At 44.6% G+C, this 144,179-nt stretch overlaps 1 long non-coding RNA gene across 1 annotated transcript; it reads left to right on the top strand.

Annotated features, from left to right (window-relative positions):
* Nucleotides 1-18,180: 18,180 nt before the first annotated feature.
* LOC137374819 (uncharacterized) lies at nucleotides 18,181-87,498 on the top strand. The gene is made up of 3 exons (XR_010975904.1): nucleotides 18,181-18,347; nucleotides 19,448-19,494; nucleotides 85,857-87,498. It is a non-coding gene; the product is annotated as an uncharacterized lncRNA (long non-coding RNA).
* The last annotated feature ends 56,681 nt before the right edge of the window (nucleotides 87,499-144,179 follow it).

Consider the following 144,179-nt stretch of genomic DNA (forward strand, 5'->3'; position numbering starts at 1 on the left):
TCTCGCTCCAGAGGGATACCTTTTAAGGTAGAAACTTGCCAGCTTGGGGTGTTGGTTAAGTGACTAAGAGCTCTCTCCCCTGGGGTGATTCATACAATGTTCCAGGATATGGGAACCATTGTTACATGATGGTGTCTGAATGTGGTCCATTCTGATGAATAGGTGTTGCTTCATACCTATTATTTTAGTCTTGGCTGTGGAGTCAGTCGGTCTCTGAAAAGTCTTTGTTTGCTCCATTCAGGAGTTGTTTTCATAGAATGAGCTGTTTCACATTTCAATGCTTTTCCCCAAAGCTAATTCAGATGTGGATAATGGTTTCATCCTCAACAGACGGATATGTTTATTGAGAGTACAGAAGGGTCACCTGACCTCTACTCCATTTTGTCTGTGGTATAAATGTGGCCATTTGTAGTTCAGTTCAATAATTGGCTTTTGTTTCATAATTCCTCCAGTTCATTTGATATTTCATTACTGTTCCCTTCATGAGCATGACAAAACACTTAGCAGGCCTGGCAGTTTCTGTGGAGAGAGAAACAGAGTTAACGTTTCAGGTTGATGACCTTTCAGCAGATTTAAGCTTTACCTAGACCATTTCAAAGTTACAGTGAAATATTAAATTAATACCAGCACAAATTCCATAAGTATGTCTGTATAACTCTGTGTTATTTATGGAAAAGGCAGCCAATATATTTTGAGACACTAACAACACTGTCAAGCCCCAATAGCAAGTAAAGACCATAAAGGAAAGAACCATCTGTTCCATCTACTTGTCATGTTCACAGAGTTGGCTAGTTTAATCACAGTGATATCATCTGTTATGGCCCTGGACTGACGGATGTGCTTCAGTCCCCACGATAGCTACAGGGCTTTTGTCCATGCTACGAATTATCTGCTGTCAAACAATACAAACATGAATCTTCAGATCGTCACGCTGTCTGAATCAGCAATAATTGACTGATTTGGACAGCAGTTTGTCACACTCTGCCTGCTGTATACCAATGCTGCAGAATGGATGATGCCAGTGGGAGGTTGTCCTCAAGTAAGCGTTTAATGGAACCTCATTGCACTGCTGCAAGACTTACTTTGGTCAGCTAGGTTTCTGGCACATGCAAAAACCCAGCAGTGCACTTAAAGTTTCCAATCAAACTACCAAGAAATTCACACAAATGAGAAAGACTACCTGATATATCTGTTCCCATAGAAAACCTCCCAATTTACCAGGGCAGGGAGTTTAGACACAGAATGACAGGAGTCAAGAGTTGGTGAACCCTCAGTGTCTGTCGAGATTATCCAGCTAAGACAATCATACAGGTTAAAGCATTAGTTTCCCAAGTTATCTGAAGCTGAGAGATCGCTGTTCTCCTTCAATTCTGATCTCTTGCGATATCCCCAGTTTTCATTGTCCCACCATTTGGCTGCCATGCGTTCAGCTGCCGTAAGCTCTGGAATTCCCTCCCTAAACCTCTCCATCTCGCTACCTCACTTTCCTCCTTTAAAGGACTCCTTAAAACCTAACTACAGGATTTTGTTTGATAACATACCTGTGCAGTGCTTTGTGGCATTTTACTATGTCAAAGGCACTATACAAATGCAATATGTTGTTGGTGAGTGGGCAGAAAAAACAGTTGTTGGTTAAAGGAGACCCCTTTGGGTCCATCAAAGAGGGAAACTGGCTGGTCAGTCATCAACATAGCTATGAGGAAAGAGCATGGGTGTGAGTCTAATCATATAGCTCTTTCAAAGAGCCGTAATGGGCATGATGGGCTGAATGGCCTCCTTTTATGCTATGTGATTAAATGAAGAACACCATGGAGTACTGCAGACTGAGTTAGCTCCGGTATCAGACTCTGACTCTGTCTCAAATGATCGAAATAGTTCCAATCTCCCATCATTATCATTAGAAGCATTTGAGCTTGAAGGAGACCTCACATAGACAACAACCACGATGTTTCAGGCACCAAAGTCTTATGCTGCACACCAGGGCCAGGATTTTCAGCTCTGATGAGGAAAGCATTGGAGATGGGGAGCATAAAATCTCATGGGGTAGCACTGGGACGGACCTCTGCTGTCATCACATCAGGTCCACATTTTACAGCACCAGACAACAAGTCAAGTGAGAATGAAGTGCGCTTTTTCAAAATCGACAATTGAGAGCTTGTTAAAATTGTTGAAGACACGATTGAACAGCATTTTATGTACCCATTCAAATTTTACAAGGAGTGCATGGCGGTCGTGGGGCATCAGAGCCCCAGTAGGTATTTAAGGGCAACAACTTGGCAGCAGCTGAAATTATTGCTGCATTTGGCATCTGTGGAGTCAGGGAGTTCACACTTCCATCGGGTCATCAAGCTCCTGGCACGAGGGTCAATTGAGAGGGGGCTGAGAGCGGAGTGGGTTGGGCAGTGCTGAGGATGCAACTGAAAGAGTGGCCCTTCAGGCTGACAGTACCCAGATGCCACAGGCATTATCCATTCAGGAGGTAGGGCCATAGAACCATAGAAAAATTAGGGAACAGAAGGAGGCCATTCAGCCCATCATGGTTGCGCTGGCTGAAAAAACTAGCCGCCCAATCTAATCCCACCTTCCAGCACCTGGTCCATAGTCTTTCAGGTTACAGCACTTCTGGTGCATGTCCTGGTACCTTTTAAAAGAATTGAAGGTGTCTGCCTCCACCACCAATCCTGGCAGTGAATTCCAGACACTCACCACCCTCTGAGTGAAAACATTTTTCCTCGTGTCCCCCTAATCCTTCGAACAATCACCTTAAATCTGTGCTCCCGGTAATTGACCTCTCCACTAGGGGAAACAGATCCTTCCTGTCTGCTCTATCTAGGCCCCTCATAATTTTGTACACCTCAATTAAGTCACCCCTCAGCCTCATCAGTTCTAAGGAAAACAATCCTAGCCGATCCAATCTTTCCTCATAGCTGCAACTTTCAAGCCCAGTGAGGAGGAGAACCTGAGAGGGAGAGAGATGTGGGCACACGGATCCAGTCAGCAGCAACCTCATGGCCACCTGCAGTGGCAACCTTGGGATGGGGAAGCCTAATGTATAATTCTATCATATCACGATCACTATTTCCCAAAAGGTTCCCTCACAGCAAGGTTGTTAATTAACCCTTTCTCATTGCATAAAACTAAATCTAAAATAGCCCGATACCAAGTTAATTCTTCAATGCACTACTGCAGAAACTCACCTCATACACACTCCAGAAATTCATCCTCCACAGCATTAGCACTGATTAGGTTTAGCCAGTCAATATGTAAATTGAAGTCGCCCATTGTTACTGTATTACCCATGTTACATGCACCTCTAATTTCCTGATTTATACCATGCCCAACATTACTACTACAGTTTGGCGGCCTATAAACAACTCCCAACAATGTTTGCTGCCCCTTTCCATTTCTTGGTTCTACCCAAAATGATTTGACATCTTGATTCTTCGATCTAAAATCCTCTCTCACTAATGTACTGACCACATCCCTTATTCACAGCGCTACCTCACCTCCTTTTCCTTTTTGCCTGTCCTTCCTAAATGACGAATATCCTTGAATATTCAGTTCTGTCTTGGTCACCCTGTAACTGCGTCTCTTTAATGGCAATTAAATCATAGCCATTTACCTCTATTTGTGCCTTCAAATCATCTACCTTGTTGCGAATGTTGTGTGCATGCAGATAGAGTACCCTTAACTTTGTCTTTTTAATATTATCCCACATTCTGATCCTATTTGATGCTTGCCTTCTCTTTGTCTGTCTTCTAATTTCGCTTACTACTCTTCTGTTACCAGTTTTGTTTCCCTCCAATTTTCCCTTTCTGCCACACACAGATTTTTAATTGCCTTATTGCTACCTTGCTCTCTTGTCTTCTCCTCTCTCTCTAAATTATCTCATCTTCCCTCACTTGATCCCTCAGACCCACTATTTAGTTTAAAGCCCTCTCTACCACCCTAGTTATACGACTCGCTAGAACACTGGTACCAGCACGGTTCAGGTGAAGACTATCCCAAAGGCACAGCTCCCACATTCCGCAGTACAGGTGCCCCATGAATCAAAACCCATTTCTCCCACACCAATATTTGAGCCACCGCATTTATCTCTCTTATCTTATTTACCCTACTCCAATTTGCTTGTGGCTCAGGTAATAATCCAGAGTGTGACTGCCTTCTGGAACAAAGTGTCCAGGTAACTTTCCCCCTCCCTGATGCATCCCATTGCAGTGTCTGTAGCTCAGATTCCAGCTCATTGACTCTGAGCCGAAGCTTCTAAAGCCGCAGACACTTACTGCAGACATGTTTGCCGTGATCACACTGGCATCCACCAGCTCCCACATACTGTAGCCGCAATACACCACCTGCCCTGCAATCTTTATAATATGTTAATTAATTTATAATTAATAAACCCCACTATTACTAAGCCCCACTATTAGTGAGCTTTACTGTTGCTGGTAAACCTTACTACAACTAATAAAACCTTATTAATAAATCACCTGAGTCTCAAAAGATTCTTATATTTATTATTCCAATTAATGTTCTATTAACCCGAATTAAAATTCCTTACATTAGATAAGAGAAAATGTTCACCAACTAATCACTTAGCTTCTTTGCTGGAACGGCACATGTCAATTCCGCTTTCCCCCTCTGCACCAAACTCCCACATGAACCAAATTCCCACCTTCACACTCTGACTATATCTCCCTCAGACGAAGTCTCCATTCCATGCGCCCCTCACTCCTTGTTCTTCTTGTATCCTTTTTTATTTTTCCCCTGAACTTTCTGTATTCTGCCTAGTTTCCTACTGTATTCTGTATATGATATTTGTCATAACCTGCTCTTTCTGTTTTATTTTAACCTCGATTTCCTTTGAAATCCAGGGAACTCCAGCTTTGGATGCCCCATCTTTTATCCTTAAGGGAATACGTTTGGTTTGTACCCAAAATATCTCTGCATTGAAGGCCCGCCATTGCTCATTTACTGCTTTCCTGGCCAATCTTTGTTTCCAGTCCACCTTTGTTTGATCCCTTCCCAAATCACTGAAATTGGCTCTCATTTAATTTGGTATTTTGACCTTTGATATTTCTTTGTTCCTTTTCACAACTTCATGGCATTATGATCACTACTGTCCTGATGCTCTCGCACTGCAACACACTCCACTTGCCCGCCTTCATTTTCATGAACTATATCCAGCACTGCTCCCTCCTTCATTTGGCTAGTAATGTAATGATTAAGGAAGTTCTCCTGTACACATCTGTTAATTGTGTGTCAATTATTTAATTATATGCAGGTGGAAGGTGTTAATTGGGGTCTTACTTGAGCACCTATAAGCAGACACTCGCTGGGACTGGGAGAGGGTTTTGAGTGAGGAGCTACATGCTTGTAGTCCTTTTACTATGCACAATAAATGTGAAAATGAATAAATATAGGCTCCAGCATTATCCTTCCATAACAAGCTTTCTGGAATTTAACATTCTTTACCCCCTTTCCCTTTACTCTATTCTATCCCAGTCTCTATTAGGTTAATTACTGTTCCCTACTATTACTGCTCTATTATTTTTACACTTCTCTGTAATTTTCATACAGATTTGCTCCTATATCTCCTTCGCAGTATCACATGATCTATAGTAAACACCCAACAATAGGACAATTCCTTTAATGTTTCTTAACTCAAACTAAATTGATTCAGTCTTTGAATCCTCTAGTAGATCATTGCTCTGTAAAACTGTAATACTATCCTTGATCAATACCATCATTTCCTCCTGCCCGCTGTGTCTTTTCCCTCCCTTACCCTCACAAATACAATATTTAGTTCCTGAGCCTGTCCATGTTTAAGCTGAGTTTCCATTATAGCCACTATATTATATAACCTTATGTGGAACGTAGCAAGACCTGGACAACATTCAGGTTTGGGCTGATAAGTGGCAAGTAACATTCATGACACGCAAGTGCCAGGCAATGACCATCTCCAACAAGGGAGAATCTAACAATATCCCCTTGACATTCAACAACATTACCATCGCTGAATCCCCCACCATCAACATCCTGGAGGTTATCATTGATCAGAAACTTAACTGGACCAGCTATATAAATAATGTGGCTACAGGAGCAGGTCAGGGTTTGGAATTCTGCAGCCAGTAACTCACCTCCTGACTCCCCAAAGCCACCATCTGCAATGTATAAGTATGGAATACTCTCTATTTTCCTGGATGAGTGCAGCTCCAACACCACTCAAGAAGCTCAATACCATCCAGGATAAAGCAGCCCGCTTGACTGGTACCCCACCCGCCACCTTAAACATTCACTGCCTCCACCACCAGGGCACAGTGGCACCAGTGCGTACCACCTACAAGATGCACCGCAGCAACTTGCAAAGACTCTTTCAACAGCACCTTCCAAATGTGTGACCTCTATCACCTAGAGAAACAAGGGCAGAAAACGCATGAAACCATCACCGCATGTAAAAGTTGACGGTGGCCAGAGGTCCAGGGTAATATCTTGGGGACACAGGTTCAAATCCCACCATGGCAGCTGGTGGAATTTAAATTCAATTAATTAATAATAATCTGGAATAGAAAGCTAGTCTCAGTAATGGCGCCATGAAACTATCATCGATTGTGGTAAAAACCCATCTGGTTCACTAATGCCCTTTAGGGAACGTAATCTGCTGTCCTTACCTGGTCTGGCCTCCATGTAATTCCAGACCCACAGCAATGTGGTTGACGTTTAACTGCCCTCTGAATTTGCCTAGTAATCCATTCAGTCATCAAGGGCAATTAGGGATGGACAACAGATGCTGGCCTTGCCAATGACGTCCAAATCCCAAGAAAGAATAAGGAAATTTCCCTTCCAAGCCACACACCATCCTGACTTAGAAACATATCACTGTTCCTTCACTATCGTTGAGTCAAAATCCTGGAACTCGCTCCCTAACAGCACTGTGGTTGTACCTACACCACATGGCCAGTGGTGGTTCATGAAGGCAGCTCACTACCCCCTTATCAAGGACAATTAGGGATGGATGATAAATGCTGACCTTGCCAGTGACGCCCGCATCCCATGAATGAATAAAATAAAAAAGAAACTTGCCCTGGAAGCTCGTCAAACTTTTTGTAAGATTCGTTATAACAAATAAACATTCCTTCACCATGCTCGTCGGCTTTCCTATTTTCCTTTTTTTCAATTCCTGCTCTTTCTACACTATTCTTTGTTCTGTTGCTGTTTGTCCCTCTTGGCTCTCTATACACCTGGTATATCCCCTCTGCTGCTATGTCCTGGTGCCCCAGCCCCCACCAAAATATTTGAAAGCCTCCCCCACAGCACTGGTTCATTTCCCTGGAAGGACGTTGGGCCTAACCTTTTTCAGGTGCAGAACCATCCGGCATGTGCAGGTGCCTGAACTGGGCTAGTATTGATGAATCTTCAACTATTTTCTCAGTAGTTTGAAGGTTGGCCCTCTGCATTGCCAAATTAATCATGATTTTTAACATCCCAACAACTCATTCGTTGTCATGAGTTGCATTCTATTTCTCTGACCCAGGATTAATTAATGCTGCAGGCAAACTCCAAGTGCTCAAGATAACTAACAATGTTGTGTGAAAATATTTGTCCTTACAAATTAGAAACTAAGATCCAATTATTGATTTGACAGGAGTGATTAGGAAGAGGGTCAGAATCTCACAAGCATAATGTTAATAGGTAGGATGGAAGGAAGTATTTGTAAACTCTTTCACTTCCTGCCACACTCAGCTTATCTTTACCCAAATTGTTACCCTACCCTGCTTTTCTCTTCAGATTTATAAATTTCCCCACCATTTCCCCACTCTTTTTAATTTAAAACCCTACCTACAGCCCTAATACTAACTGAATCCTGTAGCTCAGTTGGTAACACTCTTTCCTTCCGAGTCAAAACGTTATGGGTTTAAGTCCAACTCCAGAATCTGAGCACAAAAATCTAGGCTGACAGTTTACTGCAGTAGTGTATGAGTGCTGCATTGTTGGAGATGCTGTCTTTTGGATGAAATGTTAAACCAAAGCCCTGTCCACCCTTTTGGTGGACATAAAAAATCCTAGGGCAATATTTTGAAGAAGAGCAGCGGAGTTCTCCCTGGTGTCCTGGCCAATACTTATCGCTCAATCAACATTACTAAAACAAATTATTTGGTCATTATCACACTGCTGTTTGTGGGAACCTGCTGTGCGAAAATTGGTTTCCTACATTACAACAGTGACTACACTTCAAAAAAATATTTATTGCTTGTAAAGCACTTTGGCACATCAGGTGGTCGTGAAAGGTGCTATATAAATTCAAGTCTTTCTTTAAGATGTTTGTGCCAGATGTTTGTGATTCAACAGGTACTTTCCAGTGAATATCCAGTTACGTTTTTCTAAATTGAAAACCCAGATGACTGTCCAGGATCCATACTGCCGATCCTACCAAGGTGACAAAAGGTTGGAGAGAAGGTAAGGCTGGGCACACTGAAGAAGCTGGGAATCCCAGAGAGGAAAAGCAAGTTATTTGTCATTATCTATTATTTATCAAAATGTTACTATTCTGTAAACATTTCTTCTCTTAAAAGAATAAGGAAATGGCAGATACATTAAATAAATTCTTTGTACCTGTCTTCACATCGAAAATACAAAAAACATTCCCGAAATATTGAGGAACCAAGGTTCCAGTGAGAATGAGGAACTCAGACATTAGTATGAGTAAAGAAATATGACTGGTGAATGTAATGGGACTAAAAGTTGACAAATCCCCTGGACCTGATGGTCTACACTCTAGAGTTTTAAAAGAGGTGGCTACAAAGGTAATGGATACAATAGTTCTGATCTTCCAGATTTTGCAGGATTCTAGAATGGTCTCCATGGACTGGAAGGTAGCAAATGTAACCCTGCTCTTCAAGAAAGGAATGAAACAGAAAACAGGGAACTACAGGCCAGTTAGCTTGATATCAATGACTGTGAAAATGCTAGACATGGTAACAGGGCACTTGGCAAATCATAATATGACTGGACAGTCAAAATGGATTTGTGAAAGGCAACTCATGTTTGACAAATCTGTTAGAGTTTTTTTTGAGGTTGCAACTAGCAAGGTAGATAAGGGGGAAACAGTAGATGTAGTGCATTTGGATTTTCTAAAAGCATTTGATCAGGTGTCGCATGAGAGGTTATTACAAAAAGTTAGGACTCATGGGATTTGGGGTAATATGGATTGAGAATTGGTTAATAGACAAAAAACAGAGAGCATGAATAAACAGGATATAGACAGGTTAAGTTAATTGACAAGAATATGGCAGATGGAATATATTGTGGAGGAGTGTAAAGTTATCCACTTTGGTAGGTAAAATAGAAAAGCAGATTTTTTTTTTTAAATGGTGAGAGACTGGGGAATGTTGGTATTTAGAAGGACTTCTGTATCTATGTACATGAATCATTGACAGTTAATGTTCAGGTATAGCAAACAATTAGGAAAGCAAATGGCCTGTTAGCCTTTATTACAGAGGGATTGAAATATAAGAGTACAGGGGATAAAAATTCAATTAAGCTCGTTAGTGGGCACAGGGATCACAATACATGATAATACCACACCTGGTCAAGGTGATGCAGGCAGCATGTAAATTTTGTGCTGCCTGCTCATCTCAATGCTTGTGGTGTGCAGACCAGTGCAAAATGCATTGCTGACTGGCTACACGCTCAGCAGTTGCCTGTGTAGATAACATCAGTTGCAGTTTGCCTGTATTTCTTAAAAGTAGCCTGCACCTCTTAAAGTGGAGGCACATTCAGGCTGCAGCAGCTGGTGAAACTGTATCAAGAAATGTTTCAGAGAAGGAATAACAGTACCAATGGAGCAGAAAGCCAGAGAGAGGGATCCCAGATTCTCTGATGTGGTGCTAGAGGCCTTGGACCAGGAGATGGAACGGAGTTGAGAGGTCATATTTCCACACAGGGGGCACAGTGATCCTCCAGGCATAACCTGTGAAGGGAATGAGAGCAGGTAGCCATGGAGGTCAATTTGAGGAGTATGGCCCTGGGCACCTGGCTGCAGTGCTGCAAAACGCTCAATGATCTTACACGAGTGGTCAAGGTAAGTGAATACATCTTCAAATTCATCTTCTTTCCACTGCACCACCAACCTCACACATTGTTCAATGCACTACATCCCATCACTTATCCATCAACAATCAGGATTCTTTTTTTTTATTATTCTCTCATGGGATGTGGTCAATGCTGGCAAGCCCAGCATTTATTGCCCATCCCTAATTGCCCTTGAGAGGCATGCAGATGCTCCACCTCACCTTCACACACTTACCACTGCTGAAAGACTCATACACACACCTTGCAGCTTCCACATACTTCCAGTTATTCATCCATAAAAGGCACACACTCAAACACTTTGCAACACACTCACTGGCACTCCTCCCTCGCTCTTGCAGGACAAGGTCACACATAATAGGAGGGACCTGCAGAGAACTTGGCACAGGACGGACACACCCGTATCTTCTGGGATCACCAAAAGCATCCAGGACGATGGTATGTTCCTACCTAATGCACCTTCGCCATCTGGCATGAAGTGCAAACTGCAGATAGTGTGATCATGGACCTCTTGCTTTCCACCCCACCCACTCCTCAGTCTAACCCACCCCTTCTGTATTTATGCTTTCAGATACCCAGGACCTGCCACCTGGCCAGGCAGTGCAGCCTCACCATGAACAACGTGAGCAAAAGTAAACATCTGATGTGGAAGCACTGTCACTTGATCTGACACTCACAGCCACCAGCTCAGACACTGACACTGTGTGTACTTCAGAGGGTAGTATAAAGGTGGTATCCATACATGGTGAATCATCAGGCAAGGGTGGCCTGCAGCCAGGACAGGGGTGAAGGATAACATATGTGGCAGGTACTTTGGGGAGGGGGGGTGGGGGGTGGGTGGCAAGATCACATAAAATTTCTGCTGAAGAGGACTCAGGTAAGGGCTTTGATGGAGCGACGTCCAGGAGAACACTGATGAACATGCACACGGAGATCCTTGGTGCATTGCCAGGCCAGCCATGGAGCCTGCTGTCGTTGTCGAGAAACATTGAGGAATCTGACTCTAACTTGTCACAGGGCTTCGCACAGAGTTTGGAGCCCATCCTTTCCAGCGTGGAAGTGGTGGCCAACTCCATGAAAGCACATGCGGACCCAACAGTGATGTAGAATCTTTTGACCGATTTCTCAGCTTGCAGCACAAGTAGAATCCACCCAACATAGAGTGCTGTACCAAGGACATGAGATCCATGCTTGTTGCCATGTAGGCTCAGATTGCTGCCATTATGGCTGTAGATACCAGTGCTCAAAGGGGCATGCAGGCTCACACAGCAGGCCAACAATCTGTGCTCCATATGATTACTAGGATTGCTGAGGAACTGCCCTAAGTGAATGACAGTGGCTCCATGTTGCCAGAAGCTGATATCCTCTCCACCACTGCCACTCCGCCTGTGTTCCTGCAGTTGCCTCTCAGCCAGCCAGCAGACTGCTGCCACCCATGTCGAGGTGGTGAAGTCCGAATCCAGGCCTTCAAGGCCTAGAGCTGCTCAAGGTTGTCCTGCAAAGCCATCTGCAGTTTCGCCCACTGAAAGTCAGCAGTCTCCCACCAGCCATGCTGCAGCCACTTGGGTATCACTGTGTAGGAGCACTGGGACAGGTAAAGGCACATGTAAGACAAGCACTAAGGGAATGCACAAAGGGTGAATAGTCAGTTTTTATGTATTATTGAAAGTGTTGGATAAAGTCGTTATGGAATGGTTGTTTTGTGATGTGTTTTATTTCGGGATTTTGGCCAAACAGACGCTGTGATGGTCCGTAGCAGAGGGATGGAGAAGTGGGGAATTTTGGAACAGTGATGATATGGGGAGCCCGGGTCTAATTAACCACAGACAGACAGCCTGTCTGGAGTGAAGAGGTCCAGGGTGCCTCCTCCCTTTCTTTTCCTCCTTTTCAGGTCCTCGCGGAAGGCCTGGTGGCAAAGGCTGCATCCTTAGGAGAGCCAGATTGTGGAGGACACAGCAGAGCACCATGAATTTATAGACATTTTCTGGTGAGTATTGGAGGCCCCTACCCACCTCACCCACCCACCTCCCCCATTCCCCCGAGCGGCAGCAGAACAGCTGTTTTAGAACAGCAATGGATTACTCCACGACAATCCTGGTGACAGCATGGCTCTCACTGTACTTACACTGGTCCCTGTGGTCAGGTGGCAGAGGGAAGTCATGATCCAGCATAGCCCTTGTCACCAAGCAGCCAATATCTGGTTCGCCGTGTTGCCTCAGATATGGCAGGTACAGCTGACTGATGCAGAATGAAAGTGTCATGGCTGCTGCCAGAATAGCAGGCATTCACCAACATGATTCTCTGAGCATGGTCACACACCAACTGCATGTTCAGGGAGCAGCAGCCCTTGTATTTGTTCTACATCTCCCAATTAATATGTGGTGCCCACAGAAGCACGTGTTTGTGATTGATGACTCCCTGTACCATTGCTACCCTCTCCAGCACCTTCCTGAAAGGATCTACTTGCACTGAAATTGAGGACGACTGGCAGTACCACCCTCACCCTGCTCTACGGCTGCAGGTTCACGGAGGAGGTGGCACAGTTCAGTAATCCCCTGCTTGGTGGAGTGTAGCCACCACAGACACTACTCCTGGCTGAGGTGCAGGTAGGAGAAGTGCTCTCTGGGGACCTTAGGTGGGTACGGTCTCCTGCTAAGAGCCCTGCTCCTCCTCCTCCCTCTGCAAACAGTTTCCCCTCTCTGCTGCCCCTGCTCCATCTCCCTGGTGTGCTGCAGCCCAACAGGAGCTGCAACTATAGCCCCCATGAATGAGAGCGGGCTTTCTGCTGACAGAGCTTCAAAATCCTCTGAACTCCTTGGAAAGGTCTAGCACTACTCCATTTGACTCCAACAACTTCTCACAACTCCTCCAATAACACAGTACTTTCACTAACTCTGCAGCAACAAATGAAAATCAAAAGCACTTCACCTGAAAGTCCCATGCTGAGCACTTTAAATAGAATTAGTGGAGAGTCCCTCATGCAGCTGAAAGTATGTTGAGCGGAGAATGTTTAACACAGGGCATTAACAGGAACTGCAAGGTTCAAAATGGTCAGGTGCCAAATCAGTGGTTGACATGACACCACAATCTGTCCATTCTGCATGCATCCAGTGCATGCACGGCACACCCACGCCAATGCCCTTACAAGTGTTAATTGTATATTAGTTGTGTTTAATTTTTTGCAGGTGGTCGGCATTCATTAGGATTTCACTTGAGCACTGTAAACAGATACTTATTGAAGCTGTGGGGTTGAGTTAGGAGCTGCATGCTTGTAATGTTTCACTCTGTAAATAAATCTAAGACTGAGTAAAGATTGGCTGCAGCATCATTCTTCATAAACTGGCTTTCCAGAATAGAACAACAAACATTGTATGCTATGCAGGCCACATCAGAATGACCAGAGTGGTTTGGGTTCCATTTTCAGCTCTCCGGGGTTCAATATTGCCAACACTGCAATGTCGGATTTTGCATCCAAGAGGTCTTATAGCACTTATTTAGGGCCCCGGTGAAGCCACACCAGGAGGACTATGTGCAGTTTTACTCTCCTTACATAATGAAGACTATGCTTGGCCTAGAGAGAGTGCAACACAGGTTCACTTGGCTGATTCCTGGGATGAGAGGATTGTCTTATCAGGAGACATTGAGTACATTAGGCCTATATTTTCTGGAGTACAGAAGAATGAGAAGTGACTTCATTGAAACATGTAAAATTCTTAAGGGGCTTGACAGGGTAGATACTGGGAGGATGTTCCCCCCCAGCTGGGGAATCTGGAACATGGACTCACAGTCTGAGAATAAGGAGTTGACCATTTAGGACCGAGATGAGGAGAAATTTCTTCACCCTGAGGGTTGTGGATCTTTGGAATTCTCTACCCCAGGGGACAGTGGATGTTTAGTCATTGAGACAGAGATCGATAGATATTTAAATACAAAGCGAATCAAGGATATTGGGATAGGATGGGGAGGCAGAGTTTAGATAGAAGATTGGCCATGATCTTATTGACTTGTGTAGTCGGCTCTAAGGGCCAAATGATCTACCCCTACTCCTATTTTGTTATGTTCTTATGTCCATCCAATGTATAAATGTCAGGCATAGTGCCTATTCATTTGTTTAGTTCAGTCAAAGGTGGACTGAATTCATAAGGAGCTTCTTATAGATTTTTTGCAGAACCGTGCCTGCAGACATTGACCAGCTAGTGTTGAATAAATGATGAACTCTTTTAAACTGTCATCCCCTCATCTGTATTGTAAATCTCCAATTGTGCATATATCAATTTTCCTGTGTTTCTGCCTCTGAGAATCATTTTAATTGCAAATAAATCCGATCAATAATTTAGCCTGTACAATGTAATCCCGCATGGTCAACATTATCCACCTTCTGGATTGAACTGAGGGAGCGTATGAAGTTGCCAGCACTGAGGAAGCATGCTGCAAGGGTGACAGAGGGTCAGTGGTACTTGCTTCCGAGGGCTGAGTCAGAGAAAGGTCTTGGGAGAGTTGAGTTGTAAAGAACATGCCGGACTAGGAGAGAGCCCACCTGCCATTGACCTAATCCACCCTGATCCCCATCCCCACCCCAAGAAGGAGGAGCAGCTCAGAGGGAGGGAGGTCCAGGCACAAGAAGGGGCACATCAGGAATGCCAGGAGTAGCCTCTGAGTGGGCACCCTAGAGAAGACCACAGTGGGGCATGCCAGCAGCCTCGTATGCGAAGAAGGGCCTATGCTGAGGAGAGAGTCCACCATGCAGGGCTGAACTATCTCCAGATGTCTGAGTGGCAGTGTCATCACAGATTGAGGCTCTTCAGGAAGGTGGTCACTGATCTGTGCACCATGCTCCAGGAGGAGCTGAGACCTGCAGGAGATGGATGGACACCCAATGCCAGTGGCTTTGAAGATCAACTTGGCTTTCAAATGCTACGCCTCTTGATCTCGCCAGGGATCCACTGGGGACATGTGTGGGATATCACAGGCTGCAGCCCATTGGTGCATCAAGGAGGTGACCAACGCCCTTTACAAGAGGCTGGTAACCATATGTGCTACTGAACCAACATGACCAGTCAGGCAGAGAGATCCATTGGCTATGGGGCCGTTGCTGGATTCCCCCTGGTGCAAGGTGTCATCGACTGCATGCCTGTAGCCATCAAGACTCCCATGGGCTTGCCAATGGCCTTCATCAACAGAAAAGGTTTCCATTCCATCAATGTCCAACTAGGCTACGACTATTGAAAGCAGATCCTTCATGTGTGTGCACAGTTCCCGGGAAGCAGTCACGATGCCTACATACTTCAGCATTCCCAGGGGCAAGCGCTGTTCCGGACCCCATGCGCCTTCATGGATGGACTCTCAGCGGCAAGGTCTACCCATTGAAGAGATGGCTGCTCACGCCTGTGAGGAACTCACCCACTGCAGCAGAGCAGAGGTACAGTATCTGCTATGGGTCCACCTGAGCAACCATCCGGTGAAGCACTTCACTATGCCCCAGTGAGGGTCTTGCGTATAGCTGTGGTTTTCTGTGCTCTGCACAATATTGTGCTGCAGAGGGGGGAGGCCTTGAATATTCAGGACATCATCGATCACCACTCCTCATCCAATGAGGAGCATGTGGAGGAGGCTGCTGAGCAGGCAGCACAATATGAGGAACCTCTTAGACCAGAGGTAAGATATAAAAAGAAACACTCAAGGGAGCTCAGGACAATCTCAGACACACCCGTTTCTTGTGACCCTGATGCCCTTTCACAGTCAGTGCAATAAAGTCTAATTTTTATGCGGTCTTGCTATCGCCTCCTTGATCTCCATCGCCCAGCATCTGGGTACATAGCGCACACTGGCAAAGCTGAGGAGTTGACCAGACACGGCCTACTCCAACACTAGCAGACCACTGAAGAAGCAAGGCTGTAGATGAGACCTAACAATGCAGCCAGAATGGAGAGGATGACCAACAGCAGTGAGTCCAACATTTATTGAGTGGCACAACGTAATAAAGCCTTAACACATACAAAATCTAAATAACTGTTAACCCCAAGTGCAGCTAGGTTCTCTTCTTAACTCTCTTATGTGTGCTCCTACGTGGTGCTTTCCCTGTGCTTGCAGCTGATGTGGAGGTAGGCTCCTGATCCTGCTGCCCCATGACTTGGGATTGACCTTGGCAGCCGTCCTCTGTCTGCCTGAGGCCAGCAGGGCCCCGGCTTGCTGAGGTGCTCCTATGAGGTGCAGGACCCTCCTCTGTTGTCATGGCTACTGCAGGTGCTGAGTTCACTGGGTTAGGGACTGTGGAGCAGCTGTACACACTCGGAGAGCCCTGAGAGGAGATGCAGAAGCAGAAGGCAACCGATCCTCCTCCCTTGCAAGACACACTTGCACCTCCCTACTAACCTAAGAAGGACGAGGGTCTGGTGGAGACTCCAGGTGCCTTGACCCCCTCTCGCCTTGCTAATGCTGCATAAAGCTCATGGACAAGGCAATGGCATTCACGTCTGTGCACATCTCTGGCATTTTGCTGTACGTCCAGTAGTTGCCATTCTGCCAATGTCTCCAGAGGCACGTCATCAGCTTGGAGCTCAATATGGGCCTGGCTTCGCACAGTCCTCCGACTGCCAGTGGCTTCAGCTGTCACAGTCTCGGTCAGCTGCTCAGGAACGTCGGTGATGCGCTCATCAGTTTGTGACCCTGAATCTGTTCGCGAACGCATACCCGTCAATGTGAGACTGTCTGCGCTGGATAGGGTGTGGGTGAATGATGTGACACTGCACCCTGTGAGGCCCCCTGCTCCTCCTCAGAGGTGGTCGACTGGACCCCTGGTGTATTGAGCTATGTGTCCTTTGGGATGACCCTGACCTGCATGAGAGAACGCAAACATTGAATGGTTAAGGGCTTCCCATTTCCTCATCCCAGCTCTACCTGATGTAGAGCTCCATGTGTCCAGTAGTTGACACACGAGCTCTATGCCTCATGTGTGGGCCAGATACACCCTTGTGCCCCGACACTCGTTCACTCACTTTCCTATGATGACACTTTTATTTCGCCATCAGCAATCACATGACTACCCTGAGACCCAGCCAGTACCAAGGCCTCCTCCTCTGCCGGAGTCAGGATACGCAGGTCAGGAAGGCCTCCACTGGTCTTGGCCTTCTCTTTATTGGTGCGTGCCTGTTTCTCCTTCCCCACGAAGATTGGCACAACACCTGCACTGGTGACAGTATTTTGGTCCATGATGGGGACACACGAATGCCTCCTCCATACATCTGCTCTCGAGGGGCCTTGTGGGGGTCACCAATAATGGAAGGGCACCTCTGGCCGAGATGGACCATGCAGCTGACAGGAAATGCTGCTGCCTGGCTCTCTTGCCACCAACTGGGTGGTCACTCCCTTCCCACCAAATGCACCCTCTCATGTTGCCACCTGTAAGCACCAAAGAGGAAAGCAGTATGGAGAACTCACCTTAGCAGTGCGACAGAGGTCATTGATGTTTACGACACTGCACCCAGGTTCGGAGGTGGTCCCACGGCTGCTAACTTCCTCTGCAATCCCCGTCCAGACTTGCTTGATTAGGTGGGCCAATGTCTTCTTCTGGTCACTTGGGAAGAGGACCTCCTGCCTCGTCCTTGCAGACTGGAGGAGAACCCGCAGGGAGGCATCACTAAAATGTGGGGCTATCTGCAGTTTTCCTTCTGGCATGGTTGCAGTCGGTTGCTGATCAGCTTCTATGGGATTTTTGGCAGTGTAGGTCAGGCAAGATCTACAAGGGAGTAAGGATTATGGGGTGGCAGGCAGAAAATTGGAGTTAAGGCCAAAATCAGATCAGCCATGATCTTATTGAATGACGAAACAGACTCAAGGGGCGAATGGCCTACTTCTGCTCCTTTTTTATGATCTTATTACAAACAAGGCAGCAATGAATGTAGAGCTGGCAGCCCTTTAAATATGGCACTAGTACCTGCCATGGAGTCAGCTGACACTGTCATCGGCATCTCGTTTCCTGCCTCTGCTCTTTAATTGGCCGTCTGCCATGTGATCGCTGTCAACTGGCCACCCACTTCCGGTGTCGCTACCAGGATGTGCTGCTTCTGAACAAAACTCAGCCCAAAGAGAGATTCAGAGATAGAGAAAGATAGAGAGGGAGAGAAAGAAAGAGAGCGAGAGATACAGAGGAAGAAATAGAGGGAGAGAGAGAAAAAGAAAGTAAGAGAGAAAGAAAGAATGAAACAGACAGAGGAAGAAAGGGAGAGACAGAGAAACCAGAAGTGCTGTGGAAGAGTGACAAGGTAAATTTTGCAGAAATTTTTAAACAAGAATTACTATGGAAGTTTTAGCAGGTGTGACAGGCTAAAGGATAAATTCAGGGATCCTGCTGTCCCAGTGGAAAACCTACTGCAATGGCCACTGACAGAAGTTAGACTGCAGACTGCAGCAATGATTTTCCAACCTGCTGCATTCAGCACCGGGGTGATGGGATTGTGAATTTACCCTCTAGCCATGGAGCGGTTTTATTTGATATGTCAATCTCAAACATCTTTGATGATTTTGCTGTGGTTAAACAAAGAATGTTTGAGGCACCGTGTTTTATTGCATGACTTTATGATATTTACTGGTAATTTTAACTGACATTAATACTGCATCAGTTTATGATTCATTTTGTGACCAAGAAACCTGCACATTTTGTCTTTATACCACTCTTAAAATCATAGAATTTAACAGCACAGAAGGAGGCCATTTGACCCATTGGACCTGTGCTGACTCTTTGAAATGGCTACCAATTAGTCCCATCCCCCTACTCTTTCCTCATAGCCCCACAAATGTTTCCTGTTCAAGTATTTATCCAATTCCCTTTTGAAAGTTACTATTGAATTTGCTTCCACCACCCTTTCAGGCAGTGCATTCCAGATCACAGCTTGCTGTATAACAAAAATTTCCTCATCTACCCTCTGGTTCTTTTACCAATTATCGTAAATCTGTGTCCTTTAGTTACTGACCCATCTGTTAGTGGAAACAGTTTCTTCATATTTACTCAATCGAAAGAGCTCATAATTTTGAACAACTCTATTAAATCTTACCTTAGCCTTCTCTGCTCCATGGAGAACAGTCCCAGCTTCACTAGTTGACCTGCAGGTGATTTTACATAAATACCAGGAAGCATTTCACTGAAGGTGACCAGTCTATGGGTTAAAAAGTGATAGCTAGAATTTTAAACAGATCTCAATTTATCATGCCAAGTATCAATTTAGCAGATTGTGAAATGGAATTGCTGAATTAATTTACGTCCCCCACCCTCTCCATTTGACATTCAGGCCTTGTGCTGTGTGAAAAATAAGGCATTTCACAGAGTGATTCACACATGAAATGCTCTGCTTTGTTTTTCCCTCAGAGAAGATTGAGGGCACACTGGCTGATGTCATCCATTACAAGAGACAGGTAAGTGCAACCCAATCCAAACAGCATTCCACCTGGCTGGATATTCTCTTCCCTCATTCTGTGACTGCTTGACACCGCAGTTCATCAACCTTGGAGTGCCTCTGAGACACAATACGGCTCTTCTCTGCCAGAATTAATCCAATAACTTCAAAATCTGACTGCCTCCAAAAAATCCTGTTGGTTGGCACTTCTGATAACAAGGTTTCTTTATTCTTTGCTGTGTTTAATGCCTGAAGGTGAAATTTCTGCTCCATTAGGTTGTTCACGTGACGGGATTGGATGGTGCATTAGGGTTTCGTCACTGGTCTAAAGATAAGAATGGACACCGTGCCCGTTTTCTTGGTGTCTAAACCCCCAGTCTAGCAGGCATTCTTTATGTATCACAAGTGTTCCAAATGGCATATTGGTAAAGGCAGAAAAAGATTCATCCGGGGCCTGTGGCTGAAAGAGGCAACAGACCCATTGCATATGCAAACAGGAGACCAAATTTGCTTAAAGGGTTCGTTCAGTCTGCTACCAAATTGGAAAGTTTGTTCAAAAATATTGGCCTGAATATGGAGTGCTCCACTGTCCCTATTTGGTCTGCACTCGCCCCCGATCACCAGCTTCCCAATAGATTTGGCATGTCATCCAGCCCAGTCTCTCTGATTGGAAATCTGTAAATGAGAAGTTGAGTTAAAGAGTCACAACAAAGCTCACTGACAGGACAAATGGGTTCCCCACCAACTACTGGCCTCCCTGTTGCCTGAGGGTCTGTTAAGATAAAATTCTGCCCTTTGTCTCTGCACAGGGAGTGAGAAGCTGGCTGTTTGGGCACAAGCGCTAACACCTCCACACTTGGTTCATGATTCCTTTGAGGAACCCAGGCTATGTTGTGGAGCTCCAACTCAACCAAATCCATGAGTTAAGTTGAGCCCTCCTGGAGCAGACCACTGAAATCTTCAAACCATGCTTCCACTGCCTGGACAGGTCTGGTACCTTCACAATCCTGTATGACAGCAATTTACTGTGTTCATCATAACTTTGCTCTGAACAGGGACAACACATTGGAGGAGGACCTCCAGAAAAATGAAGGAAGGATTCTGATGGCATAGAGGATGGCGAGAAAGGGGCAAGGGTCTCTGAAGAGATATACAGCTGGACAATCCCTGCTCCTATCCTCTGGAATAATAGTCGCATTCAACACTCCTTCGATCCTCAAATCATCTGCATTTGCTCAAATCCCAAGATTGATATTCATGTCACTTCACATATCAGAATCAACAGAGACTGCAGCAACATCCTGCACATGAGGATTTAAAACAGCTTTGTGGTTTCACTGGTTTTCAGACAGATATCCACACTATCTCCCATGACAGTGTGAGCCCGAGTGCCTGTCTGAAGTGATCTCTTACCTACTTTAATGCTCCTATAAGCTGCTCCCCCACTGGTTGCAGAATGGGAGGTGGGAGGCAGCTGTGACCCACAGATGCCCGTGGCTGGATCATCTCGGAGCTCTAGGTCCCAGTTGCAAACTGCAACAGCTCAGTATTTGCCCGGGTAGGCTGGCCCTGCTGGCTTTCTTGCACCAGAGCAGGTATTGGTTTGGTAGTCACAGGGTACAGAAGTGTTGTCATCATCAGATGGTGCCATGTTCTGTTTGCATTGCCTGACTGCCCCTGCTCAGGCTGAGGCGCAGCTCTCCTACTGATCTACAGCAGAGTTCTAGATCACTGAAACTCAAACACTCTCCCAGTCTGTCCAGTGGAGCAGATGGTTGAGATTGAGCTTGCACAGTTCCAGTATGAACACCCTGAGAGATGCTAATGCTGGTCACAGACTCATGCGGGGGTTGAGTATGTCTGCAATATCCATCAAGGTGACCGCCTGTACATTGGTTGAGTATCAATGGCAGATATGAGGGTCAAAACACCAATCTGCACCTCTGTTGCCTTCAGCAGATCTGGGATTTGAGGTAGCCCTGCAGTGTGCTCTTTTCTTGGGCTTCCTTTCCACCTCCACTGGCTCCTGCTCACTTATACTCAGTGAATCCCCCGGGGGTTCCTCTCAAACTCACTATCTAAGTCACATATGCTTTTGCAATCCATACTGGTACTGACCAAGATAAGAGTAAGTGCTGAAGTGCTGGTCCATTTCCATAAGGGTTCAGGTCATCAGTCTGTCTGGCTTAGTGACCAAGTCTTCTGACCGTCCTTTAAAAATGAAGAGAGACAAGGACAACCCTTTGAGATCACTGCCTCCTCCAATTCTGTCCAGTTGCGTATCTCTGATTTTCATCACTCCACCATTGGTGGCCGTGCCTTCAGCTGTCTAGGCTCTAAACTCTGGAATTCCCTCTTCACATCTCTCTGCCTCTCCACTGTTCTCTCCTCCTCTAAGTCACTGCTTAAAACCTACCACTGTGACCAAGCTTTTGGTCACCAGTCCAAATGTATTTTATATGACACAGTGCCAGGTTTTGATCGATAACACTCCTGTAAAGCACGCTGGGACTTTTCACTATGTTAAAGACACTATATAAAGGCAAGTTGTTGTTGTTGTGAGCAAATGCAATACCAGGTTTCCATGCTCAGTGCGTGACAGAGTTAAGTAGAAAGAGAAGCAGGGAAGATACTGACAACACTAGCAGCCCAGGCCTCCAGTCTCACCATGTCTAATGCTGATGACTCTGTGTCATCCTATGACGTCAATGTCGGCCTCCTTCTTCCACTTCAGTATTTGGGGTGAAGTGAGACCTCTTCCTGGACTGGTCATCTGCATACTATTATGTGCAAATCTCTCCCTCACAAGAGCAAAAGTGGGTTAATCTGTTTCAGGGCTTCCAACATGTGTGAGGCAGCATACTCGAGGATGCATGACAACTGGAAGAAGCAGTATTAGGTGGAGGGAGATGTTGTTGTGAGCCCAGTAGCATCCTTTCAGAGTGTGAGTATAAGCAGATAGGAGGCATAATGAAGTGTTCTCTGTTGACTCTTAGAAGTAGTGAAAGGAAGGAATAATGGTGCTGAGGCAAAGGTAAGGTACTGCAAGGCAGTGCTGAAAGTATAAAGAGATAGGAAGGGGAGTCTTAGCTTGGCACTCTGGGAGATGATTAAATTTTATTTAGCATTGATGCAAGATCCTGGAGAGAATGCTGATGGCAGTAACATGTTGTGCCATCTCTCACCATGCCAGGTCACCAATTTGCCACAGTCTCTGCGAACCATCCACAGGGAAGTGGATCTCCTTCCTCTTGTGAAGTTATTCCACCAGTCTCTCTACAAGTGTATCGGACAACGTCAAGGCCTTGCTGGAACTGTTCCCATTGGCGGAAGGGTCGAGAACCAGAGGGCACCAATTTAAGGTGATTGGCAAAAGAACCAAAGGCGACATGAGGAAAAATGATTTCATGCAGCGTGTGGTTAGAATCTGGAATGCACAGACTGGGAGCAAGGTGGAGGCAGTGGAATGTGGCAGGTTGGATCCAGAATTGGCTCAGGGTCAGGACACAAAGAGTAGTAGTTAACGGATGTTGTTGTGAATGGAAAGCAGTTTCCAGTGGTGTTCCACAGGGCTCAGTGTTGGGTCCCTTGCTGTTTAATTTAGTTTAGAGATACAGCACTGGTATATATTAATGATTTGGACTTAAATATGGGAGGCATGATTGGGAAACTTACTGATGACACAAACATTGGCCATGAAGAGGATAGCTGTGGACTCCAGAAAGATATCAATGGTTTGGTTGAGTGGGCAGAAAAGTGGGAAATGGAATTCATTCCAGAGAAGTGTGAGGTAATGCATTTGGGGAGGGCAAATAAAGCGAGGGAATACACAATAAATCGGAGGATATTGAGAGGGGTAGAAGAAGTGAGAGACCTTGGAGTGCATGTCCACAGGTCTCTGAAGGTGGCAGGACTGGTGGATAGAGTGGTGAAGAAGGCATCTGGAATGCTTTCCTTTATTGGCCGAGATATAGAATACAAAAGCAGGGATGTAATGCTGGAACTGTGTAAAACACTGGTTAAGCCACAGCTGGAGTATTGTGTACAGTTCTGGTCACCACATTACAGGAAGGACATAATTGCTCTGGAGAGAATGTTGTCAGGACTCAAGTTGCAGCTATGAGGAAAGATTGGACAGGCTTGGGTTGTTTTCCTTAGAACAGAGGAGCCTGAGCGGTGACTTAATTGAGGTGTACAAAATTATGAGGGGCCTTGATAGAGTAGACAGGAAGGACCTGTTTCCCCTGGCGGGGAGGTCAATTACCAGGGAGCACAGACTTAATGTGATTGGTAGAAGGATTAGAGGGACATGAGGAAAACCTTTTTCACCCAGAGGGTGGTGGGTGTCTGGAATTCACTGCCAGGAATGGTGGTGGAGGCAGAAACCCTCTTTTAAACGGTACCTGGACATTCACTTGAAGTGCTGTAACCTGCAAGGCTCTGGACCAGGTGCTGAAAAGTGAGATTAGATTGGGCAGCTAGTGTTTTCAGCCGGCACAGACATGATGGGATGAATGGCCTCCTTCTGTGCTGTAATTTTTCTATGGTTCTATGGCTAGTTGCTCTTGCAGAGAGTCGTTATGGACACGACTGGCCAAATGGCCTCCTTCTGACCTGCAACCATTCTATGATTCTATGAAATCTTGCCCCAGTTTATCTTCCTGCAGCTCCATAGTGTTGCTTCCTGTCTTAAACACTTCCCCTTTAAGTGACTGCAGGCTTTTAAGAACCTAATTTCCCACCTCCTAATTGCCTATGAGTAGCACATTTCACACTAGCAGCTTGCCTCAATCATGAAAATAAGGGGTAATTCCAGGAACTATGACAGGTCTCCCACAAACCCTTCCACTCCCTCAGCCCATCTGTTCCCATTAGGAGAACGAGATCAACCCAATAATTTCTACCCTACTTATAAACTGCTAAACCTCAACTAGCTACCAGAAAAAAGTACAACATATTCCACAACTAACTCAAATAAGACAATCTCAAATTTCACACACTGAACAGCTTATGTGGTGCAGAGACAGTCTGCACTTCCCCAAGCTCTACCCATGGAACTCACTTGGACCTGCAGTTCTTATGAGCTAGTCACACCCTCACCTCTCCCCTGTTCAAGAGGAATTAATTTGCAATCATATAATGTTTTTCATGTCTACAGAACATGCCAGAGCATTTTTCAGGCAATAAATGAAAGTTACTGTGTTCAGATGCAGCCAAGGTGCGCACAGTTAGATCCCACAAACAGGAAATTAGATGAATGACTCTTTTTTAGCAGTGTCTCTTGAGGAATTAATATTGGACAAGACTCTGGGAAAACTCACCTGCTCTTCCAATAGTGCTAGGGATATTTTTCACTGACCTGAGCAGGCAGTGAAGGGTCTCAGTTTAACGTCTCATCTGAGGGACAGATTCTCCATCAATGCAGTCACAGTGGGGCTTGAAGGCACAACCTTCTGAATAGGAGGTGGAAGTACTACATGGGCCCACGTTAGGGCACCTCCCCGATGCCTTCCCGCCGTCGACCAATTTTAGCAGATGCGGGTGGTTGGACGGATTAGTGGCTGACAGATCGGCGGGTAGTTAAGGTCATTAAAAAGCCAATTGTGATATTTTCCTACATTTTTATGAGTTTACCAAAGGCACACAGGTTTCACGGAGGCTTAGAGTCTCATCTACTCAAATGAAGTGAGAGCTCAGTGGCAACTGAGTTGTGAAGGGAAATGGCTGCCATATTGTGCAGCTGCCTGCAGGCTGTGTGTTGAAGAAGTGACGCTATCACGTTTGGAGGCACTGCAGACAATAGGGCCAATGTTACTGCTACTGGCAAGGTGTTTTCCAGATCTGCAGCAGCCACTGGAGGCAGGGCAAGGTTCTTGAGAGACTCATCGCAGTGGATGCTTCATCTGGCTATGGGGTCAATACTTTCTGACTTTGACTCCTCCTACGAGGAGGAGAGTGGCACAGAGATGGGGATGCAGCCATTGGATATGGACAAGGAGGACATATGAGGGCAAGAGGGCAGCCTCATGTTCACAGAAGGTGCTAACCAGCTCAAAGGGTGTACCATCAAAGAGTCAGCTTCATTGAGATGTCCGAGCATAAATGTCTATGCAGATTGTGTCTCTCCAGAGAGGTGGTGGTGGACCTGTGCGGTACACTGGAGCAGGAGTTGATACCAATGGGAAGTGATGGACACCCAATGCTTGTTGCTTTAAAGGCGACACTGTCACTCAACATATTTGCCTGTGGTTCATTCCAGGGATTGTCTGGAGATCATGTAACATTTCTCAGTCAGTAGCCCATCGCTGCATAATGGAGGCCATGGAAGCCATGTAGAACCATAGAATCATCGAAAAATTACAGCACAGAAGGAGGCCATACCATTGGGCTGGCCAATATATCAAGTTCACAACTGACCAGGCCAGTCAGATCAAGAGGGCAGTCAGCTTCGGGGCCAGGCTGGATTTCCCCAAGTGCAGGGGGTCATTGATTGCACTCATGTGGTCATCAAGACTCTGTCAGAGCAGCCAGGTGCCTTTGTAAACAGGAAGAGGGTTCAACTCCCTCAATTATCAAGACATCTGCAACCACTGTAAGCGAATCATGCAGGCATGTGAGAGGTTTTCAGGAAGCTACCATGACATCAATAGACAATCCCAATTGACTCAATCCTTCAGGTCACCCCAACACCTTCGTGGCTGGAAGCTGAAGGACAAGGAGTATCCACTGAAGTCATGGCTTCTGACCCCTGTACGGAACCCAACACAGAGGACACATCCAACCACTGCCATATAACTATAAGGGCCACCATCGAGCAGGCCATTGGCCTTTTGAAGATGAGGTTTAGATGCCTCAGTAGATCTGGGGAGCCCTGCAATACTCACCCTCAAAGGTATTTCGCATCATTATTGTCTACTGTGCATTACACAACCTGATGCTCCAGAGGGACGTAGTGCCAGAGCCAGAGGAAGACACTGAGCAAGCCACATCCTCAGTAAACACGAGTCAATATGCATTGAATGTCAAAACCTTTAACTCTCAGTAAATATTAAAGGCTTCTGCAGTTGACAAGTTATTATGACCGAGTGAAACCCCAAATGCTAGTTCATGCATTTACGTGTTTGCTTACGGTAACATGTACGGGGTGCTTCCCCTGTGCCTGGAGTTGATGTGGAGGCAGGCTACTGCCTTTCTTGCTCCTCTGCATTAGGTGGTCCTGGCCTTCGTCCTCTGGGTGCCTGAACCTTATTGGAGTCCAGCACATTTGGGGTAACCTGTATCTGTGCAGGGAACACCTCTGTCATCAGACCGGCATTGATGTCGTCGTCAAAAGGGCCGAGGATCTACCTTTAACTATCAGAGCACCTTGAGAGGTGCCCCCATTTCCTTCGTCCTGCCCCTCCTCTGCCCGTTCAGGACACACATGCACCCCCGTGATTGTCTGGAGACTTCCACCTCCTGGCAACGGGAGATGTGTGGCTGACGCATCTTGACCACCCTTCGCTCCTTGGACTTCATGGACGAGGCCATGTTATGGAGGACTGTGCACACCCCCTACATCCACTCAGTGCAATGCTCCATGCATCTCTCCCTGAGGGTTGCCACTCTCTCAATGGAGGATGCCATGCCAGAGATATGGCACGCTCATGGCATGGAGGGACTCCTCCATCGTTTGCACATGGGACTGCACTGCCTCTGGAAACTCCGATAGATGTTCCCACATTTGATGCAGCTGCTGAGGCATCTGTTGCTTTGCTGATGACACCTCAGACTCACCATCTGCATGACGCTGAGTATTGTAGGGTCTCTCCTAACTCCTCCAAGGGGTAGTAGCCACAGCTGTCCCTACCTCCATTAGCTCCTCCCGTGCGTCAGTGCTATGCTCACCAGATTGTGCCACCAGTTCTGCACAGGCGACAAAGCCCACCAATGTGAGTGTATCTGCGTTGGTGGAGGGTGCACTGGAATAAGGTGACGCAGTATCTTGAGATGGCATTGCATCCTGTGAGCTTTGCAGTGTAGCAGGAGACCTGCTCAGTTCCACACAGCTGCTGTACCTGCTGCAGAGACATAATTTAAGTGAAAGAGCTGTTCTGTCAACCAAGTCCTGGTGCTTCCCCTTGATCAGGAACCTCCAGTGGTGTTAAAGGCCCATGCAGGTGCCACAGACAACATATGGTTAAGGAAATGAAGGTCACAACTATCACTTTATTTACTCTCCATAGCTTCCATACCTTGCCATCAATGTAAGAAATGGCTGTCTAATAATCTTATAAAATCTTAACAAATGTATTGAATATTATAGAAAAAGCTCTTTGTCTCCCTCTCTTACTAAGAACTCTATAGCAGCTTGCTAGGCTGACAGACACAGGACAGCATAAGCCTATTATCTCTGCCAAGGACATGATTCTAACACAGGCTCTGATACAAGACATTCCGAAGCCTGATGAGGTGGGATCTCATGACCCATATCTAAACCAACCGTCTCAATAAAGGTTAACAGGATGTAAGCCATGAGATGACTTCAAGGACTTTGGATGGAAATGGGAGCGATGGATCTACCTTGAATATCTGTCCCTTACTAAATGGACAATTGAATAACTGATTGGCATAAGACACCCACCAGCCCCCTAGCAATAAGATATATAGGCTCTCAGGAGGGAAAAGACACTTCAGATGGAAAACAGCTTCTCGAAGTGGATCTATGCTGGCTCCGGCCAAATATCCTGGTCAGCGCAAGAAGATTAAGAGCAGAAGAGACTGCCACCACCAGCTACAGAGATCAGCATCCCCCTGCTTCCCCCATCCACCCGTCCGTGACCCATCCTATCTATGTGGCCTCCACCTCTGGTTCATTGACGCTCCCTGGCATTCTGAGCGTACTTCTCTGCAAGCATACTCAGTGTCACTCCTGTCTCATGGCCCATCTGTACTGCTCATTATGAAGCGCTGTAAATTTTCAACACTGCGCTGCTGAGGTGGTACGGTGAGGCAGCAAGTCTACCATCTCAATGCAGCGTGCACCCATGACTGAGCATGGAGTTTGGGTGCGTCTGAACTGGGCACCTCAATGTGGACATTGGTGCCTGGTGTTGCCCCATGCATGGGTCTACCACCTGGCTTCACATTTCTGCTTGTGTCTGACTGCTGCACATGTGCCTTTAAAAATGGCAGCTGCGTGCGAGATGCCAGCACTAGGACCTGCCCACTACTGTTAATTGGCTGGTTGCCCCGACTGCAGGCCCTTTAATTGCCTGTTGCTGGTAAAGTCCCATGGAAAGTCCTACCGCCCACCCATGCATTTCGCCAACCCACATTTTTGCCCGATGTTGAGCCATCTGCCCAATTGGTAAAATTCCGGCCCGTGCAACAGCTTGGATTTCCGTGTCCACAATGGACAGAGACTAACCAGCAGGGGATGCAGTGTCTGGGAAGCTGTACGGTGCCAGTTTCTCTCCTTCCCGCAACATTCATTAAACACCAATGAGTGTTTAACCCAAAGCTTCATCTATCAACATGTCGAAAGTTAATTGACTGCTTCTACTGCTACACTCTCATTTACAATAAAGATTAATGTTCTCTCCTGCTTTGTACTTGATAAGAATCTCAGTTTACTTGCTTTAGATTGGGGCTATTACAGTTGTTTGCACTGATAGTATCTTCACATCACATTGTGGATAAATAGCTGGTAAAAACAAAAAAGAATTGGAAACAGCCAGCAATAATTGGTCACAGATATCAGTGATGGAGAATCCCCTAACCCAGCCTCTCAAATTAGCTGTTTTTTTAGCTGCACAGCAGTGGCAATCCCCAGCAGCAATCACACACATGGGGCTAGACTCCTGCTCCCTCCATATTTCATCACCACAAAATTCAGCCAAAGCAAATTCTTTACTCACCCTCTTCATTGTCACTCGGGTACTTGAGCTACTCATCTGTTCAGTAAAGGGTTCCATTGCTGAAATCTCTTGGGCAAACATTTTTCCGTTTGATTCTAAATAGATGATGCAATGAAGTAAATGATGTTGAATACATCACAATGAGCACCTAAATGACAAAAGGAAAATCAGAAATGAGAACAGTAAGTGCCGGAAATACTCAGCAGGTCTGGCAGCATCTGTGTAAAGAGAAACAGAGTTAACATTTCAGGTCTGTGAGCTTTAATCAGAACTGGCAAAGATTAGAAATGTAACAGTCTTTGAGCAAGTGAAGGTGGGGGGTGGGGGGAGTGCGAAGAAGAACAAGAGGGAAGATCTGTGATAGGATGGAGGGGGTAGAGATGAAATGACAGATGTCATGGAACAGAATGCAAATAGAGTGCTAAATAGGTGTAGCGGAAGACAAAGCAAAAGTCCAGAGAGAGTGCTAATGGCAAAATAATGAATGGCTCTTTACGAAAGCAAAAACATGAAAATAAGTTTAAGACTAGCATATGGTTAATAAATAAATACATACATATAAAAAATAAAATAAAAATAATAATTCAAAAAAATGAGGTTCATGGTCTGAAATTATTGAGCCCAGAAGGCCTAATCGGAAAATGAGGTGCAGTTCCTCCAGCTTGTGTTGATGTTCACTGGAACACCGTGGACAGGAATAAGGTGGAGAATTAAAATGGCAAGCAACTGGAAGCTCGGGATCATGCTTGCAGACTGAGCAGAGGTGTTCTGCAAAGTGGTCACCCAATCTGTGTTTGGTCTCCCCAATGTCAAGACAACCGCATTGTGAGTGGCGAATACAGTACTTTAAATTGAAAGAAGTACAAGTAAATCGCTGCTTCACTTGAAAGGAGTGTTTGGGGCCTTGGATGGTAAGGAGCGAGGATGTAAAAGGGGAGGTATAACACTTTCTGTGATTGCATGGGAAGGTGCCGTGGGAAAGGGAAGAGGTGTCGGGGATGATGGAGGAGTGGACCAGTGTGTTGCAGAAGGAATGATCCCTTCAGAATGCTGACAGGGTAGGGGAAGGGAAGATGTGTTTGGTGATGGCATCACGCTAGAGGTTGCAGAAATGGTGGAGGATGATACTTTGGATGTGGAGGCTGATGGGGTGGAAAGTGAGGACAAGGGGAACCCTGTCAAGGATCAGGGAGGGAGGGGAAAGCGTGAAGGTAGAGGGAAATGGGCTGGACATGGTTGAGGGTCCTGTCAACCACAGTGGGGGGGATTCCTTGGTTGAGGATAAAGGAAGACATATCAGAGGCACTGTTGGGGAAGGTTGCATCACCAGAGCAGGTGCGTCGGAGATGGAGAAACTGGTAGAATGGAATGGAAATGTTACAGGACGCAGGGTTTGAGGAAGTCTAGTCAAGGTAGCTATGAGAGTCGGTGGGCTTATAATAAATACTAGTGGACAGCCTATCCCCAGAGATGGAGATAGAGAAGTGGAGGAAGGGAAGGGAAGTGTCAGAGATGGACCATGTGAAGGTGAGAGAAGGGTGGAAGCAAAGTTGATGAAGTTTTCTAGTTTGGGGCGAGAGCAGGAAACGGCACCAATACAATCACCAATGTACCGGAAAAAGAGTTGGGGAACGGGGCCTGAGTAGGACTGGAACAAGGAATGTTTGACCTATCCCACAAAAAGACAGGCATGACTAGGACCCATGTGGGTACCCATAGCAACACTTTTTATTTGGAGGAAGGGCCACTGAGGATGCATAAGATAAAATCACATGTCGTGACAGCAAAATGGCAGAAATATTGACTAATTACCATGCTTTGGTATTTACCAGGGACCAGGGTGACCAACGTGGTGGGGATGACATTAGAAGAAGAGATCAAAGAAAAATCAAGACATTTAAAATAGAAAAGGGAAAGATAAATGATTTAAGTTTAGAAAGGATAAAACTCTGGTCCGGGTGGATTACATCCATGCATACTAAAAGCAGATAGGGAAGAGAAAATAGAGGCATTATTTATAATTAATTTATAAAAATTAATTGGAAAACAGTACACTGCCAGACTGAGGGACAACTAATGAAATTCCTATATTTAAAAAAGAGACAGAACAAGTCCAGGGAACTATCGACCAGCCAGCATAACGTCAGTGGTGGGAAAGATAATGGAATCCCTACTTACAGATGTCATAGAAAAAATCTCAAAATTGAAAATGCAATAAAAAGTAGTCAATCTTATTGAATTATTTGAAGAACAAAAAGGATGGACACGGGGAATGCAACAGATGCTGGTCAGAGCACGTGGAGTTAGTGGGAAATTAGCAGCATTGATAACACACTGGCTACAGAAAACAGAAAACAGCGAGTAGGGGTTGAAGATAATTACTCAGACTGGCGGAAGGAGGGAATGGGTAGTCCATGAGGATCAGTGCTGGCAGCACCGCTTTTCACTATTTACATGAATAATTTGGATCAAAAATTGAAAGTACAATTTCAGAATTTGCAAATGGCATTCAATTGGAGAGTATAGTTAATACTGAGGAAGACTGTGACACTATATAATGAGACAAACTTGCAGAATGGGTATGTAAGTGGCAAATGAACTTCAATATTGATAAGTGTTAGGTAGTGTATTTTGGTAGGTAAAATAAAGATGCCTCAAATATCTTGAAATGTAAATGTCTGAATAGAATAGAGGAGCAAAGGGATCTAGGGATACAGATATGCAAGTCATTAGTAATGACACAAATAGAGATGAATAGATTTGATCTAATAGCCATTACTGAGACTTGGTTGCAGGGTGACCGAGGTTGGGAACTAAATATTCCAGGGTACTTGACTTTTAGAAAAGATAGGCAAAATAGAAAAGGAGGTGGGTAGCCCTGACAATAAAAAATGAGATAAAGGCAGTAGAGAGAAAGGATCTTAGCCCAGAAAATCAGAATGTCGAATTAGTATGGGTGGAGTTGCAAAATATTCTTTTCTTTTGGGCCTCCTTATCTCGAGAGACAATGGATGCCCGCAAATAACAAAGGGGAAAAATCACTGGTGGAAGTATTTTATAGGCCCACGAACAATAATCATGGAGTTGGGCAGAGTATAGATCAGCAAATTAGAAGAGCATGTGGCAAGGGTAATTAAATATTTCAGTGGGACTTTAATCTTCATAAAGACTGGGCAAAGCAAATTAGAAAAAGTAGCTTAGAGGACGATGCATTCAAGACAGTTTACTGAAACCATATTTCAAGTAGGGAACAGGCTTTTTTAAATCTAGCATTGTGTAATGAGATAGAGTTAAATAGTAATTTTATAGGAAAGAATCCTCTGGGAAAGAGTAATTATAAGATGATAGTATCTCATTTTAACTTTCAGAGTGATGTGGTAAAGTCCAAAGCAAGGGACTTAAATTGAAACAAAGCCTATTTCAGAGGTATGAGGGCCAAGTCGGCTGTGGTAAATTAGGTAATTAGATTAACAGGTATAACTGTGGATAAGCAATAGCAAACATTTAAAGAAATAATTCATAATTCTCAATGAATATGCATGCCCTTAAGGAATAAAAATTCCAGAGGAAAAGTGGCACCGTTATGGCAACCTCAAAAAGTTAAGAATAGAATTAGATTAACAGAAGAAGGTTCCAATGTTCTCAAAACAGTATTAAACCTAAGGATTGGAAGGGTTTTAAAAATCAGCAAAGAATGATTAAAAATTTGATAAAGGGGATAGAATGAGAGTAAATGAGCAAGAAATATAAAAACCGATTGTAAGAGCTTTTACAAGTATGTAAAGAGAAAGGGCTTCGTAAAAGTAAATATGGGTCTCTTAGAGGCTGTAACAGGAGAAATATATTGTGAAATAAGGACTTTGAATAAATATTTTGTGTCTATCTTCACAAACACAAAGAACATATCAGAAATTTGGAAAATCACAATATAATTAGGGAGAGTCAACATGACAAATTTGTTAGAGTTTTTTTTTGAGATGTAACTAGCAGTATTTTTTTCTTTCTTTTTTTCTTTCTTTTGGGCCTTGAGGGTACTATATTAGCGTGGATTGAGGTTTGGTTAACAAACAAAAAATAGAGAGTAGAAATAGACGGGTCATTTTCAGGATGGCAGGCTGTAACTAGAGACGTGCCGCAAGGATCTGTGCTGGGGATCAGCTATTTATAATCTATAGCAATGACTTAGATGAGGGGACCAAGCATAAAGTATCCAAATTTGCTGACGATATAGAACTATTTGGGGAAGTAAATTGTGAAGAGGACGCATGGCGACAGCAAAGGGATATGGAAAGGTTAAATAATTTGGCAAGAAAGTCGCAGATGGAGTATAATGTGGGAAAGTGTGAAGTTTGGTAGGAAGAATGAAAAAGCAAAATATTTTTAAAAGGTAAGAGACTGGGAAATGTTGGATCTCAGAGGGATTTGGGTGCCCTTGTACATGAATCATGAAAAGTTAACATGCAGGTACAGCAGGCAAGAAGGTATGTTAGCCTTTATTGCAAAGGGGTTGGAGTAAGGAAGTCTTGCTGCAATTATAAATGACGTTGGTTGTGAATCATTTGAATTCTCCACCCCAGAGAGCTGCAGATGCTCAGTTGATGAGTATATTCAAGACTGAAATCAATAGATTTTTGGGCACTAAGGGAAACAAGGAATATGGTGATTGGGCGGGTAAGTCGAGTTGATGTAGGAATTCAGCCATGATCTTATTGAATGACAGAGCAGGCTTGAAGGGCCGAATGGCCTACACCTGCTCCTATTTCATATGTTCTAATTAAAAGTAGCAACATAGGTTAACAGGGTCATCAAAATGCAAACAAAACACGGGAGTTAATTTCCAGATGAATAGAATTAAAAGACAGGGAAGTTATGTTAAATTTGGAAAGAACCTTAGTTAGACCATGCTCTGTGTACCGTTTTGGTCTCCATATTACAAAAAGAATATACGAAAGAGGGGTTCAACATCATGAATGGCTTTAATAAATAGAAACTGCATCCAGTGGTAGAAGGGTCCGTAACCAGAGGACACAGATTTAAAGTAATCGTCATTAGAACCAGAGGTGACAGAGGACATTTTTTTATGTGTTGAGTTGTTGTGATTTGGAATGCAGTACCTGAAAGGATGGAAACAGTTTGAATGGTAACCTTCAAAAGGGAAATGGATAAATAGTTGAAGGTAAAAAAAACAGTTCTAAGGGGAAAGTGCAGCAGTTCAAGTAACTTTTGCGCCACACAAGTACCAGGCAATGACCATCTCCAACAAGAGAGAAACTAACCAGCTCCTCTTGACATTCAATAGCATTGTGATCACTGAATCCCCAACTATCAACATACTGGGGGTCACCATTGACCAGAAACTAAACTGGAGTAACCTATAAATACCATGGCTACAAGAGCAGGTCAGAGGCTAGGAATCCTGCGGCGAGTAACTCACCTCCTGACTCCCCAAAGCCTGTCCACCATCTACAAGGCACAAGTCAGGAGTGTGATGGAATGCTCTCCACTTGCCTGGATTGGTGCAGCTCCAACAACACTCAAGAAGCTCGACACCATCCAGGACAAAGCAGCCCGCTTGATTGGCACCCCATCCACATACATTCACTCCCTCCACCATCGACGCACAGTGGCAGCAGTGTGTACCATCTACAAGAAGCATTGCAGCAACACACCAATTCTCCTGAGATTGCACCTTCCAAACCTGCGACCTCTACCAACTAGAAGGACAAGGGCAGCAAATTCATGGGAACATCACCACCTGCAAGTTCCCCTCCAAGTCACACACCATCCTGACTTGGAACTATATCGCCGTTCCTTCACTGTCGCTGGGTCAAAATCCTGGAACTCCCTTCCTAACAGCACTGTGGGTGTATCTATCTCCCATGGACTGCAACGGTTCAAGAAGGCAGGAATAGTGCCGGAAGACTGGAGGATTGCAAATGTTGTCCCCTTGTTCAAGAAGGGGAGTAGAGACAGCCCTGGTAATTATAGACCTGTGAGACTTACTTCGGTTGTGGGTAAAATGTTGGAAAAGGTTATAAGAGACAGGATTTATAATCATCTTGAAAAGAATAAGTTCATTAGAGATAGTCAGCACGGTTTTGTGACGGGTAGGTCGTGCCTCACAAACCTTATTGAGTTTTTCGAGAAGGTGACCAAACAGGTGGATGAGGGTAAAGCAGTGGATGTGGTGTATATGGATTTCAGTAAGGCATTTGATAAGGTTCCCCACGGTAGGCTATTGCAGAAAATACGGAAGTATGGGGTTGAAGGTGATTTAGAGCTTTGGATCAGAAATTGGCTAGCTGAAAGAAGACAGAGGGTGGTGGTTGATGGCAAATGTTCATCCTGGAGTTTAGTTACTAGTGGTGTACCGCAAGGATCTGTTTTGGGGCCACTGCTGTTTGTCATTTTTATAAATGACCTGGAAGAGGGTGTAGAAGGGTGGGTTAGTAAATTTGCAGATGACACTAAGGTCGGTGGAGTTGTGGACAGTGCCGAAGGATGTTGTAGGGTACAGAGAGACATAGATAGGCTGCAGAGCTGGGCTGAGAGATGGCAAATGGAGTTTAATGCGGAAAAGTGTGAGGTGATTCACTTTGGAAGGAGTAACAGGAATGCAGAGTACTGGGCTAATGGGAAGATTCTTGGTAGTGTAGATGAACAGAGAGATCTTGGTGTCCAGGTGTATAAATCCCTGAAGGTTGCTAACCAGGTTAATAGGGCTGTTAAGAAGGCATATGGTGTGTTAGCTTTTATTAGTAGGGGGGTCGAGTTTCGGAGCCACGAGGTCATGCTGCAGCTGTACAAAACTCTGGTGAGACCGCACCTGGAGTATTGCGTGCAGTTCTGGTCACCGCATTATAGGAAGGATGTGGAAGCTATGGAAAGGGTGCAGAGGAGATTTACTAGGATGTTGCCTGGTATGGAGGGAAGGTCTTACGAGGAAAGGCTGAGGGACTTGAGGTTGTTTTCGTTGGAGAGAAGGAGGAGGAGAGGTGACTTAATAGAGACATATAAGATAATCAGAGGATTAGATAGGGTGGATAGTGAGCGTCTTTTTCCTCGGATGGTGATGGAAAACACGAGGGGACATAGCTTCAAGTTGAGGGGTGATAGATATAGGACAGATGTGAGAAGTAGTTTCTTTACTCAGAGAGTAGTAAGGGCGTGGAACGCCCTGCCTGCAGCAGTAGTAGATTCGCCAACCTTAAGGGCATTTAAGTGGACATTGGATAGACATATGGATGAAAATGGAATAGTGTAAGTCAGATGGTTTCACAGGTCGGCGCAACATCGAGGGCCGAAGGGCCTGTACTGCGCTGTAATGTTCTAATTCTAATTCTAATTCTAATTCTAAAGGCAGCTCACCACCACCTTCTCAAGGGCAATTAGGGATGGGCAATAAATGCTGGCCAGGCCAGCGACGCCCACATCCCAGGAATGAAGAAAAAAAATGTTCTATGGGGAATGTGCAGGAGCGTGGGATTGATTGTGTAGCTCTTTCAAAGAGGAAGATGGGCTGAATAGCCCCCTTCTGCGCTGTAACCTTCTTTGATACTATGATTTTATGAAGTTGCCCTGCCTCATTCAGGAGCTCAGATTGGGAATTTCTGTTCACATGCTCATTCATCATGGGAATGTCACCATCCTCCCCAGACCGTCGGCTCCACTTTCCATCAGTCTAATCGGTGCTGTCTTCTGCAAGGGTGCCTGCAGCTACTGTGCAGCAGAGAATTTGTGTAAGGTTGGACTTCCAGAATGTCAGGCTCCACACAAAAGATTGTCAGAAATAAATACACATGAGATTGGAGGTAATCTTGTGACTTGTGTTGGTAATTGGTTGGAAGGTAGGAGGCAGGGAGTAAGGATAAAGGGAATATATTCTGATTGGTGGGATGTGACAAGTGGTGTTCCCTCGGGATCTGTACTGGGGCCTCAGTTTCTCACCATATATATCACTGACTTGGAGGAAGGAATGAAGAGTTGTGTTTCCAGTTTGCAGATGATAATAAGTCAAGAGGCACAGTGTGTAGATAGGAACAGGAAGTTATAAAAGGACGTAGACAGAATATGTGAGTGGGCAAAAATGTGGCAGATGGACTTAAATGTGGGGAAGCATCAGATCATCCACACTGGATCCTGGAAATAAAATTGGAATATTTTATAAATGGTGAGAAACTAGCTGTGGAAGAGGCAAGGGATTTGGGTATCCATGCAGATAAATCACTAAAATCTGCTATACAGGTGCAAAAGCTTATCGGAAAACCTCATGGAATGTTGGTCTTTACCTCGAGGGGGGCCTCCCTGCTCACCTGAGGAGTCTGAGGTCCTGGTAATAGCTTCAGGCATCTCATCCCCCTCTCGCCTAGCCATTGCTCCACAGAGTTCATAGAGGTGCAATGGCATTCAGATCCGCGTACACCTCTGGCATTCACAAGGTGGTATGCTGGAAGTGGTTCTCCATGAGGGTTACCAATCTCTCCATGGAGGATGCCATGTGTGTACACACCAGAGACATGGCTACACTTATGACCTGGATGGACTCCTCCATCATCCACACATGAATGTGCATAGACTCTGGATGTCCCACTAGGTGTTCCCGTACCTCCCACTGAATCTGCCGTCCTGTTGATGAATCCAGAGGCATGTCATCAGCCTGAAGCTTAGCATCGCTGTGTCCTTCCACAGTCCTCTGAGTGTGAGCGACACAGCTGTCATGGCCTCCGTCAGCTGCTCAGGCATGTTTGTGCTGTGCTCACCAGATTGTGACCTTGTTACTAACCGCCTGTGACTACCCACCAAGGTGCGACTATCTGCGCTGGTGGAGTGTGAGGGGAATGATGTGACTGCACCATCTGAGGTCTCCTCCTCTTCCTCAGAGGTGGGGTGTTGTCTCTCAGGCTCAGTGTTTGGCTGCTCTTGTCTATAACCTGCAAGAGAGATCAAACTGATGAGAGGGTTGAAATCAAAACAGAAAGTGCTGGAAATACTCAGCAGGTCTGGCAGCATCTGTGGCGAGAGAAACAGAGTAACGTTTCAGGTTGATGACCTTTCATCAGAACTGGCAAAGGTTAGAAATGTAATAGATTTTGAGCAAGTGAAAGGGGGGATGGTGGGGGAAAGAATAGAGGGGAAGATCTGTGATAAGGTGGAGGACAAGAGAGATTAAATGACAAAAATGTCATGGAACAAAAGGCAAAGGGAGTGGTAATACTTGTTGTAAAAGACAAAGCATTAGTCCAGAGTGAGTGTTCACGGCAGAATCATGAGCAGCTCTGTCCGAAAGCAAAAACATGAAAAACAAGTTTAAGACAGACACGTGGTTCAAAAAAAAACAATCAAAAAAGGGGTCATGGCTGAACTTGTTGAACTCAGTGTTGAGTCCAGAAGGCTGTAAAGTGTCCAATCAGAAGATGAGGTGTTGTTCCTTGAGCTTGCGTAGATGCTCACTGGAACACTGCAGCGGCCCAAGACAGACATGTGGGCATGAGAGCAGGGGTATGAGTTGAAATGGCAAGCAACCAGAAGCTCGGGATCATGCTTGCAGACTGAGTGGAGGTGTTCCACAAAGCGATCGACCAATCTGTGCTTGGTCTCCCGAATGTAGAGGAGACGGCTTTGTGAGCAGTGAATAAAGTATACTAAATTGAAAGAAGTATAAGTAAATCGCTGCTTCACTTGCATGGAATGTTTGGGGCCTTGGATGGTGAGGAGAGAGGAGATAAAAGGGCAGGTATTACACCTCCTGCAATTGCATGGGAAGGGGACGAGGTGTCGGGGGTGATGGAAAAGTGGACCAGGGTGTCGCGGAGGGAACAATTCCTTCGTAATGCTGACAGGGGAGGGGAAGGGAAGATGTGTTTGGTGATGGAATCATGCTGGAAGTGGTGGAAATGGTGGATTATGAGCCTTTGGCTGTGGAGGCTGGTGGGGTGGAAAGTGAGGACAAGGGCAGTTCTGGGAGGGAGGCGAAGGGTGAGAAGTGCTCGAAATGGGTTGGTATGGTCAAGGGCCCTGTCAATCACATTTGAGGCATGGAAATCCTCGTTTGAGGAAAAGGAAGACATATCAGAAGTGCTGTTGTGGAAGGTTACATCATCAGAACAGATGCGTCGGAGAAACTGGGAGAATGGAATGGAGTCCTTACAGGAAGCAGAGTGTGAGGAAGTGTAGTCAAGATAGCTGTGGGAGTCAGTGGGCTTATAATAAATATTAGTAGACAGCCTATGCCCAGAAATAGAGACAGAGAAGTCGAGGAAGGGAAGGGATGTGTTGGAAATGGACCGTGTAAAGGTGAGAGAAGGGTGGAAATTGGAAGCAAAATTGATGACGTTTCCCAGTTCCAGGTGAGAGCAGGAAATGGCATTGATACAGTCATCAATGTACCAGAAAAATAGTTGGGGAAGGAGGCCTGAGTAGGACTGGAACAAGGAATGTTCGACATACCCCACAAAAAGACAAGCATAACTAGGAGCCATGTGGGTACCCATAGCAACAATTTTTATTTGGAAGAAGTGAGTGGAGTTGAAAGAGAAGTTTTCCAATGTAAGAACAAGGTGGTGGTGGATGGGAACTGATTGAGCCTCTGTGACTCCAGACCCACAGCAATGTGGTTGACTCTTGAAAATGCCCTCTGAAATGGCCCAGCAAGCCACTCAGTTCACAGGCAATTAGGCATGGGCAATAAATGCTGGCCGAGCCAGCGATGCCCAGATCCCACAAAATGAATTTTAAAAATGCAAAATCCAGTGCTATTATTCTACTTTCGCAAAAACTGAAAATGTAAATATGTGAGCTAATATATTAATGCTTCTGACATAAGCTCACAAACGCTGAACATATTTTTGTGGCATTGCTTTAATATTTTAACAGGGACATTAGCCCAATTATAATAAAAGGGTTAATGGCCCCATTAAAATAACACATAAAGTAATATCACATGAACATATGAATTAGGAAAAGGAGTAAGACACTCGGCCTTTCGAGCCTGCTCCGCCATTCATTAAGTTCATGGCTGGACTGATTATTCCACATTTCCACCTACCCCCGATAACCTTCCACCCCCTTGATAATCAAGAATCTATCTATCTATCTACTCAAAGACTCTGCTTCCACCGCCTTTTGAGGAAGAGAATTCCAAAGACTCAGGACCCTCTGAGAAAAAAAAAATTCCCCTCATCTCTGTCTTAAATGGGCGACCCCTTATTTTTAAATAGTGACCCCTAGTTCTAGATTGTCCCACAAAGGGAAACATCCTTTCCACATCCACCCTGTCAAGACTCCTCAGGATCTTATATGTTTCAATCAAGTCACCCCTTACTCTTCTAAATTCCAGCAGATACAAGCCTGGCCTGTCCAATCTTTCCTCGTAAGACAGCCCACCCATTCCAGGTATTAATCCAGTAAACATTCTTTCTACTGCCTCCAATGCATTTACATCCTTCCTTAAATAAGGAGACCAGTACTGGACGCAGTACTCCAGATGTGATCTCACCAATGCCCTGTATAGCTGAAGCATAACCTCCCTACTTTTGTATTCAATTCCCATCGCGATAAACAATAACATTCTATTAGCTTTATGAAGGGTAAATCATGTTTGACTAATTTGCTAGAGTTCTTCGAAGCTGTGACAAGTAAAGTGGATAATGGAGATCCTATGGATGTAGTATATCTGGACTTCCAGAAAGCATTTGATAAGGTGCAGCACAAAAGGTTAATACACAAGGTAAGATCACATGGGGTTAGGGGCAATTTATTAGCTTGGATGGAGGATTGGCTAACCAACAGAAAACAGAGCGTCAGGATAAATGGGTCTTTTTCTGGTTGGCAAGATGTAATTAGTGAGATGCCACAGGGTTCGGTCCTTGGGCCCCATCTATTTACAATCTATATCAATGACTTGGATACATGGATAGAAGGTACTATAACCAAATTTGCAGATGACACTAAAATAGGTGGGATAGTAAGTTGCAATAAAGAAATAAGAAATTTACAAATGGATATGGATAGGTTAGGTGAATGGGCCAAAATTTGGCAGATGGAGTTTAACATGGATAAGTGTGAGGTTATCCATTTTGATCGGAAGAATAGAAAGGTAAATTATTATCTAAATAGAGAGAAACTTCAGAATGCTTTGGTGCAGAGGGATCTGGGTGTCCTCGTGCATGAATCGCAGAAAGCTAGTATGCAGGTGCAGCAGGTAATAAGGAAGGCAAATGGAATTTTGGCATTTATTGCTAAAGGAATAGAATATAAAAGTAGGGAAGTGTTGCTGCAACTGTATAACGCATTAGTGAGACCGCACCTGGAGTATTGCTTACAGTTTTGGTCCTCTTACTTGAGGAGGGATGTGGTTGCATTGGAGGCAGTTCAGAGGAGGTTCACTAGATTGATTCCAGGGATGAGGGGTTAGTCTTATGAAGAGAGATTGAGCAGTTTAGGCCTTTACTCACTAGAGTTTAGAAGAATGAGAGGAGATCTAACTGAGGTATATAAGGTGATTAAGGGGAGGGACAAAATAGACATAGAGAGGATGTTTCCTCTTGTGGGGCAATCTAGAACGAGAGGTCATAGTTTTAGGATAAGGGGTAGCAGATTTAAAACAGAGATAAGGACAAATTACTTCTCTCAAAGGGTCATGAGTCTGTGGAATTCACTACCCCAGAGTGCGGTGGATGCCAGGACATTGAGTAAATTTAAGGAGGAGATTGACAGATTTTTAATTAGTAATGGGTTGAAGGGTTATGGAGAAGGGGCAGGAAAGTGGAGCTGAGGCTGAGATGAGATCTGCCATGATCGTATTGACTGGCAGAGCAGGCTCGAGGGGCTGAATTGCCTACTCCTACTCCTAGGTCTTATGTTCTTATGTTCTTTTGTTCTAACCTTTTCCGATTCATGCACGAGGACAACCATATCCCTCTGCCTCTCAGAGCTCTGCAATCTCTCACCATTCAGATAATATACTTTTTTATTCTTCCTGTCAAAGTGGACAATTTCCCACTTTCCCACATTATACTCCATTTGCCAGGTCTATGCCCACTCACTTAAGCTATCGGTATCCCTTTGTAGCCCGCTGATGTCCTCTTCACAAGTTACTTTCCTACCTATCTTTGTGTCATCAGCAAATTTAGCAAACATACCTTTAGTCCCTTCATCTAAGTCATTTATATAAATTGTAAAAAGTTGAGGTCCCAGCTCAGATCCCTATGGTACACCATGCGTTACATCTTGCCAACCAGAAAATGACCCATTTATGCCGACTCTCTGTTTCCTGTTAGCGAGCCTGTCTTCTATCCATGCTAATATGTTACCCCCTACACCATGAGCTTTAATTTCCTACAATAACCTTTGATGTGGCACCTTATCAAATGCCTTCTGGAAATCTAAGTACAATACATCCACCGGTTTCCCTTTATCCACAGCACATGTAACTCCCTCAAAGAACTCCAATAAATTGGTTAAACATGATTTCCCTTTCACAAAACCATATTGACTCTGCCTGATGACCTTGAATTTTTCCAAATACCTTGCTATTCTTCTTTGGCGTCCTTGTCTCAGGAGACAATGGGGAAGTGCCTGGAGGTGGTCAGTGGTTTGTGGAGCAGCGCCTGGAGTGGCTATAAAGGCCAATACTAGAATGACAGACTCTTCCACAGGTGCTGCAGAAAAAATTGGTTGTCGGGGCTGTTACACAGTTGGCTCTCCCCTTGCGCTTCTGTCTTTTTTCCTGCCAACTGCTAAGTCTCTTCGACTCGCCACATTTTAGCCACGCCTTTTTGGCTGCCCGCCATCTCTGGCGATCGCTGGCAACTGACTCCCACTACTTGTGATCATAGTCACAGGACTTCATGTTGCATTTGCAGACGTCTTTAAAGCGGAGACATGGACAGCCGGTGGGCCTGATACCAGTGGCGAGCTCGCTGTACAATGTGTCCTTGGGGATCCTGCCATCTTCCATGCGGCTCACATGGCCAAGGCATCTCAAGCGCCGCTGACTCAGTAGTGTATATAAGCTGGGGATGTTGGCCACCTCGAGGACTTCTGTGTTGGAGATGCGGTCCTGCCACCTGATGCCAAGGATTCTCCGGAGGCAGCGAAGATGGAATGAATTGAGACGTCGCTCTTGGCTGACATACGTTGTCCAGGCCTCGCTGCCGTAGAGCAAGGTACTGAGGACACAGGCTTGTTACACTCGAACTTTTGTGTTTCGTGTCAGTGCGCCATTTTCCCACACTCTCTTGGCCAGTCTGGACATAGCAGTGGAAGCCTTTCCCATGCGCTTGTTGATTTCTGCATCGAGAGACAAGTTACTGGTGATAGTTGAGCCTAGGTAGGTGAACTCTTGAACCACTTCCAGAGCGTGTTCGCTGATATTGATGGATGGAGCATTTCTGATGTCCTGCCCCATGATGTTCGTTTTCTTGAGGCTGATGGTGAGGCCAAATTCGTTGCAGGCAGCCGCAAACCTGTTGATGAGACTCTGCAGACACTCTTCAGTGTGAGATGTTAATGCAGCATTGTCAGCAAAGAGGAGTTCCCTGATGAGGACTTTCCGTACTTTTTGGTCTTCGCTCTTAGGCGGGCAAGATTGAACAACCTGCCCCCTGATCTTTGTGGAGGAAAATTCCTTCTTCTGAAGACTTGAACGCGTGTGAGAGCAGCAGGGAGAAGAAAATCCTAACCAGTGTAGGTGCGAGAACACAGTCCTGTTTCACGCCACTCAGGATAGGAAAAGGGTCTGATCAGGCGCCGCTATGCTGAATTTTGCCTTTCATATTGTCATGGAATGAGGTGATGATACTTAGTAGCTTTGGTGGACATCCGATCTTTTCTAGTAGTCTGAAGAGACCACGTCTGTTGACAAGGCTTTGGTGAGATCAATGAAAGCAACGTCGAGGGGCATCTCTTGTTCATGGCATTTCTCCTGTAGCTGATGGAGAACAGCATGTCAATGGTCGATCTCTCTGCTCGAAAGTCACACTGTGCCTCAGGGTAGACATGCTCGGCCAGCTTCTGGAGCCTGTTTAAAGCGACTCGAGCGAAGACTTTCCCCATTATGCTGAGCAGGGAGATTCCACGGTAGCTGTTGCGGTCACCGCGGTCACCTTTGTTTTTATAGGTTGTGATGAAATTGGCATCGCACATGTCCTGTGGTACTGCTCCCTCGTCCCAGCACAGGCAAAGCAGTTCATGTAGTGGAGAGTATAGCAGGCTTGGCACTCTTGATTATTTCAGGGGTAATGCCATCCTTCCCAGGGGCTTTCCCAGTGGCTAGAGAATCAATGGCATCACTGAGTTCCAATTTTGTTGGCTGTACGTCCAGCTCATCCATGACTGGCAGAGGCTGGGCTGCATTGAGGGCAGTCTCAGTGACAACATTCTCCCTGGAGTACAGTTAGTGCTCAACCCAGCGGTCCATTTGCTTGCATTGGTCAGTGATTGTGTCCCCTGATTTAGATTTGAGGGGGGTGATCTTCTTGATGGTTGGCCCAAAAGCTCTCGTAATGCCATCATACATTCCTCTGATGTTTCTGGTGTCTGAGGCCAGCTGAATATGACTGCATAGATGTTGCCAGTAGTCATTTGCGCAGCGCCTGGCTGTTCTTTGTGCAGCGCGTCTGGCTGTTTTAAGTGCTACGGATGTTAACTCGCTGGGGGCTTTTTTGTAGTTCAGCAGTGCAATGCGCTTAGCGGCTATGACAGGTTCCAGCTCTTCAAAATGAAATTGAAACCAGTCTACATTCCGCTTCACACATTTGCCATAAGTGGTCATAGCTGACTCATAGATGGCGTCTTTGATGTGGACCCACTTGGTCTCAGCATCCCCTGTGGGAGTGTTTTGCTATAACACTTGCTATAATGTCTTTAATAATAACTTCTAACATTTTCCCTAAGACTGATGTTAAGCTAGCTGGCCTGTAGTTTCCTGTTTTCTGTCTCCCTCCCTTTGTGAATAAAGGAGTTCTCTTCGTTATTTTCCAATCTAACGGAACCTTCCCCGAATCTAGGGAATTTTGGAAAATTAAAACTAACACATCAACTATTCTCACTCGCCACTTCTTTAATACCCTAGGATGAAGTCCGTCAGGACCCTGGGACTTGTCAGCCCACAGCTCCAACAATTTTTTCAGTACCATTTCCCTGCTAATTGTAATTTTCTTGAGTTCTGTCCTGGAGAGCAAGATACAGCTCTGAAACAGGCCCTTTGTCCCTCCAAGTCTGTGCCAACCAACAACCACCCATTTAGACTAATCCTACATTCCCTACCATATCCCCACCACCTACCTACACTAGGGGCAATTTATAATGGCCAATTTACCTATCAACCTGCAAGTCTTTGGCTGGGGGGGGGAAACTGGAGCACCCGGCGAAAACCCACACAGTCACAGGGCGAACTTGCAAACTCCACACAACCAGCACCCAGAACCAAACTCGGGTTGTTGGAGCTATGAGGTAGCGATGCTAATAACTGCACCACTGTGTCCGCCCTTCCATTTCCTGACTTGCAGCAAATACAGCTGTTACTTGTATCCTCAATGGTGAAGACCGATGCAAAATATCTGTTCAATTCATTTGCTATCTCCTTATTTTCCATTATTAATTCCCCAGACTCACTTTCTATAGGACCAATTCTGACTTTGTTAACTCTTTTCCTTTTTGAGTATCGATAGAAACTCTTACTATTTGTCTTTATATTTCTAGCTGTCTTTCTCTTGTTCTATAATTTTATCTTCCTTATCAATCTTTTAGTCATTCTTTGCTGTTTTTATATTCTGTCCAATCTTCTGACCTGCCTCCGATATTTGTGCAATTTGTTTATGTTTGATACTATCTTTCACTGTTTTAGTTAACCACGGATGGTGGGTCCCACCCTTTGATTTTTTCTTTCTCATTGAAATGTATCCATTCTGGGTATTCTAAAATATCCCCTTAAATGTCTGCCACTGCATATCTATTGACCTAGTCCTTAACACGATTTGCCAGTTCACTTTAGCTAGCTCTGCTTTCATGCCCTCATAATTGCCCTTATTTAAGTTTAAAATACTGGTCTTAGACCCACTCTTCTCTCCCTCAAACTGAATGTAAAATTCAACCATATTATGATCACTGCTACCTGGGGCGCCTTAACTATGAACTCATTAATTAATTCTATCTCGTTGCGCAATACCAGGTCTAGTATAGCCTGCTCTCTGGTTGGCTCCAGAATGTATTGTTCCAAGAAATTATCGTGAAAACATTCTATGTACTCCTCATCTAGGCTACCTCTGCCCATCTGATTTTTCCAGTCTATATGCAGGTTAAAATCCCCCATAATTATCGCTGTACCTTTCTGACAAGCTGCCATTATTTCTTCCTTTATACCCTGTCCTACAGTATGTTTAATGTTAGGTGGCCTGTACACCACTCCCACAAGTGACTTCTTATCACATGAACTTGACTGTTAATATCACATGCTGTAATTCCTAGAATCTGGTGTTCATCAGCCCAACATGTATTTAAAAAGGCTGCACAGGAAGCTGTGCTGTGTGTATCAGTTTGTGAGTGTGCCCACTAGCCTGGAAGGCCAGTCATATTTCTACTGTTACATTTACCTCCTCTCTCCTCACTATCTAAGGCCCCAAACATTCCTTTCAGGTGAAGCAGCGATTTACTTGTACTTCTTTCAATGTAGTATACTGTATTCGCTGCTCACAATGTGGTCTCCTCTATATTGGGGAGACCAAACGCAGACTGGCTAACCGCTTTGCTCAGTCTGCAAGCATGACCCCGAGCTTCCGGTTGCTGGCCATTTCCACACACCCCACTGCTCTCATGCTCACATCTCTGTCCTGGGATTGCTGCAGTGTTCCAGAGAACATCAACACAAGCTCGAGGAACAGCATCTCATTTACCGATTAGGCACGCTACAGCCTGCCGACTGAACATTGAGTTCAATAATTTCAGAGCATGACGGGCCCCCGCATTTTACTTTTATTTTTAGTTATTTTTTATGTTTATTTTATTTTAGTTTGTTCAGTTTGATTCTACTGTGTCTGCCCACTGTGATTTTTTTCATGTTTGTGCTTGTGGCTGTTCAGTTTTCAGTCCATTAACACCCTATCTGTACTAATGCTTTGTCTTTCAGCACACCGTTAACATATTGTTTGCCTTTGCTCCATGACCTTCTGGTCAGCTATTCTGTGACCTTGTCCTATCAACACCTCTTTTGTTATTGCTTGCCCCACCCCCGCTTTACTTGCTTAAAATCTTTTACATTTCTTATATCTGCCAGTTCTGAAGAAGGATCCCTGACCTGAAACGTTAGCTCTGCTTCTCTCTCCACAGATGCTGCCAGGCCTGCTGAGTATTTCCAGTGTTTCTTGTTTTTAGTTCAGATATCCAGCATCCGCTGTATTTTGCTTTTTTATTTCTACTGTCATTATCTATTCCAGAATGCACAAGTCTTGGCCTATTTCAAGCCCTGTTTATCCCTATAAACTGTTCCTTGGCTCATCAGTAGATGAGTTTCATTTACACAGATCCAGTTACTGAATAAGGAATCTGCTGTTGCAATTCAACTGCAAAATGAAATCCAATATCAAACTCACCAAATTGCTTCAGAATAAAGAGCTATCTGTTTATTTGAAGGGTGACCTAATAGAAGTCTTCAAAATTATGAAGGGTTTTGGTAGGGTATATGTACAGAAGGTATTTCCACTTGTGTCGGGGTGGGGTGTGGGGGAGAAAATTAGGGGTCTTAAATGCAAGATAGTCACAAATAAATCCAGTAAGGAATTCAGGAGAAACATTTTTACATAGAGTGTGGTGAAAATGTGGAGACCGCTACCACAAAGAGTGCTTGAGGTGAATAGCATATATGCATTTATGGAGAATTTAGATGAACACATGAGGGAGAAAAGAATGGAGGGATCTGCTGATAAGGTGAGATGAATGAGGGCAAGAGGAGGCTCGTGTGGAGCATTAACACTGGAACAGACTAGTTGGGCCGAATGGCCTGTTTGTGCATCCTACATTCTTTATAACTATGTGAAGTAATACGACATACAAAATTGATGGGCAAGAAAAGATCAGTTGTTCCATCAAGCTCTGTTATGTGGACAGGTTACATAAACTTGATTTGTGTTTCCTGATATTTAGAAGTGTACAAGGTGATTTAATCAAACTCTTTAAAATGATTTGGAAATTCAGCAGGGTAGATGGAGAGAAATGATTTCCTCTTGTGGGGGAATCAAGGGTAAGGGGGCACAATCGTAAAGTTAGAGCTGGACCATTCAAGAGTGAAATCAGGAAGCATCTTTTTAACATCAATGATAACAACTTGTATTTATATAGCACCTTTAACATAAAATGTCCCAAGGCGCTTCACAGGTGTATTATAAAGCACATTTTCACACAAAGGGTAGCAGAAATCTGAAACTCCCTCCCGAAAAGGCTATGGATGCTGGGACAATTGAAGCTTTTAAGACTGAGATTGACAGACTAATATTAGGTAAGGGTATCAAGGGATGTTGGCCAAAGGCTGGTAAATGGTGTTGAAGTACGAAGCAGCCTGGGTCTAATTGAATGGCGGAACAGACTGTTCTTCTTCTTATGGTCCCAATAGTCAGCTGTGGCCTGAAACCTGGCTGCACCTTCTTGTTGACATGCTGTAATGGTGACCCATGGAATGTAGCATTGTAGTGTTTTGAAATTGTGTTACATAGGAAGATAGGAACAGGAGTAGGCCATTCAGCCCCTCGAGCCTGTAATGACCGATGCGGGAGGAGTGCACTGTTTATTCTAGTTCCACTTCTCCATGGGTCACAACATATATTTAAATTTATTCCCACTTACCAATATAGTCAATCACAGACCCTATTTTTATCCCAGAATACACCAAGCAGCTTTCTTTAATAAGCAAAAAAATTATCAGTTTCTTATAAAAAAAAGTCTTAACTAGTAATGAAGTAAAGCATAAACACACAGACTGAAATATTAAAGTTCCCTTTTTACCTTAGCCCCTCACACTCACACAAACACATACACTGGTTAACCGAAAAACAGGGATTCTGTTACAAACAAAAAAAAAATTGGGTTGAATACTTGCTCATTCTTGAAGAAACAGCAGATGAGATGTTGTGTTCCAAAACTGGCATACAGTCTAGCCTCTGAGTGCACATAGATGGGTCGTTGGGATCTTTTAGAACAGTCCTTTTCAGGTGGCGTTGTGAATTAATTTAGTAGACTTTTCTCAGATAAGATGAGTTGACATAGTGGACTTCTCAGGGTCTTTTAGAGAGGTGCTGGAAAGCTGAGCTGGGTTGTGGTCTTCTCTCCTTCCTTGGGAATTCTCTTTTCTCCTTGGAAGTTCTCTCCTTTTTATACAGTTCAATCCCAACTCAAAACAATTCAAAAACAACCTTTTGACCTCCATCAATCTGGACCTGTCATTTCTTTACAGGCAACTTCTTCAAGTGTCCAAAGTTCTCTCTTGTTTATTGAACTGGAAAAGCTTGTTGTTGTTGTTGCTGCAAGTCCCGGAAAGGCTTGTTTTCCTCACAAGACCTCTTAGTTCCCCTTTAAAAAACATTTCCAGGGATTGTTTTTCAAATTCAAGTGGCCTTTACATGACACCCTTTGAAAACCTCAACATTTAACATTTCTTCAATCTTTCAAAAATGAATCCTCAAAAAACATATTTAACGAAACACAGAGGCACTTTTGTAACAATTGCAATTGCATTATGAATTCTGTACACTCGGGGCTGCAGTAGAACACACATGCTAGCAAAGGGAAAGTGAAAGTAAAAGAGAATAAAGAAGACACCATTATGTTCAACAGCTTGCTGCTTCTGTCTCAGTCTCTGTCTCACATATCTCATACCAAACCCGGTTAAACCTCACTCCAGTCCCGAGAACAACAAAGGACGGTACCGTGGAGTGCCACAGAGAATTACCTTTTCTAGAAGCATTTCATGGAGAACTAGCCTTCAGCAGCCATCAGACAGGGGTCAGTGTTGGGCTGTTCCCTCACTTGTCTGCAGAATCGGATCTACAGCTTGAGTTCCCTGTCCCTTCATTTCCTCCTGTCCCTTCAGTCTTGGAAAATGGAGCTAATACGTTGGCGTGACATATGAGGATTGCCAAAGGTTTTCAGAATTTTTGTTGCCCTTCTCTGAAACTTCCCTTTAATTGGTCAAATCCCTTTAAATTTAACTTGCATGCAATTTCCATCCCCCAGTTTGAGTCTGCACCTGGTGATGTGAATAATTATGCAAATAAGCTTACATCACTGAATTCCCTGTCATTTGTACTTGAGGGGGGAATTGCACCATGTCATAACCATTTAGATCTGACTTACACCAAGAGCCTAAAATCAACCCCATTGAGTGTTAAGCTAATTTTTCATTTACATTGACCTGGAAGTTCCTGGATTGTGTTTGTGCTGAAATATGCATCTGTTTCTGATCTTCCTGATGGGTACTTACACTCAGATCTCCTGAGGAGCTCATTTGCCTCCACTTGTAAAACCTGCATTAATCACATTCTAATTTCTGTACTCTAAATGGCTGGACAGAACATCAAATTAATGTTTGTTTCAGTCATGTCCAAATAAAGTTGATCAAAACTACACCCCTCCAGATAACAATGTTACGACCAGGTGAGAAAGGTGTCTAGGGTTCCCTCTCAGCCTTCCCCTGGTCTTACAGTAATAGGTTTTATTTTTAAATACACTGTTTTTAGCTCCCCCTTGGTGAATCCTTGCTCACCACTTTTCAATTATAAGGCAAAGAAACCAGCACAAACAGGTTTTCTAAGGTTTAAAGAGAAAAAGTTGAAATTTATTAAACTTGAACTTAAACTCTAATTCGGTTGACGTCTACAGATACACGAAACGCCCACGCTAGCATGCATACGCGATACACACATGCAAATAGCAACAGAAAAGAGCAAAAATAATAAAGTGGAAACGTCTGAGGCAATATCTGAAGAGTTTTTGTTACAGTTCTTCAGGCTCATTGTAGAGTCCTTGATTGTGGGTAGATCTTGCTTTTCGTTGGGGCCCAGTATTCTTCTTAAACCTTGTTCACTGTATTAGACTTTTCTCTCTTGGGGTTCATGTGTCTTCAGTGGATTCAGACGCTTGTGTGAAAGAGATGGGAGCAGACAGGAGCGATCTTCTCAGTCCAGAGGCAAACAGACACTCTGAGTTCAAACTCTCTGTGGCTAGTTCAAAAGACCCCCTGGAACAGCCAGTTAGTCATGTGACCAGCTGGTCTAATCAGTCCTGGATTGTATCACCTTAGCAGTCTCTTGAATGCTCCTCTTACACACAATACCTAGTGATCAAGGTCCATTGTGGGTTGAATGTGTCAGGGAATGGTCCTTTGTCCTTCCAAGCACTGTCTGTTAATTTGCAAATGTCTTTTCCAGCCAAGACTGATTTGTTTAATAAGTCCTTTCCTCACTCCTGCAACACTTTAAAATCAATGTTCATGACAAATTTAATGTGCCTCATTCTCGGCAGGTGGGGGCCTAGCATGACAACACGTTCATGTCATTGTGTATTTATTTTAATAATCCTGTTTACTAATAAATACAATGTTTTTCTTCACTATGTGAGTTCTTGATGAGTCCAATTAATTCAGGAACACAATTCTGAATTTATTGAAAACCATGTTTGAATCATAGCAAAAGCCGGATCATGTGGTTTCATAAAACTACATTTATAATTGCTGAATTGGAACAATATTTATCAAAAGAAAGATGTGCATTTATACCGTGCCTTTTATGGCCTCAAGATGTTCCAATTAAATACTTTTTGAAGTATAGTCTGTTTCGTAATGTAATGGATGCACAATTTACACACAGCAAGCTCCTACAAATATCAATGTGATCATGAGCAGATAATCTGCTTTAGTGATGTTAATTGTATGATTAATATTGGGAAGGACACCAGGGAGAACTCCCCTGCCCTTCTTCAACATGGGATCTTATACATCCGACTAAGAAGGAGATAGGGCCTCTGTTTAATGTCTCATCCAAAACAAAATCACACCTCTCACAATGCAGCACTCCACTGGAATATTAGCTTAGAATTTGGGTTCTAGAGTGGGACTTGAGCTTATAAACTTCTAATTCAGAGGTAAGAGGGTTACCAACTGAGCCACAGCTGACATCCAAGCTAGCGTTGATATATATGTGCAAAATCTCTCTTATCCAATACATCAGCCTTTATTTCAATGGATCACATAATGATGAGGAAGCAAGCGATTCGCAGGACTCTCGCAGTGGTGTGTTGGTTTTCACAAAACCGTGATAATAGAATGAAATTTGTTAACCATGTTTCTTTAAAAATGTCCTGCACTAATTCAGTTCTACAGGGATACAGTGGACCATGCAATTTGTGTGTTCAGGTTGAATGTTCATTTAAATGAATTAATGGTCCACTGGAAAGAAGCTTGAAAAAAGTGTTTGTATCTCTAAGGTAAACAGTGCTATTTCTATTTAACAGTCAAAAGTATTGATATAGGGAGAAGTGAAAATGTTGTTTTTGAACAAGGAATTGCCAATAATAAAAATCTCATTTTTGAAATGAATTTCTGAAAATGATTGAGTTAGTTCTCCAGTTATACCAAAATCAGTCTGACTTCTGTCCTGCTGCTCCTGAATGTTTGTGGTAAATCTAACCCAAAGCATTACTGGTGTGAATGTAGGAAATGTCTTTTGCATGGGTCAGAGTGAAATTAATGAACAGCAGAGGGTTTCAGCGGGTGTATTCCGAAGCAGCAGGAATGATTAAGCAAATTGGTGTGCAACAATGCGTTGGCGTACAATTGGTGTAAGTTAGCGGTGTGCACATTTCCTCAGAAAAACACATCACAACTCTGCTCTTACTCCAAAAAGTTCCAGTTAATGGGAGACTACAAAGTGCTCAGTCATAGCTCAGTAATAGCACCCATGCCACTAAGTTAGAAGACAGTAGGTTCAAATCCTACTCTAGAGACTTGAGTGCAAGATCTATGACTCCCCAGTGCAGTACTGAGGGAGTGCTGCACTGTCAGAAGTGCCATTTTTCAGATCAGATATTAAACTAAGGGCTCTGTCTGCCTTCTCAGGCGGATGGCAGTATTTTAAGATGAGCAGGGTATTATCCCATGTCCTGGTCAATATTAATCCCTCAACCAACATTATGAGAGAAAGATTATCAGATCATTATCACACTACTGTTTGTGGGACCTTGATGGTGTGCACATTGCATTTCATACTTCAAAAATATTTCATTGGTTGTGAAGTCCTGAGGATGTGGACGGTGCTATATAAACACAAATTCTGCCTTTCTAAAGCTGATGTTTGAGTAACTTTATTAAATGTAATACTATATTAACTTTAGCAGCCAAGCATGCAAGTAAGAACAAACAAACCTGTGCAGACAGAACAACACAACTGAGACTCCAGACTGGATGTTCACCAACCAGCTCAGACCTGAGGGAGAGATGGAAGGGAGCTGGAAACAGGTGAAAATCAGACAGGGCGGCACAGTGGCGCAGTGGTTAGCACCGCAGCCTCACAGCTCCAGAGACCCGGGTTCAATTCTGGGTACTGCCTGTGTGGAGTTTGCAAGTTCTCCCTGTGTCTGCGTGGGTTTCCTCCGGGTGCTCCGGTTTCCTCCCACAAGCCAAAGACTTGCAGGTTGATAGGTAAATTGGCCATTAGCAATTGCCCCTAGTATAGGTAGGTGGTAGGGAAATATAGGGACAGGGTGGGGATGTGGTAGGAATATGGAATTAGTGTAGGATTAGTATAAATGGGTGGTTGATGGTCGGCACAGACTCGGTCGGCCGAAGGGCCTGTTTCAGTGCTGTATCTCTAAACTAAAAACTAAACTAAAACTGACTCATGCCCAAATCTGCATCTGTATCTGGGGTATAACAGAGGTGCAAAATTGGCCCCACTAACCCCTGCAGGAAAGTGCACCTGAATGCCCAGTGAAGGTAGCACTGGACTCTGCTGTAATGCTGCTACAGTTAACAGTTGGTGAACTTGCCAGCTGCTAAAGTACCAGTGGAAGGTTAACATATTTTCATAACTAGATCAGCATTTCCTTGCATCACACAATAGCAGTGAAGAGTTTGAACAAAGAAAAGCAGTGATGATCTGAATGACTTTTAGCTGATTTTACTGCGATTGTTATACATGGAAAGATTCAATGACCGATCCTTGGAGAAATGGCAGCTGTATCGATGACCCTGCAAAAGGATCCAAGGCAACTGAATAAATTGCCCTAATCAAGCTCCAATTTATTGTGAATTACAAGATACTTTGCAGGGAATAGATAAGAGGCTCACTATGTCTATACAGACATTACAGACATCCACCAGATGAACTGGACTATATACTGGTTGCCTAATGAACAGATTTCACCGAGCTATGAATTAATCATGTAATTAGCATATTGTGCAGTGACAGCCCTTCTTCAAACCTCCAAACGCTTCTTCTGATTTGCATATGGTGCAGCACCCACCTCCCTATCAACTTTAACATTCGCTGTTAATTAGAATACACAAAATGACTCTTAATGAGCAAGTAAGGTGTCGTCTACATCTGATTGTTCCTATTAAGCAGATGCAGTAAAATACATTGGAACAGGTATTGACACCTGGGCTAATGAGCTTTTAGAATTATATCACCACTGACAGATTGCTCATTACAAAGCACCACAACTAACATTTAGACACGGTCTATAAAGATAAGCTGCTGAAGCATAAATTCCAGAAATACACATTATAGGTCCATAAAATGTAAACACAACAAGTACTTGCATTACTCTGTACCTTAGTTTATAAAGCAATATAGCACAACTGTAGGCAATGGTACTAGCTGTGGCTCAGTTGATGACACTTTTGCCTCCATTTCAGAAAATTGTGCGTTCAAGTCCTATTCCAGAGACTTGAGCAGAGAAGTCAAAGCTGATACTACAGTGCAATTCTGACATTCTGAACAGATGTTAAGCTAAGAGCTGTCTGTCCTCTCAGGTGGATGTAAAAAGTTCCCAGTGTGCTATTTTAAAGAAAAACAGGGTGTTCTCCCCACGGTCCTGGCTCATATTTATCACTCAATCAACATCACTAAAACAGATTATCTGGTCATTACCACATGGTTGTTTGTGGGATCTTGCTGTGTGCAAATTGGCTGCCATGTTTCCCAACAGTGACTACACTTCAAAAGCCCTCTTATTGGCTGTAAAACGTTTTGGGATGACCTGTGGTCATGAAAGCTGCTATAGGAATGCAGGTCTTTCTTTTTAAAAGAAAAACTAAACAAGGCTAACTATTAAATAGTGGGATGATTGGAGTTGAGGAGATTACTGAGTTGTTAGAGGAGATTACTGAAGATGTGAGACTGGTTGTCCTAGTCAATATTTATCCCTCATCAACATCACTAAATATGATGATCTGGTCATTATTACATTGCTGATTGTGGGAGCTTTCTCTGTGCAAATTGGCTGTCGTGTTTCCTACATTACAACAGTTACTACACTGCAAAGGTGCTTAACTTAGCCATGAAATGTTTTGAGATGTCCTGAGATCATGAAGGGTGCTATAGAAATATAAGTCATTCTTTCTTTTGCATCAAAGCTTGAATTGGAGAATGGACACCTCAAAGCAGGCTTTGTTTTCTAGCCTTCAATAGAATAAAAATTCCCAACTTTTCTCCTTTTCCACTTCTTTCAAGTGCCAAATGATTCTTACAGGAGACCCTGTTGATCGAGAGATTGTTTTCTAAAACATCAATGAATCATAGTCGATCAATAGATTGCTGTGAGGTCAAGGTTCACTGTTTTCGCCTAGTATTAAAGGGACAGTAATGGCCTCAAAGTGGGATTGGTCACCTTTCCACCCCATTAACATTGACAACATGGTCGGCGCCATCTTGAAAAGAGCTGAGTGCTGGGTGTCCAAAGTATCCACCTATTTCAGGCCCGCTTAATATTGAAACTGGTTCCCTTCAAGCAAATAGCACCCCAATTGTCATTTAAGGTCAGAATTGTATAGTGCCCACCCAATCAGTTCCATGGGCAATGGAAAAGAACAGGCCCCCGAAATTGTTGAATTATGTTTGTGGGCCTCGGAAGAGCAGGAGTGGGGCCAACAAAAATAATCAGGGCTGCTGCGTTCGGAATCCCCATGCTCCGTGACCCCAATCGCAACTTCCAACATTACAACAACTACACTTAAAAAAACAGTGCCTCATTGGTTGTGATGAACTTCAGGATGCCCTGGGGTTGTGAAGGCTGCTGTATAAATAAAATGGGGGGGGTGGGCAGATCAATTAAATAGCCCTTGAAAATGAGCACGGCGATCACAATACACAATTGTGTAAAGGCAGCATGACATCTTCGCGCTGTCTGTTCATTAACATGACTTTGGTGTGCAGACCCCACTAATGACACTGTTGATTGGTTGCACAAATCAACTGGGGGCTCAAAATCAATACTGTTGGCACTCTTTAAAGCTAGCCTACACTGCTTAAAGCTTCCCTGCACTTCTTAAAGGGAGGTTGGAGTAGGTGCTGGGAGTCCTGTGGGAGCTGAATCCGACCTGGAAAAGAGAGAAGATTAGATGAACATGGGAAAGAGCGTGCACCCAGCTTCTGTGGAGGTCAGTGCCAAAAGTCAAGCCCCGACAACCTGGAAGCAGTGTCGCAAGAGGTTCAATGACCTCACACGAGCGGTCAAAGCCAGCGAATGCATCTTCAAATGCCAAATCCTACCAACTGCACCACTAGCCTCACACACTGCTCAATTCACCAAAAGAAAGAAAAGAAAGACCTAACCCATATTGTTCACCTAGCAAATATCTCTATCAATCAGAACCTATACCTAACATTTATAAGCTTTACTTCACCCCCACACACTTAGCATTGTTGAAACAACAATAAAACTTGCATTTATCATTTATATAGCACCTTTAATGTAGCAAAACATTCAAGGTGCTTAACAAGAGCCATGTCAATAAAAAACATTTTTGATACCGAAGTATAGGAGATATTAGGACAGATGACCAAAAGCTTGATCAAGGAGTCAGATCTTAAGGAACATCATAAAGGAGTAGGGAGAAGTAGTGTGGCAGAGAGGTTTAGGGAGGGAATTCCAGAACTGGGTTCCAGACATCTGAAAGCATGGCCTCCAATGGTGGACCAATTAAAAGCAGGAATGCATAAGATGTTGCAAGCCTCATACCCACATCTCGCAGCTTGCATATGCTACCAGCTATTCCACCACAACAGTCGTATCGCGCAAAAATATTGCTTGACACTCACTGGCACACTCCTCTCTCTTGTACGAAACAATAGGGTACAGCTGGAGGCAGCAGGAACTAACCAAAGTGGGAGAGGCACAATAGCATGCTCTAACCTCCATGGAGGTGACAGTGCTGGCCATTATCTGAAGGGCCATTGCTGAGGGCATAGCCAACAGCGGGGCTGAATCCATTGAAAATATCAGTATCCTCATACTTAATCTTTTTTCTCACATCAACACCCCCCTCATCCCATAATCACTTCTGATTTACAAGCTACAGATGGTGTAAGCATGCACCTCTTACACCCTTCACCTCACCAGAACATTACCCTTGTCCATTTTTCCTTTCAGATGCCCAAGAGGTCCAACCTAGCCAGGCAGTGGAGGACTGTCAAGAAGACAGTGATGATGAAGACACACTGTCACTTGATTTTACACTTGCAGCCATCAGCTTACACTGAGATGAGACACCGGGAATGAGTGTCCTGCAGCCAGGGGCAAGGATAGTGCAGGTGCCAGCTTGCTGCAAGGGAAGGTCACATATGGGTTCTGCTGCAGAGGACTTTGATGGGATAGGTTACAGAGGAAGGTTGATGGGTGTGCAAAACAAAATGTCTTTTGCATTGGGAAGCTTGCAGTGAGCCTGTTGTCACTGTCAAGGAGCATGGAGGAGTCCAGCACTACCTTGGCACAGGACTTTGCACAGAGCTTGATGTCATCCTTTGCTGCATGTAGGTGGTGTCCAATTCCATGAGCACACTTGTGGACATAACTTTGGCACAGCGTTTGCTGGCCAATATTGCAGCTTCCATTGTAGCACAAGCAACAGCAACCCAATGTCATGCAAGGTCATATAATAAAAAAACAGAACCTCAAATGTAATAATCTCTGGGTTATTATTTGAGCCACATGCAAATTGGTGTAAGGTAAATGAGATTAGACAGCTAAATGCATGGCTCAAAGATTGTTGTGGGGGAAATGGGTTTTGCTTCATTGGGCATTGGCACCAGTACTAGGGAAGGTGGGAGCTGTACCATTTGGACGGTCTGCACCTGAACCATGTTGGGACCAGTGTTTTGACGAGTCTTATAACTAGGACAGTAGAGAGGGTTTTAAACTGTATAGTGGGGGCGAGGGATCAAGTGATGAAAGAGGTGATAATTTAAAGAGAGAGGAGAAGGCAAGAGAGCAAGATAGCAATAAGGATAATGATAATCAGAACGCGAGAGGAAGGGACAGTGCGTACAAACTGAAGAGTGAGCCAGCAGATAGGACTGTGAACTAACAGAGTAGGGGGAGGGTACGGGAGAGGTGAGATTTAGAAATCCAAAGAGAAAGGCCAAGAAGACTAAACAGTATATCATTGTGGGTAAAGAAAAGCAGAATGGGACAAGAAGGAACAGAGAGTTTAACAGAAATTGTACATCAGCAAATAAAGTCATTGAAGGCAATAGAAGCAAAAAAATGAAATTGAAGGTTTTATATCTGAATGCGCAAAGCATCTGCAATAAGATAGATGGATTAGTGGCACAAATAGAGGTGCATGATTTAAATCTAATCGTCATCACAAAGATATGATTACATGGTGATCAAGGGTGGGAAATAAATATTCCAGCGTACACAATATTTCGGAAAGACAGATAAAATAGCAAAGGAGAAGGGTAACACTGGTGGTAAAGGGTGACATAAAGGCATGAGTGAAAAATGATCTGATCTCAGAAGATCATGAATTAGAATCAGTATGGGTGAAAATAAGGAATAGCAAGAATCAGAAAACACTGGTAGGAGTAGTTTATAGGCCCCCTAACAGCAGTTATACTGTTGAACAGAGCATTAAACAAGTAATTATTGGAGTTTGTAACAAAGGCAATGTAATAACTGTGGGGGACTTTAATCTTCATATAGATTGGGACAATTAAATTGGAAGGAGTCGTCTAGAAGATGAGCTTGTAGAATATTTTTGGGACAGTTTCTTGGAGCAATATGTTTTGGAGCCAACTAGGGATAAAGTTATCTTAGATCTAGTATTGTGTAATGAAGTAGGGTTAATAAGCAATGTCATAGTAAAAGATCCCCTGGGAAACAATGATCATAATACCAGTGAATTCCATATTAAGTTTGAAAGTGACATGCTCCAATGGCAAACAAGAATCTTAAATTTAAACAAAGCCAATTACGTAGACATGAGGGGAGAACTGGCTAAGGTAAATTGGGTAAATAGACTAAAAGGTATGGCGGTAAATGAACAGTGGAAAACCTTTAAATAAACAATTCAAAATGTTCAACAAAAATATATTCCTTTGAAAAACAAAACCTCAGCCAGAAAGACCCATCTGTTGCTCACTCAGGAACTTAAGGATAGTATTAGATTAAAAGAAGAGGCTTACAATGTTGCAAAAAAGAGTAGGAAGTCTGAGGAGTTGGAGTGTTTTAGAAACCAGCAAAGGCCACCTAAAAGTTGATAAAAAGGAAAAAATAGAATATGAGTAAAATAACCAGTAACATAAAAACATTTTGTTAAGAGCTTTTTTAGGTATATCAAAAGGAAGAGAGTAGCTAAGGTAAACAGTGGTCCCTTGGAAGCAGAGACAGGAGAAATTATCATGGGGAATGAGGAAGTGGCAGAGGCATTGAACAAATATTTTGTGTCTGTCTTCACAGTAGAAGACACAAGTTCCATACCAGAAATAGGCAGTAACCTAGAATGAGGAAATTAAGGAAATTCATACCAGCAGAGAAAAAGTATTGGAAAAACTTAAGGGACTAAAATCTGACAAATCTCCAGGACCTGATGGCATACACCCTAGGGTTCTAAAAGAGATAACTGCAGATATAGTGGACACAGTAGAAATGATTTTCCAAAATTCCTTATATTTGGGAACAGTCTCATCAGATTGGAAGTTGGCAAATGTTACACCCCTTTTCAAGAAAGTAGGGAGAGAGAAAACAGGGAACTACAAGTCAGTTAGCCGAACATTAGTCATTGGGAAAATGATGGGATCTATTATTAAGGAGGTTTTAACAATGCACTTCGAAAAGCGCAGTATGATTCGAACAAGTCAACATGGTTTTCCTAAAGGGAAACCCTGTTTGACAAATTTATTAGTGTTTTTGAGGATGTAACTAGTAGGGTAGATAAAGGGGAACCAGTAAATGTAGTCTACCTCAATTTCCAAAAGGCATTCGATAAGGTGCCATACAAAAGGTTAATTAGCAAGATAAGGGCTCATGGAGTTGGGGGTAATATATTAGCATGGATAGATTATTGGTTAATAGACAGGAAGCAATGAGTGGGAATAAATGGGGCATTTTCAAGTTGGCAGGCAGTAAATAGTGGAGTGCCACAAAGATCAGTGCTGGGGCCTCAGCTATTTACAATCTATATTAATGACTTAGATGAAGAGACAGAAAGTAATGTATCTAAGGTTGCTGATGATACAAAGGTAGGTGAAAAGGTAAGCTGTGGGGAGGATACAGAGAGGCTGCAAAGAGATATAGACAGGTTAAGTGAGTGGGCAGCAAGATGGAAGATGGAGTATAATGTAGGGAAATGTGAAGTTATGCATTTTGGTCATTAGAATAGAAAAGCAGAATATTTTTAAAAGGTGTGAAACTTGGAAGTGTTGATGTTCAAAGAGATTTGGATGTGCTTGTACAAGGAACGCAGAAAGTTAACATGCAGGTACAACACGCAATTAGGAAGGCAAATGGCACGTTGGCCTTTATTGCAAGGGGATTGGAATACAGGAATAAGGAGGTATTGTTACAATTGTACAGGGTTTTGGTGAGACCTCATCTGGAATACTGTATGCAGTTTTGGTCTCCACATTTAAGAAAGTATAGGCATGCATTGGAGGCAGGGTGGCAAAGGTTCATTAGATTGCTCCCTGGGATGAGGGGGTTGTCCTATGTTGAGAGACTAAGTAAATTGGACCTGTGTTCTCTGGAGTTTAGAAGAATGAGAGGTGATCTCATTGAAACATATAAGATGTTAAAGGGGCAGGATAGGGGAGACACTGAAAGATTATTTCCTCTGGTCAGGAATCTATAACACAAGCGCACAGTCTTAGGATAAGGGGCCAATCATTTAGGACTGGGATGAGGAGAAAATACTTCACTCAAAGGGTTGTGAGTCTTTGGAATTCTCTACCCCAGAGGGTTGTGGATGCTCCATCATTGAATATGTTTAAGGCTGGAATAGATAGATTTTTGGTCTCTCAGGGAATCAAGGGGTATGGCAAATGAGTGGGAAAGTGGAGTTGAATCCTAAGATCAGCCATGATTGTTTTGAATGGCTACTCCTGCTCCCATTTCTTGTGTTTTTGTGTTCTGCCATGCAAGGTTAGACTGCTGCCATCATGGCTGTGGATACCAGTACTCAAAGGGACTTTCAGGGAGTCACAGCAGTCCAGCGATCTGTACTCTAGCAGATTACTAAGATTGCTAAGGCACTGCCCTCGGGGGAGTGGCAGTGGCTTCATGAAGCATGAATCAGTTGTCCTCTCACAGGATAAAACCATTTGTGCTCCCATGCTTGTCATTCCTTTCTGTTGCTTATCACCCAGCTAGCCCAGACTGCTGCTTCCCATAACAAAATGGTGCAGTCCAAAGCTGAGCCTCTAGAGCCAGAGGCGATCAAGGTCATCCTGCAAGGCCATCTACCATCTCACCCAATGAAAGTCAGCAGCATTCCACCAGCCATACTGCAGCCACTGGGGTAGCACCGCAAAGGAGCACTAAGACAGGCAAAGGCACATAGGAACCAGGCACTGAGGAAATGCATAACAGTGATTAGTTTAAGTTTGCATGCAATATGGCATGCTTTCATTTATAAATTTGGTTTGGAATGTTTATACTGTGTTGGCTTTTACTTTGCATTGTGATCAAGAGGATGCTGTGATGATCAGTGACAGAGAGAAGGTAAGGAATATGGAACTCTTGGTGACTGGGGAATTGGGACTGAGGTTACTGGCATTGCACTGCACTACCTGTTTATGTGAGCTGGACAGAAAGGGGCAGTCCAGAGTTAAACCTCCTTCGATGTCCTCCTCCTCCTTCTCATGCTCCTGCTCCTCAGCTGCTCACCTGATAGTTGGTGGTAAGGACTGTTCCCTCTTAATGGCAAGCTGTGCAGTATGCAGCAGACAAATCTTGAGACCCACTCAGTAAAGTGCTGCAGGGATCAGCACGTCAATGGTCCATCACATTTCTTGTGGCAGCATGGCTTTCATTGTACACATGCTGTGCACATGTGCATGGGTTGAAAATCAGAGTCATGAGCCACATCAGCAGCAGATAGCCCCTGTCACCCAGTAGCCACCCTTTGGTTTGCCATGGTGGATGAGATGCAGCTGGTACAGGGGACTGTCACAGAATAAAAACACCCTGACGTTTGCCAGGATTCCAGGCAGTAACCTGCATCATGTGTTTCCTGTGGTCACACAACAGCTGAATGTTAGGCAGTGGAATCCATTTCAGTTCCAGTACATGGCAGAGTTGACATGAGCAATGTGCATGCAGTCAATGGCACCCAACACCATGGGGAAGCCTGCAAACCTTGCAAACACTTGTGCTCTCTCTGCCTGTTTGTCTCTGGCAAGAGGAAATAAAACTAAGTTATCTCTCTTTGAAGAGAGAGCTTCTGTGACCTTCCTTATGGACTGTAAACTGTGACATGCTTTTATCTCCAGTAGAAGTGTGGAAGAATCCAGGTGCATAACAGCTCATAGAGAAATAGCCACCTTCACAGCTACTGGCAATGGTGTCCTTGGCCTGCTGTCAGGTTCGAGTTGTGGGTACAGCAGTTGGCAGATTTCAGTGATGACTTCCTTCATGAAGCAAAGACATCAGAAACATTGGTCGTCACTAAGGTTCAGGTGGCAGAATTGTTCCTGAACACCCTGGACAGATATGACCTCCTGCTGAGAGCCCGTCTTCCTCCTCCTCCCTCTTCCAGCAGCTTGTCCTGTTTTGCATGGTCTCTGTTCATTCTCCCAATCATGCTGTATCCCAAGGGGAATGTCTATTATGCACCCATGTCCATGAGCAACTGGTTTGTACAGAAGCCTTGAAGTCAGAGCAGAGTCCTTCAGCACCTGCCACATCACTCCCTGTAGACTTCAGCAACTTGAATCAACTATGGAAGCATTAAAAATGTATAATTGTAGCAACAGCCAGAAGAAATCAACCGATGACTAACCTGCAGGAGTTGATAATCCTTTTAAAAAGCGCTGGTGAGGGGTTCTTCATTCTTCTAATGCGTATTCTGCTGCATGAGTTTATGAGAGTGCATTGGCTGGGGCATAAAGCTCCAAAATGGCAGCACTGGTGTTTATCAGCATCTCTATGTAAAGAAATGTGCACATGGTCGGCAGACACCATTCTGGATCCCTAATGGCATTTGTTGCAGTCGTTGGCACGAGCTGGACCTCATCGTCATAAGGTGAGCCTTTATAAACAGTGTCCAAATCACACACAGCTTCCACAGTGCGGACTGCGACACTGACCACTCCCTGGTGTGCGGCAAGGTTAGACTCAAACCAAAGAAGCTGCATCACTCCAAGCAGAAGGGCTGCCCACGCAGCAACACGAACAGAATTTCTTATCCACAGCTGTTACATAAGTTTCTAAATTCACTTGAAAAAGCCCTTCAAAACACTCCTGCAGGGGATGCAGAGACGAAGTGGGCCCACATCAGAGACGCCATCTATGACTCAGCAATGACCACTGTTGGCATACGTGTGAAGCAGAATGCAGACTGGTTTCAATCTCACTTTGAAGACCTGGAACCTGTCATGGCCGCTAAGCACACTGCACTGTTGAACTACAAGAAAGCCCCCAGCGAGTTAACATCCGTAGTACTGAAAGTAGCCATGAAGCACTGCACAAAGAACAGCCTGGCACTGTGCAAATGTCTGCTGGCAACACCTATGCACTCATATTCAGCTGGCCTCTGACACTGGAAACATAAGAGGAATGTATGATGGCATTAAGAGAGCTTTTGGGCCAACATCAGGAAAATCGCCCTCCTCGAGTCTAAATCAGGGGACACAATCACTGACCAATGCAAGCAAATGGACCACTGGGTGGAGCACAACCTAGAACTGTACTCCAGGGAAAATGTTGTCACTGAGACCACCCTCACTGCAGCCCAGTCTCTGCCAGTCATGGATGAGCTGGGCGAACAGCCAACAAAATCGGAACTCATTGATGCCATTGATTCTCTAGCCAGTGGAAAAGCCCCTGGAAGGGACGGCATTACCCCTGAAATAATCAAGAGTGCCAAGCCTGCTATATTCTCAGCACTCCATGAACTGCTTTGCCTGTGCTGGGATGAAGGAGCAGTACCACAGGACATGCGCAATGTCAATATCATCACCCTCTATAAGAACAAGGGTGACTGCTGTGACTACAACAACTACCGTGGAATTTCCCTGCTCAGCATAGTGGGGGAAATGTCTTCGCTCGAATCATTTTAAACAAACTCCAGAAGCTGGCTGAGCGTGTCTACCCTGAGGCACAGTGTGGCTTTCGAGCAGAGAGATCCACCATTGACATGCTGTTCTCCCTTCGTCAGCTACAGGAGAAATGCCGCAAACAACAGATGCCCCTCTACGTTGCTTTCATAAATCTCACCAAAGCCTTTGACCTCGTCAGCAGACGTGATCTCTTCAGACTACTAGCAAAGATCGGATGTCCACCAAAGCTACTAAGTATCGTCACCTCATTCCATGAGAATATGAAAGGCACAATTCAGCAAAGCGGTGCCTCATCAGACCCCTTTCCTATCCTGAGTGGTGTGAAACAGGACTGTGTTCTCGCACCTACACTGTTTGCTGCTCTCACGTGCGTTCAAGTCTTCAGAAGAAGGAATTTTCCTCCACACAAGATCAGATGGCAGGTTGTTCAACCTTGCCCGTCTTACAGCAAAGACTAAAGTACGGAAAGACCGCAACAGGGAACTCCTCTTTGCTGACGATGCTGCATTAACATCTCACACTGCAGAGACTCATCGACAGGTTTGCGGCTGCCTGCAATGAATTTGGCCTAACCATCAGCCTCAAGAAAACGAACATCAGGGGGCAGGACGTCAGAAATGCTCCATCCATCAATATCGGTGACGGCGCTCTGGAGGTGGTTCAAGAGTTCACCTACCTAGGCTCAACTATCACCAGTAACCTGTCTCTCGATGCAGAAATCAACAAGCACTTGGGAAAGGCATCTGCTGCTATGTCCAGTCTGGCAAAGAGGGTGTGGGACAATGGTGCACTGACACAGAACACAAAAGTCCGAGTGTATCAAGCCGGTGTCCTCAGTACCTTGCTCTACAGCAGCGAGGCCTGGACAATGTATATCAGCCAAGAACAACGTCTCAATCCAGGGAGAAGACTCGGAGGGCGGAGTTCCGGACTGGTAAGTATAAAAAACCTACCTCGGGGATTCGCGGCCCACATCCAGGGAGAAGACTCGGAGGGTGGAGCTCCGGAGCGGTAAGTATTAAAAACTTACCTCGGGCAAAAAAAACTGGAAAAGTGACGTCACAGAAAAGCTGTGACCTGATTGGCTGGTAGGGAATCAGTACTGAATTTGAAAATAAAACATTGATAAAAATTGATTAAAACCCTAATTAATCAATTAATAAGTAGAGTAACTAAGCCAGAGGGAGGAGATTACTGTATTTGGTTAGTGCTTAATATTTATAGTAGGAATCTAGCACTAGGGACCATATAGTTAATTATAACAATTTAGTAAGGATTTAATAAGTATTTATTGATTTTAAATTAATTTATTAATTAGTGTTAGAAATGTCAGTTAGAGGGGTGAAGTGCTTCACCTGTGAGATGTGGGAGGTCCGTGACGCTTCCAGCGTTCCAGACGACTACATCTGCAGGAAGTGTACCCAGTTGCAGCTCCTCACAGACCGCATGGATCGGTTGGAGCAGCAACTGGATGCACTTAGGAGCATGCAGGTGGCAGAAAGCGTCATAGACTGGAGTTTTAGAGAAGTGGTTACACCCAAGGTGCAGGCAGATAGATGGGTGACCGCTAGAAGGGGCATGCAGTCAGTGCAGGAATCCCCTGTGGCTATCTCCCTCTCTTACAAATATACCGTTTTGGATACTGTTGGGCGGGATGGCCTATCAGGGGAAAACAGCAGCAGCCACAGCAGTGGCACCATGGCTGGCACTGTTGTTCAGCAGGGAGGGACAAAGCGCAGAAGAGCAATAGTTATAGGGGATTCTATAGTCAGGGGCACAGATAGGCGCTTCTGTGGACGTGAAAGAGACTCCAGGATGGTATGTTGCCTCCCTGGTGCCAGGGTCAAGGATGTCTCTGAACGGACAGGGGGCATTCTGAAGGGGGAGGGTGATCAGCCAGAGGTTATAGTACACATCGGTGCCAATGACATAGGCAGGAAGAGTGACGAGGTCCTGCAGGGGGAGTTCAGGGAGTTAGGGAGAAAGTTAAAAGACAGGACCTATAGGGTTGTAATCTCAGGATTACTCCCTGTGCCACGTGCCAGTGAGGCTAGAAATAGGAAGATAGTGCAGCTAAACACGTGGCTAAACAGCTGGTGTAGAAGAGAGGGTTTCAGATATCTGGATCATTGGGATCTCTTCCGGGACAGGTGGGATCTGTACAAGAAGGACGGGTTGCATCTAAACTGGAGGGGCACAAATATCCTGGCTACGAGGTTTGCTAGCGTCACTCGGGAGGGATTAAACTCGTGTGACAGGGGGGTGGGAAGCAGAGCAGTAGGACAGCAAGTGAAATAAATGAGGGGGAACTAGTAAATAAGGCCAGTAAGACTAAGAGGAAGAGCAGGCAGGGAGATGTTGCGGAGCACAGCGGGACTGGTGGTTTGAAGTGCATTTGTTTCAATGCAAGAAGTATAACAGGTAAGGCAGATGAACTGAGAGCTTGGATTAGAACTTGGAACTATGATGTTGTTGCTATTACAGAGACTTGGTTGAGGGAAGGACAGGATTGGCAGCTATATGTTCCAGGATTTAGAAGCTTCAGGCGGGATAGAGGGGGATGTAAAAATGGTGGGGGGGGAGTTGCATGAAGGAGAATATCACAGCTGTACTGTGGGAGGACACCTCGGAGGGGTCATGCAACGAGGCAGTATGGGTGGAGCTCAGGAATAGGAAGGGTGCAGTCACGATGTTGGGGGTTTACTACAGGCCTCCCAACAGCCAGCGAGAGATAGAGGAGCAGATATGTAGACAGATTTTGGAAAGATGTAAAGGTAACAGGGTTGTAGTGGCGGATGATTTTAACATCCCCGATATTGACTGGGGCTCACTTAGTGCTAGGGGCTTGGATGGGGCAGAATTTGTAAGGAGCATCCAGGAGGGCTTCTTGAAACAATATGTAGATAGTCGAACTAGGGATGGGGCCGTACTCGACCTGGTATTGGGGAATGAGCCCGGCCAGGTGATCAAAGTTTCAGTAGGGGAGCATTTCGGGAACAGTGACTATAATCCCGTAACTTTTAATGTACTTGTGGATAAGGATAAGAGTAGTCCTCGGGTGATGGTGCTAAATTGGGGGAAGGCTAATTATAACAATATTAGGCAGGAATTGAACAATGAATATTGGGGGCAGCTGTTTGAGGATAAATCAACATCTGACATGTGGGAGTCTTTCAAACGTCAGTTGATTAGAGTGCAGGACCAGCATGTTCCTGTGAGGAAGAAGGATAAGTTTGGCAAATTTCGGGAACCTTGGATAACGTGGGATATTGTGAGCCTCGTCAAAAAGAAAAAGGAAGCATTCATAAGGGCTGGAAGGCTAGGAACAGATGAATCCCTTGAGGAATATAAAGACAGTGGGAAGGAACTTAAGCAAGGAGTCAGGAGGGCTAAAAGGGGTCATGAAAAGTAATTGGCAAACAGGATTAAGGAAAATCCCAAGGCTTTTTATACATATATAAAGAGCAAGAGGGTAACCAGGGAAAGGGTTGACCCACTCAAGGACAGAGAAGGGAATCTATGCGTGGAGACAGAGGAAATGGGCAAGGTACTAAATGAGTACTTTGCATCAGTATTCACCAAAGAGAATGACTTGGTGGATAATGAGCCTAGGGAAGGGAGTGTAGATAGTCTCAGTCATCTCATTATCAAAAAGGAGGAGGTGTTGGGTGTCTTGCAAAGCATGAAGGTAGATAAGTCCCCAGGGCCTGATGGAATCTACCCCAGAATACTGAGGGAGGCACGAGAAGAAATTGCTGGGGCCTTGACAGAAATCTTTGTATCCTCATTGGCTGCAGGTGAAGTCCCAGAGGACTGGAGAATAGCCAATGTCGTTCCTTTGTTTAAGAAGGTTCGCAAGGATAATCCAGGAAATTATAGGCCGGTGAGCCTTACGTCAGTGGTAGGGAAATTATTAGAGAGGATTCTTCGGGACAGGATTTACTCCCATTTGGAAACAAACGAACTTATTAGCGAGAGGCAGCATGGTTTTGTGAAGGGGAGGTCATGTCTCACGAATTTGATTGAGGTTTTTGAGGAAGTGACGAAGATGATTGATGAAGGAAGGGCAGTGGATGTTATCTATATGGACTTCAGTAAAGCCTTTGACAAGGTCCCTCATGGCAGACTGGTAAAAAAGGTGAAGTCACACAGGATCAGAGGTGAGCTGGCAAGATAGATACAGAACTGGCTCGGTCATAGAAGACAGAGGGTAGCAGTGGAAGGGTGCTTTTCTGAATGGAAGGATGTGACTAGTGGTGTTCCGCAGGGATCGGTGCTGGGACCTTTGCTCTTTGTATTATATATAAATGATTTGGAGGAAAATGTAGCTGGTCTGATTAGTAAGTTTGCGAACGACACAAAGGTTGGTGGAGTTGCGGATAATGATGAGGATTGTCAGAGGATACAGCAGGATATAGATCGGTGGGAGACTTGGGCGGAGAAATGGCAGATGGAGTTTAATCTGGACAAATGTGAGGTAATGCATTTTGGAAGGTCTAATGCAGGTGGGAAGTATACAGTAAATGGCAGAACCCTGAGGAGTATTGACAGGCAGAGAGATCTGGGCGTACAGGTCCACAGGTCACTGAAAGTGGCAACGCAGGTAGTCAAGAAGGCACACGGCATGCTTGCCTTCATCAGTCGGGGCATAGAGTATAAAAATTGGCAAGTCATGCTGCAGCTGTACAGAACTTTAGTTAGGCCACACTTAGAATATTGCATGCAATTCTGGTCGCCACACTACCAGAAGGACGTGGAGGCTTTGGAGAGGGTACAGAAGAGGTTTACCAGGATGTTGCCTGGTCTGGAGGGCATTAACTATGAGGAGAGGTTGGATAAACTCGGATTGTTTTCACTGGAACGACGTAAGTGGACGGGCGACATGATAGAGGTTTACAAAGTTATGAGCGGCATGGACAGAGTGGATAGTCAGAAGCTTTTTCCCAGGGTGGAAGAGTCAGTTACTGGGGGACATAGGTTTAAGGTGAGAAGGGCAAAGTTTAGAGGGGATGTACGAGGCAAGTTCTTTACACAGAGGGGGGGTGAGTGCCTGGAACTTGCTGCCGGGGGAGGTGATGGAAGCAGATACGATAGCGACGTTTAAGAGGCATCTTGACAACTACATGAATAGGATGGGAATAAAGGGATACGGTCCCCGGAAGTGCAGAATGTTTTAGTTTCGGCAGGCAACAGGATCGGCACAGGCTTTGAGGGCCGAATGGCCTGTTCCTGTGCTGTACTGTTCTTTGTTCTTTGTTCAATTCATTCCACCTTCGCTGCCTCTGGCGAATCCTTGACATCAGGTGGCAGGACTGTATCTCCAATGCAGAAGTCCTCGAGGCGGCCAACATCCCCAACAACCCTACTGAGCCAGCGGCGCTTGAGATGGCTTGGCCATGTGAGCCGCATGGAAGATGGCAGGATCCCCAAGGACACATTGTACAGCGAGCCCGTCACTGGTATCAGACCCATCGGCCGTCCATGTCTCCGCTTTCAAGACGTCTGCAAATACGACCTGATGTCCTGTGACATTGATCACAAGTCGTGGGAGTCAGTTGCCAGTGATTGCCAGAGCTGGCGGGCAGCCATAAAGTCGGGGCTTAAGAGTGGCGAGTCGAAGAGACGTAGTGGTTGGAACGAAAAAAGACAGAAGCGCGAGGGGAGAGCCAACTGTGTAACTGCCCCGACAACTAATTTTATCTGTAGCACCTGTGGAAGAGTCTGTCACTCTAGAATTGGCCTTTATAGCCACTCCAGGCACTGCTTCACAAACCACTGACCACCTCCGGGCGCTTACCCATTGTCTCTTGAGACATGGAGGCCAAAGAAGAAGAACTTTTCACATTTCTAATATTTGCCAGTTCTGAAGTAGGGTCACTGACCTGAAACATTAACTCTGCTTTTCTCTCCACAGATGCTGCCAGACCTGCTGAGTACTTCCAGCATTTCTTGTTTTTATTATCACAAAACTCTACCCCTGGCAATGCAAGCTGATCACTACCCCACAAAAATAATCTGCTGCACAGGCTTTAATACTGAAGAGGGTTTCAGCTTAAAACAAGCAGGAGCACTAAAGGCAGACACAGTTTGAAATAGGTAAATGTTGAAGTGTTATTGGAAAAGGATACTCTGTTGAAGAAGTCTTCTCTTTGTTCTTTGTAGCCTCTGCTGATACCTGCTTACATCTGCAATCTGCCCAAAGGCAATCCATTTCTGAGCTTGCCACGGCATTCAATGAATAATACAATAATCCAAGACCAACCTTCCAAAATATGTAAGGATCAATTTTCCATTGACAAAACTTTATCAAGCACCAACAAAGGATGGGACAGGCAAGAGTTGCTTTGCGTATGTTTGCTGAATGGGAAGGAAAGTCTAAGGGTAAATTGCTCTCCAAATTACTCACCCAAAAGTAAATACATAAGGATGTAAGAACATAAGAAATAGGAGCAGGAGGAGGCTATTCAGCACCTGAAGCCTGCTCTGCCATTTAATAAGATCATGGCTGATCTGATCATGGTCTCAACTCCATTTTCCTGCCAACCCCCTATAAGCCTTGACTTCCTTGTCAATCAAAAATCTGTCTCACTCAGCTTTGAATATATTCAATGACCCAGCCTCCACTCCTCTCTGGGGTAGAGAATTCCAAAGATTAATCACCGTCTGAGAGAAGAAATTCCTCCTCATCTCTGTCCTAGATGGGAGGCCCCTTATTCTGAAACTGTGCCCCCTAGGTTCTAGATTCTGCCACAAGGGAAACATCCTCTCAGTATCTATCCTGTCAAGCCCCCTAAGAAGCTTATATGTGTCAATAAGATCATCTCTTATTCTTCTAAACTCCAATGAGTGTAGGACCAACCTACTCAACCTTTCCAAGAATGATTCTCGTAAACATTTTCTGAAGGAGACCAAAACTGTACACAGTACTCAGTTGTAGCATGGCTTCTCTATTTTTATACTCTATCCCCCTTACAATAAAGGTGAGCATTCCATTTGCCTTCCTAATTATTTGTTGGACCTGCATGCTAATGTTTTGTGATTCATGTATGTGGACACCCAGATCACTATATCACAGCATTCTGTAGTCTCTCTCCATTTAAATAAAATTCTGTTTTTCGATTCTTCCTCCCAAAGTGGACAACCTCACATTTTACAGATTATACTCCATCTGCCAAATTTTTGCCTTTACCTCTTTAAACCCCTTTGCTGACCCTTTGTGTCCTCCTTACAACTTGCATTCCCATCTATCTTTGTATCGTCAGCAAATTTGGCTACAATATTCTCTGTCCCTTCATCAAAGTCATTAATATGGATTATAAAGATTTGAAACCCCAGCATTCAGGACTACAGCATTCAGTACCATTCGTGACTGCTCAGATACTGAAGCAGCCCATGCAGCAAGACCTGGACAACATTCAGGCTTGGGCTGGCAAGTATTATTCAACCACACATGGGCCAGCCAATGGCCATCTCCAACAAGAAAGAATCTAACCCTTGATGTTCAATGGCATTACCATCACTGAATCCTCCATCAGCAACATCCTGCAGGTTACCATTGACAAGAAACTTAACTGGACCAGCCATATTAACATTGTGAGTACAAGAGCAGGTCAGAGGCTAGGAATCCTGCAGCGAGTAACTCACCTCCAGACTCCCCAATGCCTGGCCACCATCTACAAGGCACAAATCAGGAGTGTGAAGAAATATTCTCCACTTACCTGGATGAGTGCAGCTCCAACAGCACACAAGAAGCTTGACACCATCCAGGACAAGCAGCCTGTTTGATCGGCACCCCATTCACTACCTTAAACATTCACTCCCTCTACTAAAGGCACACAGTGGCAGCAGTGTGTATCATTCACAAGATGCACTGCAGCAACTCGCCAAGCCTCTTCCAACAGCGCCTTCCAAATATGTGATCTCTTCCACCTAGAAGAACAAGGGCAGCAGGCACATGAGCCACCACCACCTGCAAGTTCCCCTCCAGGCCTCACACCATCCTGACTTGGAAATATATCGCTGTTCCTTCACTGTCGCTGGGTCAAAAACATGGAACTCCCTTCCTAACAGCACTGTGGTATACCTACCCCAGATGGACTGAAACGATTCAAGAAGGTGGCTCACCATCACTTTCTCAAGGGCAGTTAGGGATGGGTAACAAATGATGGCTTTGCCAACAATGTTCACATCCCAAGAAATAAACAATAAAAAGCACTGATCCCTGTGGAAACCCACTAGTTACAGTTTGCCAATCTGGAAGTGACCCATTTAGTCTGACTCTCCCTTTCGTATTAGTTAGCCAATCCTCTATCCAAGTTACTCTTTTACCCCTTCAATTCCATGAGCTCTTATCTTGTGTAGTAACCTCTTATGTGGCACCCTACCGAATGCCTTTTGAAAATCCAAATACATTACATCTACCGGTCTCCCTTTATCCACCCTGCTTCTTCATTCTCAAAGAATTCTCATAAATTTGTCAAAACACGGTTTCCCTTTCATAAACCATATTGACTCTGCTTGATTGTATTATGATTTTCTAAATATCCTGCTACAACCTCCTTAATAATGAATTCCAGCATTTTTCCAATGACAGATGTTAGGCTAACTGGCCTACAGTTTCCAACTTTATATCTCCCTCCTTTCTTGAATAGGAGAATTATATTTACGGATTTTCAATACACTGGGTCCTTTCCAGGATCTAGGGAATTTTGGAAGATTGCAACCATTATCTCTGCAGCCACTTCTTCTAAAACCTTAGGATGCAGGCCATCAGGTCCAGGGAACTTGCCAACCTTTCGTCCGATTAGTTTTCCTAGTACTTTTTCTCTAATGATTGTGATTGTTTCAGGTCTGGCCTTCATGTGACTCCAGACCCACAGCAATGTGGTTGACTCTTAAATGCCCTCTGAAATGGCCTAGCAAGCCACTCAGTGTATCAAACCATGACAAAGTCTAATAAAAAGAATAAACCAAACGGATCAGGCAACAGCCTGACATAGTCATACTCACAGAATCATATCTTACAGACAATGTCCCTGACACCACCATCACCATCCCTGGGTATGTCCTGTCCCACTGGCAGGACAGACCCACCAAAGGTGGCAGCATAGTGGTATATAGTCAGGAGGGACTTGCACTGGGAGTTTTCAACATTGACTCCAGATCCCATGAAGTCTCATGGCATCAGGTCAAACATGGGCAAGGAAGCCTCATGCTGATTACCACCTACTCCCCTAGGCTGAAGAATCAGTGCTTTTCCATATTGAACAGCAATTGCAATAAGCACTGAGGGTGGCAAGGGCAAAGAATGTAGTCTGGGTGGGGGTCTCAAATATCCATCATCAAGAGTGGCTCGGTAGCACCACTACTGACCGAGCCTTAAAGGACAAGGCTGCTAGACTGGGTCTGCGGCAGGTGGTGAGGGAACCAACAAGAGGGAAAAACCTATTTGACCTTGTCCTCACCAATCTACCTGTCGCAGACGCATCTGTCCATGACAGTATTGGTAGGAGTGACCATCGCACAGTCCTTGTGGAGACAAAGTCCTGTCTTCACAGTGAAGATACCCACAGTGGAACTACCACTGTACTAAATGAGATAGATTTTGAACAGATCTAGCAACTCAAAACTGGGCATCCATAGGGTGCTCTGGGCCATCAGTAGCAGCAAAATTGTACTCAACCACAATCTGTAACCTCATGTCCGGGCATATCCCCCACTCTACCATTACCATCAAGTTCAGGGACCAACCCTGGTTCAATGAAGAGTGCAGGAGGGGATGCCAGGAGCAGCACCAGGCATACCTAAAAAAGAGGTGTCAACCTGGTGAAGCTACAACACAGGAGTTCATGCATGCCAAACAGCGAAAGCAGAATGTGATAGACAGGGCTAAACGATCCCACAACCAACAGATCAGATCTAAACTCTGCAGTACTGCCACATTTACTTGTGAATGATGGTGGACAATTAAACAACTAACAGGAGGAGGAGGCCCCACAAGCATCACCATCCTCAATAATGGGGGAGCCCAGCACATCAGTGCAAAAGACAAGGCTGAAGCATTTGTATCCATCTTCTACCAGAAGTGCCGAGTCGATGATTCATCTTGGCCTCCTCCTGAGGTCCCCAGCATCACAGATGCCGGTCTTCAGCCAATCCGATTCACTTCACGTGATATCAAGAAACGGCTGAAGGTACTGGATACTGCAAAGGCTATGGGCTTTGATTACATTCCGGCAATAGTACTGAAGACTGCTCGAGAACTAGCCAAGCCCCTAGCCAAGCTGTTCCCGTACAGCTACAACACTGGCATCTAACCGGCAATGTGGAAAATTACTATGTCCTGTACATAGAAATCAGGACAAATCCAACCTGGCCAATCCATCAGTCTACTCTCGATCATCAGCAAAGTGATGGAAGGGGTCGTTGACACTTGCTGAGCAATAAACTGCTCAGTGATGCTGAGTTTGGGTTCTTCCAGGATCACTCAGCTCCTGACCTCATTACAGCCTTTGTCCAAACATGGACAAAAGAGCTGAACTCCAGAGGTGAGGTGAGAGTGACTGTCCTTGACATCAAGGCAGCATTCGACCAAATATGGCATCAAGGAGCCTGAGCAAAACTGGAGTCAATGGGAATCAGGAAGAAAACTCTCCGCTGGTTGGAGTCATACCTAGCACAAAGGAAGATAGTTGTGGTTGTTGGAAGTTAACCATCTCAGTCCCAGTTCCTCAGGGTAGTGACCTAGGCCCAAGCATCTTCAGCTGCTTCCTCAACGACCTTCCCTCCATCATAAGGTCAGAAGTGGGGATGTTCATTGATGATTGCACAATGTTCAGAATCATTCGTGACTCCTCAGATACTGAAGTGGACCATGCTCAGATGCAGCAAGACCCGCATAACGTCCAGGCTTAGGCTGATAAGTGGCAAGTAATATTCACGCCACATAAGTGCCAGGCAATGACAATCTCCAACAAATGAGAATCTAACCATCTCCTCTTGAGGTCCAATGGCATTACCATCGCTGAATCCCCTACTATCAGCATCCTAAGGGTTACCATGACCAGAAACTGAACAGGACCAGCCACATAAAAGAACAGGTCAGAGGCTGGGAATTTTGCAGTGAGTAACTCACCTCCTGACTCCCCAAAGCCTGACTACCATCTACAAGGCACAAGTCAGGAATGTGATGGAATACTCTCCATTTGCCTGGATGGGTGCAGCTCCAACAACACTCAAGAAGCTCAATACCATCCAGGATAAAGCATGCCACTTGATTGGCACCCCATCCACTAATTCACTCCCTTCACCACGGGCGCACAGTAGCAGCAATGTTTGCCACCTACAAGATGTACAATGTACTGCAGCAACTCACCAAGGCTCCTTTGACAGCACCTTCCAAACCTACGACTTCTACCACCTAGAAGGACAAGGGCAGCAGATGTATGGGAACACCACCACCTGCAAATTCCCATCCAAGCCACACACTATCCTGACTTGGAACTACATTGCCGTTCCTTTACTGCCGCTGGGTTAAAATTCTGGAATTCCCTTCCTAACCTACACCCTGTGGGTGTACCTACACTCCAAGGACTGCAGCGGTTCAAGAAGGCAGCTCACCACCATGGGAAATAAATGCTGGCCTAGCCAGCGATGCCTGCATCCCATGAATGAATGTTTTAAAAAATGACCCTAATTGCTGGTGCATTCTTATGTTTGTACGTTCTTTCCCTTCCTGTCACACTCTGATTATCATTACCCATATCGCTGCGCTGCACTATTGCCTTGTCCGTTCTCTTTAACTTCCTAAACTTCCCTTCATTTGAAACCTCCCATCTATTTAGTTTAAATCCCTCTCTACCCTAGTTTTACAATTTGCCAGGACACTGGTCCCTGTGCAGTTCAGGTGAAAACCATCCCAGTATTGGTGCCAGTGCCCCATGAATTGAAACCCATTTCTCCCACAGCAATCATTGAGCCACCCATTTACTTCTCTGATCTTATTTACCCGGTGCCAATTTGCTCATGGCTCAGGTAGCAATCCAGAGACGATTACCTTTGTGGCTCTACTTTTTAATTTAGCTCCTATCTGCTCATATTCCATCAGCAGAACCTCTTTATTAGTCCTACCTATGTTGTTGGTATCCACATGGACCACGACAACTGCATCATTCCCCTCCCACTCCAAGTTCCTCTCCAGCCCCAAGAAGATGTCCTTAACCCTGGCACTGGGCAGGCAACACAGTCTTCGGGAGTCATGCTATTGGCTGCAGAGAACAGTATCTATCCTCCTAACTATACTGTACCCTAATACCGCTACATTCCTTTTCACTCCCTCAACTTGAATGGCCCCCTTCACCACGGTGCTGTGGTCAGTTTGTTCATCCTATCTGCAGTCCCTGCTCTCATCCATGCAGGCTGCAAGGACCTCATATCTGCTGGACAATTACAAAGGCTGAGTCACCTCCTGTGCTACTTTCTGGATACCCATACCTGCCCCAGTCGTAGTCACACCCTCCAATGCCTGGCCATGGACCAAATCTGAAGTACTTAACCTATGGGGTGTGACTGCCTTCTGGAACAAAGCGTTCAGGTAACATTCTCCCTCCCTCATGCATTGCAGTGTCCAAAGCTCGGACTCCAGCTCATCAACTCTGAGCCGAAGTTCCTTGAGCTGCAGACACTGCAGATGTGGTTATTTTGGATCACACTGGTGTCCACCAGCTCCCACATGTTACAGCTGCAACACCTCATCTGCCCTTCCATCCTTATTGCATTTTGTTTAACTAATTAGGGTTTCAGGTTTATGAATATCACCCAATGAATATTTACAGTCATAAGTCTTTGAACCGTATGATATGGACCAGTACTCCAGTGGTCTGGTCTAATGCTCCGGGGATATGAGTTCAAATATAATTTTCAAACTTTCTGTTACCCATTCAGAAACTGCAAATGATAAGGCAAAGGCAAAGTTTCAGTCTCTGAACCATAGAGATCACAGAAATTTCCAGGTTCAATACCAGTCTGTACTGAATTATACAGGAAGAGCAATAGGCCATTCATCCCTCTAACCTGTATTTTCATTCATGGCGCATCTGTATCTTAACTCCAGTTGTTAACCTTTGATCTATATCCTTTGAAATCCTTACCTTACAAAAATCTATCAATCTCAGTCTTGAAATTTTCAATTGATCTCGCCTCAACAGCTTTTTGAGGGAAAGAATTCCAAAATTCATGAAAAAGTGTTGGCCTTTATATCTAGAGGACTAGAATGCATGAGGGTAGAGTCATGCTTCAGCTATACAAAACCTGGTTAGATCATACCTGCAGTACTGGGAGCAGTTCTGGGCACCACATCTTAGGTAGTGTATATTGGCCTTGGAGGGAATGCAGTGTAGATTTTTATTTTATTTATTTATTTAGAGATACAGCACTGAAACAGGCCCTTCGGCCCACCGAGTCTGTGCCGACCAACAATCACTCATTTATACTAACCCTTCACTATCCCCATATTTTCTACCACATCCCCACCATTCTCCTACCACCTACCTACACTAGGGGCAATTTATAATGGCCAATTTACCTATCAACCTGTAAGTCTTTTGGAGGTGGGAGGAAACCGGAGTACCCGGCGGAAACCCACGCAGACACAGGGAGAACTTGCAAACTCCGCACAGGCAGTACCCAGAATCAAATCCGGGTCGCTGGAGCTGTGAGGCTGCAGTGCTAACCACTGCACCACTGTGCTGCCTGAATGATCTTTGGAGTCCAAGGGTTAAATTACGAGGAGAGATTACATAAACCTAGGGTTGTTTTTCCTGGGATTTAGAAGGTTAAAGGGTGATTTGATTGACGTTTTCAAAATGTTAAGGGGAACAGATAGGATGGTTAGAGAGAAACTATTTCTGTTGATTGTTGAGTCTCGGACGAGGGGACATTTTCTAAAAATTAGTCAGACCTTTCAAGAGTGAAATTTGGAAACACTTCCACACACAAAAGGTAGTGGAAGTTTGGAACTCTCCTGCTAATGGCAATTGATGCTAGGTCAACTGTTAATTTTAACTCTGAGACTGATAGATTTTTGTTCACCAATAGTATTAAGAGATATGGCTCAAAGGCTGGTATATGAAGTTAGGTCGCAGATCAGCCATGGTCTCATTGAACTGGCTCAAGTGGCTGAATGGCTTCCTATTTCCATGTTCCTCTGATCTTCATATCATTTTAAACAGCTCGATTAGAGCACCCCTCAATCTTAAACTCCAGGGAATACAATCCAAGATTATTTAACTGTCCTCATATTGTACTATGCAGCAAGACCAGGACAACATTCAGACTTAGGCTGATAAGTGGCAAGTAACATTTGTGCTACACAAGTGCCAGACAATGACCATCTCCGACAAGAGAGAATCTAACTATCTTCCCTTGTCATTCAATGGCATTACCATCGCTGAATCCCCCATTATCAACATCCTGAGAGTTACCATTGACCAGAAACTGAACTGGACCAGCCATAGAAATACTGTGGTGAAAAAAGCATGTCAGAGGCTGGGAACTCTGTGGTGAATAACTCACCTCCAGACTCCCCAAAGCCTGTACCCCATCAGGGATATAATGGAATATTCGACATTTGCCTGGATGAGTCTGACTCCAACAGCACTCAAGAAGATCTACACCATCCAGGACAAAGTAGTCCGCTTGATTGGCACCCCACCCACTACCTTAAACATTCGCTCCCTGCACCACCGATGCACAGTGGCAGCAGCGTGTACTATGTACAAGATGCTCTGCAGCAACTTGCCACACCTCCTTCAACAGCACCTTCCAAACCCCCAACCTTTTCCACCTAGAAGAACAAGGGCAGCAAATGCATGGGAAGACCATCTTTTTCAAGTTTCCCTCCAAGACACACACCATCCTGACTTGCAAATATATCACTGTTCCTTCACTGTCATTGGATCAAAATCCTGGAACTCCCTTCCTAACAGCACTGTGTGTGTACACGCACCAAATGGACTGCAGCAGTTCAAGAAAGCAGCTCACCACCACCTTCTCAAGGGCAATTAGGGATGGGCAACAAACGCTGGCCTTGCCAGCGATGCCCATAGCCCATGAAACGAATAAAAAAAACTCCTTTATGCCTCGGTAACTTTCTAGTGAATCTGCACCGTACCCCTTCCAAGACTAGTACATCCTTCCTGAGGCATGGTGCTGAAAACTGAACACAGTACATCAGATGGCCAAGTCACATGCAGTTAACAGATTATGGCCCTGGATTTCCTCAGACCTTATGCTGGTGCACACCACCATAACTTTGCTAGAGGTATGCAAGTGGGGTTTCCAAGGACTTTGGAGGACATTACACTGATTTAATGGCAGAAGATCAAAGGAAATTCACTGTGCTGTAGCATCACACAATACAATAGCAGCAGTGACTCAGTGGTAGCACTCTCTTTCCTGAGTCAGAAGGTTGTGAGTTTAATTCCCACTCCAGAAACTTGTGTGCATTAACTAGGCTGACATTCCAGTGCAATCCTGAGGGAGTGTTGCCTTTCAGATGAGACTTTAAACACTCTCATATGGCATAAAAGCCTCAAAGGAGAATAAGAGAGATGTCCTGGCCAATATTTATCCCTCAACCAACATCACTAAAACAAATTATGTGGTCATTGCTGTTTTTGGGACCTTGTGTGCAAATTGCCTGTCACATTTCCCACCTTACAACAGTGACTGCGCTTCAAAAGGTATTTAATTGCTGGAGACAAGCAGTAGTTAGAATTCCCCGGAATCCTGTTGCAGAACAGATAATAAATACAAATAAGATTTTCAAAAATGCAAATACTGAAAATGTGTTTTACATTCTCACCTGATGTTGGGAACATGTGCTGCCATTTCATTTTATGAGCTTGGGATAAATATGTTTGTGACACCAAAGTTTCAACTCAGAGCCATTTCACATCATTGCCTTTCTGAGGCCATAATCTTTCAGTGTATACTGCAGATAAAATATATATAAAATATACATATATGTACATACACATACAATAAGCATTTAATTTTGATACAATGTGAATGTGAGGCAGCTTTAACATGTGCAACGGGAGGACACCTGCATGTGAACAGATGATTGATATTGACAACTGTTTTTTTTTTATTCGTTTATGGGATGTGGGCCTCGCTGTCTAGGACAGCATTTACTGCCCATCCCTAATTGCCCTTGAGAAGGTGGTGGTGAGCTGCCTTCTTGAACCGCTGCAGTCCATGTGGGGTTGCTGTTAGGCAGGGAGTTCCAGGATTTTGACCCAGCTACAGTGAAGGAATGGCAATATAGTTCCAAGTCAGAATGGTGTGTGTCTTGGAGGGGAACTTGCAGGTGGTGGTGTTCCCATGCATCTGCTGGCCTTGCCCTTCTAGTTGGTAGAGGTCGCAGGTTTGGAAGGTGCTGTCAAAGGAGCCTTGGTGCGTTGCTGTAGTGCATCTTGTAGATGGTACACACTGCTACCACTGTGCGTAGATGGTGGAGGGAGTGAATGTTTGTGGATGGGGGGCCAATCAAGTGGGCTGCTTTACCCTGGATGGTGTTGAGCTCTTTGAGTGTTGTTGGAGCTGCACCCATCCAGGCACGTGGAGAGTATTCCATCACACTCCTGACTTGTGCCTTGTAGATGGTGGACAGGTTTTGAGGAGTCAGGAGGTGAGTTACTCGCCGCAGCATTCCTAGCCTCTGACCTGCTCTTGTAGCCACGGTATTTATATGGCTACTCCAGTTCAGTTTCTGGTCAATGGTAGCCCCTTGGATGTTGATAGTGGGGGATTCAGTGATCGTAATGCCATGGAATGTCAAGGGGAGATGGTTAAATTCTCTCTTGTTGGACATGGTCATTGTCTGGCACTTGTGAGGCGCCAATGTTACTTGCCATTTATCAGCCCAAGCCTGGATATTGTCCAGGTCTTATTGCATTTCGACATGCGCTGCTTCAATATCTGAGGAGTCGTGAATGGTGCTGAACATTGTGCAATCATCAGCGAACATCCCCACTTCTGACCTTATGATTGAAGGAAGGTCATTGATGAAGCAGCTGAATATGGTTGGGCCCAGGACACTACCCTGAGGAACTCCTGCAGTGATGTCCTGGAGCTGAGATGATTGACTCCAACAACCACAAGCATCTTCCTTTGCGTTAGGTATGACTCCAACCAGCGGAGGGTGTTCCCATTGATTCCCATTGACTTCAGTTTTGCTAGGGCTCCTTGATGCCATACTCCTTCAAATGCTGCCTTGAAGTCAAGGGCAGTCAATCTTACCTCACATCTTCAGTTTAGCTCGTTTGCCCATGTTTTAACCAAGGCTGTAACTCAGGAGCTGAGTGGCCCTGGCGGAACCCAATCTGAGCGTAACTGAGCAGGTTATTGCTAAACAAGTGTCGCTTGATAGCACTGTCAACAACCCCTTCCATCACTTTATTGATGATTGAGAGTAGACTGATTGGTTGGTAATAGGCTGGGTTGGATTTGTCCTGCTTTTTGTGTACAGGACACACCTGGACAATTTTCCGGGTAGATGCCAGTGTTGTAGCTGTACTGGAACAGCTTGGCTAGGGGTGCGGAATGTTTTGAAGCACAGGTCTTCAGTACTATTGCCAGAATATTGTCAGGGCCCATAGCCTTTGCACTACCCAGTGCCTTCAGTCGTTTCTTGATATCATGTGGAGTGAATCGAATTGACACTGTTCACTGTTTGAATGGAGATTGTGAAGAATCTGTTATCAGGAAACATTCTTTATACTGTAGGTATAGTGCAGATTTCAGAAATGCTGTCATTCTCACTTTTTAAAAAAAACCTTAAAAAGTGCCATTTCCAATGCACCATTTTTTTTTTAGAGATACAGCACTGAAACAGGCCCTTCGGCCCACCGAGTCTGTGCCGACCATCAACCACCCATTTATACTAATCCTACACTAATCCCATATTCCCCTACAGCATCCCCCTACCACCTACCTATACTAGGGGCAACTTATAATGGCCAATTTACCTATCAACCTGCAAGTCTTTGGCTGTGGGAGGAAACAGGAGCACCCGGCGAAAACCCACGCAGACACAGGGAGAGCTTACAAACTCCGCACAGGCAGTACACAGCGGCTGCGGTGCTAACCACTGCACCGCTGTGCCGCCATTGTGCAAGGCCAACCAGCCATGGTTGACATTCCAGTGCAGTACTGAGGGAGTGACGCACTATCAGAGGCGTAGTCTTTCAGCGGAGACATTAAACCGAGTCCTGGCTAATATTTATCACTCAAGCAACATCACTAAAACAGAGTATCTGGTTTTTTAACACATTGCTTCTTTTGGACCTTGCTGTGTGCAAATTGCCTGCCACATTTCCTACATTACAGCAGTGACTGCACTTCAAGAGGTACTTAATTGGCTGTAAAATGCTTCGGGATGTCCTGAGGTTGTGAAAAGCGCTATAGAAATGCAAGTTCTTTCTTTAGATGACCTTCAATGTGTCAGTTTAGGCTAAACTGGAGATCTTTTCCTAATCTGGCATGGAGAACATGCCGCCGATTTAATGTTGTAAAATGTTCCGGGACACGGTGACAGAACTCATCCTGCAAGTTCATTAACTCTCCCATTACAGAAGGTAACCTCTTTTTAATTTACATTCGTGCTCGAACACATGTTTTTATTTTGTGTAAATTGTAATAAATATCTCGGAGACAGACTTATCCTTCTGGTAAAAACTGATTTTAAAAAAGGCCCCCTACTGTGTCTTTCTCTAGATACCCAATTAATTAATAAAGAAAGCAGCACCCAAACTGCCACATTGAACAGCAGGGTACTGCAATGGTTGGCTGGGCCAGGGCAAGATTTGAATTCTAATTTACTTTTGAGATAGAAATACATTTTTTGCACGTACACACACTCACACAAAAAATAAGGGACCATGGTGTCTCAGAATATTCATTTCTGTTTTCAATAGAATGTGAAAACCAATGTAAAAAACCAAAAGTAGAAACAGGGCTTGCAATAACCAGTGCATGTGCAGACAGAGATTAGCTCTCCGTAATCACATCCACAGCTTCCATTCATCTGACAGGTTCTATCATTCTCTACAGGCTAAAAGGCAGGCTGGCACTCTGCTTTTCATTACAAAGAGGTAGCTGTTTCATTCTTAATGGCATGTTATCTCATTCCTACAAAGCAGCAATGAATTGGCATGCGGCAGTTCAATTCCCAGAGTAACGCTCCATGGGGGAGATGGCAGAATGGAAGTGAGACAGAGGGATCATGCAGGAAGGGGAATTCTTCATTAACTATGCTTGTGAAGTGCCACAGAGGAAGTGCCTAAGAGGTGCTGGGTCTGGGGAGGTCAAGGGGTGCTGGGAGGAATATTGCATCCTCGTGGTGGGATTTTTAAAAATGTCTTTTTTTTAACCTGGGCTCTGTCGAACAATCTGTGAATACATTTTATTTTTCAAAATGAAAAATAGTTCTTTCAAAACAAATTAATCTAACAGACATGATTTTCTCTTGAAGTATACCATAAATCTATCTCATCATGCAGTCAGTGTGGTATTGCAATCACTGGCAGAGGGCCAGGTGAAATTAGTCCCTTATATAGCTTAGGGATGTTACTTTTTTGAAACTGAAACTTCCATTTTCTCAAGCTGGTGTCAACATTAAAAAAGACTTGCATTTATATAGGGCTTTTCATAACCTCAGGATGTCCCAAAGCATTTTATAGCCAATGAAAACTTTTGAAATGTAGTCTCTGTTGTAATGTGGCATTGACCATTCCTAGTTCCTGTACAGCATGGGTTGGATGCAGATCACCCATAATCTCATTGAATATCAGTGCAGACACAATGACCAACTCCTTTTCCTGTGTTCCTACGTTCCTACGTCTACCCTGCCCAAACAGTACCTTGTGCTCAATCTCAGATAATAACCCTTAATGCACCAGTGAGACATTTTAACTTCCCACATCAGACATAGATGTGAGATCGTGGGACCAATATGAATTAGTGTCAGGTTAAAGGCAGATGTATCAGCTAACAGTAGATTGTACCCTGTCTGTTGAAGTTGTGGGCTTGTTGTGGTGAATAGCCTATTTCAAGCTAACTTTGAAGAGACAATTTTGAGAAAAAGAAGACACCATCAACAAAACATTGACAATTAAAATTAAATGTGCACCAGTCTGTGTGCACATTGATTACATTTTCACTGCGATCTGCACCTGAGCTGGAGATGTCAAGAGTCTTGTAGAACTTTCAAAATACATGTGTTCTCAATATCTACTGGACTTATATTTGAAAGCATTGAGGAGGCCTTAGCATGACTGAGGATATATTCATTGATGATCTTGAAAATCATTACAAGATAATTATAATCATGGTCACATTCTCAGCTATTTGGTCTTCATGCCTTACTAAGATAGAAATCTCTTAAATAATACTCAGTATTTTCAAAGTAAACACCTTCATATTCCTTCATCACCAAGGACATGCACTTTTACGTTTCTGAGGAAAAGTTGTACAATTTCATCCAGAGTACCTTTGGATCTGATCCTTACAGTAATCTGTGCAACAGATTACATGGACAGTTTCTGTCAATCTCCATTAGTGCAGCCGTGTAGTTGGAGAGTGAAAGGGATAAGCATTGCTGTACTTGGTTAAAATATTTAAAGCATTGTCACTGATATCAACTTTTCTCTTTTGGATTCCAGTTCTGCCTTATTTCGCTTGATTGACAACCCATCCATTAGCTTAAGCATTCATTCCCTCTGCCACCAGTGAACAGTGGCAGCAGTGTGTACCATCTACAAAATGCACTGCAACAACTCACCAAGGCTTCTTCAACAGCACCTCCCAAACCCATGACCTATACCACCTAGAAGGACAGCAGATGCATGGGAACACCACCACCTGCAACTTCCCCTCCAAGTCACATGCCAACCTGACTTGGAAATATATCCTTCATTGTCACTGAGTCAAAATCCTGGGAGTCCCTAGCTACTAGTGCTGTGGGTGTACCTACACCATGTGGACTACAGTTGTTCATGAATGCTGCTCACCACCACCTTCACAAGGGCAGTTAGGTTTATTCTGCCTCTCCTTGGAAAACAGTGCTGCTGGGCAATAAATGCTGATGATAGCCATATCCCAGAATGAATGAAAAAGCAGAGACCTTTTTTTTTGTGCGGTAGATTGATTAACACAAAGAATAAAACCAGCTAGACAATAAAGATTCGGGAACTTGTTTCCAATTGTTAAAAGTGGCCACAATGAGCAAAGCTCAGTATGGGCAGAAGGCTTCCCAAGAAGCTAAGTTGATGTGAAGCACTGGAAATCAAGTCTGCAGTCAACTCAATGACAACCTGATATGACTTTGAATTGTTTTTGCTGAAGAACATTTCAACTCTGTAAGAACTTACGTCAGGGGTGATTTTTAAAGGGATGTCATGCTCAGGAGAAGTGCAGCGATGAATACACGGAACCAAACTGAAGAGTTATAAAATATTTGAATTATTTTAAAGAGACTGGGCCATGTGCTGTCAAATAAATGGAAGACAATTCACATGGCCCTCAGCATCTCTTGCAATCAAATCCACATCTGTGCCTATTAAGACGGAAAACCAATTAAGCCCGTCTGCGTGGAAATGTGGACAGTTAATCACACCTGGATTTGAGCTATACTCAAAAACAATGAGACAAGACCTTTCTCAGGCTTCTCATCTCCAAATAACCTTCCTTACAATGTAGTGTGAACCATCCTCAACTCCTCAGAATGGGGCCATCATCAAGGCGATTATATATTCCAGCTAGGACTGAAACCTGAAGCCACATGGACGAAGCCAACCCTTGTAAAATTCACCTTAATAGCTTATCGTTTTGAGGAACAAAGATGGAGTCTTTTCAGGACAGGACGAGAGATAACAACATCAGTCTGGTCTGCTCTCAGCCACACAGCATAACAACAAAAAGGCCACTTTGAATTCCAGCAAGGCTGAGCGAGAGAGAGAGAGAGATTGGTTCCAGCCAATACAGTCGAGCCCTGCTGAGACAAGTTGAGGCTAGCTACAGCAGAGACAAGGAAGTGCCTTTGTAAAAATGATTCTTCTACCAGTGAGAATTGACTTAAGACATCAGCACTGTCTTCAACCCAAAGTGAACTGCCGGGGGACTGCAACAACCCAACGATTACCAGACAACCAGAAAACAGGTCCGCAACTTTAAAATTCATCTCCTGAGCTGAGCACACTTTTGCAGTCGGAACTCTGAACACCTTCTTACCCTGAACTTTTCTATCTATCTTCTCTTGAGAGTGCAAGTGAGAGAGAAGGTGTGTGTGAGTGGCGTTGTGACATTTTTGGGGAATGGGTATGATTTAATAAATATTTAATCTGCTGCTTTAAACCTACAAGAAAACCTGTCACTGTTTATTTGGCAAATAAAAGACAAGGGGTTAAAACACTAATAAAAAACACACTTGCTGTGGTCAGTTGGGAGGTGAACAATGGAAACCCGCCACACCATCACCCATCTGGTCAGAACAGGGATAACTGTAGAGATGCTGCCAGATTGTTGAAAAATGAAGCAATTTGTTTGCTCAGTCTCCATTGATCTCAGGTGATCATATTTGCACTGGACAGTGTGTAGTGTAGTGTTATATACCTCCTGGAGTACTAATGCAAATGATGTGGAGTCTGTTCACACACATGATAGGCTGCAGTGTTTATCCTCCTCTGGGGTATTTAGCATCTCACAGTGAGTGCTACTTTCTTGGAAATTGATACAGGAGCTGCTTGGAAATGGCAAGTGAATTTCTGCTTATTCCTGACAATATATTGCATCTACGATGAACCCAAGTTTTTTCCAGCAAGCACTAGACATTATCTGCAGCATTTAATTAATGTTCAATTGGATTGAATGACTATTTTTTTTTTTTAAACCTAGCTTTTATTTAGAGATGCAGCACTGAGTCTGTGCCGACCATCAACCACCCATTTATACTAATCCGATATTCCTACCACATCCCCACCTTCCCTATATTCCCCTACCTATACTAGGGGCAATTTACAATGGCCAATTTACCTATCAACCTGCAAGTCTTTGGCTGTGGGAGGAAACCAGAGCACCCGGCGGAAACCCACGCGGTCACAGGGAGAACTTGCAAACTCCATACAGGCAGTACCCAGAATTGAACCCGGGTCGCTGGAGCTGTGAGGCTGCGGTGCTAACCATTGCACCACTGTGCCGCCCTGAATCGAAGTAATGGGACCATCTCTATATAATAAAAGTATTGCAACTAGTGTTCAGTGAGGATGATACCAATCAACTGTAACAGGACATAGATAGGCTGGCAGAATGGGCGGACAAGTGGCAGATGAAATTTAACATATAGAAGTGTGAGGTGAGTCATTTTGGCTGAAGTGATAGGGAGAGGCAATATAGACTAAATGGCACAGTTCTAAAGAGTGTCCAGGGTTAGAGGGACCTGGGGGTTCATGTGCATTGATCTTTTGAAGGTGGCAGGACATACTGAGAGAGTAGTTCGTAAAGCATATAGGATCTTGAGCTTCATAAATAGAGGTACTGAGTACAAAAGCAGGGAAGTTATGTTGAATCTTGAGAAAGCTCTGGTTAGGCCGCAACTTAGTATTGTGCCCAGTTCTGGTCACTACAGTTCTACCAGAATAGTACCAATATAGAATAGAAAGAATTTAGCGATACGGTTATGTTGGAGAAGCTGGGGTTGTTCTCCTTGGAGCAAAGGAGATTGAGGGGAGATCTGACAGAGGTGTACAAGATTATGACAGATTTAGATAAGGTAGACAAAGAAAAGTTGTTCCCATTAGCTGAGGGTGCAAGGACTAGGGGTCACAGATTTAAAGTTTCGGACAAGCCTATAAGGAAGAACTTTTTTACGCAATGAGTGGGAATGACCTGGAACTTGCTGCCTATGAGGGTGGTGGAAGTAGAGACGATCAATGATCTCAAAAGAAAATTGGATAGGCAGCTAAAGGAATAAATTTGCAGGGCTATGGGGATAGAACGGGGGAATGGGACTGACTGGATTGCTCTACGGAGAGCTGGCATGGCCAAATGGCCTCCTTCTGTGCCAAAATGAATCTATGACTCTTTGACCATACAACATGGGGAAGTGTCAATCACACATGCAAAACAACCAATGAGCAGCCAGCAAGGGCTAAAACCCAACAATCAAAAAAATTAAACACTAAAAAAAAAACAATCAACAACCAAAAATCTACCAAATAATTCAAACCTGTAATTAATGACACACTCGAATTTTCAGGAGCAAGCATTTGAAATAACACTTATAATGTGACAATCAGCAGTTTAAGATGATAAAACTTTAACGCAAAAAAATGTGAACATAGGAACAGGAATAGGCCATTAAGCACTTCAAGCCTGTTTCGCTACCACTCAATTAGATTATGGCTGATCTGTACCTCAACTCCATTTACCCACCTTGGCTCCATATCCCCGACCACTCTTACATAACAAAAATCTATCAATTTCAGTTTTGAATTTTTTAATTGACCTCAGCGTCATCAGCCTTTTGGGGGAAGAGAGTTCCAGCTTTACACTACTGTTTGTGTAAAGAAGTGTTTGTTGACATCATCCCTGAATGGCCTAGCTCTAACATTAAGGCTGATCTGGACATTCCCATTGGAGGAAATAGATTCTCTCTATCTGCCCTGTCAAATCTTTAATCATCATCCTTTGAACAGTCCATGACCTGGACAACAGCTTGGGCTAAGTGGCAAGTAACATTCGCGCCACACAAGTGCCAGGCAATGACCATCTCCAACAAAAGAGCATCTAACCATCTCCCCTTGACATTCAACAGCATTACCATTGCTGAATCCCCCACTATCAACATCCTGGGGGTTGCCATTGACCTGAAACTAAACTGGAGCAGCCTCAAAATGCTCTGGCTACAAGAGCAGTTCAGAGACTGGGAATTCTGTGGTGAGTAACTCACTTCCTGACTCTCCAAACCCTGTCCACCATCTACAAGGTACAAGTCAAGAGTGTGATGAAATACTCTCCACTTGCCTGGATGAGTATAACTCCAACAACACTCAAGAAGCTCAACAGCATCCAAGGCAAAGCAACCCGCATGATTAACACCCGATCCATCATCTTAAACATCCACTCCCTCCATCACCAATGCACAGTGGCAGTAGTGTGTACCATCTACAAGATGCATTGCAGTAATGCACTATGCCTCCTTCGACAGCACCTTCCAAACCTGTGACCTCTTCCAGCTAGAAGGACAAGGGCAGCAGTTGCATTGGAACACCACCACCTGCAAGTTCCCCTCCAAGTCACACACCATCCTGACTTGAAACTATATTGCTGTTCCTTTACTGTCACTGGGTCAAAATCCTGGAACCCCCTTCCTAACAGCACTGTGGGTGTACCAAGACCCCAATGACTGCAGCGGTTCAAGAAAGCAGCTCACCATCATCTTCTCAAGGGCAATTAGGGATGGGCAGTAAATGCTGTCGTTGCCAGCAACACCCATATCACATGAAATGAAGAAAAAAAAATCACAATTAGATCATCCCTTAATCTTCTTTCTACTTCTTCTTCTTTCTTTCTTCTTTGGCCTCCTTGTTTCGGGAGACAATGGGTAAGCACCTGGAGGTGGTCAGTGGTTTGTGAAGCAGCACCTGGAGTGGCTATAAAGGCTGATTCTACAGTGATAGACTCTTACACAGGCACTGCAGATAAAATTGGTTGTCGGGGCTGTCACACAGTTGGCTCTCGCCTTGCACTTCTGTCTTTTTCTTGCCAACTGCTGAGTCTCTTCGACTCGCCACATTTTAGCCTCGCCTTTATGGCTGCCCATCAGCTCTGGCGATCAATGGCAACTGACTCCCACGACTTGTGATCAATGTCACAGGACATCATGTCGCGTTTGCAAACGTTTTTAAAGCAGAGACATGGACGGCCGGTGGGTCTGGTACCAGTGACGAGCTCGCTGTACAATGTGTCCATGGGGATCCTGCCATCTTCCATGCGGCTCACATGGCCAAGCCATCTCAAGTGGCGCTGGCTCAGTAGGGTGTATATGCTGGGGATGTTGGCTGCCTCGAGGATTTCTGTGTTGGAGATACGGTCCTGCCACCTGATGCCAAGGATTCACCGGAGGCAGCGAAGATGAAGTGAGTTGAGACATCGCTCTTGGCTGACATACGTTGTCCAGGCCTCGCTGCCGTAGAGAAAGGTACTGAGGTCACAGGCTTGATACACTCGGACTTTTGTGTTCCGTGTCAGTGCGCCATTTTCCCACACTCTCTTGGCCAGTCTGGACATAGCAGTGGAAGCCTTTCCCATGCACTTGTTGATTTCTGCATCTAGAGACAGGTTACTGGTGATAGTTGAGCCTAGGTAGGTGAACTCTTGAACCACTTCCAGAGCGTGGTCGCCAAAACTGATGGATGGAGCATTTCTGGCGTCCTGCCCCATGATGTTCATTTTCTTGAGGCTGATGGTTAGGCCAAATTCATTGCAGGCAGCCGCAATCCTGTCGATGAGACTCTGCAGACACTCTTCAGTGTGGGATGTTAATGCAGCATCGTCAGCAAAGAGGAGTTCCCTGATGAGGACTTTCCATACTTTGGTCTTCGCTCTAAGACGGGCAAGGTTGAACAACCTGCCATCTGATCTTGTGTGGAGGAAAATTCCTTCTTCTGAGGACTTCAACGCATGTGAGAGCAGCAGGGAGAAGAAGATCCCAAACAGTGCAGATGCGAGAACACAGCCCTGTTTCACACCACTCAGGATAGGAAAGGGGTCTGATGAAGCACCGCAATGCTGAATTGTGCCTTTCATATTGTCATAGAATGAAGTGATGATACTTGGTAGCTTTGGTGGACATCTGATCTTTGCTAGTAGTCTGAAGAGACCATGTCTGCTGACAAGGTCAAAGGCTTTGGTGAGATCTATGAAAACAACGTAGAGGGGCATTTGTTGTTCTCGGCATTTCTGCAGGGAGAACAGCATGTCAACGGTGGATCTCTCTGCTCAAAAGCTACACTGTGCCTCAGGGTAGACATGCACAGCCAGCTTCTGGCGCCTGTTTAAAGCGACTCAAGCGAAGGCTTTCCCCACTATGCTGAGCAGGGAGATTCCACGGTAGTTGTTGCAGTCACCGCGGTCACCCTTGTTCTTATAGAGGGTGATGATACTGACATTGCGCATGTCCTGTGGTACTGCTCCCTCATCCCAGCTCAGGCAAAGCAGTTCGTAGAGTGCTGAAAGTATAGCAGGCTTGGCACTCTTGATTATTTCAGGGGTAATGCCGTCCTTTCCAGGGGCTTTTCCACTGGCTGGAGAATCAATGGCATCACTGAGTTCCAATTTTGTTGGCTGTTCGTCCAGCTCATCCATGACTGGCAGAGACTGGGCTGCATTGAGGGCGGTCTCAGTGACAACATTTTCCCTGGAGTACAGTTCCAGGTAGTGCTCCACCCAGCGGTCCATTTGCTTGTTTTGGTCAGTGATTGTGTCCCCTGATTTAGCCTTGAGGGGGGCGATCTTCCTGATGGTTGGCCCAAAAGCTTTCTTCATGCCATCATACATTCCTCTGATGTTTCCGGTGTCAGAGGCCAGTGGAATATGTCTGCATAGGTGTTGCCAGTAGTCATTTTCACAGTGCCTGGCTGTTCTTTGTGCAGCTCTTCTGGCAGCTTTAAGTGCTACGGATGTTATCTCGCTGGGGGCTTTCTTGTAGTTCAACAGTGCAGTGCGCTTAGCGGCTATGACAGGTTCCAGGTCTTCAAAGTGAGATTGAAACCAGTCTGCATTCTGCTTCACCCGTTTGCCAACGGTGGTCATTGCTGAGTCATAGATGTTGTCTCTGATGTGGGCCCACTTGGTTTCTGCATCCCCTGTGGGAGTGTTTTGAAGGGCTTTTACAAGTGAATTTAGAAACTTATGTAACAGCTGTGGATATGAAATTCTGCTCGTGTTGATGCGCGGGCGGCCCTTCTGCTTGGAATGATGCAGCTTCTTTGGTCTGAGTCTAACCTTGCTGCACACCAGGGAATAGTCGGTGTCGCAGTCCGTACTGTGGAAGCTGCGTGTGCTTTGAACACTGTTTAAAGATGCTCGCCTTGTGACGATGAGGTCCAGCTCCTACCAACGACGTGATCTTGGGTGCCTCCAAGAAACCTGTTAACAGGGTTTAGTGTGAAAGAACAAGTTGGTGATGCAGAGGTTGTGATAGGTACACAACTCAAGCAGTCTCTGTCCATTCTCATTCATCCTTCCAATGCCATTGTGCCCAAGGCAGGAGAGCCATAAGTCATGGTCGGCCCCAACCCTGGTGTTAATGTCTCTCAGCAGGAACAGATGTTCGTTATTGGGGATGCTACTAATGATATTATGGAGTTCCTCGTAGAACTGGTCTTTAACTTCAGGTGGGGAGCAGAGTTTTGGAGCATAGATGCTGAGTAGGTGGACTGGACCAGAGGCGGTGAGCAGTCGGATGGACAGTATGCGTTCTGAGCCATTTGAAGGTGGCTCGATCATGCTGAGTGAGGTGTTTCTGATGGTGAAGCCCACTCCATGCTCTCTTGGTTCTTCAGGATCCCTACCCTGCCAGAAGAAGGTGTAGTCTTGCTCTCTGAGAGATCCGCTCGCAGGGAGGCGTGTCTCCTGAAGTGCTGCAATGTCCACATTGAGTCTACTGAGCTCGTTGTTAATGATGGTGGTCTTCTGAGAATCGTTGATTTGTGTTAGGTCTTCCGACAGGCCAGGTCACATAGTTCTGACGTTCCAGCTTGCAAAACGAAGGGCTGGTACCTTCTTTCCTAATTTTGTCATGCTGTTTGGTGCGGTGTTGCAGTCCACTTGTTGGGCAATGACCCTGAGCTCCAAGCACCCATTGACGCAGGTTGACTGTGTCTGGACAGAACCTTACTGACCAGGGGCTGCCCAGTTTGAGGCGGGCGGTAGCTTTCCAGTGAGATGTGATGACCTCTCCTGCCGACAAAGGCAACCCGTGGCGCCCAATCTCTGCCAATTGAGCTGGACTTATAACCCGTAACTTCTGCCTTCCGTGTTGTTTTGGTCGCTGTGAGGCAACTATGGAGTGACCTCTCCACGGCGCATGCCTGGGCGAATGTATGGAGGTTGTGAGCTGCCCAAGCGTCAAAACCCCCCCTCTCGGCCTTCCTGGTGGGGTCCAAAGGAGTGCAGAGCACACCGTTTGGCACCGGTTTGGCTGCAGGACCTGCCGGAAACATGCCAAAGGTGACACATGACCGCCTTCACGGTTCCGTTCCGGATTTTCTTTTAGGGTTTACTCCCTTAGCCTTGGTCTCTCCCGAGTCGCCCACAAGGCAGTGGGGTTGTTAGTGCCCCTGCTCAGGGATAGGTGGATGCCGGGGGGAAGAGGTGGGGGGAAGGGGTAGAGGGAAGGGGGTGCGAGGGGGGCTGCAGGGGGGTAGGGGAGGGGGTGCAGTGGGAGGGGGTGTGAGGGGGGAGCTGGAAAGGGTATCTAGGGTGTTACGATGGCGTCCCCCACATATCGAGCCTTGCTCTTGTCAGCTGCTAGACCTTTGAAGATCTTTGAGATCAGGATTGGCATCTTGATTTCCCTGCCTCCCTTGATGCTGATCCCCAGGCCCCCGATTTCATGCTTGATGACCCTGACGCTTCGTTTCTTGTTGCTGATGGTCTCAGGGATTTGTTCCGGGAGATCGGTGTAGGCATTGCGGATCCCGATGGCTTTCGGACTTAGGAATCTGAGCTGAGGACTCTGCGAGCTGGCTCCGTTGGTGAGACCATTCCAGGCGGCGGGGTCCCTGGGCTGCTCGCAGCTCAGAATGAGATTCTCCTGGTTCAGAGTGGCCAGCACACGGTGCCAGCTGTCCCTGACTAAAAGTTCCAGCAGATCACTTCCATGCAGCCTGCTGACTAACGCCATCTTTAAATACCTTAACCAAAGCATTACCCCTCAAGATAGTCTTGTGTCATGCATGGACTGCAATTATTCAAGATCACAGCCTCAGTGCTTGCCGGAGACTCATTCTCATTAATGTGAGTTAATGACACACAAATCTGCCAGGTGATCATAAAATATTGAATGCAGAACTCAATGGACAGGTTAGCAATTCTTTTGTGGTCTTCATTCCCTCGTTGCTAATTAAGACACTCAAGGTTAAAAGTTCCAGAAGCAACAGTTTAAAGGTCCCCCTCAGGGATCCACTTGACCTCTGACTGGTGTATGGTAGCAGAGGCACCAGCTGATTCCTTGCTTCGACAGTAAGAGTGAACGCCACTGCTCAATTGTGCTCTCAAGTGGATACTTCCAATAGAGGTTCCTGGATAGCAATCAAGATTCCTGGCCCATATTGTCTTTCCTAACTCAATGGCTCTGAGGTCAACCTCAGGGTAATTAGCATTGCAATCAAGTGGTGAACACATTTGTAACAAATGCACTTACATTCGGTAGCGCACAAAAGAAATATACCCCCAGATAGCAATTTCAAACCATGATAAAATGATCTTGATAACAGGGATGACTGCTCAACTCAAGCACAGGACCAGGAGTATACCACAAAGAACCAGATGGGTCTTAACTAACTTTTGGAACTCACTGCAGATTTAGTGCCTTCTATACTCTTCTATACTCAAAGGAATAATAGGGCAATGTGCCAGATCTCTTCACAGAAGTATAATCATTCAAAAATAGACCCTCAGCCAAAGATGGAGATGTAGGAGGAGTAAATTAAAGCTTGGTTAAAGAGATGGCTTTCAAAGAGGTTCTTAAAAGAGGAGAGGGAGGTGGTGAAGTAAAGACGTTTAGGGAGTGAATTCCAGAACTTAGGGCTTAGACAGCTGCATGGCTGGGGAATATTGCAGAGATAGGGATTTAAACATGGGAATACAAGACTAAATGAGGCAGTGAAGATGGGGGCCAAAGCATGAGAAAGGTGTGGGTAGGTAAAATCCATTTCTATTGAGTTGATAGAACAGCCATCATAGAGAAGAGTTAGGGTTTTAGCACCATGTTTCCCACTCCCTAGCCATGATCACCAGCCCCTTACCACATTCCCCAGATCCTGTACCCCATTTCCTGACTCCCGTACCTCAATCCCCAGCCCCTATATCCTATTCCCAGACACCTATACCCCATTCCCTGATCCTTGCACCCCATTCCCTGAAAATTGTACCCTATTCCCCAGCCCTTTAACTCCATTTCCGACACCTGTATCCCAGTCACAGGTCCCTGTACCCCATTTCCTGACCCCTGAACCCAATTTCTCGACTCCTGTGCCCCATTACCTGGCCCCTGTACCCCATTTCCCATGACCTGTGCCCACTCTCAGACCCCTGTACCCCATTTCCTTAACCCGGTACCCCATTCCCCAGCTCCTGTGTCCCATTCTCCAGCCCCTGTACTCCATTCCCTGGTGCCTGAACCCCATTCCCTGATCCACGTATCCCATTCCACAGCCCCTGTACCCATTCCCCAGCTCCTGTGTCCCATTCCCCGACCCCTGTACTCCATTCTCCGACCCCTGTACCCCATTTCCCAACCCCTGTACCCCATTCCCTGACCTCTATATTCCATTTCCTAGCTCCTGTACTCCATTCACTGACCCCTGTGCCCATTTTTTGGTCCCTGTGCCCCAATCCCTGGCAACTGTTCCCCAGTTTCAGCCTCTATTCCAAATGAGCACCAGTCTGGTACAATTGTTCATCCTGGCCTTGCCATCTCAAAGTTACTGCAGACATAAACCATCTGATTGACAAACTGGGAGTTCCAAAATAAATTAGATCTTTCTGTACAGTTACTTCACATCACTTCTTGAACATGCTGGAGGTGACAAGGAGGACAGAAGGTAAACAAAATTGTCCTGTCACCACCATGCTCTCAAGTGATGTCCTCAGCCCCTGCTGCCAGGGATCGGGAACACACAGATGGAACATTGTGTTATACACTACAGTCAGCTTAAGCCCGACCATAAGTTATAAGGAGCCTGACTTTTGGCAGCTTTAATTCGTGGCACAAAGCCAGTACTGGAACCTGCCAAGATCTGTTGAAGTTGTTATGGTTATCGGTGATTTGAACAGCAGTGGAGAACTACAATGACTTTTGCAGGAGAATGCTGATCACAGTTTGAGACTGGACTTAGGTCTCATCAGTGGTAGTTGGGATCCAGCTAGTCAGCAACAACATGGGGGGGTTAAACACGCTCGCCCCCAAAACCAAAGGAAGGATTACGATGCATGATTAACTTAGGCACGTTGAGTGGTATAGAGGTAGCACACCAATTTCATGCTGTCTGCTAATTATGATGATTTCTTTGTGCAGTCAGTGCTTCTCACATTGTTCATTGGCTGCACATATCAGCAGGAGGCCCAATATTGTTGGTAACTTCCCCTTCTTAAAGCTGGCCTGCACCTCTTAAAGGGGAGGTGTATTGTGGCTGGAGCAGGTGCTGGGAGTCATTCTGCAACTGAACCTTACCTGGGAAAGAGAGAAGAATGACACAACATGGGATAGAGCTGCTCCCACCTCATATTTATCTGTACTGGAGGTCATAGTGAAGGAGGTGCAACTACAACACTGGAATTTACCCGACAAAGTGGAAAATTGTCCACATTCATGATGTTTGCAAAAAGCAGGACAAATCCAATCTGACCCATCAGTCTACTCTCAATCATCAGTAAAATGATGGAAGGTGCACACTAGGACTTATGACCAGGTGTTGTCTTCAGGTGAACTACAGCTACTGAGTGGAGGGATAAATCAAATGTGGTGTCAGATGTAATTTAGTCCCCATTCACACATTCAAATCATACATTCTGTCCTGTCACACTATAGGAAGGATGTGATTGCAGTGGAGAGGCTGCAGAGGAGATTCACCAGGATGTTGCCTGGGCTGGAGCATTTCAGTTATGAAGACAGATTGGATAGGCTGGGGTTGTTTTCCTTGGAGTGGAGAAGGCTGAGGGGGGACCTGATTGAGGTATACAAAATTATGAGGGACATTGATAGGATAGCTAGCTCTCCCTTAGTGGAGAGGTCAATAACTAGGGAGCACAGATTTAAGGTAAGGGGCAGGAGGTTTAGAGGGGAGTTGAGGAAGAATTGTTTCACCCAGAGGATGGTTGGAATCTGGAACACACTGCCTGAAGGGGTGGCACAGACAGGAACACTCATGACAAGCAAGTATTTAGATAAACACTTGAAACGCCATAACATACAAGGCAACGGGCCAAGTGCAGGGAAATGGGATTAGTTAGAACGGGTGCTTGATGGTCAGCGCAGGCGTGTTGAGCCGAAGGGCCTGTTTCTGTGCTGTAGAACTCTATGACTCTATGAGTCTATGACTCTATAACTTATTCTTACAAACCCCAACACCAACTGGGGTCAGCAACAAACTCACTATGTCAGGGAAAAAGTTATTGTACTCATTAACACCTTGTTGCACAGAAGGAACTCTAATTCACTTAGGCCTGGTTGGAAAGGCAAGGAAGCCATAGGTTGGGAATTCCCCTTTCACTTGACTTATGATGGAAGTGCTGTGGAAATCCAGATTATGCACCAAATGAAATTTCCATCACATTTCTGCAGGGTGTGAGGAGGAGCAGTAGTACATCCAAGGAAATTCCTGACGATCGTTATTTGTAGTGCACTTCCAATGGGAATTGATAGTTATTATAACTCTGTACTCCTTCTGCTCAGTCAATAGAGGAAATCCTGTTGGCAGTCACATCAGGGAGCCTCAAAGGCCGCAAACAGACTTGAAATCCACAATCCCATTCATTTACGTATATCTCAAATAACGGATACAGACCAATCTGTGAACTAGTAAATAGCCGGTGGCGTGGTCCACCTGTCCTCTTTCCGCCACATTCTCAGGAGTCTTCTCCACTTTGACAGGTTTTCCATGCTGTAACCATTATACCCCACTAGATACATATTTTGCTTCTCTAATTTCCCTCTTTATCACCTCCTTTTGCCTGGCACCATTATCACCTCTGTCATTTCCTCTCCTTTACCCAATCATGCACCTCTACATTTTTCTTTTCCTGTCCCCTTTCCCCTTCCTCTGTACCTGATTAAAAACTGTTCATCTGCAACATCTTCCGGTTCTGATGAGAGGCCATTAACCTGAAATGTTGGGCTCGATTTTAAGTGGAAGTGAATGGGTTTTGAATGGGTTAAAATTGGGCCTGTTAACTCTGGTTCTCTCTGCTTCTCTCTCCTCAGATGTTGGAGACCTTTTGAGTGTTTCCAGCATCTTCTGATCTTATCTAAGATTTTGCAGCATCTGCAGCATCTTGCTTTTCATTTGATTGTTTGCAATTAGGATTGACCCAGCAATGAAGCAATCATACTAAGATCAGCCCTTTCCAAAACTCAGTTCAAGCAGGATGTGAAATTTAAGCACAAATAGTAACTGAGTTACATCAGACTTCACAGGTCCATGAACTCCATATGCTCCCAGGCTGTAGTTCAGATGACTTCACTGTCTAGTGTTTTACAATAAGAGTAAAATGAAAGTTCTATTTCCTGGCCAAATTCCAAAGTAGGACCTGGGGTCTGGGTGTTTATTCTGCAAATTAATCAGGAAGCAGAATGTTTGTCCCAATCTACATTTCCTTGGAATACTGGGATGTGAGGTTGGGAAATTTACCCTTCTCCAAGATGAAAGAAGTGACAGTCAATCCTGGGCACTCTATCTCAGACATGGCAGGTAGAAGGTGATAGGCGAGTCAGTCTGTTCTTGGAAAAGTCTGTTCTTAGCCTCAAACACAAGAAAAGTGTTGGGAAAAAGCTGGAACTGTAAGGAGGTCCTTTGTATGCTGTTCTTCAGGCCCTGATAGAAACCATTGGAAGGATTAAAATATTAATTCAATTTACTGTGCGATGCTTCGAGTCTCTAGCCTTTTTAATAATTCATCCTCCTTTTTGGGGGAATATTTCATCGTCCACAATTCCTCCACTCTCTCTCCTTATCATTGTTCTTTCTCTCCCATTCCCCCAACCAGGTCCTCATATTTAGAATATTTATCATTTATCACATTCTACAATAATCCCCAACTGTAAATACCAAACAAACTCTGCGGTATATATTTGTTGAAGAATATAAAATGAGCGGCTTGTTAATTTGGTGAAGAATTGGCCTGTTACATACGCCAGTGAATCATTTTTAAAAGCAGAGAGCTTCTGTTCTACAACCCATTGTGAAGAGCCTGTTTGCTAATCTGAAGCTTTGTTTGGGACCATTGTTGTCTTTGATGAGAAAGTATCGTTTGGTGAAGAGGGACATATGTCAGCAACCAGATAGTAAACATTGATAGCTCGTAAGAAAAGATGCGAAGGTAAAAGAATTGCTCCATTTATGCTGCAGCTTTTCGAACAGTTACCACAACAACATAGAAAAGCAACAAAGCTACAAATGATGAGGAAAGTAACAGCACAAATAGAGTGTCCCTGATGGAACCTATAAAATAAATAGAGCTTGCTCTGATACTGCATATAAGGCAATTGTGATTGAGTCTTTAAGAGTTGCCATTTTAAATGTGCACATAAAACATTTGGGCCCATAAATTGATGACAAGCATAAATCAAGTGACAAAGCATCCAATACACGCACAGATGTGATGCAAGTGCTCCATCCACCATATTGATAAAAGCAGAAAAAGAGGCACCACGGCCCATGAATTAACAGGTATTAGGCCCTTTGCATATTTCCCCTTGTCATTCAATGGCATTACCATCACTGAGTCCCTCACCATCAACATCCTGGGGCTACCATTGACCAGAAACTGATCTGGACCAGCCATATAAATACTGTGGCTGCAGCAGGTCAGAGGCTGGGAATTCTGTGGTGCGTAACTCACCTCTTGTCTCCCCAAAGCCTGTCCACCATCGACAAGGCACAAGTCAGGAGTGTGATGGAATACTCTCCACTTGCCTGGATGGATGCAGCTCCAACAACACTCAAGAAGCTTGACACCATCTAGGACAAAGCAGCCCGCTTGATTGACACCCCATCCACCACCTTAAACATTCGTTCCCTCCACCATCGGCACACATTGGCAGTAATGTGCACCATCTACAAGATGCACAGCGACAACTCGCAATGGCTTCTTTGAAAGCACCTTCCAAACCCATCACCTCTGCCACCTAGAAGAAACAAGGGCAGCAGGTGCATGGGAACACCATCACCTACATGTTCCCCTCCAAGCCACACACCATCTTGACTTGGCACTATATCATTGTTCTTTCATTGTTGCTGGGTCAAAATCCTAGAACTCCCTCCCTAACAGCACCGTGGGTGTATCTACACCACATGGACTGCAGCGGTTCAAGAAAGTGGCTCACAATCACCTGGTCAATGGAAATTAGGGATGGGCAATAAATGTTGGCCTTGCCAGCGATGCTCACATCCCATGAGCAAAGAAAATGCAAATAACAGGTCTATCACCTGTTTGAGTCCTCATTTGCATAATTGGGCTGCCCTGTGGGGTGCCAAGCCTGAGGAGCTCAAGAAAATATGGTCCACATTTGGTCTAAATAGGGGATCCTGAATGGAACAGATGAAATCCATCACCGAAAATGTAAATTTGTTCAAAATAAATTTATCTGAATGTGGAGGGTAGGGGGTGTAGGAGAGGCGTGCCATGATTGGGATCACTGAGAGTGGGACATCGGGAGGGAGCTGAGCTCTTTCTGGCTCAACTGTGGAACCAAAGACGATTGCTGTCCGCCTCCCAATTGCTTCTCTCCTCTCTCAGGATCTAACTGAGAGCCCCTACTGATGATGCAGCAGCCCAACTCCAATGTTGATCTACTGGTGTACTGTTTGGATATGCCTCCTGATGCTAAACCAATGGTTGTAAATTTAAACCCTACCCGAGAGACCTCAGCACAAATTCTAGGCACACCAGTGCTGCACTGTCAAAGGTGCCGTCTTTTGGATGAGGTGTAAACCGAGACCCAGTGTGCCCCGTCAGGTTGATGTAAATCATCCTACAATACTACTTTGAAGAAGAGCAGGGGAGTTCTCCTTGGAAATATTTATTCCCTGTAGCCCACTGCCACTTTAGACAAGCATGGAATAAATTCCCTAAACACGTAGAATTGCACCAACAGCCAGGAAAAACAATCCAATTACTAAGCTGAAAGTAGTTCATGATCTTTTTAAAAAGGGCCAGTGGGGGTGTCCTTCAGGCTGTTTAATGTCATTCAGCTATGTGAAATTAGGAGAGGACATAGGCTGTAGTGTTGAGCTCAAAAATGGCAGTGCTGGCATCAAATCAGCATTGCACACTGATTGACTTAATGATCTGCCTGTTCTGGCACTTGCATGCAAACCCCTTTACAAATATGCTCAAGCAGCACCTCATCTTTTGACTTAGGCACTTTACAGCCTTCCAGGCTCAATATTGAGACCAACAATTCTGGACTGTAATCTTTGTCCCCGTTTTGTTTCCTTTTTCTTTGCAGGTTTTGGTTTTCACCACCAATTCTTTTGCCATTTAATCCCTCCTGTCTTCCAACCTATCACAGAACTTCCCTTTTGTTCTATTTCCACCCTCTCCATTCCACTTGCTTAAAACCTGCTAAATCTCTAACTTTTCCCAGCTCTGATGAAAGGTCAATGACTTGAAATGTTAACTCTGTTTCTCTGTCCACAGATGCAGGCAGACCTGCTGAGAATTTCCAGAATTTTCTCTTTGTATTTCAGATTTCCAGGATCTTCAGTATTTTGCTTTTGCTCTCCTCTGTGTCACCTCTGTTCATTCTCCCTATTGTAAACCCAAGGGTTTGCAAACTCCTGAACCCATGTCTGGGGACAAGTGGTTTGTACAATCCTTGAAGTCAGGACAAAGTCCTACAGCACGTGCCATCCCACTCCCAGTAGACTTCAGCAAATTTAAACAACTCTGGAAACTATCAACCACTCTTACAACTGCAGCATGAGCAGGTCGAAATCGATCAGCAATTAACCTGAAAGTAATTGATGATCCTTTTAAATAACACAGATGGGGGAGGGGGCCCTTCCTGTATTCTCCATGAATACTCAGAATGGAGTTTGAAAAATGGGAAAAACACCAATATCAAGTCGCAGAACTGATCTACAATTGCAATGACAAAATGTCAAACAATAGGAACAGTTTAACGCAGGGGTCACCAACCTTTTAGCATGAGGGACCACATTACAAGTTTTGTCCTACATAGGGGGCCGGTGAGAAAATTTTGGAAAGTTAAAGGCATTAAAAATGTATCTTACAATTATTCAAAACAACAAATAATGTGCATTTTTGTGAGCAAGCTTTAAATGAGAAGACCAGTTTATTAACTTACTTTCTCTTCACTATGTTGAACATTGATTTAGTGAGATACCTGGCACTGTTCTTGCTTGCACAATGACTGTCCACACATTTTATGCAGCGATGCAGTGTTTTCTGAATAAATGTCCATTTGTCACGAGTGATCGTGATCTCTTTCTTTCTCCACCCCCTCTCTGTGTCTCCCCCCGTGTCTCTTCCCCCTCAGTGTCTCTTTCTCTCTCTCTGTCTCTCCCCTCCCTGTCTCTCCCCCTGTCCCCACCAGTACTATACCCCAGTGTTATACAGTGACAGACCTGTCCCAACCAGTACTGTACCCCAGTGTTACACAGTGACAGACCTGTGCCAACCAGTACTGTATTTCAGTGTTATACAGTGACAGACCTGTGCCAACCAGTACTGTACCCCAATGTTACACATTGACAGACCTGTCCCCAAAAGTATTGTACCCCAATGTTACACATTGACAGACCTGTCACAACCAGTACTGTATCTCAGTGTTATACAGTGACAGACCTGTCCCACCCAGTACTGTATCTCTGTGTTGCATAGTGATAGATCTGTCCCCACCAGTACAGTACCCCAGAGGTATACAGTGACAGACCTGTCCTCACCAGAATAGTATCCTCGTGTTATAAAGTGACTGCTGTACAGCAATGCACTGGAACATCCATCAGTGCTGTAAATATTTCACAAGGGCAGTGTTTGCAAGGTAGTGGGGTCTTAGTGACAATAACAGGCCTGTTAGGAACAATGGGAAGGCTCCAGGCTGGTGCTGTGACATTTCCCATCAGAAGAGAGAACTGATGAACATCATCACTGCTTGGGTTTCTGTTGATTCTCCTGTCCAACCAGGCCCTCGATCAGGGTCTTTGCCAGTGGGCTTCTTATTCCTACAACGTCAGTTCTTAGTACAAGCCCAATAACACTGGTGAGTCATAGCCCTTCATTAGAGAGAAAACAGCTACAGGGGAACAAAAATGAGATGTTAAATCCCCACTGGGACATGTGCTTATTCTCACTATAAGAGCAACTGGCTACACAGCAGCTGTCCCCACACATTCAGGTTAAATTGCTCATCTTCCTTAGCAGTTCATGAGGCAGCTAGGAGAAGCATGCGGTATCCAGACTGGGTGAGTGTTGTGACAACAGCTCCACTGGTGGGGTCAAGTCATGGTCAGCCCGCTGTCAGTCACATAGTATTGGTGGGCCAGATTCAAACCTTTAGCAAGCCGGATTCTGGTGCGCGGGCCGTATATTGGACAACCATGATTCAACAGGTAATATGAAGCTAAACAACTTTGTCAACGCTCTAGTATTAAACAGATATATCTCATCAGATACACACTATCACTTGGAAGGTCTAGATTTTTTATTTATTTAGAGATACAGCATTGAAACAGGCCCTTCAGCCCACCGAGTCTGTGCCAACCAAGAACCACCCATTTATACTAACCCTACAGTAATCCCATATTCCCTACCTACACTAGGGGCTATTTACGATGGCCAATTTACCTATCACCTACAAGTCTTTGGCTGTGGGAGGAAACCGGAGCACCCAGCGAAAACCCACATGGTCACAGGGAGAACTTGCAAACTCCACACAGGCAGTACCCAGAATTGAACCCGGGTCCCTGGAGCTGTGAGGCAGCGGTGCTAACCACTGCACCACTGTGCCGCCCTGAAACTTTGATCAACAAAACTTTGAGGAAACTGCAGGCTCATCAATGAAACCTTATCCCATATCTCAGGGAGTTCTCTCTCATTTAAGGGGCAACATTAAAGAGACACAGCAAGATCCTCAAAAGATTAAAGGGCAAGATCAGTATATGGCTGGACAGCTTACAATGAGCTGAGACACAAATCTCCCAATGGCAGACTATGGAAACCAGGCATCATCTTCCAGAAGAAAGATGATATGGTGGTAGTCGATGTGACAATATGAGACAAGTCCCTGGAAATGGCGTGGGTGGAGAAGAAAGAGAAATACAAATATCTCAAACCAGTAATTAAAGAGTTGACTTACAGAGCCAACATAAAGTTCTAGGGATTTATAATCGGAGCCAGAGGCAAATGGATCAAACATAATAACACCCTCATGAAGTTCCTCAAAATTGACATATTCAAAGCTTTTGCTAGTGTCACGATCAGGTGAGGAGGGGTCGAAAACCTCCCCTGTTGTCCTTCTCCTTGTTTGACTGCAACAGGGTTTATTTCTTTTAAATAGTGAATGTGCTTACCAATTCAGTGAGTGTTTATCCCTTTTTGTGCTATGATCATAAAAGAACCAATCAGACAGGTTTTCTTGAGTTTAAACAAGAAAGAGGTTAGTTTATTGTACTTAAAATCAAGACCCGATCTAAGTAAAAATAATAAGCTGCGCTCCAACTTTCACACACACACCCAAATAGGTTGCAGAGTGATGAAGAATAGTTTGATTGGATTAGAGTCCAGAATAAATAAAAGTAATATACAGTCTGTGGAGTCTGGTAATTCAGTTGTCTTCCAGATCAATTCATGGTCCTGAAGTTTCTGGCTTGCAGAAGTGGCACACTTGGTTCAGGGTTTTCTTTGAGACAGTGATGTAAATGGCTTTCTCCCGCATTCTCTATCTGTAGCAATAATAGACTTGAGTGTTCTGCAGTACACAGACGGGGTTCAAAACCTGCAGTATTACCTGGAGAAAGAGAGAGAGAGAGCCCCACTAGGTTCCTGCACTGATTTGCTCTCAAAGCTTGTCTGATGTGTTCAAAAGAAACTCCAAGTTTTCACAGAGATGGGCAGACTCACATGATTGCCTCAGTGTATTTTCTGTTGCACTTTAATGAAATTCAAGTCTAAGAATTTCAATCTGTCTCAGGCCTTATTGTTTCAATGATTATCCCCTGGAGGCTCATCACCACTAGGATTGATCAAGATAGCTTTGAATATTTTGCTTATGAAAGCTATATCAGATGGTTCATTCAACTGTTCAAGCCCCTGTTCTGAATAAGAGCTATTTAGACATGCATTTCTATTAGATACCTTGGAATGTGAGGTATTTCAATGCAAATTGTGGTGGCCATCTTAGCCGCTTGCTTTTTAAAAGGTTGAATGTCAGATTCCAGCTTTCCTTTTAAAAGTTTAATGTAGGTTTCCAACTGATGAATTAAAATCATCATTCAGCATAGCACATTTTCATGACACTAGCCAAACCTCAGGGTTGATGGTACAGTTAACACTGGAAATTCTTCAATTTTTCATGGACTCTTAATTAAACTACAGCAATTTATGGACTTTTAATTAGAGCTGTAGTAATTAGATAAGATAAGGTATTTATACTTATAATGGTTACCATATTAGAAATACTGTTAATTTGCATTATTAGTTTATTTCTGTATGTTATAAGTTAGAATAAGTGTTCATTACATTTGTAATCTGAATAAATAAAAATTGAAAACATCAAATGATGCCAAGAGTATAAAGCAATCATTGCCAAATAACCATATGAGTAACTGACCTGGTTTTATCGCTGTTTGTGGTGAATTCCAACTTTTGATTAAAATATTAGCCTCCAGAACATTATACATAACAAATTTATAGCCCTCCATATTATCCTCGAACCCAGTCAAACCCCATCTCACCCCACTTGGCTGTGCTGTGACATTTCATCAGATTTAACCTGGTGGACAAGCTGCATGAATACTCAGAAAGTGCACTCATTTCAGAGTGTAATATTAATAGCTCTTGCAGAGGGTCCTTCCTGCTGCCGAATGTGTGTTCAGCTGTGCGAGGTTAAGAGAGGGCATTAGCGTGAGCACGGAGCTCCAAAATGGCAGTGCAGGCATCAAATCAGTGCTGCAAGCTGATTGGCAACACAATTTGCCTACTCTGCATAATTCTAGCAGACGCTGCCTGCACGTTCACTAACAACCTCACCAAAATGTCACCTGGCGCGGTCAGCACCAGCAGTCTGCACATCTGCTGTGGATGCCATTTTGAAGGTAAAACTGCACCTGTAATACCGAATGCTATTCATCTGAATTTTGCAGCTTCAGGGTTTAATTACTTCGATAACAAAAGTAATTACATTGGGACAACAAAAACAATTTTGGTAAAAGCTCTGATTAGAAACCCAATGGAGAATAGACTCAATTGTCTGAGCAGACCCAACTACCCTTGTGGATAAGGGATCCAAATATGTTCTAATCACATCACAATGGCAGTGCATATTATTTTATATTACAGTATATGATTGAAATGAAACAAGATCCAGCTTTTACTTTTTTGCTCTTCAAGTCAATGGACAGCAATACAACATTCCTAGATCAGATAAATACAGATTATATATTTACGTACGCTGTCCAACACAATGCCTTAATCCCGATATCAAAATTATTCTCCATAATCCCAGTGTGAATAACCAATTTGCCAAATAGTTACTGTGTCTCATTGACCCAAACTGGCAATTTTGATAGGTATTGTGGGCAATTTTCTTGCTGTTAGCTTGAGCCACTAGATGTGAGTTCAGAGTGGCCAATTTCATGCCACTTAAAGCTAGTCAAGAGAGAGACGGAGTTCCTCGCATCACTCTGTGTTGGGTCCAAACCCAGGTCCCAGAGAGAAGTAACTCATGACCGAGCAAGTCCCCTAGGTTTTATAGGAACAAGAGTAGGCCATTCAGCTCCTTAAGCCTACTCCACCATTCAATTAAAGATTCAAAAAGTACAATTTACTCAGAATGGTCCCAGTTCCCACATTTGGGGGCTTGGAGTAGGCTGTCACTTTAATTTTAACAGAATGCAAATTGGGTCAGTCTCTTGGACTTCTGATTGATGTGTGCTGGCCTGTTCACCACACCCTCACCTCCACTTTTGATGCCCTAGTCCTCATTAAAACCTTTACTGTCTCACATCCTGGCTGTTCCCCCAAGTACGGCCTTCATCTCCGCTCCCTTTACTCCAAAGGATCCAGACTCGAATGAATAGGGCAGACAATTTGTTTAGCCACTCACTGCCAGATCTGGCTGAACCATATAAAGTACTATTGGGATCTTCCAAAAACTGGTCACTATTCCAGGATGATCCTGGAATGCAAAGATAACCCCCAGCTTCTCTTCTCTACTGCAAACTGTCTTTTTAAGCCCCTCTCCGCTGTCTCCTCCACCCTCTCCTCCAACAAGGAGTGTGAGGAGCTCATGGATTTCTTTGTTACTAAGATTGAGACCATCTGATCAGCTGCCTCTGCTGTGTTCCTTCCTGCCACTAGCCCACCGGGCCAAACTTCCTTTTGATTTCCCCACTGCCCTAGCCTGAACTCGCATCTTCCTTTGCTTTCTCTCCTATCTCCCCTCATGCCTTCTCCCAGCCTATCTTGTCCAAGAGATTCACTCCAGCTCCTTTGACCCTATTCCGACTAAGCTACTGACTGCCCAAAGTCCCCTCCTGGTCCCCATGTTAACCGATGTTGTTAATGGCTCTATCTCTCTTCAGGTTCTCTCCCCTTCTCCTTCAAATACCGCCATCATTCCTCTCCTCAAAAAAAACCCTTGACCCCACTGTCCTTGCAAACTACCACACTAGCTCCAAACTCCCTTTCCCCTCCAAAGTCCTCAAATGTTCCGTTCCCTCCCAAATCAGTGCCCATTTCTCCTGGAGCTCCATGTTTGAATCTCTCCAATCAGGTTTCAGCCCCTACTGGAGGACCGAAACGGTTCTCATAAAAGTCACAAATGACATCCGATATGACTGTTGCAAAGGTAAGCTATCGCTCCTTATCCTTCTTGACCTATCTGTAGCCTTTGACACAGTTGACCACACCATCCACCTCCAATACTTCTCCACTGATGTCCAGCTGGGTAGGATACTATTTGCTTGGTTTCATTCTGATCTATCGAATCATAGCCGGAGAATCACCTGCAATGGCTGCTTTTCCCACTCCCACTCTGTGACCTCTGCTGTCCCTAAGGATCTATCCTTGACCCCCTAGGCGGCATCATCTGAAAACACAGCATCAGTTTCTACATTGCACACTGACAAAACCCAACTGTATTTCATCACCACCTCTCTCGAACACCACCCTCCTCCTCCAGCTGTCTCTAAATTGTCAGACTGCTTGTCCAACATCCAGTGTTGAATAAGCAGAAATTTTCTCCAGCGGAATATTGAGAAGTCGTTGTCTTCAATCCCAGCCACAACCTCTATTCCCTAGCCATTAACTCCATCCATCTCCCTGGCAACTGTCTGAGCCTGAACCAGACTGATCGCAACCTTGGTGTCATATTTGACCCAAGATGAGCTGCTGGCTACATATCCGTGCCATCACTACGAGCGTCTATTTCCTCCTCTGTAACATCGCCCACATCTACCCCTGCATCAACTCATCTGCTAGAGAAATCCTCACCCATGCCTCTTTACTAGACTTAACTATTTGAACACACTCCTGGCCATCCTCCCACATTCTACCTCCCATTAATTGAGTTTATTCAAAACTTTGCTGTCCATGTCCGAACTCACACCTATCACCCCTGTGCTCACTGACCTACATTGGCTCTTGGTTAAGCAATGCCTTGAGTTAAAATTCTCTTCCTTGTTTTCAAATCAAACCAGCAATGTGGTTAACTCTTACATGCCCTCTGAAATGGCCCAGCAAGCCATTCAGTTGTACCTAACCGCTACAAAGTCTATAAAAAGGAATGAAACCGGACAGACCACCCGGCATGGACATAGGCACCGGAAACGACAACGGCAAACCCAGCCCTGTCGACCCTGCAAAGTCCTCCTTACTAACATCTGGGGGCTTGTGCCAAAGTTGGGAGAGCTGTCCCACAGATTAGTCAAGCAACAGCCTGACATAGTCATACTCATGGAATCATACCTTACAGACAATGTCCCAGACACTGCCATCGCCATCCCCGGGTACGTCCTGTCCGACCGGCAGGACAGACCCAGCAGAGGTGGTGGCACTGTGGTATACAGTAGGGAGGGAGTTGCCCTGGGAGTCCTCAACATCGACTCCGGACCCCATGAAGTCTCATGGTATCAGGTCAAACATGGGCAAGGTAACCTCCTACTGATTACCACCTACCGCCCTCCCTCAGCTGATGACTCAGTACTCCTCCATGTTGAACACAACTTGGAGGAAGCACTGAGGGTGGCAAGGGCACAAAATGTACTCTGGGTGGGGGACTTCAATGTCCATCACCAAGAGTGGCTCGGTAGCACCACTACTGACCAAGCTGGCCGAGTCCTAAAGGACATGGCTGCTAGACTGGGTCTGCGGCAGGTGGTGGGGGAACCAACACGAGGGAAGAACATACTCGACCTCGTCCTCACCAATCTGCCAGCCGCAGATGCATTTGTCCATGACAATATTGGTAGGAGTGACCACCGCATAGTCCTTGTGGAGACGAAGTCCCGCCTTCACATTGAGGATACCGTCCATCGTGTTGTGTGGCACTATCACCGTGCTGAGTGGGATAGATTTCGAACAGATCTAGCAATGCAAAACTGGGCATCAATGAGGCGCTGTGGGCCATCAGCAGCAGCAGAATTATACTCAGCCACAATCTGTAACCTCATGGCCCGGCATATCCCCCACTCTACCATTACCATCAAGCCAGGAGACCAACCCTGAACAGTGAAGGAGGGCATGCCAGGAGCAGCACCAGGCATACATCAAAATGAGGTGTCAACCTGGTGAAGCTACAACCCAGGACTACTTGCATGCCAAACTGCGTAAGCAGCATGCGATAGACAGAGCTAAGCGATCCCATAACCAGCGGATCAGATCTAAGCTCTGCAGTCCTGCCACATCCAGCCGAGAATGGTGGTGGACAATTAAACAACTAACTGGAGGAGGTAGCTCCACAAATATCCCCATCCTCAATGATGAGGGAGCCCAGCACATCAGTGCGAAAGATAAGGCTGAAGCATTTGCAACAATCTTCAGCCAGAAGTGCCGAGTTGATGATCGATCTCGGCCTCCTCCTGAAGTCCCCAGCATCACAGATGCCAGACTTCAGCCAATTCGATTCACTCCACGTGATATCAAGAAACGACTGAAGGCACTGGATACTGCAAAAGCTATGGGCCCTGACAATATTCCGACAATAGTCCTGAAGACCTGTGCTCCAGAACTAGCAGTGCCCCTAGCCAAGCTGTTCCAGTACAGCTACAACACTGGCATCTAATCTGCAATGTGGAAAATTGCCCAGGTATGTCCTGTACACAAAAAGCAGGACAAGTCCAACCCAGCCAATTACTGCCCCATCAGCCTACTGTCAATCATCAGTAAAGTGATGGAAGTTGTTATCAACAGTGCCATCAAGCGGCACTTGCTTAGCAACAACCCGCTCAGTGACGCTCAGTTTGGGTTCCGCCAGGGCCACTCAGCTCCTGATCTCATTACAGCCTTGGTTCAAACATGGACAAAAGAGCTGAACTCAAGAGGTGAGGTGAGAGTGACTGCCCTTGACATCAAGGCAGCATTTGACTGAGTATGGCATCAAGGAGCCCTAGCAAAACTGAGGTCAATGGGAATCAGGGGGAAAAACCTCTGCTGGCTGGAGTCATACCTAGCGCAAAGGAAGATGGTTGTGGTTGTTGGAGGTCAATCATCTGAGCTCCAGGACATCACTGCAGGAGTTCCTCAGGGTAGTGTCCAAGGCCCAACCATCTTCAGCTGCTTCATCAATGACCTTCCTTCAATCATAAGGTCAGAAGTGGGGATGTTCGCTGATGATTGCACGATGTTCAGCACCATTCGTGACTCCTCAGATACTGAAGCAATCCGTGTAGAAATGCAGCAAGACCTGGACAATATCCTGGCTTGGGTTGATAAGTGGCAAGTAACATTCGCGCCACACAAGTGCCAGGCAATGACCATCTCCAACAAGAGAGAATCTAACCATCTCTCCTTGACATTCAACAGCATTACCATCGCTGAATCCCCCACTATCAACATCCTAGGGGCTACCATTGACCAGAAACTAAACTGGAGTAGCCATAAAAATACCGTGGCTACAAGAGCAGGTCTGCGGCGAGTAACTCACCTCCTGACTCCCCAAAGCCTGTCCACCATCTACAAGGCACAAGTCAGGAGTGTGATGGAATACTCTCCACTTGCCTGAATGGGTGCAGCTCCAACAACACTCAAGAAGCTCGACACCATCCAGGACAAAGCAGCCCGCTTGATTGGCACCCCATCTACAAACATTCACTCCCTCCACCACTGACGCACAGTGGCAGCAGTATGTATCATCTACAAGATGCACTGTAGCAATGCACCAAGACTCCTTAGGCAGCACCTTCCAAACCCGCGACCTCTACCAATTAGAAGGACAAGGGCAGCACATACATGGGAACACCACCACCTGCAAGTTCCCCTCCAAGTCACACACCATCCTGATTTGGAGCTATATCGCCGTTCCTTCACTGTCGCTGGGTCAAAATCCTGGAACTCCCTTCCTAACAGCATTGTGGGTGTACCTACACCACATGGACTGCAGCGGTTCAAGAAGGCAGCTCACCACCACCTTCTCAAGGGCAATTAGGGATGGGCAATAAATGCTGGCCTGGCCAGCGACGCCCACATCCCATGAACGAATAAAAAAAAAAATCCCTCCAGGACCTCGTCCATCCCTATCTTTGTAATCTCCTCCAGCCTCACAACCCTCTGAGATATCTGCACTCATTTAATTCTGGCCTCTTGAGCATCCCTGATTTTAATTGCTCCACCTTCGCTGGCGGTACCTTCAGATGCCCTAATCTCTGGAATTCCCTCCCTAAACCTCTCTGCCTCTCTACATCTCCTTCCTCCTTTAAGACACTCCTTAAAACCTAACTCTTTGACCAGGCTTTTGGTCATCTGACCTAATATCTGCTTACTTAGCTCGGTGACAAATTTTGTTTGATATCATTCCTGTGAAGCACCTTGTTACGCTTTACTACATTAAAGGCGCTATTTGAATAGAAGTTGTTGTTGTTATTGTTATTTGAGTGTGGGTGATGAGACAATTCCTGTTTTATCACCAGAAAGTTCTGGTGAAATTGATGCTACTTACATAATTATATCTTGTGACTGTAAACAAACTTTAAAAATCTTTCCTGTTTTTCATGAAGAGAGCACAATCTGAAGAGTTTAAGCTGATCTAAAATTTTCAAAGGAAATTCTGAGTCTATTGATCTGACCTTGTGCAGGCCCAGATCAGATTCCTGGCACGTACGTATGCTCATTGCCTGTATAAAGAAGTGCACGCCCACTAAAGTACCCAGAGCCAAAGGGAATAATGCAAACTAATACCCAGGAGGATTGGCTTTATAATCAGAGCGAATTCTATTGCTGAGAAGGAATCTAATTCTGTTTCATGAGGGATGCTTGGCAATGTATTGAGCTCTATCTCAAGATACACAGGGATCTGAACTTTGATTGAATTTGTCACTTGTAATTTTCATAATGCCACTTTACGAAATTGGCTTAGCTTCAAATCCTCATCAACATTCTGTTAACACTACCCATTGAATACGAAAGGAAATATCAACATTTACCAACAAAAAAACATTTTGATAAATGATTGCTAGGAAAAAAGGAATACCCACTCCAAAAAGACTGTTAGAAAATGTAAGTCTTCATGATCTTTTGTGATTACATTATAAGTATAGCATGAGGTGCCTTCTTCATCAAGTCCCATCCACACTTAATCAAGGCTGTAAGCGCTCTCATAATGACTACAAGACAGGTCTCTTTTCAAAACATCTTTCATCTCAGCTCTCACTAGAGCAGATAGCTTCAACAAAGGCCTGGTGACCGCATTCCTACAATTGCTCCAATTTCACCAGTTCTCACTATCTTTTGCGTGAGATGTTAAACGGAGTCCCCGACTGGCCTCTTTTGTGTTCCCAAATGATCCCTTGGCATAATGTCAAAGAAGAGTGGGGGCTTTCTCCCCAATGTCATGGTCAATATTTATCCCTCAACCAGTACCTGAATCAGGTGTTCTGGTCATTATCTCATTGCTGTTTGTGGAACCATGCTGTGCACAAATTGACTGCTGCAGTTTCCGCTTTCCAACAGTGACTATAGTTCAAAAATACCTTATTGGCTGTAAAGCACTTTAGGATGTCCTGAAGACATGAAAGGCGCTATTTAAATACAAATTCTACATTTCTTTAATTTGCTTCTGACTTCCGGTTTGATAATTGAGTGCTTTTGTTGCTTTTGTGCAGTGATACATATCAGTAGGAAGAATGAGGAGGCGCAATATAAGCTAATTGGTACAATTTAAAGAGGATAAAGGAACTGGAGGTGTATGTACACAAATTTTTGATGGTGACAGAACAAGTTGAGAAGGATGTTAAAAAATCCTATCAGATCCTTGGCTTTGTAAACAGGCATAGAGTACAAAGGCAAGAAAAGTATACCAAACCTTTATAAATCATGGATTATGCCCCAGGTGGAGCATTCTGGTCAGTTCTGGGCACCAGACTTTAGGAAGGATATCAAGACCTTAGAGAAGGTACAGAGGACATTGACAAGTATGATGTCAGTGATCAGAGCTTCAGGTATGTTGAGAAATTGGAGATGCTGGAACTGTTCTCCTTAGAGCAATGAAGGGTGATTTGTTAGAAGTGTTCAAAACAATGAAGAATTTTGAAAGGGTAAATAGGGTGAAACTGTTCCCCGGCAGGATGGTCAGTAGCTAGAGGACACAAATTTAACATATTTGGGAAAAGAACCAGACGAGAGATGAGGAGTTTTTTAATACAGTGAGTTGTTATGATCTGGAATGCACTGCCTGAAATTTGCAGGGCTATTGTCATGGAAGTATTTATTTTTCTCTGTTTAAAAACTAAAGGGGGTCTGTGTGCCTTTAAGACTGAGAGAAGTTTTTTAATATTCTCTGGGACCAATGTGCAAGCTGCAAGTCTATTTCCTAAGCAACAGCAAGAGAGAGAGGTCACATGCCATTTTGTATTGGTTTAACTGTGTGTAAAGACTGGCGAGAACCAGTTTGTTCTGACAGACCAGTGAAGCGTGCTCTTTTCAAAGGAAGCATTTGTCTCTCCCAGCAGAAAATCTACACTGGCCTACAGGCTGTGTTTCGTCTAAAGAGGAAAAGACCCTTAGAAAGGAAAATTTGCATTATTGGAGATAGAAAATTCCTTTTCACTCCCATCTCTAAGAAGTGTCTGCCTCAGGAGTGACTTTCTGTTGTCTTTTGTGTTGCTGGGAGTTCTAGAAACTCAAAAGGTTTCTACTAATAGACTGCTAATTCAAAATCTAACTAGACCTCTTGTTATACTCCTTGTTGAAAGATCTCTGTGATGCCTACTGCGGCCAAAGTACTGTGAATGCCTATCCATTATAGACTCATCAAACTCGTCAGGAGACTTCGAGTGGTATCTGACTATTTGATTCTGGGACACCTCATCAAATTGGAAACGTAACCCACAAAGACTTACAACCCAGTTGTTTTATTATTCCTGAGAAACAGCTCTAATTTAAAACATCATTTTAGAACTGGTTAACCATTGGGTTTTGAATGTATGTGTGTGTGTATGAGAGTTAGGAGGAATAAGTAGTTCTAAAGTCTTTTCAGACATAGATTTATCTCAGTATTGTTTAAGATTTAGTTTAATAATAAATAGTTAATTTGTTTGGTGTGTTTCATTCTGGACGTTAATAAAATGTTTAATTTGGCTAATTTCTGGTAGGTGGGAAACTTTAATAATATGCTGTGACCTGTGGAAAGGTGGTATTGAATTGACAGTGCATTACTCTCACCTCTGTCATAACACTATTGAAATTAGGCAGGGAAGTGAGACTGATTGTACAGCTCTTTCAAAGGGCTAGCAGGAGCCAAATGGCTTCCTTCTGTGTTGCATCATTTCATGATTCTAAAATTCTAAGAGGCCAGAATTGAAGGAGAACAGAGATTGCAAAACATTCAATTAGGCCAGAGTCCCATTTTCAGGATAAACATATATTATAGCCTTGGCTGTAGAGATTACTAAAACTCTGGAAATTTCCTCATGAAATATATTGTTCACTAGAAATTACTGTTGGTGAAAATGGCAGGTACACATTTAATGGGTTTGTGCCATGCTTCACTATCTGCTATTTTAACACAGGGTCAACCCAATTAAAGTCATATTTCTGTAGTCTTTCATAAATGTTTACCAACTCTACATGTCTAACTGGCACTTACTATAAATGTACCCCCTAATCTGACAGCACTTTTCACTTACAAAATCAGTCCTTGTCGTGCCAATGTGTCCAGGAACTTCTCTTATATCATTCATTTTATTAATATTTCACCTCTCACAGTCTATGGATGAAGAATCAGATTGTTTTGGAAGGTTATGGCCCAGAATTAGCCTCAGAAAATGTGGGAGGCATATCCAGAAAAAAGGGAGCTTAAACTTATATTAGAGTTGGGTCATTTAGGAATGAAATCAGAAAATACTTTTTCGTACAAAGTTGAGTAAATCTGGAACTCATACCCCCAAAGGGCTGAGGATGCTGAAATGTTCCAGACTGAGATTGATAGATTATTGTTGGGTAAAGGTATTCAGGGACACTGACCTCCATCCCTACCTGTACCTATCCACTTCAGTTAACCTGTCTGTCTGAAGTCCTGTTCACTTTTCAAAAAACTGGGGTGTAGAATATTGCATTTCTGATGAAAGGTAATTGCCCTGAAACATTAACTCCATTTCTTTCTCTACAGTTGCTGCCAGTCACTGCTGAGTATTTCCTGCATTATCTGTTTGGTCCGTAGCCCTGCATATTATGGCACTTGAGGTGCATATCCAGACTCCTTTTAAATGAGTTGAGGGTCTCTGCCTCAACTACTCTTTCAGGCAGTGAGTTGCAGATGCCCACCACCCTCTGGGTGAAAAGATTTTTCCTCATCTCCCCTCTAATTGTTCTCCCAATCACTTTAAATCTATGCCCCCTAGTCACTGACTTCTCTGCTAAGGTGAATAGATCTTTCACCTCCACTATATCCAGGCACCCTCAAAATTTTGTGCATTTCAATCAGATCCCCTCAGCCTTCTCTGTTCCAAGGAGAACAACCCCAGCCTATCCAATCTTTCCTCATAGCTGCATTTTTCTAGTCCTGGCAACATCCTCGTAAATCTCCGCTGTACCCGTTCCAGTGCAATTACATCCTTTCTGTAATGAGGTGACCAGAACTGCACACAAGTTGTAGCCTAACCAATGAGTTATACAGTTCCAGCATAACCTCCCTGCTCTTATGAGATTAGATTAGATTAGAGATACAGCACTGAAACAGGCCCTTCGGCCCACCGAGTCTGTGCCGAACATCAACCACCCATTTATACTAATCCTACACTAATCCCATATTTCCCTACCACCTACCTATACTAGTGACAATTTATAATGGCCAATTTACCTATCAACCTGCAAGTCTTTTGGCTTGTGGGAGGAAACCGGAGCACCCGGAGAAAACCCACGCAGACACAGGGAGAACTTGCAAACTCCACACAGGCAGTACCCGGAATCGAACCCGGGTCCCTGGAGCTGTGAGGCTGCGGTGCTAACCACTGCGCCACTGTGTATCCTATACCTCTGCACTTCTCAGTATTTTCCCATTAATCATGTATTCCTTTGCCTTGTTTGACCTTCCCAAATGCATCACTTTACACTTCTCCGGATTAAATTCTGTTTGCCACTTTTCTGCCCATCTGATCAGACCATCAATATCTTCCTGCAGCCTACAGCTATCCTCCTCGCTATCCACCACACGGCCAATCTTTATGAAGTCTGCAAACTTCTTGATCATGCCCCTACATTTACATCCAAATCGTTAATATATACCACAAAAAGCAGGGGACCCATTACTGAGCCCTGCGGAATGCCACTGGAAACAGCCCTCCAGTCACTAAATCACCCATCAGCAATTACCCTTCGTTTCCTGCAACTGGGCCAATTTTGTATCCATCTTGCTGCATCCCATGGGATTTTATTTTTTAACCAGTCTGTCATGTGGGACTTTGTCAAAAGCCTTGCTAAAATCCATATAGACTACATCAACTGCACTACCCTCATCTATCTTCCTTGTTACTTCTACAAGGAGGCTCAAAGTTATACACACCATGCTACAGAATGATTTTGTTTCTACTCCACAATCCCAATGAGCTTGGAATCAGTCACCAGTAGATACTACAGTGCCAAAACAACAACAATCCTGCACTGCTTTGGAATTTAATCTGTCTTCCGGGAATATATGGGGATGAAGAATCAATCAGTAGCCAATCACGTTATTCAGCCATGTGCAATCCTGACTGGAGAGCTCCTCCTCTTATTGTTCATCTTCACTGTCAGGATAAGAACATTGCTGGCAAGGCCAGCTATTATCGTTCATGCCGAATTGCCCTTGAGAAGGAGGTGAGGGGGGCTTTTTTTTTTGGAAGGAGGTGGTGGGCCTACTTTTTAAATCACTGCAGCCCAGCAACATTGGAGGAACATTGAAGTCAGGATGGTGTGTGACTTGGAGGGGAACTTGCAGGTCATGGTGTTCCCATGCATACCCTTGTACTTCTAGCTGGTAGAGGTTGCAGGTTTGGAAGGTGCTGTCAAAGGAACCTTGACAAGTTGCTGCAGTGCATCTTGTAGTTGATACACATTGCTGCCACTATGCGCCAGTGGTGGAAGGAGTGAATGTTTAAGGGGGTGGATGGGGTCCTGATCAAGCATGCTGCTTTGTCCTGGATGGTGTTGATCTTCTTGACTGTAGTTGGAGCTGCACTCATCTAGGCTGGTGGAGAGTGTTCCATCACACTCCTGACTTGTGTCTTGCAGGTAGTGGACAGACTTTGGAGAGTCAGGAGGTGAATGATTAACCTTCATTTATCTGACTTCTGTTATTTGGAGACACATCCCATTTCCAGCATTATTGTTCAATATTCAATTCTGTTTGCAATTCATCATCTAGTGGCTAAGTCTCGGGAGATGCTTCCTAGAAACACAGAAATATAGAAAATTCATGGCTTAGAAGGAGGCCATTCAGCCCATTGTATAGGTGCTAGCCACAAAATAGCGATCCAGTCCCACTTTCAAGCTTTTGGTCTGTAGCCCTGTAGGTTATAGCATTTCAAGATTTTTTTTTAATGTGATCAGGATTTCTGTCTCTACCACTCTTCAGGCAGTGAGTTGCAGACTCCCATCACCCTTGAATGAAAAAATATTATGCCTCAACTCCCCTCTAGTCCTTCTGCCAATTACTTTAAATCTATGCCCCCCGTTATTGACCACTCTGCTAAGTGAAATAGGTTCTTCCTATCCATTCTATCTAGGCCCCTCATAAATTTGTACACTTAAATCACTACTCAGCCTCCTCTGTTCCAAAGAAAACAACCCCAGCCTATCTAATCTTTCCTCATAGCTAAAATTCTCTATTCCTGGCAACATTCTCAAAAATCTCCTCCGTACCCTCTGTAGTGCGATCACATCCTTCCTCTACAAGGTGCTCTATCTGTGGCCCAACTAGTGTCTTACACAGTTCTAGCATATGTTAGGACCAAGGCGGAGTAATGTACTGTTAATTCAGTCCCACTACTCCACAGGGGTCACAGCATATTAGTAAAGTTTCCCACCTACCAGAAAAATAGCCAAAGTAATCACTTTAATTATCCCCAGAATAAGGCACACCAAACCAGGTTTCTTTAAACAACAACAAAATTAACTATTTATTAATAAACCAAGTTTTAAATGATAATGAAATGAATCCATCTGTATGAAAAGATTTTATAACTCCTTAATATTCCTAACCTTCATGCATACACATACATTCAATTACCAACAGTTAACCAGGAAAAATGTAAATATTGACTTTACAGTAGTTTCTTACAAATAAGAAAATAACTGGGAGCATTTTCCTGGATCAGTGAGGTGTCCCAGAGTCGAATAGTCAGATGTCACCCAATTTCTGTCCAGTAAAATTAATGAACAGCCTATGGTGGGTAAGCGATTAAGGTAGTTCATCTGCAGCAGGCGTCACACAGATCTTTCAGCAACAGGTTGTAGCAACAGGTCTATTTAAATTTTAAAGCAGCAGTCCAACAGGAGAAACTTTCTGGAAATTTCAGGAACTTCTAAAAATACAAAAGGCCACAGGACTCTCTCTTGAGGCAGAGAATTTCCAGAGACTGGAGACAATAAAAAAATATGCTACCTTCAACAATGCAGGCTTCCTCTCAGCAAAGGAGTGTTTCTCCACAGAATGTAGCAACTCCTCTTTTTTCTGGGTCTTTTCCTCTCTCCTCAGGCAGGTCAAAACTTCACCTTAAATGTAACACTTTTCCCCTTGAAATGCAAAGCTCATTTTTCAGAAACAATAGGTCTTTTTCTCTGGTCTGTCAGCAAATCACAGCTCCAGCCACTGCTAGCTGTTCTGTTTCCCTCTGCAGAATTGAAACTAAAGTCTTTCCACAGATGTCATAAGACTGTCATAAAATCTTCCTGTTGCTTGGATACAAATTGCCTTGCAGCCTGCACTCCAAACATCAAATATCAACATTCAGTCACTGTTCACAGATATTTTTTCAGTCTTAAAGGCACACAGACGTCCTAGCTTTTTAATAAAAAAACTCTCATGACATCTCTGCCCTTGATGAACTGAAATGCTATTCTTGAATGTGTTTCATTACATTGTAAACCAAAATTTGAAAAAAAAATATTTTAAACATATTTTCGCATTCATGCCCTCATTCACTCCACTAATAGTTAACACAATTTTTCTTTGTACCATTGGTAATCATGTAACTCAACACAATTAAACTCGTGACAAAGCATAGGCGAGACCTTTTTTTTCCCCCTGAAATGTGTACAATTTTCAAGTGATAAGGCTGTAACAAAAACTCCATCCAAATATTCGAGCATTTTGGTTTTTAAATTTTTCCACAAACATTAATGGATTATGGTCAGTATATATTATTGTTTCGTTGTAGTCTTAGTGGACGTATACTTCAAAATGTTTAACAGCCAGCAAAAGTCCTAATGTTATTTTTTCTATGTTGGAATATTTCTTTTGGTGGCGGTTCAATTTTTTGAGAAGTACCCTACTGGTTTTTCCATGCCCGATTCGTCATCCTGCAATAAGACTGCACCAACCCCCAGCTCACTAACATCAATCACTACCTTGAAGAGTTTAGCAAAATTTGAAGCAGCCAACTCTGGTTCATTAATCAAAATTGCTTTTAGCTTTTCAAAAGTTGCCTGGCATTCACCTGACCATACCATTTTGATTTTCTTTCTCTGTAGCCAATCTCTAGTAAACTTTCTGTAGAAACCACACTTCCCCAAAAACCTCATGATTTCATGTTCAGTCTATGAGATAGGGAACTCCACTAAGGCTTGCAATTCTTGGCAATACTTGTTTTTGACCTGCTATATGTCCAATGTACTCTTGCTTTTCCAAATTTGTTTTTTGCTAGATTTACCACTAAATCAGCAGCTTGTAACTTTTCAAACAGAGTTTCTAGCTGTTTTACATGTTCTTTCCAAGTGTTACTGTATATTATTACATCATCAAGATACACTACACAGTTGGTAACACTGGCTACCACCTGATTCATTAGTCTCTGAAAAGTTGCTGGGACATTTTTTAGTCTGAATGGCATCACTCGGCATTGATAAACACTGTCTGGTGTGACAAAAGCTGATATTTCTTTAGCTCGAGGAGTCAAAGTAACTTTCCAGTATCCCTTTAACAAATCTGTCTTTGTAAGAAACATAGCACTGCCCATTCTATCAATACAGTCTTCTAAGTGAGGAGTTGGGTAGGTGTCTACCATCGTTACTGCACTGACTTTTCTGTAGGCCATGCAAAGTCGAGTTGACCCATCAGGTTTAGGCATTAAGACGATTGATGAACTCCAGCTGCTTTGACTAGGTTCAATTAGGTTGTTTTCCGACATGTATTGAATTTCTGCTTTGACTTGGGCCTGTTTGTCTGGACTTAAGCAGTAAGGATGTTGTTTTAAAGGAATGGATTCCCCTATATCCACATCATGTGTGGCTAAGATTGTACATCCTGGCTTATTCCCTACAGTCTCTTCTAAATGTTGTGAGAAGCCTTGTTAGGACTTCATGTTGTCTTGCATATAAGTACAAAAGCATGTTGTCTAATTTTCCTAGCCATTATGTATTCGCTTACCAGATAGTAGGAAGTTCAATCTGAGAGTTGTGTAGGCCTCCTTCTGCCTCATCCTGCCTATTCTTTTCCTTCTCAACAGTCCCTATTACCTGACATACCTGTACTGGCTTATCTTCCTCCCTGCGATAATATTGCTTTAACATATTGATACGGCACAACTGATTCTTTTTCCAGCGATCGGGGTGTCAATCAAGTAATTTACCTTACCCACTCTTTTGATCACTTCATATGGACCACTGAACCGTGCTTTTAATGGTTCACCCTGTAAAGGTAACAATACTAATACTTCATTCCCTGATTGAAACTTTTGGGTCTTTTCATTCTTGTCTGCCCATTTTTTCATATTTGCTTGGGATGCTTTAAGGTGTTCCTGAGCCACATCGCAAGCTTTCGTGAGCCTTTCCCAGAACACAGATACATATTCTAGTAACGAAGATTCATTCCTCTGTTCTAAGAATCTATCTTTGACAACCCGAGAATCATGGCCTACAGCACTTACCATCTGGGAGAGCAGCGGAGAGGAGTCCAGGCGCGCTGGAGTTTGAAAACAAAGTGACATCACAGGAAAGCTGCAAGGTGATTGTTTGGTGAGTAACTGCTGTTAGAGAGTATCGGTAAATAGTTGGGTTAGTGCACTACTGTTAGGGTGTGTGTGTAAATAGTGTAATAATAAGGAACAAGTGAGTAGCTGGTAGGTTTTTTTTGAGTAAGGTTTATTTTAACTAGTGAACTGTATTGATTTTTATGAGGATTTATCAGTACTAGTAAGGTTTTATTGATAATTCTAAGCTGTTTTAGTATTGGTAAGGTTTTTTTAGCAGTAGCAAAGGGTCAATTAATAAATAAAGTTATGGCAAGTTTGCATCAACCTACAGAATACACCTCAATTGAAGCAGCTTAAGCTCCGGGTTTTGGAGCTTGAACGGCAGCTGGCGACACTGCGGTCCATTCGTGAGGATGAGAGCTATGTGGATAGCATGTTTATAGATGTGGTCACCCCACAGCTTAAGAGTATGCAGGGGAAGAGGGAATGGGTGACCACCAGGCAGTCAAAAAGAATCAGGCAGGTAGTGCAGGAGACCCCTGAGTGCATCTCACTCCAACAGGTATTTAGTTCTGAATGCGGAAGAAAGTGATGCTTCACCTGGGGAGTGCAGCCAGAGCCAAGTACATGGCACCACGGGTGGCTCAGCTGCACAGGGGGTACAGGGAATACTGGAAGAGCCATAGTGATAGGTGATTCAATAGTCAAGGGAACAGACAGGCGTTTCTGTGGCCTCAGATGTGAATCTAGGATGGTGTGTTGCTCCCTGGTGTCAGGGTCAAGGATGTCACTGAGCGGCTGCAGGGCACCCTGAAGGGGAAGGGTGAACAGCCAGCAGTCGTGGTCCACATTGGAACCAACAACATAGATAGAGAGAGTGATGGGGTCTTCCAGTCAGAATTTAGGGAGCGAGGGAAGAAATTAGCAAGCAGGACCTCAAAAGTTGTACTCTCTGGATTACTCCAAATGCTACATGCAAGTGAGTATAGAAATAGAAGGATAAGATTGATGAATGCGTGGCTAGAAAGATGGTGCAGGAGGGAGGGCTTCAGATTCCTTGGACATTGGGACTGTTTCTGGGTGAGATGGGACCTGTACAGGCCGGACGGGTTGCACCTGAACAGAGACGGGACTGAGTTCCTCACGGGACGTTTTGCTTGTACTGTTGGGGTGGATTTAAACTAGTATGGCAGGGGGATGGGGACCTGAGGGTAGACTTAATTGGGACAAAATCAGAAATGAAAATGGAAGGCAGAAAATTAATAGATGAGTCCGGAAGACAGAGGAAACAAAGGTTAGAAAATAAAAAAAAGAGTTTGGCAGTGCTCAAGGGTATCTATTTCAATGCAAGGAGTATAGCAAATAAAGCAATTGAGCTGAGGGCACAGATAGACACATGGCAGTATGATATCATAGCTATTACAGAAACATGGCTTAAGGAGGGACAGGAATGGCAGCTCAAAGTTCCTGGTTACAGGACTTTCAGACGCGATAGGGAGGGGGATAAGAAAGGAGCGGGAGTGGCAATTTTGGTCAAGGAAACTATTAAAGCTGTGAGGAGGGATGATTTTGGAAGATTCATCAAATGAGGCCGTATAGATTGATCTAAAGAACAAAAAAGGGGCAATCACACTGCTGGGAGTGTACTATAGACCCCCAAACAGTCAGAGGGAGATAGAAGAGCAGATATGTAGGAAAATCTCTGAGAAGTGCAAGAACAATAGGGCAGCAATAGTAGGGGATTTTAACTACCCCAATATTAACTGGGATAGTTTTAGTGTGAAAGGAATTGAGGGAGCAGAATTCTTGAGGTGCATTCAGGATAACTTCTTTGCCCAGTATGTAGTAAGTCCAACAAGAAAGGGCGTAGTTTTAGACTTAGTTTTTGGAAATGAAGATGGGCAGGTGGTAAGGGTGGCAGTGGGAGAGCATTTTGGTGGTAGTGATCATAATTCAGTTAGTTTTGACATAATTATGGAAAAGGACAGAAATAGAACACGAGATAGAGTTCTCAATTGGGGCAAGGCCAACTTTAATAAATTGAGGAGTGATTTAGCGAAAGTAGATTGGAAACAACTACTTGAAGATAAATCAGTGTCAGAGCAGTGGGAGGCATTCAAAGGGGAGATTCAAGGGGTTCAGAGCAAACATGTTCCCACAAAGAAAAAGGGTGAGATGGCCAAATCTAGAACCCCGTGGATGTCAAGGAGCCTACAGGGTAAGATAAGGCAGAAAAGGAAAGCTTATGTCCGACAGCAAGAACGCAATGCTACAGAAAGCCGAGAGGAGTGTGGAAAGTGGAGGAGTAAAATCAAAAAGGAAATTAAGAAAGCAAAGAAAGGGCATGAAAAAATATTGGCAAGCAAAATCAGGTGAACCCAAAGATGTTTTATCAATACATTAAAAGCAAGAGGATAACTAAGGAGAGAGTAGGGCCCATAAAAGACCAAAAAAAGGTAACCTATGTGTAGGGGCGGAAGATGTTGTTATTGTTCTTAATGAATACTTTGCGTCTGTCTTCACAAAAGAGGAGGATGTTGCAGATATTGTAGTTAAGGAGGAAGAGTGTGAAGTATTGGATATGATAAACATAGGGAGAGAGGAATTAGTGGGATTAGCATCCTTGAAAGTTGATAAACCACCAGGGTCAAATAAAAGAAGCAAGAGAGGAAATAGCAGAGGGTCTGACCATCATTTTCCAGTCCTCACTGGATACAGGTGTTGCGCCCGCGGATCGGAGAATTGTTAACATTGTACCTCTGTTTAAAAAGGGAGCGAAGGATAAACCGAATAATTACAGGCCAGTCAGTCTAACCTCAGTAGTGGGCAAATTATTGGAATCTATTCTGAGAGTCAGGATAAACTGTCACTTAGAAAAACACAGGTTAATCAAGGATAGTCAGCATGGATTTGTTCAGGGAAGATCTTGTTTGACCAACTTGATCGAATTTTTTGAAGATGTAACAAGGAAGATAGATGTGGGTAGTGCAGCTGATGTGGTCTACGTGGATTTTAGCAAGGTTTTTGACAAGGTCCCACAGGGCAGACTGGTTAAAAAAGTAAAATCCCATGAGATCAGGGAAATGTAGCAAGGTGGATACAAAATTGGCTCAGTGGCAGGAAACAAATGATAATTGTTGACAGCTGTTTTAACGACTGGAGGGCTCAGTACTGGGTGCCCTGTTTTTTGTGGTATATATTTATGATTTGGTCATAAATGTATGGGGCATGATCAAAAAGTTTGCTGACGACACAAAGATTGGCCGTGTTGTAGATAGCGAGGAGGTTAGTTGTCGGCTGCAGGAAGATATTGATGGTCTGGTCAGATGGGCAGAAAAGTGGCAAATGGAATTCAACCTGGAGAAGTGTGAGGTGATGCATTTGGGAGGTGAAACAAGGCAAAGGAGTACATGATTAATGGGAAACTACTGAGAAGTGTAGAGGAAGTGAGGGACCTTGGAGTGAATGTCCACAGATCCCTGAAGGTAGCAGGACAGGTCAATAAGGTGGTTAAGAAGGCACATGGAATCCTTTCCTTTATTAGCAGAGGTATAGAATATAAGAGCAGGGAGGTTATGCTGGAATTGTATAATGCATTGGTTAGGTCACAACTTGAGTACTGTGTGAGTTCTGGTCACCTCATTAAAGAAAGGATAAAATTCCACTAGAGAGGGTACAGAGGTAATTTACGAGGATTTTGCCAGGACTGGAAAATGCAGCTATGAGGAAAGATTGGATAGGCTGGGGTTGTTCTCCTTGGAACAGAGAAGGCTGAGGGGAGATCTGATTAAAATGTACAAAATTTTGAGGGGCCTGGATAAAGTGGAGGTGAAGGGTGTATTCACCTTAGCAGAGAGGTCAGTGACTAGGGGGCATAGATTTAAAGTGATTGGTAGAAAAATTAGAGCGGAGATGCGGATAAACTTTTTCACCCAGAGGGTGGTGGGTGTCTAGAACTCACTGCCTGAAAGGGTAGTTGAGGCAGAAACCCTCAACTCATTCAAAAGAATCTGGATATGCACCTCAAGTGCCGTAATCTGCAGGGCTACGGACCAAATGCTGGAAGGTGGGATTAGAATAGGTGGATCTTTTTTTGGCCAGCACAGATCAATGGGCGAAGTGGCCTCTTTCTGTGCCTTAAACTTTAGAATTAGAACATTACAGCGCAGTACAGGCCCTTCGGCCCTCGATGTTGCGCCGACCTGTGATTCCATTATTATATAAGTTATAGAGGACCTCTTACTTCATGCCCATAAATCAATTCGAAAGGACTGAAACCTATAGACTCATTCGGTGAATCTCTGATAGCACATAAAAGAAAGTTTAGCCCTTTATCCCAATCATGCAGATATTTCTGACAGTATTCTTGAATCGTTGTTTTGAGAGTTTGATGGTGCCTCTCTAAAGCTCCCAGGGTCTGTGTGTGATATGCTGAAGATTTCAACTCTCTGATACCCAAATTGCCCATGACTTCTTGAAATATTTTAGACATGAAATTAGAATCTTTATCCGATTGAACTTCAAGTGGTAATCCATATCTCGTAAAGAATTGTGTTAACTTCTCTACTACTACTTCAGCAGTAAGTATAAGGAATAGCCTTAAAGGAGTAGCCATATTCTTGATAGTAAGTACATATTGATGTCCTGCTTTTGTTTTTGGCAAGGGTCCTACACTGTCTACTAATACCCTACTAGATTGTTCCTCAATAACTGGTACGGGAATTAGTGGTGCCGGTTTGTTAGTAGGTTGTAGTTTTACCATCATTTGGCATGTATGGCATGTCCTACAAAATTGCTTCACCTCCTTGACAAAGCTTTTGATCACCTCCTAATATCTCTTTATGTAGCTTGGTGTCAAATTTTGTTTGATGATTGCTCCGGTGAAATGGTCTGGGACGTTTTAGTACATTAAAAGTGCTATCAAGACACAAGTTGTTGCTGTTGTTGTTCCACCAGTGTTGAGCCTGGAGATTCTTGCTGAGCCAGATGTGAGTGTTGGTGTGCTCCAAGCTTCTCTGTATCGTGACACAAGTACCCACCCGCAGTGAACCAGCTCAGTGCCTTTATAATGGGCTGGATTTGGAGGGATTTTAAACCTGCTGCCTTGACATAAAAATGCATCATCTGCCCATTATAGAAACCACTTAATTACGGTTGGTTTCAATGGAAATGAAATTGGACAGTTTCTCCAAGAGGTGGCCAATCTCCTGCAACAAATCTTACAAATTACACTAAAACTCTAACCCATTGTGTCTGATGATGATGCAAAATAAAATGGTTAGTAATCCCTGCTAACTACACATTCTGCCGATAGACATTTTACTTGATCCAGGTGAGCATGTAAACCAGAAACCACTCCGTTATTGTAGCGAATCTAATTGTAACTGTTGTCAGAGATCTCCGCTCTTTGTTTCCCACTCTTTAGCCATTTTATGTATACCTTTTCTAAATAAAACGGTGTTCCCTTTAAGAAGTTTCAATCTCCTGTGGGGAACTTTATTCAGGGCTTACTGAAAGCTCATATTAAAACATCCATCAGATTAGGTTTATCCATCAGTTCCATTGCACCTTCAAAGAATTCCAGTAAATTAAAGCTTGATGTGCCTTTGATGTTAGCATGAATATTCAAATGAGAAACATATTCAAATGGTAATTCATTCCTTTGATCAGAACTAGCACAGAACAAGCTTTCAGCTCGGTGCCAAGTTCAATGTAGTTCCAAGGTTCTGGTGATGGTGTAATCCACAAATTCACAGTTTAAAGTTTATTGATTCAACACCGTCCCTGTAATTACAGCCTGCAACACACTGATGGCCCATTGTCATTTCTCATTATTGATACTAGCCATAGACCAATCAGCAAAATGTAGCTGCGAGATCATCACTCACCGACTATGTATCGAAGATATCCACTCATGCATTATAATAACTTGATGTTTGTTTTTTATTTCAGTTCAGGGATGATAGAGACAAGAACAGATGAAGGAGGCTATTCATCTCAGCTCTCCATGGAAAGCTACAGACCCTCCATCTCAACAGCTGGGCCTCTTTTTTCACACTTACACAAACACACACAAACAGATACACTCACAAACTCCACCTCAGCCTAGTTTTGGACCGCAGCCGAATTCCACGGGAGGCAGCCAATTAACAGCTCACCGTCAGGGTCCCCATCGCTTTAAGGATGGGGATCCCGCCTCCAAGAGCTACCAGCCAATCAGAGGGTGGCAGCTCAGTAGTACCGGTAGAACCACTTGGAACGGTGGCCACTACTGGTACCGCAGAAGGCCCAGGACGAGGACCAATTCTGGAGCCCCAGACCCCAGGTAAGTGTAGCAGGGTCGCCGGGCGCAGACAAGCAGACCCAAGCGAGGTGGAGGGTGGTAGAGGGTGGTCATTGAGGGCATTAGGGGGTTGTTAGTGGAAGGGTGGTCTTTGCTGCCAGGGACCCTCCATGGCCCACAGACTGCCCTTGGAGAAAGGACCCCCCCCCCCCACCAACCCAAGCCCACAGGGAGGCCACCTTGAGTTACCGGGCAGTCTCCTCACGTGCCGAAGGCACACCCTCACCACTGGTAAAATACCAGCAGTGGCAGGAAGAGGCCCTTCAGTGGCCATTAATTGGCTACTTAAAGGCCTCAACTGGCCTCCAGGAATGCCTTCCCTGCCCAGGGCTAAATTTCAAGGAAACGGGAAGGTGACAGGCACTCCAGACCACCACCACCACCGCTGCCTTCCCATGCAAGTTTATGTGGCCCCCTCTCCTCCGTTCTCATCCCTAGGGGGCCCATAAAATTCAGCCCAGAGATACACATGTATGTTCACACATAGGGCTGAATTTTACAGACCCCCCTTCCCCCGATGTCAGGGGTCTTGGCGGGTGGGGGGCGGGGCACAAAATGCCACTGGGAGAGGCACGCCATGCTCCCTGATGCGGGGAAGGCCCGGTCTCATATTACCGGTGGCAGCAAGGCCTCATGGTGGTGCCCCCGCCACTTGGCCACGGGAGCCAAATTTAAATTTGGAAAGCGCTACTTACCTTGCCACATTATATATCCTGCTGCAACTTTCAAACACTTTCAAATATTCAGGTGAATATGTCACATGTCTTCCTGTTCCAGACTGATAAATGGCAGTGAGGGGACGCAGTGAGAGGAGTCATTTGCCTGAGTGAGACAGTGCCAGAGTGAAGCTGGAAATTTGGTGCACGTGGGAATTCAGTGCAGAGGGGAAAAGAGGGGCTCCTTTTCCTATCTTTTTTAGCCTCCAGCAACTGGTGAGTATACCCTTAACTCCAAGGTAGGTGATTGGTTGATGAGCTTTTTTAGCATTTATCTTTCAAAACTTGAGTAATTTTACAAATTGTAAGGTTTTATTTACTAATACTAGTTAAGCTTAGTAGATTGGGAAACAGTGAGCGAGTTCATTAAGAAAGTAATTGAGAAAGTAATGAAAGTAAGTTAACGAATATCATAAGTAACAATGGTGGGACAGATGTTATGTTGCAGCTGTGGTATGTGGGAGCTTTTGGATGCCAAGGTGATTCAGAACAAACACATCTGCAGAAAATGTAAGCAGCTAGAGGAATTCGGGATCAGGATTATTGATCTGGAAGCTGAACTGCAAACATTGCACAACATAAGGGAGGGGGAGAAATACCTGGACATTTTGTTCCAGAAGACTGTCACACCTCTTAGAACAGTGTCATCTGTTTTGGTCAGCGGTGAGGGATAGGAGGAAGTGACTGTGAGTGAGGCAGGTAAAGGGACAAAGCAGACAGTAATGCAGGAGCCTCAGACTTTGCAATTGGCAAACGGGTTTGAGATGCTGTGTGGACAAAAGCAAGGTCTGCAAGGTGGATTACAGAATCACAGAATTATTACAGTGCAGAAGGAGGCCATTCAGCAGATCATGTCTACACCGGCTCTCTGAAAGAGCAATTCCCTCCGTTCCATTCCTCTGCCTTCTCCCTGTAACCCTGCACCTTCTTCCTTTTCATGTAACTGTCTAATTCCCTTTTGAATGCTTCAATTGAACCTGCCTCCACCATGTTCTCAGGCAGCGCATTCCAGACCTTAACCACTCGCTGTGTGAAAAAGTTTTTCCTTCTCTTGCCAAATACTTTAAATCTGTGCCCTCTCATTCTCAATTCTTTCACGAGTGGGAACAGTTTCTCTCTATCTACTCTGTCCAGACCCCTCATGATTTTGAATACCTCTATCAAATCACCTCTCAGTCTTCTCTTCTCCAAGGAAAACAGTCCAAACTTCTCCAATCGATCTTCATAACTGAAATTTCTCATCCCTGGAACCATTCTCGTCAATTTTTCTGTACTATCTCCAATGCCCTCACTTCTTCCCTCAAGTGCGGCGCCAAAATTGGAAGCAACAGTCCAGCTGAGGCCGAACTAGTGTTTTATACAAGTTCAACATAACTTCCTTGCTCTTGTACTTTGTGCCCCTATTAATAAAGCCCAGGATACTGTATGCTTTATTAACCGCTCTCTCAACCTGTCCTGCCATCTTCAATGACCAATGCACATATACACCTCGGTCCCTCTGCTCCTGCACCCCCTTTAGAATTGTAACCTTTATTCTATACTGTCTCTCCATGTTCTTCCTACCAAAAGGAATCACTTCACATTTCTCTGCATTGAACATCATCTGCCACCCGTCTGGCCATTCCACCAACTTGTCTATGTCCTTTTGAAGTTCTACACTATCCTCCTCACAGTTCACAATACTTCCAAGTTTCGTATCATCTGATGAGCAAACTGGCCATGGTACTGTGGTATAGGAAGCCATTCAAGTGGGATGTAGTGCTAGTAGGGGATGATATAGTGAGGGAGATTGACACTGTTCTGTGCAGCTGAGATCATAAGTCCAGAAGGCTGTAGTGCCTACCCAGTGCCAGCGTTCGGGACATCTGCTCAGGGCTAAACAGGAACTTGGAGTGGGAGGATCCAGTTGTCGTGGTCCGTGTAGGTACCAACAGCATAGGTAGGACTAGGAGAGAGGTTCTGATTAGACAGTATGAGGAACTAGGCACCGCATTGAAGAGCAGAACCTCAAGGGTAATAAACTCTGGATTATTACCTGAGCCACGTGCCAATCGCAGAGGGCATAGATAATTAGTGAAATAAAGACGTGGCTCCAAGACTGGTGTGGGAGAAGTGGATTTCAGTTCGTGGAGCACTGGGAAAAGTGGGGGCTGCACCTGAACCGTGCTGGGACCAGTGTTCTAGCAAACTGTATAACTAGGGAAGTAGAGAGGGCTTTAACCGAAAGAAAGTGGGTGAGGGATCAAGCCTGGGTGGATGTAACAAACCAAGAGGTAGAGTCAAGGCAGGAGAGCAGAATAGTAATATGAGAATTGAATGTCAGAAAATGGCAAGAAGGGCCAGAGAGAAAAAACCTAAGAACACACCAACAATCAAGACTAGGTGTTACAAAGATAATAAAAGGACACAACTAAAGTCTCTGTATCTGAATGCATGTAGCATTCGTAAAAAAGTAAATGAACTGATAGCACACATTGAAGTAAATAAATATGATCTGATAGCCATTACGGAGGCGTGGCTGAAGGATGACAAGGATTGAGTCCTGAATATTGAGGGGTATATGACTTTCAAGAAGAATAGGAAGCTAGGTAAAGGTGGAGGGGTAGCACTGTTAATCAAGGATGACATTGGTGCAATAGTTCGAGATGATCTTGGTTCAGGAGATCAGGATGTAGAATCACTTTGGGTGGAGATGAGGAATAGTAGGGAAAAAAAATCACTGATGGGAGTGGTCTACAGGCCCCCTAACAGTAACCACAATATAGGATGAAGAATACAAGAAGAAATATTGGGTGCTGTGATAAAGAGATGGCAGTAATCATGGGTGATTTTAATCTATATATAAACTGGAAAAATCAGATTGGCTACAGTAGCCTGGATGAGGAGTTCATAGAATGCTTTTGAGGTACTTTCTTAGAGCAGCACATTGTGGAACCAACCAGAGTGCAGGTTATAATTAGACTTGGTATTGTGTAATGTGACAGGATTAATTAATGACCTCAGAGTAAAGGCACCTCTAGGTAGCAGTGACCACAATATGATTAAATTTTACATCCAGTTTGAAAGAGAGAAGAGTGGGTCTAACACCAGTATTTTAAATTTAAATAAGGGCAACTATGTGAGCACGAAAGCTGAGCTAGCTGAAGTGAACTGAGTTACTAGGCTAGGAGATAGATCAATAGAGAAGCAGTGGCGGACATTCAAGGGGATATTTCAGAATAATCGGGATAAGTATATTCCTACTATAAAGAAACATTCTAAGGGGAGGACCCACCATCCGTGGTTAACTAAAGAAGTTAAGGAAAGCATCAAACTTAAGGAAAAAGCATATAATTGCGCAAAGATGCGTGGCAGGTCAGTTGATTGGTCGGAATATAAAGAACAGCAGAGAATGACTAAACGGTTAATCAGGAGAAAGAAGTTAGCGTATGAGAGGAAGCTAGCTAGAAATGTAAAAACAGATAGCAAGAGTTTATACAGGTATTTAAAAAGGAAACGAGTAAGTAAATTGAGTGTTGGTCCTCTAGAGAGTGAGAGTGGGAAGTAGTAGATAATAAGGAAATGGTGAATGAAATGAACAAATATTTTGCTTCCGTCTTCACTATAGAGGATAAAAAAAACATTCCAGTCGTAGCTATAAATCAGGAGATGGAAGGAAGAGAGGAACTTGGTGAAATTCCAATCACCAGGGAAGTGGTACTGAGCAAACTGATGGAGTTGTGGGCTGAAAAGTCCTCGAGTCCTGATGGGCTTCATCCTAGGGTCTATCCATGGGGAGGTGGTGATGTAATGGTAATGTTAGTGGGATAGTAATCTGGAGGCCTAGGCTAAAAGCGCTGGGGACATGGGATCAAATCCCACCATGGCAAATGGTGAAATTTAATGCGGAGCAGGCTTGAGTGGCCTACTCCTGCTCCTGTTTCTTATGTTCTTAAAAGAGGTGGCTAATGAGGTAGTAGATGCATTAATTTTTCAAAATTTGCTAGAGTCTGGAAAGATTCCATCAGACTGGAAAGTAGCAAATATAATCTCTCTATTCAAGAAGGTGGTGGGGGGGGGGGGGGGGGAGGCACAAAACAGGTAACTATTGGCCAGTCTGATGTCTGTCATGGGGAAGGTATTAGAATCAATCATGAAGGAGGCTATAGTTGGGCACTTAGAAAAACTCAAAGTAATCTGGAATAGTCAGCATGGTTTTGCGAAAGGAAAATCATGTTTAACCAATTTATTATTTGAAGGAGTAACATGCACTGTGGATAAAGGGGAGCCTGTTGACATACTGTACTTGGATTTCCAAAAGGCATTTGACAAGGTGCCACATAAAAGGTTATTGCACAAAGTAGGAGCTCACAATGTAGGGGGTAACATATTAGCATAGATCGAAGATTGGCTGGCTGGCAGAAAACAGAGAGTATGCATAAATGGGTCCTTTTCTGATTGGCAGGATGTGACGAGTGGAGTCTTGCAGTGGTCTGTGCTGGGGCCTCAACTTTTTACAATTTATATCAATGATTTAGATGAGGGGAGCGATGGCTTGGTAGCTAAATTTGCAGATGACACAAAGATAGGTAGGACAGTATGTTACGAAGATGACATAGGGAGGTTGCAGACAGATATAGATAGGTTGAGTGGATGGACAAAAATCTGGCAGATTGAGTATAATGTGGGAAAATGTGAAGTTGTTCACTTTGGCAGGAAGAATAAAAAAGCAGTGGAGAACGACTGCAGAATTCCAAGTTGCAGAGGGATCTAGGTGTTCCAGTGCATGAGTCACAAAAGGTTAGCCTGCAGGTGGACCAAACAATAAAGAAGTCTGATGAATGTGATACTTTACTATGAGAGGAATTGAAAATAAAAGTAAGGATGTTATGCTTCAGTTATGCAGGGCATTGGTGAGACCATGGTCGGAATTTTACACCACCCCAACGAGTGGAATGGTGTTGGGGGGGGGAGGGGGGGTGGTGTAAAATGGAGTGGGAGGCTTCAGGAGGCGTTCCCAACCTGCTCCCGCCTGCCCCAGGTCAATCAAGGCCCTTGGGTGGCCACTTAATGGCCTTCGACCACCTCCATGCGGAGTTTACACGTGGCAAGCAAGCACCCTGGATTACCCTTGGTGAGGCAACCACAACTTACCTTTCCTCCCGGCTGCACGTCGTCTTCTATCTTCGGCTGGGCTCCCGGTGGCACTGATTGTCCGGAAGGTCAATGAGGCGGGACTTCTTCCCTCAGAAGGGTGGAAGTCCCACCTCGGCACAGTTAAAGCCGAGGGACCCGTAAAATCCGGAATGGATTCCCAAGCAAGGTGGAAGCGGGTTTGCCACTGACATTTACATCTGAGGCCAGCTCCCGTCCACACCCTGTACAATTCCGACCCATATCTTGAATACTGTGTGCAGTTTTGGTCTCCTTATTTAAGGAAGAATGTAAATGCGTTGGAGGCGGTTCAGAGGAGGTTTACTCGATTGATACTTGGAATGGACGGGTTGTCTTATGAGGAAAGGTTGGACAGACTGGATTTGTTTTCACTGGAGTTTAGAAGAGTGCGTGGAGACTTGATCGAAGTTTATAAGATCCTGAACGGTCTTGACAAGGTGGATGTGGAAAGGATGTTTCCTCTTGTGGGTGAGTCCAGAACTGGTGGGCTCTGTTTTAAAATTAGGGGCCGCCCTTTTAGGACAGAGATGAAGAGAAATTTTTTCTCTGAGGGTTGTGCGACTTTGGAACTCTCTGCCTCAGAAGGTGGTGGAGGCGGGGTCATTGAATATTTTTAAGGCAGAGTAGATAGATTCCTGTGAGACAAGGGAATCAATGGTTATCAAGGGTAGATGGGAGTGTGGAATTCAAGACAGAAACAGATCAGGCAGGACCTTATTGAATGGCGGAGCAGGCTATAGGGGCCGAATGGCCAACTTCTGCTCATAATTCATCTGTTCATATGCTCGAAAGCCGGCGGGACAGAATTTGCACTGCTCAGAGCCTGTGAATATTAATGTTACTAGACGGGTCCCAAATCTGCATTGGTCTAGGGAGGTGGGAGGGTCATACGAACATACAAACATGCGAATTAGGAGCAGGAGTAGGCCATACAGCACTTTGAGGCTGCTCCATCATTTAATAAATTTATAGATGAACTGATTACTCCACATTTCCATCTACCCCCAACAACATTCCACCCCCTTGCTTATCAAGAATCTATCTACCTCTCCTTAAAAATATTCAAAGATTCTGCTTCCACTGCCTTTTGAGGAAGAGAAATCGAAAGAATCACGACCCTCTGAGTGAAAAAATTTCTCCTCATCTCCGTCTTAAATGGGCAGCCCCTTATTTTTAAACAGTGACCCCTAGTTCTAGGTTCTTCCACAAGGTGAAACATCGTTTCCACATCCACCCTGTCAAGACCCCTCAGGATCTTATATGTTTCAATCAAGTCACCTCTTACTCTTCTAAATTCCAGCAGATACAAGCCTAGCCTGTCCAATCTTTCCTCATAAGACAACCCACCCATTCCAGGTATTAGTCTAGTAAACCTTCTCTGTACTGCCTCCAATGCATTTACATCCTTCCTTACATAAGCAGACCCGTACTTTACACAGCACTCCCGATCTGGTCTCACCAATGCCCTGTATAGCTGAATACTTTTGTATTCAATTCCCCTCATGATAAACGATAACATTCTATTAGCTTTCCTAATTACGTGCTGTACCTGCATACTAACCTTTTACAATTCATGCACTAGGACACCCAGATCCCTCTGCATCTCAGAGCTCTGCAAACTCTCGCCATTTAGATAATATGCTTCTTTTTTTAGTCTTCCTGCCAAAGTGGACAATTTCACACTTTCCCACATAATACTCCATTTGCCAGGTCTTTTCCCACTCACTTAACTTATCTATATCCCTTTGTAGCTCCCTTATGTCCTCTTCACAACTTACTTTCCTACCTATCTTTGTGTCATCAGCAAATTTAGCAAACATACTTTTGGTCTCTTCATCTAACTCATTTATATAAATTGTAAAAAGTTGAGGCCCCAACACAGATCCCTGTGGCAAACCATGCATTACATCTTGCCAACCATAAAATGACCCATTTATGCCTACTCCCTGTTTCCTGTTTGCTAGCCAATCTTCCTTCCATACCAATATGTTACCTGCTACACCATGAGCTTTTATTTTCTGCAGTAGCATTTGATGTGGCACCTTATCAAATGCCTTCTGGAAATCTAAATACAATACAGCCACCGGTTTCCCTTCATCCACAACCTCCCTCAAAGAACTCCAAGAAATTGGTTAAACATGATTTCCCTTTCACAAAACCATGTTCACTCTGCCTGATTATCTTGAATTTTTCGAAATGCCCTGCTATAACATCTTTAATAATAGCTTCTAACATTTTCCCTAAGACAGATGTTAAGCTAACTGGCCTATAGTTTCATGCTTTTTTTCTCCCTCCCTTTTTGAATGAAGGAGTTACATTCACTATTTTCCAATCGAACAGAATATTCCCTGAATCTAGGGAATCTCTCTAACCACTTCTTTTAATACCCTCGGATGAATTCCATCAAGACACGGGGACTTGTCAGCCCACAGCTCCAACAATTTGTTCAGTACCACTTCCTGGTGATTGTAATTTTCTTGAGTTCCTCCCTCCCGCTTCTATTTCCTGATTTACAGCTAGTACTGGGATATTACTTGTATCCTCAATAGTGAAGATCAATAAAAAGTATCTGTTCAATTCATCTGCCATCTTCTTATTATCCATTATTGATTCCCCAGACTCACTTGCTATAGGACCACCACTCACTTTGTTAACTCTTTTCTTTTTTAAATATCTACAGAAACTCTGACTATCTGTCTTTATATTTCTAGCTAGCTTTCTCTCGTACTCTAATTTTACCTTCCTTATCAATCTTTTAGTCATTCTTTGCTGTTTTTTATATTCTGTCCAATCTTCTGACCTGCCTCCCATCTTTGTGCTATTATAGGCTTTTTCTTTAAGTTTGATTCTATGTTTAACTATTTTAGTTAACCACAGATGACAAGTCCCACCCTTGGAATTTTTATTTCTTGTTAAAATGTATCTATTCTGTGTATTCTGAAATATCCCCTTAAACGTCTGCCACTGCATCTCTATTGACCTATCCCTTAACCTGATTTGCCAGTTCACTTTAGCTAGCTCTGCTTTCATGCCCTCATAATTGCCCTTATTTAAGTTTAAAATACTGGTCTTGGAACCACTCTTCTCTCCCTCAAACTGAATGGAAAATTCAATCATATTATGATCGTTGCTACCTATGTGGTCATTAATAAATCCTATCTCGTTACACAATAACAGGTCCAGTATAGCCTGCTGTCTGGTTGGCTCCAGAACATATTGTTCAAAGAAAGTATTCCAAAAACATTCTATGGCTACCTCTGCCCATCTGATTTTCCCAATCTATATGCAGGTTAAAATCTCCAATAATTATCGCCGTACCTTTCTGACAAGCTGCCATTATTGTTTTCTTTATACCTTATGCTACAGTGTGGTTAATGTTAGGTGGCCTGTACACCACTCCCACAAGTGACTTCTTGTCTTTATGGTTTCTCATCTCTACCCAAACTGTCTCTACATCCTGGCCTCTTGAACTTTGGTCATCCCTCTCTACTGCGCTAATACCATCATTAACGAACAGAGCTACCTCTCCACCTCTTCCTAGCTTTCTGTCCTTCCTAAATGCATGTACCCTTCAAAATTCAAGTCCTAATCTATGTCGTCCTGCAGCCATGTCTCTGTAATGGCTATCAGATCGTACTTATTTATTTCTATTTGCGCTCTCAGTTCATCTGTTTTGTTTTGAATGCTATGTGCATTAAGATAGAGGTATGGTATTACCAGGGGCACAACTCTGCAAGCATGTAGGATGGTGGGAGGGGGTTGTATTATCGGGGCCACAACTCTGCAGGCATGTAGGGGGCACCACATACCCTCCCTCCAGAAAGGGGGGAATTCTGTGCCCTTGAACATCTGTGTGAGTGAAGGAGCAATGTCACTCCAGGAACCATGTGTGTGGGGAGGGTGCCATTAATGGTAGGCATTTAAAGGTAATCTGACTGGTGGGCCAATCGATGCAACTGCTACAATCTGAATGTGGTCATGCTGCGCCACTCTTAGTGGAAGAAGATGGGCAATGCCACACCACATAGTTGGCGCATGACGGAACCTGATGTACCAATCAAACTTTGCTATTTTAGGTGCCTTTGAAGTAGTGAAGGAACCGAGTTTAATTGTAACTTGGAGAGGGGGATGGTGCACCCTGAATTCATTGATCCGCTTGTCTTGAGGAGTCATGTGTGCCATAGGCAAAACCAAGAGTCAGATGCAGCCCAAGTATAAGGCCCCAGTCATGAGCAGCAGCAGCCCCCAAGGTGAACCCACCTGTATAGAATGTCGCGTATCTACAGATCCCGCATGACATACCTGCAGATGTCAGAGTGCCAGTGTTAGAGGTGACTGCGGATGTTGAGAGAGGCAGTGACACATCTCTGTGAACTACTGAACGAGGCCCTGCAGCCCATGGGCTTCAGTGGACATCCTATGCCTATGGCCCTCAAAGTGACAGCAGCTCTTAACTTCTACGCCTCCGCATGATTTCAGGGACCCACCAGCGACCTATGTGGGGTCACACAGTCTGCAGTGCACTGCTGCATCAGGGAGATCACCGATGCCCTGTACTGGAGGGCCGGTGACGATGCCCAATTCAGGGCGAACCCTGAGAGCCAGGCCCAGAGGGCCATCAGATTTGGCTGCATCGCAGGATTCCCACAGGTACAAGGGGTCATAGACTGCACCCATGTGGCCATCAAGGCTCCCGCCAGGTGACCAGCTGCATACCTCAACCAAAAGAACTTCCACTCGCTCAACATGTAGCTGGTCTATGATCACTAGAAACGCTTCATGCAAATCTGTGCCCGCTTTCCAGGCAGCTACCATGACACCTTCATCCTGCGCCAGTCCCTGGTGCTGTTGCTGTTCACTGAACTAGCTCACATTGAGGGGTTGCTTCTTGGAAGCACGAGTACGCCTTGCAGACCTGTCTCCTGATGCCGGTAAGATACCTGATCAGTGATTCAGAGGAGAGATACAAGGCCAGCCACGGTGCTACAGGAGCCACCATTGAGCAGGTGATCGACACGCTGAATATGCACTTCAGCTGCCTGGATAGATCGGGTGGTGAGCTGCAGTATGAACCGGAAAGTGTAGCTCGCATCATTGCTGTTTGCTGTGCTCTGCACAACTATGCACTCAATATGGGGGACGCCTTGTAGGATGAGGAGAGACATGAGCAGGACTCATTCTCGGATGAAGAGGACGCAGAGGACTTACAGCAGGAAAGGCACACGGGAGGACAGAGAGCATCCAGGCACCGCATGCAGGGCGAGCAGTGAGTTAGGGATGCAAGGCAGCGCCTCATTGATCACCAGTTTTCCACATCATAAAGACCACCATGTGCTCCACAAACCACACACCATCCTCGTTCACCTGTTGTGCAGCAATCCGCATCTGCAACATCTTTGTCTCCACCATTACTGGCAGCAGCAGACTGAGCCATTGTCCATGTTACTGCATCCGTGGAGACGGACATGAGTAATACTGGCATGGCAATGATGTCATTCCATACATTAGCAGTTCTGAAAGTCCAATGATATAATGGGAGGAGACACGATCGGCACATGCTGGCACACTTCATCCACATAGTAAACGACACACATGTTAGTGAAGAACATTTAGTGATTTAACTTTTTACAGTGTAGTGTCACCTGTGCAGACCCATTTGTGTCATGGTGTTTTTTTAAAACGTTTTAAAAATGCAGTGGCGAAGTGGCACAGTGGTTAGCACCGCAGCCTCACTGCTCCAGCGACCCGGGTTCAGTTCTGGGTCCTGCTTGTGCAGAGTTTGCAAGTTCTCCCTGTGAGCATGTGGGTTTTCGCTGGGTGCTCTGGTTTCCTCCCACAGCCAAAGACTTGCAAGTTGATAGGTAAATTGGCCATTGTAAATTGCCTGTAGTGTAGGTAGGTGGTGGGAATATGGGATTAATGTTGGGATTAGTATAAATGGGTGGTTGTTGGTCAGCACAGCCTGGGTGGGCCAAAGGGCCTGTTTCAGTGCTGTATCTCTAAATAAATAAATTTGCAAGTGCTCCTTCGCAGTCCCATTTCTGTTCAAGCAGCCTGACTGGAGGAAGGCTGCTGATCGAATTATCCTTTTGCTGTAGATGAGTTTAGCAGTTGTCCTCTGTGGGCACGAGGCCTGAAGGGCCCCGGCTGGCTGTGGGAATCCTGCATCAGTGACGAACTCTCCTCAGACGTCGTGGCTTCTGGAGCTTGACTTACCGGTGGAGGGGCCGATGACCACATTGGAATCACCTTGACGGGGGACCCCAGATATGGCGCACGGTCTCACCTCCTCCATCTCAAGGCTTGTATGAACCTCTCTGCTCTCCCGGGAAGGATCAGGGGCAGGAACAGTCTCCAAGCCCCTGGTCCCTCTCTCCCCTTGCCACTGCTGCGTGGATCTCATGACCATGGCAAGGGTTTGCAGGTCAGCGGGAATCAATGGAATCTGGCACACAAGAGGGCTGCCGCCCTCTCCATAGATGAAGCCATGCCTAGGACATGGTATCTTTCATGGCCTGGATGGACTCCCCCATCGTCCGCTCAAGGCTGCGCATGGCCTGTGGCATCGCCACCAGATGTTGCCATGACTGCTGCTGAAGCTCCAGCATGCTGTGTGCTATCGACAGCAGAGACTCATCAGTAGCCTTGGGAACAGCTTGGGCCTGGTCACCCACAGCCCTCCGACTGTCAGGGGCCTCAGCTGTCTCAGCCTCAGGCAGCTGCTGGGGCACGTGTGCAGTGCTCTCACCAGCTTGTGACCCAGACTCTGAGGCAGATCGGATTCCCACCGAGGTGACTGTATCTGCGCTGGTGGAAGGTGTGGGAGTATCATGGGACACTGCATCTTCTAAGGTTGTCTGTTCCTCAGAGGTGCGGGAGGTGTCCAGGGCTGGCGGTTTGGATTCGGACCGTTGACTTGCAAGATGCAATGTGAAAAGCACACTGTCAATCTTTATGGTGCACATGTAACGATTATGACAGCATTGTCTCAAAGAATAAGATTTTCACAGGGATCATTGTCTGTCTGTTCACCCAGGATCCTGAGCTCAATGTCACCGACTAAATGGTCCACATACATAGCAGTGAGATCCAGGGCCTCCTCCTCAGCCTGTGTCAGCAGTCGTACATCTGTCACTCCTCCACCAGTCCTATTTGCCTCACGCACATTGTGGGCCCTCTTTGCCTGGAGGAGCAAGGAGGCAGATATTAAACATGGCAAAGCAATACATGTTACAACAGGGGTTCTGGGCCCAACAGTGGGGAAGGCTCGGTCCGTACCACTGAGTGAGCCTGTCACGTAGGTGCCATGCTCTGAGCAGCAGACAAGGGTGAGTTCTTTTATACATGCATCCAATCATGTAATGTCATTCCTCCCTGCCTGACCTCCCTGTCTTTGGCACAGCAGTGACATACATGTACCACTCTGTGTGGGGAACCAGGTTCAGCGGAGCCATAAAACAAAGTGTCACTTACTTTGCGGAGCACAAGAGATCGTTCACCTTCTTGCGGCACTGCACCCAGTCACGGCGAATGACCCCACGGCTACGAACATCCTCTGCCACCTCCACCCAGGCTTGCATGGTCAGGCGGGAGGGCCTCTTACTATCGCTGGGGAAAAAGACCTCCTGCCTTGTCCACACAGCCTGGAGGAGACTGAGCAGGGAGGCATTGCTGAACCGTGAGGCCACTCTGGAGCCTGCCTCTGACATCTTCTGGAAGTCGAAAAATGTTGCTGGCAAGACTTTTCTGTGCCTTCTTTGTTGTGCAGCAACAGACAGAATGTTTTTATTTCAGGTTTTCACTTAATGCAGGGCTGGCTGCCACTTAAATATGGTGCCAGCATCTGCTTTCCTGTCAGCTGACCCCGTTCATAGCAGCGTCAAGCCCACAGCCTCCACGTCATTGGTGGTGGGGCGGGGGGGTGGGGTGGGTAGCGTGACTTGGGCATGTTAATGAGCTGCCATGCTTAATATCTGGGAGCGGAGCAGCAGACAGCGGACCTGGGAGGAGGTAGCTCCAGACAGGCAGTTCTAAATAAAGAGTGGGAATCGAGGCCCTTATTTACCTGGGAGCAGAGCAGCAGACAGCAGTCTCTCTCTCTCTGGCTGTGTCGGTACGCAGAGTTTAAAAAAACTTACAGTGACATGACGGGAAATCTGTAAGCTGATTGGTTGGTAAGTAACAGCTATCATTGCCTGTAAATAGCTTAAAAATCAGAAAAAAAGTCATTTTTTTTAAACCCTCAAATAGCTACTTTGTGAGTTTGTGCGAGTATGGTTTTTGTTCGTGTAATTTAATAATAATTATTTATTAATTAGAATAGTGCTGTTTGAACAGAGTCAGGCTGTGAGTTGTGTGTGAGGGATTTTACTGACTAGGGGAAGGAGGTGCTCTTTGGTCTCTTTTCTTTTCTGCCTTTTCAGCCTCCACGGTACAGGGGAAGAAGCGGAATGGCAAGTAACTGGGAAGGTATTCTACTTATTACATTAGCAATAATAAGTTTGTAAAGCTAAGGTTTGGCAGGGCAGCTTGGCCAAGTGGAATGTGCCTCCTGTGGTATGTCATGGATACACCATGTGTCCTTGATAGACACATCTGCAGGAAGTGTCACCAGTTGCAGAAGCTTGAGCTCTGGGTTTCGGAACTTGAGCGGCGGCTGGAGTCACAGTGGTGCATCCGTGAGGCAGAGAACTACGTGGATAGCACGTTTCAGGAGGTAGTCACCCCAGAGCTTAAGAGAGCACAGGCAGAGAGGGTCTGGGTGGCTGCCAG

This window comes from Heterodontus francisci, chromosome 11 (assembly GCF_036365525.1).
Source record: "Heterodontus francisci isolate sHetFra1 chromosome 11, sHetFra1.hap1, whole genome shotgun sequence".
Classification (NCBI taxonomy): Eukaryota; Metazoa; Chordata; class Chondrichthyes; order Heterodontiformes; family Heterodontidae; genus Heterodontus; species Heterodontus francisci.